Source organism: Sinohyriopsis cumingii, chromosome 9 (assembly GCF_028554795.1).
Source record: "Sinohyriopsis cumingii isolate HCF-2022 chromosome 9, ASM2855479v2, whole genome shotgun sequence".
In the NCBI taxonomy this organism is placed as follows: Eukaryota; Metazoa; Mollusca; class Bivalvia; order Unionida; family Unionidae; genus Sinohyriopsis; species Sinohyriopsis cumingii.
In genome coordinates, this window is record NC_142969.1 from 81,991,986 (window position 1) to 82,136,164 (window position 144,179).

Consider the following 144,179-nt stretch of genomic DNA (forward strand, 5'->3'; position numbering starts at 1 on the left):
TCGTGTCACCAAAAAAGACGACGTGTACGACATCAAAGGCATTGTCAACGCATAAACCGTAAAGTGGGCAAACGACGTGTCAAAGAAGTCAGAGTACGTTGGAAAGAATATCCACCCAGTTTTCATTCATGCGTCGACGCTTCGCACTATAAAAATAAGTGACCATCATGCCCTTTCACACAGATTCAGCTTCTGCGATCACTCCTTCACCCAATTCTTCTCTGCAAGATTTACAAACACAATCCTCGTGGGTGTGGTATGGAAAACGTGTGCCTAAAACGCAAATCGTCTTTTTCTGCCAAACCTTCGGGGTTTATTGTGTCATCGGTGCAGCCATTCCCAATCTGAGTTTGCAACAAGGAGACAAACACTTGTGGACCATTGAATTGAGCAGTTACATCGGTTACCTGCTTCCTAATCCCTCCCTGAAATTCTCCTCGAACGGGAACAACGGGAACCTTGTGTCCAGTGTCAGTGCCAGTCACCACTCCAACAACAACCCCATTTTGGGCGAAGACACTCCTCTAACTTCCAGCATCGCCTCGGAGAGCCACAAAACTCTGGAATTATGAGCAATAACAACCAATTTTACTTAACCTTACCCAGTGACAGTTCCATGGAGGTGTTTCCCAAGAACACGTTGTGCTGTTACACGGTCAAATTATCTCAGACCATCTAGTTAGATCACGAAGTCCATTGGGAAGTGGCTTTAGTGGAAATCATTCACCCAACACAAATCAAAAACATCACCGAAAAGCAAAACACTTTCGAGCTGGAAATCCTGAATGCCCAATTGGAGGAAGAAATCAATAAAATCGGGTTTTTAGGGGACACAAGACCAGCCAGCAATCCAGCCTTCATTATCTACACCTTGAAAATTGCTTCAGGTTATTATTTTAGTGGTGAACATTTGGTGGACACTATTGCGGACAGGTTCAACTTAGCCTTTGGCAAAGCACAGGACAGAGCCAAAATAAGTGTGAAGATTGAGTACCATAAATTGGCTCATCGTCTCGTGATCAAATTTCAAGATACGGACACATTGTCCCTCAGGTTCAATGGTAGTTTGTTTGAAATTTTGGGTGGACATGCAGAAATGGTCGCAAACAATTTGAGCTCCAAGATCAAAAGTAATATGGATTTTTACAGAGCTTTTGGAAACCCGGTAGAACTGAACCAAGGACTTAATTTGATCTTTGTGTATTCCGATGTGGTGGAGTACAACGTGGTGGGACACACCTCTGTTCCGTTACTGCGTGTCATTCCTTTCAAAGTGGATAGTACCACAAACAATGACCAGGAAGGTGCAAACACCTATCACGTACACCGTGAATTTGTACATCCTCACTATTTGCCCGTCAGTAAGTCGTATTAAGACACTGTCAACATTGCTATAAAAGGAGATCTGGGACAAAATATTCCATTCTCCAAAGGGAAAGTTACAGTGAAACTCCATTTTCGAAAACGGTTCTCTAACGAATTGTAAGTCAAGACAGCGAGGAAGGACATTTTCACCCTATAAAATCCGGCCAGATGTGTGTGGAATTTCAGTTTGCAGAAAATCTACGCGCAGATAATACGGTCAACGTCATCCTGTATGCTGAATTGGACAATACGATATAAACCAACAGTTTAAGAGAAGTCATTCTAGACTATTAGAGGTCATGGAAGACTTTTATCAATGTTTGTATGGTAGGGATTCTTTGGACATGGAATGTGAAGATCCTGAGGAAGGAGAATCCCAAGACAAAGACGAAGAAGTCATCATGATGAAATCTAGATGGCCAGAACAAGAATCACATTTAGTTTCCTGTTATGAAATAGTCTTGACGGAAAAAAATTAAGGAATTGATCAAGAAAGATTGCTATGGATGTCATAACGATCATACCAGTCAAATTCAACACGATAAATGCCTAATGCTGAGTCAAGAAGAAAAATTGGACGAGTATCTGGACGAAGCTTGGAGTCTCATCTCGGAAGAAGACGTGTTACAACAGTGGTATAAAGGCTTGCGTGAACATTATTGTCCACCATTAACCACTCAAGAGATCCATCGCATCGAAGCTCTCTTGGATCAGAGTTGGGAGACAAGGCGAAGAAACGGTTACTTGTCAGACATTTTCAAGCAAAACGTCAGGATCGAATTGATCACTTATCATTACCTGTGAAGAAGAAAAATATAAAAAATGGATACCTGAGAACTTTATTACCTTTTGAACCACAGTTCTTACACAGCTTCTTGGAATCCTGTCGTCTGTGCTAAAGATGAACTCCCTCATCGCAAACCTCAAAACCATCAAGCTTATATCATCAACACGGACGACAGTCATCTCCCAGGAACCCACTGGGTAGCCGTTTACTTTCCTCAAGAAGGATGTGTGAAATATTTTGATTGGTATGGATTGCCCCCTTTGGAAGACGATATCATCGACTTTATGAGAAGAAATGCTCAGACCACCCGATTCAATAATGTGAAATTACAAGGCAAAGATTCCTTGGTGTGCGGACAGTACTGTTTCTATTTTCTGCATCATCCCAGCCTGGGCTATTCCTTAGAACATTTAGTAACTCATTTTGATCCTCGTTCATCTTCAAGAAACGATGTGAAAGTAGATCGATGGTTTTGTGACCATTATGCTTATCTTTTGTCTCAAGCTAGGAAACGTAGTGTCCATCAATGGCCTAATGACTTCCAACAGTGGAAATCACAATTTCATTCACAACGTTGTCAGCCCTGTTTAAAGTAGAGTGTGAATTGAAAAAATGTTTGGTATTTGAAAAAAATGTTTGATGTTATATGGTTGGATTATTGTTAAAAAAATGTTAGAGGTGTTGGTTAGTGTTAAGTGATTTTGAATAAAAATTGTTGTGTTTTGAAGAAAAAAATGCCTTTGTGGTTTGTTTGGCTATAGGAATCCTGATTCATGCTCTTTGACTTCTCTCTATCCCTCCCATAACACTGTTTGAACGGTTCGACTCGAAAACCGTGTAGTAATGTTTTCCTTCACGTTCGCGCTTTAACAATAAAAACGGGGCAGTCTCCAGTCTGCCCATCCATTGTTAACTTATCTTCCTACGAAGATGTGCTCAAGATTAGCCAAGTTGAACGAAGCCTATGTGAATTTGCATAGGGTCATGACAAGTCTGATACCGAGACCTGAAGAGATAGACAATATCATAATGTTGAAAGTCACTGAAGACCTGGAAGAAGAGCATTTCAAGGAGGAATTCAAGAAGGAGAAAGAAGAATAGATGGAGAAGTACAGACTTCATAAACAGCAGAGAGAGCAGCAACAGCATCAGCATGAACCTGACAGAGGCTTTGTCAACAGTTGTATCGACACCAAAGAGTTCTTCTTCTCTTTTCCGAAGAAGCAGACCTTATCCTGTGAGAAAGCCTGTCGTCAGAGGAGGTCGTCATCTTATAACCTAAGCGATCGCCATAGCTTCAAGTTCCCAAAAAAAATTTCAGGGCTACCCCATACTCTCGAAAAGAAATAACATTCCATTGCCTATGATATGTTAGTCAGTTAGAAGAAAAAATACAGAAGTGAGTCTATCAGCACATGATTTATTTATCTTGGTTAGAAAGTGTGACTCTAAGTTGTTCGTTTCCGTCGCTTATCAAAATTTTAAAAATAGTAATGTTCTGTAAAAAGTGAGTGAGTGTTTCTTTTAGGTCTGTGTGTTTTTGTTTGTTTTTTGTTCGTGATAATATGGATAATGTAAGTTCGGGTACAACGAAATTTAAACAATTAGGCCCAGAACTCGGTGTGGAGGGAAGAAATATACGCAACAGCAGCGGGAGCAAGAAATGCAGACCTAGACAGTTAGCATTGAGGCATTCTGCGTTTGACAATGCCTTTGATGTCGTACACGTCGTCTTTCTTGGTGACACTACTTGATTTGAAATAAGTACGGGCTAACGTTTTGGTGAGTACTTAACACCCATGGCTGTCTTTTTGAGCACCTTTTAATCCTTTACCACGCTCGGACAGAAAAAATGAGTGTGTGGTGAGACTATTCCCACTCATGTTTAAAGCCTTTCAGTCAGGTTGTTAAGGACTAGTTAGTCCTACACCTGAGTGGCTAAATTTAAAAGTAGTCTGTGAGTACATAAAAGCCTGGGAGATGAGGCTTTCTTTCCTTCCCCAGGAGTAATTAAAAATCACGCGGTGCGTTATTAAACCAGTGATACATGCTCCATTAGAGCGAAAATCACTTTAATTCAAGTAAGCAGGCAAGCAAGTTCGGGTACCGTCTCTAGCACTCTTGATGACGCCAACTGTCTGGGTTATTTTCTTTCTTGCAAGCCCCTATGTTCCACTTCTGTTTGTGATAATAACTTGTGATACTTCACATTTTCTAAAGTGGAAATCTTTACAAGCCGTACAAAATACAAAACTTATATGACTTCGGCTTTTGACACTTGCACAGACTCTTCACTTTATAAGTGTCACGAGAAAATTGTATATCCCATTTTTACCATTTTCAAAAACACGCGCACACTTGCAGCTTGACCAGAAATATGTACATCTTGTATTGTGGATAAGTCACAGACATGTCCAAGCATATATAAGTGGTTATGAACGTTAGGAACATCCCCTCATTTTTTCAGAAATATCAAAGCTTGTATGTGCATTTTCCCTTTTCCACTCTATATTAGTGCTTAGATTTGTTCAAAAAAAAAAAAAAAAGAAAAAGAAACGAAACAATTTTGAAGAAAAAGAAACAACTGAATTTTGAATTCAGGTTTCTCTCTGTTTATAATTTTTTTCAAGTTGATGGTGCATGACAGAGTACATTCGCCTACCTTTCCAAAGTGAGAGGCATTTCTTCACATGTCATTGCTTTTGTTAAATTCGGTTTCATTGGTCAGTTATCGTTAATCGCTAACTTTTTTTCATGGATTTCTTTTTGATAGAAGATTTAAGGCTTTCTATTGTTGTAACGGTATTTATGTTGTTTAGTCTGTTGATGAAATCATCTATAGCAAAGTGCTTAAGATTTTTCAGTTTTTTATTATTTCAAGCCCTACAAAAGGAGACCAAGTTTGTCTTCAAAGACGATTGAAACTCTAAATTACACGGGAGTGAAGGAAAACATCGTTGTGTTTAATCTAATCATGCTTGCCGTATCTCCTTGTGTTTTAGAGGTCATATTTCTTCTTAAGTAAATACACGCATCAATAGACAGACAGATTGGGTCATCATCCTTGAGTTTCACTGTACTTTCGGTTCTTTACTTCACACAAGCCCCAAATTTATTAGTTTCAAAAAAAAAAGATAACATGCCCCTCAATACTGTAACACGTCTGTTCTGACTCTACCGATGTGAGTGTGACTGTTTATGTCGAAATGTTTAAGTGAGATATACAAAAATGGTCAGCTTGAAAACGCGAACCAATACTGTGACACTCAGTATTTTGATGTGGTAAGAGGAAATGGTACAACACACACAAAGAGGGTTTGTAAGTTCACATTTCAGTCTGTCTGCACTGTAATGGTAACAACGCAAGAACATAGGGATTATTATGCCACACAGTCCTAGAACAAAACAATGCATCACCCGTTGTAAGCCATTTCATTGACTATACTTATTTTCTTACCGCGTTCGCTTCGAATTGACATGAGTAGCTATTCAGACAGTGACGAGAATGGCCCTGCTTTACTGGGTCTATCTTTTAGGCGATTTATATAAAAAAATATTTTTAAAAATTAAACTAATGTACGATCAATCGTACCATGGGCGATCCCATGGAAAATGTGTCCGTCTTATTGCAAAATACATCAAGATTTAATTTAACCGTACAGATCGCTAGAACAAACCTCTGATAATATACATTTTGAAAAGTGTTGTGTGACACGGATCGCCATTGTCGCTTGGTGTCTGCTTTCTTGTTCGAAAAGAGATCGTTTCGTCTTGACTATAAAAATTTAATTTGACTAAGTTTTACGCACTACTTGAACTCATACATTTACGTTGTATGTTTAAGCGTCGTTCTCAGTTTTCTGGAAGTTCGTTTTTGCGTTTCTCAGATGTGATACTATTTTTTATGGACCGAACGAATTTTCTTTTGGCGTGAATCAGGACTCGTGGTTTTGTGGCATAATTGGAGAGCATTGATTAAAGCTCAGTTATGTCGTCTTCGAAATCGCTGACACGGATTTCAACTAACACTTCAGGTTTTGTGTGAGGCGATACGGTACATCATTGCTTTTTACTTCCTCAATGAAATCGTTTCATCTTATTGCAAAATTACATTTGACTAGGTTTCATACGCAGCAGGTCCCTGTATATAAGGAGAGTGTCTTAGCGTCAGAGTATTCATTCCGCTCTCAAACGATCAAGATGGAAAAGTCAGCACAGATCGACCTGCTGGTCAAATATTTGCTAAAAGTCATACGAAAGCATAATTCACATGCGAAAGTGGCAACAAAACTTGCTCTTTTGGTCGTTGATTTGATGAGAGTCATACGAATGTGTGTAAGTGCTAATGAAGTTTGCTATATCTGCAAAGGTAAATGGGTATTTGTCTCCAGAATACCTGCTTCGTCTAAGAAAGAGAGACAAAAGTCAAGATACCTAATATCGTTGTCAGGAGAAAGGACACTGGAATTCAGAGTGCCCTACGAGAAAAGAGAAGAAACAAAAACAAGACGAAACAGAGAAGAGGGATTCAGAAGAAGAAGAAATTGAAGATGATGAAGAACTTGTGCCAGTAAAGACATGGAAATGGAAAAATTGACAATGTGAGCCGATGCGTTGGCCCTGATGTGAAATTTCATACTACCTTCTAAAAGAGAATAGACCAGAAAGAAAACGTAAGTGTCTCTTGGTCTTGACATTGTATAATAACGATGACGTGTTTTGTTTTTACTCACACTTATGAAATTGTGCTCTTTCACCTCTCTTTATCCCTCTGGATCATGTTTTAGTTAGAATTGAAATGGAAGGATGTTTTCCTTCACGCACGCTCTTTAGGCATGCAAGTCCGTAAACAATAGTCAGTGTATTCATCCAGCATTTTGTGTCTTGATGTTTCCTAAATCACACACTGATGCCATAAAATAACGGGTTAAATGGGTTTTGTTTGTGTTAGGAGTGGGAGTGGGTGGGATGTAGGTGTTTGGCAGAGTTGGTCATTGCAGGTGAGGGCTTAGGTGCTTTCAAAAAACTTTTTCTTCTTGACTATGTGTTGATGGAATATAATGGGTCATTTTCTTCACTTTCTGTTGATAGTACATATAAAGGGTTATTTCTTCACTCCGTGTGGATAGTGTATAATGGTTTTCTTCTTCCCTCTGTGGTGTGTGTGTGTGTGTGTTCGCGTACGTTGTGTAGATCGTATATTTGGTTGTTATTTCTTCTTCCTTCCGAGTGTGGATAGTATATTTGTGCTTTGTATGCGTTAGCGACCTTGTGTGGATAGTATATTTGTGGTTTGTATGCGTTCGCGTACGTTTGTGTGGATAGTTTATTTGGGTTTTGTATGCGTTCGCGTACGTTTGTATGGATAGTATTTTTGGGGTTTGTATGCGTTCGCGTACGTTTGTATGGATAGTATATTTGGGGCTTGTATGCGTTCGCGTACGTTTGTGTGGATAGTTTATTTGGGTTTTGTATGCGTTCGCGTACGTTTGTATGGATAGTATTTTTGGGGTTTGTATGCGTTCGCGTACGTTTGTATGGATAGTATATTTGGGGTTTGTATGCGATCGCGTACGTTTGTGTGGATAGTTTATTTGGGGTTTGTATGCGTTCGCGTACGTTTGTGTGGATAATTTATTTGGGGTTTGTATTATCTCCCTTCTGTGTTGATAGTATATTTGGGGTTTGTATGCGTTCGCAGACGTTTGTGTGGATAGTTTATTTGGGGTTTGTATTATCTCCCTTCTGTGTTGATAGTATATTTTGGGGTTTCTATGCGTTCGCGTACGTTTTTGTTAATAGTTTATTTGGGATTTGTATTATCTCCCTTCTGTGTTGATAGTATATTTGGGGTTTGTTTTTTCCTCTTCCCTCTGTGCGTGCGTGCGTGTGTGTATGTGTGTGTGTGTTCGTGTACGTTGTGTAGATCGTATATTTGGTTGTTTTTTTCTTCTTCCTCCTGAGTGTGGATAGCATGTTTGGGGTTTGTATGCGTTAGCGACGTTGTGTGAATAGTATATTTGGGGTTTGTATGCGTTCGCGTACGTTTGTGTGGATAGTTTATTTGGGGTTTTATTATCTCCCTTCTGTGTTGATAGTATATTTGGGGTTTGTATGCGTTCGCGTACGTTTGTGTGGACAGTTTATTTGGGGTTTGTGTTATCTCCCTTCTGTGTTGATGGTATATTCGGGGTTTGTTTTTTTCTCTTCCCTCTGTGTGTGCGTGTGTGTGTGTGTGTGCGTGTGTGTGTGTGTGTGTGTGTGTGTGTGTGTGTGTGTGTGTGTGTGTGTGTGTGTGTGTGTGTTCGCGTACGTTGTGCTGATCGTATATTTGGTTGTTTTTTTCTTCTTCCTCCCTAGTGTGGATAGCATATTTGGGGTTTGTATGCGTTAGCGACGCTGTGTGAATAGTATATTTGGGGTTTGTATGCGTTCGCGTACGTTTGTGTGGATAGTTTATTTGGGGTTTGTATTATCTCCCTTCTGTGTTGATAGTATATTTGGGGTTTGTATGCGTTCGCGTACGTTTGTGTGGACAGTTTATTTGGGGTTTGTGTTATCTCCCTTCTGTGTTGATGGTATATTCGGGGTTTGTTTTTTTCTCTTCCCTCTGTGTGTGCGTGTGTGTGTGTGTGTGCGCGTGTGTGTGTGTGTGTGTGTGTGTGTGTGTGTGTGTGTGTGTGTGTGTGTGTGTGTGTGTGTGTTCGCGTACGTTGTGCTGATCGTATATTTGGTTGTTTTTTTCTTCTTCCTCCCTAGTGTGGATAGCATATTTGGGGTTTGTATGCGTTAGCGACGCTGTGTGAATAGTATATTTGGGGTTTGTATGCGTTCGCGTACGTTTGTGTGGATAGTTTATTTGGGGTTTGTATTATCTCCCTTCTGTGTTGATAGTATATTTGGGGTTTGTATGCGTTACCGTACGTTTGTGTGGATAGTTTATTTGGGGTTTGTATTATCTCACTTCGGTGTTGTTAGTATATTTGGGGTTTATTTTTTCCTGTTCCCTCTGTGTGTGCGTGTGTGTGTGTGTGTGTGTGTGTGTGTGTGTGTGTGTGTGTGCGTGTTCGCATACGTTGTGTGGATAGTTTATTTGGGGTTTGTATTATCTCCCTTCTGTGTTGATAGTATATTTAGGGTTTGTATGCGTTCGCGTACGTTTGTGTGGATAGTTTATTTGGGGTTTGTGTTATGTCCCTTCTGTGTTGATAGTACATTTGGGGTTTGTTTTTTCCTCTTCCCTCTGTGTGTGCGTGTGTGTGTGTGTGTGTGTGTGTGTGTGTGTATGTGTTCGCGTACGTTGTGTAGATCGTATATTTGGTTGTTTTTTCTTCTTCCTCCCGAGTGTGGGTAGCATATTTGGGGTTTGTATGCGTTAGCGACGTTGTGTGAATAGTATATTTCGGGTTTGTATGCGTTCGCGTACGTTTGTGTGGATAGTTCATTTGGGGTTTGTAGTATCTCCCTTCTGTGTTGATAGTATATTTGTTGTTTGTATGCGTTCGCGTACGTTTGTGTGGATAGTTTATTTGGGGTTTGTATTATCTGCCTTCTGTGTTGATAGTATATTTGGGGTTTGTTTTTTCCTCTTCCCTCTGTGTGTGTTTGTGTGTGTGTGTGTGTGTTGGTCTCTGTTTGTCCCTATAAAAACTCACTTTATCCCTATCAGATACACTCTACCTACTTACCTGCAGTAGCGTGTATTCAGGTCAGTAACTTGCAACACTGTTGACATTTATCCCCTAGTGTTCAGTACAGTGACGTCACTGACGCTGGAAATTTCGAGACTATAAATATGGACTTGGGGATTTCCATAGGTTGTAGCTATACATGTGTACTAGAGTTCATAAACAGGAACGTCACTCAAGCTGAGGCTATAAAAAGATAGTGGGATTTTCCAAAGGAATAACCCACAAGTTGTAGTATAAATAGATAGTGGGATTTCATAGGAATTTTAGCTGATTATAGCTATAAATAGATACATGGGTGTTTATCCACGATCGTCACACAAGTTGATATTGTAAGTAGTTACTAATTTTATCCATTTTCGTCTAAACCATTGTAACTTAATTTTCGGGGATGTGTTTATTTTCCTTTAAATTTTAGCGTTACTTTTAGTCACATCCATTTTGTCATTGAACATTTCCTTGATTATAGCTATTTATAGCATCATTACAAATATGCAAATTTTTTAACACCCCAGCAAGATTTCAGGTCTTGGTAATGCTTTATATATAAATCTCACGCTTGTACTAGTGTATGTATGTCTCTGTCTCTGTTGTGTTTGACCCTCTACCATCATTGTCCCTAGACAGTCCCACCATGTTCAATTCCCCTTGACGCTATACAGACTCACCATGTTCAATTTCCATATGTTGAATTCCCTTGAGGCTATATCCCCCAGGGGTTTCCGTAATGTTAAATTTCCATTGTTCGAATGCCTTTGTCCCTAGAATGTCCCTAGCATGGATATTTCCTTTCTAAAATGTTAAATTCCCTTGAGACTAAAGTGGCCCAGGGTTTTTTGCCCATGTTAAATTTCCCTTGTCCCTAGAGTGACCCAGGGTGGTTAATGTTAAATTTACATAGTCCCCAGAGTGACCCAAGGGTGTTTTTAATGCTAATTCGCATTGTCCCTATGGTGACCCCATTCACTACTGTCGTGTAAAAGCAGAATCATGTTACATTGGCAATAATTCCGTCTTTATTTGATTGATGGAACTTACGAAAGGGAGAAGTTTAATAAGGGTTACTTTCGGCCCCGAGTCAGATTCCTATGAAACGTACATATGTAGAAATATGTCTCTTTGTTTTGAAATAATGAACAAATGATGTATATATTTAATCATGATTATTTTGTCTAAGAATGATTAACTGTATCAAATTATGTTTTAGGATTGTCAAAGAATAGCAGTAGCTTATCATAAATAAAAAGGAGCGCAAATCTTTAGAGTAGATGGAAGAGCCATATGTTGATACAATATAAAATTAAGAGTCAAAACCTAATGTTCAGAACATCAGAGATCAAAGTAATGTTGTGAGTGTGTCAGCGGGTGATAGCCTACATTAAACTAGATGGTATTACCAATGTTCTTCCTACTATTGATCAATTATCACAACAGTTCGGTACATATGTACAATTGTATGGGAGCTGGGACGCCGCATAATTAGTTTTGGGGTTGGGTGGAGAGAAGAAAAACATGTATTGGTAGGCTAAAATCTGCCAGTATTAGTGTCAGCTTTACTAGAATAGGTTTGTTCAATAACGTCATGTTATGATAATTAACATCGTTGTACAAGTGACATAAACTGTTTTAAGCACATAAAGAGGTACAGGATACATATTTTTTTCTTGTTGGTGTATAGCCCCAGTAAACCAAATATCGATTGCCCAGTGCCATACCAGTAACGAATCACTGCAAACGGCCCATGCTTATCTGGCCTTTGGATACTCTTTTGGTCCAAGTCTTGATAGCGACCATTTAAGTGGTGTATTTTTATCTCCTCTCACGACGAACGGGAAGGAACAAATGATGAATGTATTTTTATGTCTGACACGTATTGTATATTATTGAATCTTTACGTGGTTATGAAAACCGGAATCCGACGTAAATCTGCAAGATCAATAACAATTATATTCTCGCGCATCGATCACCGATCTGTTTTATAGTTGATTAACCTAATTTAAAGTCTTCGCCTGTCTAGATAAATACCTATTTTCTGGCAAGAACATAACAAATTTTATTTGAGCTCATTTATGTTCGTTTCAGCCCTCTGCGGGTCCGGGGTTCTAGAGATGGCCCGATGTGTTCTCACCACGTGTCGTATGAGGCGACTACGTAGAGTCAACCTGTTTGCAGCGGGATGCATCCCGTGTCGGGGGAGGAAGGGATCCTAGCAGATGAGCAGACGTTTTCAGATGCAATTACATCGGTTTGACCTCTACTTCCGTAGGACGTGTGGTCGGGATGGGCCAGATCTCGACAAATCGGCTGTTCACGCCGAGCCCTAGGAAGTCTTGATTTACTCGCTTAGTTTCTTTATCTTTCGTCTTGTATCCCTCTTGATACCACCGTTGTCCTTACAGTCTATCAATTTAGCTTTCCCTTTCCAAACTTTTAAAAGACTTCATAGAAGGCGGTGGCTTAACGGGTCAATCGGGAGGCAATTTTACCGACTGAGAATAACATATCATAACGTATCCCTGGCTCTGTAAACGTGTTCCCTTCCTGGGCTCCATGGTGGGCTGGGAATACAAATCCTGAATTATAAACAAACCAGCATTGATAATTCCACCAAAAATAACAAACGAACGAAAACTGTATTTAAATCGGATGACGAACCATGTAGCGTGAAGTAATTTTCTAAAATCAAAAGATCCTTCAATACTGCTTTCCGCACTCTCTACCTTTGTAACTGAAATGTCAATTACGGGATAGATCGGTACACCATAAAGTATAAAAAAATTGAAATCTGACTGCCTTCTTGTTGAGCGTGAGCGACGAGGACAAACAGAAAATATCCAGAAAATGAAAACTTTCTTCGATATTCCAATAACCTCATTAGCACACACAACACTCAATGCGTTCAAAGGCGTGATTTATTCCATGACTTGGCTGCGGTCAGCGACACAGATATCAACAAAGGGATGAAAAACGATGGTGGCACCGCAGTCCGTAGAACACCTGTTAAACATAACAATAATCTGCAGGACACCTACACCCTCATACTCAACTTTAACAGACCAAGAGTACTCACAGTGGTCAAAGTTGTCTTTTTGCAAATGAAGGTTGGGATATACATACCGACATACCGACATACATACATACATACATACATACATACATACATACATACATACAAACAAACATACGTACACAAATACATATACATCCATCCATCCATCCATCCATCCATCCATCCATCCATACATATATGCATGTATGCATGCATATATACATACATACATGCATACATACATACATACATACATACATACATACATACATACATACATACATACATGCATGCATGAATGCATACATACATACATACATACATACATACATACATACATAATTAGATACGTACATCGGGGCCCCGAGTGGCCGAGTGGTCTAAGGCGCTCTCCGTTACGGATCACTGCCACCTCACTTCTGTCTGCGTGGGTTCGAGTCTAGGATTCGGCCAATGTGGTTATGTGAGAAAGCCTGCCAGTAGCTTCTCGTGGGTCGGTGGTTCTTCCCGGGGTTTTCCCGGGTTCTTCCTCCACGATTAATACTGGCCGCCATGCATAACCTATTGTGTGCTGAAAAATGGCGTTAAACCCCACAACAACAACATACATACATACATGCATGCGTGCGTGCTGCGTAGGTGTGTGCATGAGAGCGTGCGTACCTGCGTGCGTGCATCTTAGCGCACGCGCGTGCATACATACATACATACATACATACATAAATGCATCCATCCATCCATACATACATACATAATTGCAGCAGTCCAGTCTTACTTTTACTTATATATCCAACAAACATTATATAAAGAGTCAACGTGCTAATTTTAATTTAGTTCATTAATATGGATTTGATCTATGTGTGAGATTACTGCAGTATTTCAATTTAATTGATTTATATTTAGAATCAAAATACATACTTATTGAATGTCCCCTATTTGAATGTATCATTTCTAGCACTGTGTATATGTGAGTGTCCCCGTTCTGATGGTAAAGACTATCAATCAGTGTTTCTTGGAAATCAACCACAAATCAATTAAAATGACATGCATATATGGAATGCATATTAAAATAGATCTTTATCGCTCATAATTTGTTAAAATAAAAATGTCCCAGTTTCAAGCTATATATAGATCGGAATTCAATAGTTTTGTTTAATATTAAAGGCAATTATTGGCTTTTACTTTGCTTTGATTGAACTGATAATAACATAGTCTCAATAAAATGTAAAATAATTTCTGGAAAATGTTCCGATGACTTGGATTTTGTTTATGTTTTGAGTACATTTTATTCGATTTTTGCTTTTAAATGGCTTTTCATATGTTGCCTTATTTGTAGATTGTTCTGAAATCCTTTGAGGGCAATGCAGTCCTCTGTGTAATTTGGTACTGATAAACAAAAACTCTTCGCTCGACAAGCATGGCCACTCCGAGATAATACAAACCCCAAATAAACTATCCACACAAACGTACGCGAACGCAGTGGAAAATTGTAGGGTCCACTCTAAAACTAAGGGAAGACGGAGTGAGCTGAAGGAAATAGCTTGTTAACATCTAGTAAATACAATTCAAATTGATCGTCATATATTTCATGGTTTGAGTATGCTCTGAGCAGCGACAGTTATACACGATCTACCATAAAGGTCAGTCATCTTGGCATTTACATTTGAATATAAACGTAACTAATATCGGCATAATTAGTGAGAAGATGGTACATGAAAATTGGTGGTGATGCAGGTTCCAATTTGTTAGAATTCCATGTAATAAAAGCAAATTCAAAAAGTGCTAGAGAGCCCATAATTAATAGAGATTGATTCGGCTCTGATTATATGCCACGTTTCGGTTAAATAGGACAATGAATATACACATTTGTATTATTGGTATATTGTTCTCTTAGTTAGATAAATGCATGGAGTAAGCGAATACCATGGATTTAAAAATAAAGGTATCCGGTAACCGGAGAAAGTAATTCAAAAATAAATATACTTGAATTTTGAAACGTTTATACGTTCAAAAGGATATACGCGAAAGAGAAAAAATATTAACGTCTACGCCGAATTCATTTAAGCACCATTAAATTGTACCATGGGTACTTTCCAACATATCCCATTTCGGAATTAAAACCACCCACCCATATCCCATATTGTTACCATACATATAACTGCATGTGTATTTTAGGACAGATGTATGAACAGTGTGAATGTGCCACAGGACAATCCACCCACTCTACACATTACTGCTGCCATACACTTGTATAGAGGAATATATTTAGACTAAGACCTACCAACTTATTATATAATACTATACCCATACACATGTATAGACCTGAATGCGCTTAAGAGAATGAATGTGATATATGATTATATCATACAAAATTCAACCACTCACTACTCAGGGTTACCACCCACACACCCACACCCACACACACACATATATATATATATATATATATATATATATATATATATATATATATATATATATATATATATATATATATATATATATATATGTTTCAAAGTAGATGGGTAATCTGTTTGAATAAGAGGTTGTTGATAAAATTTATTCTGGGTATTCTACTACGTTAAATTCACGCGCATCATCTTGCATACGTCAGTCAGACATCGTTATTTGAACTTCATATCAATCATGTAAATCACTATTACAGGCTTACCAAACAAGACTCCGATACATAACGAGAAATGTGTTCATAGAACATGAATGATCTGCCTACCTCATATTCGTGCCTCAGATGGTTTAAACACGAAACTGAAGCAAAGTTATCGACTGAAGGACCCACTGGAAAACCTGAATAGGTCAGGTGCACCACCTGTGGTAGCTCAGTAAGCGGAGCTACCAGCTATATTCAAGGTGGTGCACGGTTTGAACCTTCCTCTACAACTTGTGTTGGCAGCAATGACATCGCAGCTAACAGTATATATCGTACGTCCCGAGAGTTTACCTTTCAGCGTCAGTTGATGGGCACTGATCGGTTCGCTATATAATGACGACGACATCATATTTAAGTGCCTTTCACATGAGCACGCGCTGGGCGTCGGCGCGATCTAGATGTGTATCAAACCTCCTCGCCCAAGACTACAAGTCCGACGCCGTATCAGCCAAACTACTGTAGGTTCCCATAACTTTAAGTTGAATAGGAGTCTTCATTTTCTTTATTTTCTAAGGTATATTTATATATAATTTATTTTAATAAGATGTATGCATATTGATGCAGATCATAACACACATAATGCATATCCGTCGGGGTGTGACCATAATGATTTAAATAAGATTGTATTGTGGTTCTAAATTCCAAACAACATCCGTTAGTTTAGCACTGCAGGAAAGTCTAATGATTACTTTTACTTCGTGCAAATAGTGTTCATAAAATAATTTCAGATTTGATAACCTTAATGAAACAGATCTTGAAAAAACTTGTGCTACTCTAGTACAATTGGCATTGATCAATATGAGTACGTGGACATCATATCATGATTAAATGAAACATATCTGCCAGCAGAAGGTAAGTCTTACTCTTCGTAGAATTTGCCATCGCTGTCCGATGAGGAATATGTACGAACATGCACGAGCTCAGGCAATGTGGAAGTTATTCAACTGTAAAATCATTGGTGATTATCATGATTTATATCGGCGCACCGACTTATATTTGTACTCAGACATTTTCCAAAACTTCAGCAGCAATATGAACTTGGTCAAGAGGTCTTTTCATATGATCGGATGCCTCGTTGGATACGCTGTGGACTTCTTCGTTGTTGCATGGTCAATGCATGAGATGCCCGAGATCTTGCAGTAGCATCTTACTAAGAAGGTTTGAATTGATCTTTGTAGATCTTATGTGAGCCTCCATATTTCACAAGCAAACAGAAAGATAGATATGACAATCGAGCGCATCAGCCTTATTTTGCAACCAAAATAAATGTTGGTATTTTTTCACATTGGTCTCTACCTTGTTATTGATGTTGTTCTCTTGGCAATTCAACAAAGGTAGTTCTGGTTTGGAGCCCTCATCTGTGATAATTGATCCTAAGTACTTGAAGCTTGTGATTCTTTCCAGCTTCGGTCCACTGATCTTTATTTCTGCACTGATACCATTAGTGTTGCTTGTCATCAGTTTGTGTTTTCGGCGTTAATCTCAATACCATCTGCTGTGGAAGTTTCGTCGAGGCGCAAAACCAAGTCAAGCAGTTCTTTTTCCTCTCCTGCTACAACATCAATATCATATGTAAAGTTAAGGTTGGTCATTTTTCTTCCTCCGATGCTGACAGTGCCCTTGTGGTCATGCAAGGCATCCGCAAAGACCCTTTCCAGGAAAATGTTTGAAACCAATCTCCTCTGCTGCCACTGATGAGGGCAGCACTGGTGGCTTTGTCATAGAGGCGCTAAACAACCTACGCCAGGACTGAGTTGAGAGTTGCCCATTAGGCCGCATGCAATACCCGATCAAAGGCCTTTTCGAAATCTATAAAGAAGTGGTATCGATTCTGCTGATGCTGAAGGTATTTCTCGCAATGGAGTCTGAGATTGAAGGTTTGTTCTCTGGTGATCCTTCCTGCTCGGAAGCCTGCTTGCCCTACGGCAATAATTTTCTCTGATTGATGCTTTAGTCTACTGAGAATTATCTTCAGCATGACTATGCTAGTGTGACTGATCAGACTGATGGTTATGTAGTTTTGGCGTAGCTGTAGATTTCCGTTCTTGGCGAGCACGATGACCAAGGGTTGAGTCCATGTGGTGGGACATTCTCCTGTCCGCTAAATCTTGTTACAGATTGTTGTTAGGACTGTGACTGTCTCTTCTTATTCTGCTTGATAGAGTTTTTCTGGTATGTTGTCAACGCCGGCTGACTTTCCTTTCTTTAGTGACCTAGCTGCAATGTCTACTTCTTCACGAAGAATGGGATTGCCATCAATTTCTTCTGCCTAAAAGCAATTTAGTACTGCTTCGATCTCCTTGGGTCTTATGATTGAACAATTCGGAGCTGTTTTCTGCCCATCGCTTGAGGATCTCTTGATCTTCTGTGAGGCATGTCCTGATTTGTCTTGGATGGTGGTAGTTATCGTTGTTTTTGGATTGTGAGATCTTTCACCATTTGATATGCCATTTTGCTGTCATTTATACTCAGACTGAATTCGATCGTTTTCTTTCTATCTAGGATTTTTTGTGCCTTTTTCATGCTTTTTCTGGTCATGTATGTTCTGACTCCTTCATCATCTCAATTTCCCTTTTCCAGTTTTCTTCTAGTCTTGCATAGTTGAAGGACATCTGTTGTGACCCACTGTGTCTTTGTTCTAGGATATCTGCCAATGATCTCGCTAACTGTGCTAGTTACAGCTGTGTTGAATGTGGTTGTTAAGGCCTCTAGGTCGGTGTCTTGATTGTCCAGGGTTATCAAAGGTGCAACCTTTTCACCTATCATTGCTTGGAAGGTATCTGCGACTTTTGGATCTTTCAATTGTTCAAGGTCAAATATGATTCTTGGTTGGTTAGATTTTTGGATCATTTTTAGGTGGAGCGAAATGTTGTAATTGATAAATCATGGTCACTTCCAATATCGCTCCAGTAAAACTCCGTTTTCTGGCGATATTCGGTCCTGTGCAGAATCGTTTTTTTTTCTCTCACCAAGATGTAGTAAATTTGGTTGTGATGTTGTATATCTCGAATGTGCCAGGTCCATCTTCTAGATGCTTTGTGAGGGCCGAACGTGTTGGCTAGCACAAGATTGTTGTAGACAGCAGACTCCACGGGCCTGAGCCCTCTTTAATTTGTTTCTGCATTGCATAAGGGTCCACATGTGCTTTGCCAGTTTGTCTGTGAATCAATTCCCACCTTTGCATCTCAGTCTCTTTGTACAATAAAAATGGCCTTCTTGCGTGAGTTGTCAATGACATCTTGAAGTTTTATGTGGCTCCGAAGGCCTGTATAATGGTGATCTTGAAGGAAGTCGCCCTCAGGCGGATGGTAATAACACTGCTTGAGAATGGGAAAACAACCCATAATGCTGTTTACAATGCCCTTGTGGACAAAAACTCCAACGCCATGATTGTGTTTGCCACCTCTTCAGCTGAAGCAGAGCTTGTGCCCGTCATCTGTTTTACAGCGAACGTCGCAGAGACAAATAATGTTCCAGTTGTACCTCTCCAATTCATGTGTAAGTTCTGTCATATATCCCACAGCCCTCAGTGTTCTGATGTTCAATGTACCGATGATGATGCTGTCTCTTCCACGGATCTTCGTAGTGGGGGCACCAGTAGCATACTTGTGACCTCCGTCCTGGTGTGCAACGAGAAGGCGCGGCCATTGTTGACCCGGGTTGCGAACGATACGGAATGGAAGAATTGTTTCTTGTCTTCATGTTGTGTGCCAAGGGCAAAATACAGCCTGGCGGAGTCCATCCCTCTACAGACTGGATAACTACAGTCGAAATCCACTGATATAATGTGTCACGCCCTGGCCATTGACTTCATTGAGGAAGACTTCCGCCAAGTGATGCTGTACTATCATCACTTTATTTTACCCATAGTTGGGAGACTCGTTTTGGCGGGAGCGTCCTATTCCATCCCGTACGGATCCAATCGACCTGTATCATTGCCCAATAGGTACACATATAAAGCGAAAAGGTTGACACCGAAGGATAGATGAAATGTTTGAATCAAGAACATAACATGTCCCTCTAAATCAGGCCACTTCAAGTAAGTCCTTTTGCACCGGTGCAATTGTAGTAACATGCTTAGCCAAGGATGCTGTACGGTAGCCATACAAAGATAACCTAATATGATTATAACACGCACCATTTCGCTCGCCAGGTCGGCATGCTAACTACTGAGTCAAGCATCCATTAGACTCCTCGTACGACGTACCGGAAAGTGCTTGGAGAATGTTGCGCATCATGCGGACAGTGTGTTTTTATTATTTGTCTTTACATTTTTAACATTATGCCGCATATTTGTTTAGATTTTCATCCAGTGCATCATGCGAGGCGTGCAATTGAATGTACACAGAATAGTAAAAGTCCATATCCCCAGCGAACTCCATGCATATCTAGATCTCAAAGCATTACAAATTCACGTAACACTCATTTAATAACATAATATCATGCTGTTTAATACTGAAACAGTATTGAGTATCATAATAATACAACAAAGCACGGTTCAAAATATTACTCAGATTAAAAGGTTCAATAAAGAACATGTAATTCTCAAATTTAGTATAATATACATTGCGCTCTGAATGTACGAATATTTACTTTCACTGCTTATGAATGTTGATATTTTAGTGCTGGCTTTTTATTTTATGTGTTTTTACTGAAGGAATGCCTTTACCTCTAATAACTTCTACTTCGTCGTATTTTCTGCCAAACTTGGAATCACAAATGAACGGACAGAAAGTATATCAAGATTAATGGTCTTGAATATATCAGGAAATCTTTGTCATGTTTCTTGAGTGTTCTGCATACACAGATTTCGTTATGACTAGGCCAATATCACTCTATCTTACACAGCCGAAATAATGTATCCCTGGCATATGAGTTAGATGTTGTTGCCTTCATTTTAGTTGAGAAAAGGCACTTTAATTGAATTATATATTTTGCTTCAATATATGTACCTAACTGCGAAACCTACTCTCCAAATGGTTTTCATACATACATACATACATACATACATACTTCCGTGCGTGCGTGCTTCTAAAATTTAATGTGACATTAAAGAGAACTGACACATTATCTTTTCTACTGATATTTTGAAATAGCTGGCTAAAGACCACCTGCTTCTGAAATATTTTATCTTTAAAACAGGGATACATTATCACTGATTTCTTTCAAAGACTTTTTTATTTCTGGTTACAAATAGCTTGGGATAAATATCAACTAATCGGTGAGTTTGCTGTTAATTGAAGTTTTGATACTGCAGAATTGAGTATAATACAATCATTATTGACATGTAATGTCACGTTAAATGTTTGTGTGTAAAGCCAGTAGTATTATAAACAGATATTAATATTAAATACCTTTGATATTTTGTTATGTCCCACCCAGTCAAATTATCCTGGCACCATGCCAACCAGTCCTTACTCTAACCTCGTAATGATGAGCGCCTGTCGAGGCAGCTGTTAGTTCCATTTTATTATAAGTATTTGATATGATTCGGTCGGCTCCGAGGCGGACGCTCTCACAACAGCCAGCAGAGTGGTCAACATACGCACATACATACATACATGCATGCATACATGCACGAAAGCATACATACATGCATACATACATACATACATACATACATACATAAAATCATACATACATGCTTGCGTGCCTGCGTGCTTCTAAAATTGAATTTAACATTAAGTAGAACTGACACATTGTCATTTCTACCGATATCATGAAATAACTGGCTAAAAACCACCTGCTTGTTAAACATTTTGTCTTTGCAAACGTGATCTTATCGGTGATTTCTTTCAAGGAAGTTATTATTTCTAGTTACAAATAGCTTATGGAAAATGTGATCCAATCGGTACGTTATCACTTAATTTAAGCTTAATACTGCAGAATTTATTTAAATAAAATCGTTTTGGACATATACTATCAATTTAAATATGTGTGTACGAGCAAGGCTATTATATATAGATATTAATAGTAGATGCATTTGGGAAAATCATCTTGTAGGTTCTTATGTATTGATGGAACCATCTGATTAAGAAAGGTGTGTATTAGTGTTCATCTTCTATCGGACAATTAGGAAGTGGAAAACGTCTAAATCCTTGTAGAACTCCATACTACAATATACACTAACAATTTATCGCTAATGAAGTAAGATATTTTGTTGTTATTCTTGCTATCAAACAATTCTTGTAGATCAGTCTTGTTCAGGCTGTGAATAAAGAAAATATCAATCGTATTTTCCACTGGTGTATTCAAACTCTATGCGACTGTCATACCCCTATTTAAAATTCGATACATATTAACCTAAGGTTCAACTACTTAGCTTATTTTCTATTTATTGATCACGCATGCAATACTATATCCTTATCTCTCTAATCTCGTTTTGTTATGAAAAAGAGATAATGCAATGACGAGCTCAATCGTCCATACAATAATGAAACATTCAATGTAACCGATGGCGTGTCTTTTCCACTGAACGATTGAAATAGCAGGCTAAATACCTCCTGCTGGTGAACAAGATTTCTCGTTAAAAGCGTACTGTTATCGGGGATAGCTATCAAATAATTAATGTTTCTAGATTGTCATGTATTTACCTGAAGCAATCAGCGGCGAAGGAGGTATTTCTAAAACAAATTAATTAGTATATTATTTTGAAATAAGTAGCTGTCTGGAGTTTACATGATATACAATCTATGTTGTACAATGTGCAAATGAATAAATGAATATATATTATTAGAAGCAGTTCACTCTCTAGATTGGTAGAACATATCGTGTCACTTTTCAAAGATAACTCCACGTAATGTTTACTTTAATTCTAGCTTAAATTTGATCCCGTTATATAATTCCCTTTTATAACTATTATTGCAAGACATTGCTTACATGTTACAAACAAACCAAACTTAATCGAGCGAAAACCTGCATATCACATAAGGCTATTATGAGAGATATATAATACAGATCACACAGTTGCACCTTCGTGTTTACATTCTTCATTTTAAAATATGCAATATCACAACAAAAATCTAACATTGTCTTAATAATAAAATTTATTTGCAGCAAGGAAATTGCATTATTTGCATTTTATTCAATTTTTAATCTAGCATGTTTTCAGCAAAGTTCCAAAGTATCAAATATGTTATGATAATACATGGTGTAGTTTGTTAACAGGCCTCGTACAGTAGATTTTGCTTATTTTTTAAGAATGTCATTCATTTTATTTTCACATTACCTGAGACTTGCTACAAAATGGCCGACAATTTAAAAGCTCAATGCTGTTCCAAGAGATTCATGCTAAGTGGTAGACATATATACCTACGATATACTTCTTTAAAGATATGTTCGCATTCATATATCATATATTATTGTATCACTTTTTGTTTACGTGGTCGTAGAGAAATATCATGCATGTACTTTGATAATAGATTGTGCTGTATTGAAGCTACTACACTTTGCTTCCTCTATGATGAAGTAACACAATATTTGCGTATCAGCTAAACTACATCTGGCCCAGCAGGACCCCATGCTCCACAGAAACGTATCACATGTTAGTATGTAGCATTGCCTTGCATGAAAAATCAAATTTTTTGCGATTCTTCCAAGAACAATGTATAAAGGATTGATTATGTTGTTTAATTAAAATTGATTACATTTGGAAAAATACAAATATATACAAACCACGAGTGTTACAATACAATATGCAGATGTCATGTGCGTTTAAATCGGACGAATATCCTGTATAAATGACTCAGATTACAAATTGCTAGTAATCTATTTCAAATTACGATATCTTGAAAATGTATTATATTCCTTACATTTACTTATATTTCTTCTTCAACTCAGTTTTACGAATCGCATTATCTCGACCAATGTTGCTTAAATTATACTTTGCTCAAAAACTCTGTAACAAAATATTTTTCCATGTGTTAGAATGCATATTGTGCTGGTTAAGATTGCTAGCGGAAAGAGCCTTTTGACGTTTCCCCAATTTGACTGAAGGGCTGAAATGTATTTGCATACATAATGGCGAAATTTGTATTTAAAATGTGTTATTAAACTGAGTCGTCTAAATTCGCTATATGTGTCATTATTAACGGTTTCAGGCTATGTCTATATCTGTGTCTCTGTCTATTTCTGCCTCAGTATGTATCGGTATGTCTGTCTCTCTCCCTCTTCTACTCTCTATCCAAATATATATAGAGAGAGTGCCGGATAAATGGGATTATGTGTGTGTTTGTTTGTGCACACAATGGTCTGAGATTCTCTCCCTTGCTGGTAATTACCATTTCACGATTGTGGAGTATTGGACTAAGCAAATGTGCGGCATGTGAGAAACTTTGGCATGCAGCTTCCCTTAGGTAGCTGGTTAATACCGGTCTATTCCCCTGTTCTTCTTCTACCAATCATACAGTCCGCCGAGCATAGTATAGTATGCGCTGCGAAAATGCATTATAGACCAAACAACACACACATATATATGAAAGACTTTAATTGCAAGTATAATGCGATATAAAGACAATAACAGCTCATATTTAAGCAACACGAATGCATGGGTATAATATTATCATATTCTGAATCCATTGCAGTATAAAATTACACAGAGGAGAAATGATGCCTTACAAGATGAGGGTCATGTCAACAAACAATTCTTATATATATATATATATATATATATATATATATATATATATATATATATATATATATATATATATATATATATATATATATATATATATATAATTGTATTTGACCCTGTTCATCGCTATTCATTAGTACCTTCTAGTATATAAGAAAATATTTAAAGGCGTTTATTTACACTTATTTCAAGCTCAGAATGGATGCTGCAAAACATTGTCATGTTCATGTTCAATGCAGAATTGTCAATGCCTTAAAATGGTATGTAGCTTATATGTATTCGATTATTTTAAATAGTCTTGGATAAACTGGCGTCAGTTCTTTGAGTCTAGAAAGTGAATAGTTCATTTTATCCATGCTTGAAAGTGAACATATTAAGGCTAAACTACTTTCTTAAAATATAAATAAATAAATAATATTTTGTCGGTAATAGTTATTACAATTACACTACACATTTTATTTTGTAAGAGCATAAAGGATACAAATTAATATTTTATAATGCTATAAGTACCTTCTATTTGCTTTGAATTATGTGCAGACGCAAGTGAAGGATGCCGAGAGCGATATGTCATGGGCATGAATTATTACACCAAAGGTGAATTGTGGTTGCTTCTTGATAAACTGCCAGGAAAGCAATCTAGACATTAAGGTCACTTTGTGAGTATTTGTCATATGTCCCATACCCTATGCACACAATAGAAGCTCTGTGAGGGCACTGCTTCACTCTTGTAAAAGTTCGAAGCACATCGCCTTCATAAGGTCAAGGATCTGGTAAATTTTTATACTACACGTTTTGCATTTAATGCGCATGGATGAACATGATTTATACCAAACAATAAAGGGATAATTGGTTGAAATAAAATTCGTTGATACATATATCGGAAATGTAAACACGTTATTGTACCTCTGCTAGGTACATGTAGTTACTTTCTTTCACAAGGTCGTTAGCAATGTATGCATATATGGGGTTGTTCGATGAAGTAGTTGATTTGCACACCCAGCTTTTATATTGTTATTTATTCCTTATCAACTATTCCAGTAGATTTTCTTTGTGTTTCGTTTGTGTTGCTTAATGTTTTATGTTGTGATATTGGTTTATTCACATAACTATGCATATTATGACAGTGTTTGTGTATAATTTAAATTTACGTCTAATACATGCGAGGCGAAAATATACCTCAAAACGTAACTGTGCTTTCAAGACATTGCTGTCATTTGTTTATGTTTGCATTCCAAATGACAATCACAGCGGCAACTATATAAATATTGTCTTCTTGATTATTTTTTGTATTTATGCTTCATACAGTATGATGCGAAATGTATGTCAAAACTGTGTAATAGATACATACATTTGACTTCCTTTTTCATTCTGGATATCATTAATGTCCACGAAAAAGCTAGTCGCACTGATGTTCCGTATGCATGTACTATTAGTTTTTGCTATATCAACCACTGCATCAGTGCATCGGATATTTTGGCCCAGTCAGTTCGTAACTCAGCTTAATAACTATGACATAATGCAGTTACTTCAAGAATAAAATATACTATGTTCAAAGAAACACGCATAAACATCATCGCCGATTTTATTACAAATCGCATATCACCCTTGGTTACTGTCCCGATGTTTTGAACAATGTTCTAAATTATTTGTTTTGATTCTTTATTTTGAAGCATCTACATCATACTATAGAAACCGGATCACCGTATTTCGTGAATAAATATATAAGAAATGATTACAGAAATGGAAAGCAAAGTACTTATGCAGACGTGACAACTACGGTCCTGTTTGTTGCGATAATCTTTATTTTTCCTTGTGTTAATGATGTTTGAATTATTATAAGGCAGCTGTATGCTCGTACCCAACCGTTCTCCTTATCTTTGAGCGAATGTCACTCAATATATGCTTTAATGCGAAGAGGGTCTGCACCATCATATCTGCATTGGCCTGCAAATTGTTGGTGTAATTGACGATGGGAAATATTCTGTCCCCTGGGAAGCCGTCGAAGTTATGTTGAATTACAAGTCTTGCTGTTTCTATAGACTCGGAATAGTATATGTTTCTCAAGTTCTTCTTCACGTCACCGTCCAGTTCGTCACATTTAGTAAGCAGACAAGCGGTCTTGATATCTGTTGATGAAATTGGAAAGATAATAAGTTCAAAATCGCGTTTTTGCTACGTAAAATATGGATAAGTAATTAGATTAAAAAATGAAATATGATCATAAGTATTATCATTATGGGAGCTTAAGACCAGCGCACCAAACTCAGTTCAAATTTTGAAACCCTTTCTAATTTCCAAATGGCATACCTTTTTGATTTTAGGAATTTCCGTACAAATATATCCGTCGTTAGGGAAATTAGCAAAGCTTCCACGAGGAGAATCAGTAGATCAAAACACTGTTGCAACTTCCGCACCACTGTTAGTATCAATCGTGTGTCTGATGCATATAATATATTATACGTAGATAGTTTTTCATTTTGTAAAGATACATTGTGTGAGATAAATACTCTACTAAGGAATATAATCAGTGATCTCGGCTATGCGGCATATGTTATATTATGCGCGTATTTTATATCTGTGTGTAAAATATGTTATCATTTATAAGGCTATAGTGTATATACTGTATTGAGTCTTCATCTTTGTTTTAGATTAAATCAATCTAACAAGAAAATCACATTCCTGTGCAATTTCGTATCCTTAACATCACAGATAAGATTAAGAAATTATTTTGTCCAAATTAGTCATAGGTAGGTAGGTTGGTATCCGTTAGTCTCGAGAGACGATGCAGCTGTGTCCATGAGAGATGTCCCGGTTGGTGGTTGTGCAGCGTCTGCTGTGGCTAAGTAGTCTAATGCGGGAGTGGCAGTCCCTGCTGCACTTGCTGCATTCAAGGTTGTGTCAGGTGTTGGTTGGAGCTGCTTCTTCTCCCTCTGCGATCGTCTTTCATCAGCTAGCAAGCGTTGCTTGTCCTCTCCGGTTTTCAGACCAGTGATCAGAGCATGTCGCCAGCTTGATCTGTCTAGAGCGAGCTCTTCCCAGGTGTTGACATCAATATCAAGGGCTTTCATGTCATGCTTACAGATATCCTTGAAGCGGAGATGTGTCCGTCCGATCGACCTTTTGCCAGAGGCGAGTTCCGAAAAAGAATGTCTTTGGGGATCCTTCCGTCAATCATCCGACGTACATGGCCCAGCCACCTGATGCGGCGTTGGCGGAGGAGTGTGATCATACTGGGAATCTTGGCACGCTCGAGCACCTCGTTGTTTTTTGCTCGATCGCGATCCCTAGTATGCGTCGGAGGCATCGCATGTGAAAGGCGCTCAGTCTTTTCTCTTGTGAGGCGTGCAGAGTCCAGGTTTCACTGGCGTACAAGAGAATGCTTAGCACGCATGCACGGTACACGGTGATCTTACTGTTCATGGTTAGCATGCTGTTGTTCCACACTCTCTGCGACAACCTGGAGAGAGTTGTTGATGCCTTTCCAATCCGCTTGTTGAGCTCAGCATCGAGCGAGAGGTTGTTGGTGATGGTAGAGCCGAGGTACATGATCTGACTCACCACCTCAAGTTCGTAGTTGTTGATGATGATGCTTGGGGGTCCGTGTCCTGAACAATCACGTTTGTTTTCTTTAGGCTTATGGTTAACCCAAACTCATCACATGCTTTAGCAAACCGGGCCATCAGGCGCTGAATCTCAGCTTCTGTGTGGGTGGCTAGAGCAGCATCGTCTGCGAAGAGCATGTCCCTGATGGTTACTTCACGCACTTTGCTCTTTGCCTTCACGTGCCAGGTTGAACGGTCCGCCGTCTGATTGTGTGTGCAGGTAAATCTCTTCTGTGGACGTCCAAAAGGCGTGCTTGAGCAGGACTGCGAAGAAGATGCCGAAGAGCGTGGGGGCAAGGACAAAGCCCTGTTTAACTCCACTGCAGATGTCAACTTAGTCATACAGATCTGACAAATATGCTAATACGACGTTGTATGACTAATTAAATACGCATTCTGAGTTTCTTTTTAAATTAATTTAGATATGTTTGTCAAACATAGACGACGTAAATGATAAGCAAGACGCATGAAAACTCATTGCATGATTGAGCAAGAAAAATATACGTCGCTTGCGACAAACGAATTAAGCAGTGTACAGTCTTTGAAATACATGACAGCTCCATATGCAATATACATAGGTCAATGCAAAAATACCAACCTATGAACTTATTACACTATCTGACCCTGATAAAGTCAAGCTATGAAAAAAATGTATTGATGGAATACGTCTTTAGGCAAAAAATGTCCCATAATATAACTGCATGCTGAGTGTCAATCAAATCAATACTCAAGATCGTGAAATAAAGATTCCAAGCAGTATGCAAAGGAGCGTCAGGAAGCAGGAGTACATTTACGTCTCAAGATTATTTTAATGGGCCAACTTTGCTGGAGTGCTACCGACATACAAGATTATCGCCATCTTGCACTTACTGTTATTGCTGAAGCATATGTTCTGTGTTGCTCATATGTGTTGGAGATATTAAAATTATCGAACATAAGCCTGATGCACATACAAACCAAACAACTACTGCATAAAACTTGCCTAAAATAATCAAGGAACATTACTCCTGCTGATTATTTCACCATGCTGCTTCGCGCAGGTTCAGAAGACGGAGTTAAAGCATGTGCAGAAACGTTTGGAAAAGTGAATGGACCACTAAAACAATGAGGTCATGAATGAAGACTGTTATGTGATATATTAGTTTCTCATGGGAGGGAATTCACATTTATATTTCCCCATTAACATTGACGTGTAGATCAAAGTATTTTAAAACGCGAGTTTTTATTCCACTTTGGAAATGGATGTTTCTAAAAATTAGCTATCAGCGTTTCATCTCGTGACAGACCAGTACATTGGTAACAGATTTTCTTCATATTGAATTCACTATAAAAGCTTCAGAAAGAGTACTCAGACATTTAAATACCTCAGCCCTGGATTTGCCGATAACGTATTAGCTGAGAACAAAGGACTTAAGCCGACTAGTTGATCTCCACACGAACATGAGCTGCCAGGGACTGAACGACATGGACGGTTCAGGGACACAACATTATTTTTCTTGTCCGCATATATGATTAGGAACGTGTTAGCTTTCCTCTGCCACTCACAGCTGGATCGATTTATAGAGTCTTTTAAAAATAAACAGAACTAGGGCGTTAAGACGAACAGTACATATAACCTATAGTTCCGAACTTACCCTAGAAAATAAAGAAAATCCCCCTTGTGACTCAAATTCTCCGCTAATAAGATGCTCATCTCATCATGCAAGCAGCCGCACAAACATCAACTGTACGGATACATGTCATTCCTACAAAATTGAACAACGCACGTCAGCTTTGACAGCTGTACTTTATTGATTCAATGTATTTTGTTTAAGCTCTAACCTGGACAGAATCGTTAGCAACCTTGCAATAGCAAGCGATGGTCGCTTATTTACCGTAATGATCCGGCACAACCGCAGCAAGGATTGTATCTCTTTTCGATAGCATATACAAATCGAACATGTTTCCTGATATGTATGTTGATTGTACTTATCGCGGCATTACTTTCATCATTGTCAAAATAACCGTTATTTCCACCCACCACGACAACCATACACGCACACGAACACTATCTGGTTCGATTTTAATCGTCGAAAGCCTTTGTGACTCTCATGATCGGTACCAGCGCATATGTATTATTGATTCCAACGAATGTCTTTGATATATTTTGTAACACATCCATGCGCGTGGACATGCCCAATCCCGATTATCACTTTTCATCGCCAAGATGCACTGTTGTCGAGAACTATTATCAAATAAAACTGCTTTCTGACATCGATCAACCTTTGCTATGTATTTCTTTTTGTTTTGTTTATTGTGGTACTTGTGGGTTGATTGCCATGGTAAGTCTTGGAACGAAAAGATCGCGATGCACCTATTGCTATATCATGAATGTTTAGGCCAGAAACTTCTACGAATGGGCGATGACGAAACAAATACCACTAGGCGAGTTGCAATGGATACATTGATTACACCACATGTTCACAACCATATACATGGACCCCATTTCACCAAACAACGTTCAACAAGATTGTATCACGTTTTCAAATACTACATCTTGTCACTAACGAGACTGACTTAAGTTTCACTCTGCAAGTCCAAGGCACGCGTAAATGCATAATTGATTTAGGTAATTTTTGTGGTGAGAGAATGACAGAGTTATTACTAAAGCGTTATTTCAATATATACCGTATAGTGCGCCTGCATCCCAGCATTTGTCGTATTGTGTCCAATTCTCTAAAAACGTCATGTTAAACATATTTATACACGTACTCTGCACAACGGAGAGATTTAGACAGTGATACACGTATGATACATCAAGTCACAGTCGAAACCTTACCATTTTATGTACGGCATTCCAGGATAAAAAATACTAAGCCTACATATAATATTCTGATGTTCGCAAAGAGCTTCTCGAAGATACGGAGAAATACAAACCAGTGGATTAATACTTCTATTTAGTACGGAAAACATTATCTGTGCATGTTGTTCATGTGATAATGTCAACAGTTTAATTTTTTTTAGTAGCTGCTGCTTATAACAAATCGAACATAATGTTAACAAGGCTCTCAAATAAGAGACAAATAAATGATTATTATATGAGATCCTTATATTAACATTCCATCATTGGAAAGGATGTGAACACTTTAAGGTATATTAATCTGGCTCTAAATAGAAAATTGGTATGATTACAAGAATGAGAGCATCGACTTGAGATCGATGATGTAGGAGTAGGGTATGTGGTATATTTGGCGTGTGTATGTATTACTCAGGTTTCTCATTTGTATTTAGTTATTTAGTTATTTAATTCTTTATTTATTTATTTCCTCGGCCTTCTGAACAAAATTAGAAAAAGCCAGGTGTAAACATTTCTTTCTTGATCTCCAGTGTTCTTGCTTATCGTTCTATAAAGGTTTCCGTTCAAGAACTACAAGTATCAAAAGTTCAAACAATGTGTCAAACATAAAATATGGAAATACTCAATGAAAGTCGTGCACTGTTTAAACATTTGAATAAGGCCATTTACATACAAATTGAAATAGGAATATTTTAATGTCCAATTCAAAAATGGTTTAACTAGTACAGAAAAGGAAATAAAATGTTCCTGTATTGATTTGACAATTTAATCATATCACGAATGAATCCACAAATTCTGTCAAAATTTATTGCAATGCACTGAATGGTTATGGCTTATTTTTGCTAAACAATAATATGAGAAAGACAAGCTGACAAAAGTATGTATGGGCTGGACCATTCATTATCGGTTCAGTGATTTAATACGATGCAATTTAACGAGCATATGCATGTAAGTGGGTGTTCAAACAGGAATTAATGATGAGCTTTGTTTCCGTTTAAGTCTTACAATGCAATTAAAATCCAAATGAAACCTTCGTCTTTGCATTGCAGGGAAATCTACAACGTTTGGAACGTAGTAGATGACGGGAATGACAAACTAGCATCGCATTTACCTTCCCATATATAGCTGGATTTGTCGTTGAAAAAGACCAAACATGAGGACCTGTAATTTCGTATTTTCGAACACAATAAATGTCAAAAAATATAAAGAAATGAATAAATAATTATGCTGGTGCATATACATAAAAGCCGTATCCTTCTGCAAGTTACCTTATGTATATTCATTTAGTGGCATCTGTAAAAATATGTGTCTCTCTCCATCTTTGCTTACACACAACCAAAAAACACACACATACACATACACATACACACAAGCATACATACACTGCGACTGACATGCTTAATTAGGCAGACGATGCAGCTATCTGGAGCGCTAAAAAGTAACTGGACTGCGAAATTGAAAGTATTGTAATATATGTCTGTGAAGAATGCATTTATTTATTAAAGGGTCTAATTGCGTGTTTCTATTATTTAAAACGTAAAGGTCTTTAAAGGATCTGGTTCTAAGGCTTTGTTTATAGCAAGGAGAGGAAAGAGGGCAACAGTTACTGTGCCGTGGGTGGCAAGATCATACACCCTCATCTTAATACGATGTTGTAATATTATATTGTATACGCATCGGAAGTTATTAATTAAACTGCTACAGATTATCAGCGAGTGTTCTGTATCAACAACATTGACTTAGGGACCTTTCACGCGTTGATGCACGAACTCATTGAAAACATCGATGATGCATAAGATTAGCTCACTTGTACTGTTGAGGAGAACATATGAGCTTCCCATTTTTCACGAAATCAATCCTGCGATGTAGAGTTTTATAGCATATACGAAGCCAACAGTCAACGTGGTTATCTCTACACCAGCTGAATATCCGCTGTGAAACCTTGACAGTACACGTGTACGTTAGAGATAAACCGAATGGAATGCAACGATAGTCGTAGGTGTACGAGTGATACACGTGCCTGTTTTGAAACACGAAAATCGGTGCATGCATCTTGTTATGGAACTGGTATTGGTGAAGATTTCCAGGGATGGTGTACAAGTACACCAAAATTGCTCGCTATCTGACCCCGTGCACTCCCTGTTTGTTATGCGGAACAATTGTGCTTTCTAGGAGTGCAAGCAGTTTAATCGATTTGAGATGGACTACGGAAATTATTGACTGTGGCACACACAAAGCATATATACATCGATCGACATCAACGATTGGTAGATTGGTAGAGTCATCAATTAAGCCTCTGAAGAAAGAATAACCGTAATGTTATAGTTATAAATGGGAAGCATATTACAATTTCAAACAAAATATTATAAGAGGAAAGCAATAATAGATCAGTGAAACCTATTACACAATTCAAAGATGTATCAGATACATCTTTTGGCATGCAGGAAAATGTGATGGATGATCGGAAAATCGGATGTTTAGGGTGGTATTCATAACTGGTTAGGGATTTTAGCCATCACTAACATGATCAACAGTACAGGATACATCTGCCCCTATGTGTCTCGTGAGGACAAAAATCAGGTACAGGTACACAGTACTAGTAACCCCTCTCCAATACTTCGACAGATATTGGAGCTATGTTGTCCACGCCACTGATTTTTGGTTATAAATTCAAACGAACAGGCATATATTTAGCCCGTTTGAAAATAATCAAATTGTTTGCTTGGTGCGCATCCGATTGGTATGTTTGTCGAGCCTAGAGCTGCCAGCACCGGCGTAAAACCACAAACGCAAGGTTCAATCTTGGCGTCCATCAAAAGCTTTAGAACCTCAAAATTAAAGATACCACTAGCAATGCACCTTGGCATTACGGGAGCATTAATGTTGGCCATTTTGAGCTGTCAATATTGACACTGAAGATACGAGCGCTCATAATTTCGCTGACAAAACATGTTTGTCATTTATGATGTCTGGATGAGCGTTAATGCCGCCCGATCTCCATGAATTCGAAGTGAGGCATAATTAATGATGAGTTGAAATAGGAAGTAAAGCAAGCTTTTCAAGATGGAACTTGGTATATCGGCTGAAAAAGAGGGATGATGATATCTGACCCGTGACTAGTTTCTGAAGTTTCTGTACGGTTAACGGTCATCAGGACCTCTCCGAAGAAGTTCGACTCAACTTCACAGATAATCTAATCGCATATGGTCAAGCATACGCCTGCATGAAAATATTGACATTTATCTGCAGATGTATAAGAACTATTTCACCACGTTGTATATAAGTCTGTATTGTTCATCAGCACACCTGATATTGTTCAAGCAGAATGTCGACAACATGCTATTTTATGCACATGTTAATCTGGTTTTGATAAGTATGCATGTTTTGATGAGCATCTCTCCTCTGTTGTGAGTGCGCACATCTTGCCGGATGACATGCCCTAGTACGTTTCGTAATTCATTAGCAATATTATAAAAAGGGTATCATGAAGGTTGGCTTAAGCAACAGCCAGTTTGCACCAATGAAGGGTGCAAAGAGAAAAGAATGCGGACTTTGCAACTGGAAATGTCAATGTGTGGCTGGCTGGCGAGCGATGGAATATTTCCTTTCCTAGCAGACATTACAGCATTCTTATTGGCTGCTGCTTCTGATCTTGAGACCATGTGAACTGCATCTGATGTTGCTTTGAATTTTTGGACCTAGATATTCTTGCAGACGAATACACAATGAAATAGCCTTTGACTACCAGGGCCGACCCGCAAAATGCCCTCTGGCAACTATCTTCAAGTCACTGGTACGACTCGCAACCGGCCTCATCAAAATGGATATGACAGCATGACCAGGAACACATACGATAACGCCCACATATGTTTTCCATTTTGACTCCTACGCTTGTTGAAGTTGTTGACTATTTAACCTGGAGCCTGTTGATCACGATCATTGTTTTGTTCAACGCAGATGTTACAAAGGCAAATGCCAGGCCAGTATATGGACATCCTCCTGCTCAAGCACAGCATATACTCGCGGGAAGCCGCATACTGAAAATGAGTGTTGATGTTGCGTTTTCTTTAGAACATGCACTTGATAGATTATGAAGTGTATGAAATTACTGTGAACCCGGGCATCAGAGACTTTGATGGTGACTGTAGAAATGATCACACATTACATTGACGTTTATGAGCTACAAGAAAACAATATGTAGAGCCAAAAATTGAAGATTTATTTGGTATATTGATATAAATATTAGCCAGAAAATATTATACCAATGACACCACTGTCCAGGACAGGTTTGATACTTTTAAGGGGCTTAAACACAGGCAACAAGACCAAGTAAAATTCAAACAAGCTTTTATGTTTTCCAAAAGCAAATGTATTTCCCTTAAAATATGAAATATTAAAATCAAAGTGAATGGATTAAAAATAGCACAATCCTAAAACTGTGCTCTCGAATTCTCTATTCCGGAAACTCCAAATTCATTCCGAATGAATGTACTAATAAGTTTAAGTGCTAGCACGAATGAAACATGTTTCTAAATCCATGTTAGTTCACATTAAGTACCACTGAATGTATAATATCACAAAAGTGTTGGTATTATTCAGAAAAATGCACATAATTAAGTGCATGTTCAAATCCTTCATTAATTTCTTATAATCCGATAAGTACTGACTGATTATACTAAAGATTTTCCGACGAACATATTATAAATATATCATTATTTAGTCTCAACGATTCTTACGAAACTGAATATAACTGAAATTATGATGAGGGAGTGATTTAAACTTCATATATAGTCGTCATCTGCGAGTCAGATAAACAAAATTTGAATCACTTAAGATTCTAAGATTTTGTAGACTCTGCTATTTTACAATTTATTTTTTGCAGTCAACAGCCGTGTTTGTTAATTTAACTAATCAGAAAATATGACGCACATGCTATTTCGCATAAGCAAATAGACACCTACTTTCACGTGATGTTGATATGACCTGTGTTTATTTTTTCGTGGCCAACTTTCATGAACTGGTTGTTGACCTGACGTGGACTTATGCAAAAGATTACTCCAGTAATTAACATATCTTTTACTTACCCGCTATCAAGCCAGTGAAGAAAGTATAATATAAATGTACTAATCACATATGACTACAATACAAATTATATTACAGATATATATATGCAGGGCAAACTTCAGAGTGCCTGCAGTCAAATGCATTCACATATCACCAGGTGTACAAGTAGCACTGAAACTATCGGATTAATAGTATATCGGGTTTCCACATCATATCCTTACATATGATAATGAAACAGTTTCCGCTCACACACAATTGGAATAGGCACTTTGTACCTCTTATAATGTATCGCTTCAGCTCAAATACCTCGACTGCTGGTATATGTTCTAGGCATCCATACATGCCAAATTCCGAATGCATTTTAATATCATTACGCACTACAACTGTGGAATTGTCTTTTATACGTTTGCCAAAAGTCCAGAAATCAATTTCATATCATATATGTTCACATCCTTGACACAAACGTGTCTTGTCCATCTCATACAGATGTTTTTTGGACAATATACATTTGGAGAATCTACTGAAGGATATTTATGCGTAGGTCTTTGGGACATATATAAACAAAAAAGATAATGTGGATTGTACTTGTTTGTAAAGACTTATAATACTTAATATGTTCGACCTGTGAGAATGTATTTCATTTCGTACCATACCATACGCTATAAATAACTCCAACACGAGATGAGATGTACAATAAATAGATTGAACATCACTATTAAATGGTAAAACATACATCACAATTTTAAACATTATAAACGATTCATATAAACGGGGCAGCCACCAACTAGTTTGTGCAAAGATGTCTGGATGACCAAATTCGTATGACTTTTAAAGATACCATAATATGGCGCAAACAAACCGACTGGAAATCGGATGGTTGTAGATTAGAGTATCATATATCAAATTACTATAAATGAAGATCTTAAAATGTTCCTTAATGAGTCAAATGATGGTATGAAAAGGATGACTAAAAATCCAGCAGCTAATTATTAATTTGCACCTCCCGACACATTCAGCATTGACAATTTCGCAGATATTTTCTTTCTATGCCTACGAGTGTCATTAACTATACGTTCAGTGCTGAAAATGGACTTTTAGTACGATCTTATTGAAATAGTGATACGAAGCAGGAATTGTAGTTTCCAAACAGGAAGTAGATGATAACGTAGCGTGAGCTTCATACGAGCAGATATTTGGTGCAAAATAGTAAATGTTAGTGTTTCACCACTTATTTTATCTGAACATTTGGGTTACTTTCGCATCATCATATTTCTCAGACAAGATGAACCGCATAATGAACGATAGTCTATTGATGCAATTCAAATGAATAAGTCACTTATTATGATACATTACCTAAAAGAGAATGCGAACATAATACGTGAAACAAAAATGTACTGGAAAACAACAGCTGGGGAGGTCATATGTTTCAAAGGCGGAGCAACAAAATCATAAACAAATTATTACCACTGGCTTAAATGACGGCACAATCACTAATGCCATTTGTGTTGTATGATTTAAAAGCACACAAATATTAGCTTGAATGTTGGTAGAAACAAAATGTCCGTTTCAGCATAACAGTAGAAGACTGCATCAGAAAATTCGAACATATCAAATACTTTGAACTACAGTAGTCAGATATTTAAAAAACAAGGTCATGTAATCAATAAAGGTAAGTACTTTGGTTTTCACTCTAGGCTCTAACTATTTCCAAATACATAAACTTAACGGTTTAAATTATGAGTTTCTTCTCGAGAGATGGTTCTATCTCTGTTTGTCTGTTTGTCATCTGTCTGTCTCTGTCTCTGTCTCTCTGTCTCCGTCTCTCTCTTTATATATATATATATATATATATATATTATATATATATATATATATATATATATATATATATATATATATATATATATATATATATATATATATTAAAATCGCTCCTGCGAATGGAGAGAACACGGTCCAGTCCTTTGCATCTGCAAATTAATTAAATTATATGCATGCTACGCCAATGAACGTTTCGATAAAAAAAATAGTATTACTGGAGTTTAATGAACTCTGTAGATACTTTGGATTTTGGCGTACATCATCTATTCTCTCTCTCTCTTCTGCTCCGGTGGCCTAGTGGTTAGAGCGTCCGCCAAAGACTTATACCAATGGTACTAACAGCTGCCTCGCTTGGCGCTCAGCATTAAGAGGTTAGTGTTGGCCTGGCATCAGGATAATGTGACTTGGTGGAACATCGTGATACGTGCCTGCGGCATAATGCCCCAGTGCTAGACATCACTATAAACTGCCACACTGCATACACCACATTGATATGACTGCAAAATTGTTAAAGCTACGTTAAAAATCCATATCACACACATACTATCTCTCCATCCCTCCCTCCTTCTCGCTCTTTCTCTCCCTCCCTCTCTCTCTCTCTCTCTCTCTCTCTCTCTCTCTCTCTCTCTCTCTCTCTTCCATGCGCAGACACACACACGTTTTATGCTTCATTCTTTATAATTTATATAGCTATCACGACGTCACTCAACTCGTATATCAAATATAGTGCGATAATTACAGTTATGATATCAAACCTGCCGGGGCTTACCGTGAAATCGAGCGAACTGTAGAATAGACTTCAAATTGCTTAACTCAGCCGAATCATCGATTGCTCCGCTTTTCTTATCCACTGACAACCTGACTTTACTAGCAGCAATTACAAAAATGACACAAGCAGCCTTTGGTTGTATTGCTCTCATATTTTTAAGACTTTCCGTTGTGCAATTCTCAACTTTAGTCTGAAAAAGGTAAACCTATTATGTGCTTGTTTGGTTTCATACGTTTCATTATTCTTATTGAACAGTCAAATGCTATATTAATACATGCAATGCACAAAGTATAATGAGAAAACATTGTTTTACGCACAATACAACTCTGAAGTCGTATGGGTTACACTGAAGTAAGTTTATGGTAGATTTATGCAGTCCTTCATTTCACCTGTTCTTGCTACACTATATTGTCATTTACGAAGATACTAAGTTGGTGTCTAAAAATAGATATATCTGTCTCCCAGCTAGTTGTTAATTGAGAAAAGCATCTGATGCAAACACCAAGTTCCGAATCAATAACAAATAATGTCTAATAATATCTTGCAAGAAATATATAACATTTAAGCGGTACAGAAATATGATGTAAGTGGATAAATCAGTTCACCGGTTATGACCTGCCTAATTTCTGGACAACTGATGATTGCTTTGTAATCTTGAACACATTTACTTTATCTTTGTGAATATGACATTTTCAAGTTCTCCTTAACGGTGAGTGAGTAGACCATTTGCTATCAATATTAATGAAATGGCCAAAATAGTGATCAGTTTGAATATGTGCCATTAATCCAAATCGAAATGGAATAAACGAAATATTAGCATAGAACAAAATATGAAATAGAAAGTCCTTCTTTCAATGATATTGTACACGTACAAAAACATCACAATACGAAACAAATATACATATAAAATTATTTCCTCGTTTTGTCGAGGCATTTCAAGCACAGTGCACATAGTTGTTCCAGTGTAATTATATGACTTGTTTTTCATGAGATGAAGTGTGGGTTTCCTAAGTAAATAGCGAATGCAACCATAAATCAAGACGCCCATCGAAAGGTTGTGCATGTATTAGACTTCAAGAAAACGCGTTGACTTAATTTGAAATATGAATTGTTCTGATTTAACATTTCAAAATGAATCCGGACCAGGTATTGTGGCTCTTAGGCAAGATATTTAATTAACGTTCTTCAGTGATGCAAATTTATTTCTTTAATATTGATTAATATGATTGATAAGAACACAGGTTCGACATAATTGCTTTTATATGTAGTTATTTCGTTTATTGCGCCATTGTTGTTTTCAAAACATGATTGTTTGTGTTTAATTATCAACGTAAAACTGGCTTTAACGTGAAGATAATGTTGCACTTCTGCGGTATATCAGCACGTGTTCTCTTCAAAATGATATTGCACTTATATATATATATATATATATATATATATATATATATATATATATATATATATATATATATATATATATATATATATATATATATATATGCGCACAAACAACTAAACTAACCACCTTTATTTCTGCGGAACCTACCTCATCGCCACATCGTAACTTGCCCTCTATAATTGCCTTGATGAAATCAGTTTTCAGATTTCCATGTATATTGGTGAGTCCGGGGGTGTCACATAGTACATAGGCTGTATCAGCTGCGCTACCAAGGTCGCCAATGAGCATCTTATATTCTATGTACTATAAAAAAGAAGTATATAGTAAGTATTTGATATAGTGAATATATATATATATATATATATATATATATATATATATATATATATATATATATATACAAAGGGAGAGAGGCAGAAAGAGATATATACCTGGAGAGACTATGGATCTCTGTATCAATCTACCTCTTTGTCTCTTTCTCTCTCTCTCTGTCTCTCTCTCTCTGTCTCTCTCTCTCTCTCTCTCTCTCTCTCTCTCTCTCTCTCTATATATATATATATATATATATATATATATATATATATATAAGTAATGTAGGAGAGACCGAAATAGAGAATGATAAATAGATGGGTTAAGGCACAGCTGTTGTGGTGGAAGGAAATTATGTATTTGTCTTCGAGAAAACGAAAAAAGGGCAATAGTTACATGTTTCATGATTGACAGTGTTACTGGTGTCGTACGTTTAATGATTAGAATGGTTCAACTATATTATGTTAATGGCGTGTATGGAACGAAACAATGTACATGCTAAAATTTGCAAACCCGATCCATACCTGGCCTGTAACATGAAAACCTCCACCTCCACTACCTCCGACACTCGCAGTGTTAGAGTATTTGCCTTCCAGTGCTGATAAGATGTTATTTATTGTAGAAGATTTCCCGTCCCTTCCACATGCACATATCACAATTCTTTTATTTGTGCCTGCCATATATTTTGCCGACTCGGTCAGGATTTTAGCAATTTCTTGTCGCAAAGTCTGCTTAAAAGAATTGTTTTAAATCAATTATCGCAATTAAAAGGTTGGAACACACCTTCAAATATTTAGTGATTAAAATTTTAGTGCTGGTTTAGTATAACCAGCTTATAATTTCAAGCAACGTTGACATATAAAAGTTATCATTATCGTGAAAACTGAACAAGCATAAACTTGATGGAAAATTAAAACAATATTAATATACAAAGACAGGTATGCCACCAGTACCGCTGCCAAAACAAAAGAAACGAAACCAATTTAAAATATCTCTACTGATGCCGTTGTTACTGATATCGTAAGGACATTACTAATGGCAACACAGATTATCGTACTGTTCCTATAATAGCGATAATGGTGGATATGATAATGCGGTTTGTCATAATCATCACAATTAAAGTACGGCTACAATTACATTCAGGAAACAAATGAAGAAGAAGAACCGAGAAGACAAATAATAACTGGAATGAGAATACATTAACAGAATAACCGACATAACTATGTGGATTAAAATTCTTAAATAGTATTACACGAGTAGCATTTAACATTATTTGCTTAAATATAATGTGCAGAGCACTGGTTAGATCTATTGTTTTAATATGTACCTGTACAAATCAATAAGAAACATATATTTATAAAGCCTAAGGTGTCGGTGATTCCTATATGTAAAGACACATGTATTGCAGGACATTACCTGAGGTTTATATGTCTCAAACGGGCACGGTTGCCAAAGCTGTTTGAAGAAAAGTGAAGAAATCTGTCAAAGGTAAATCCATTTGTTGGGCTAATATGATGGTTTAAATTAATTCTAACACTAGGAGAATACATGCTACATTAAATGTCATTGCAACTGATCGTAAACAATGGAGCAGTTATAAACATCATGTATTCCTCAATTGTATTATTAAACGAGGGTGATGTCCATAGATACACCACTATATGGGTATGATTACATACAGACTAATATATATATATATATATATATATATATATATATATATATATATATATATATATATATATATATATATATATATATATATATATATATATATGTATATATATATATACATATATATATATATATATATATATATATATATATATATATATATATATATATATATATATATATATATATATATATATATATATACATATACATATATTCAGAAATAAAGTGTTCATATCATGTTATCATCTAGTCGTATATGTATATCGTAACATGACATAGATAGGTAATATCAAATTGACTAAACATTACAAGTAATTCTTCATTTACTTGATTTGTGTTATAATGCTAATTCGTTCTGACTGAAGGTGCGAGTCTTCTATACTTAATTTATGCATTATACACTTCCTGTGCAAATGTGTATTATAATATGTTAAAATAAAGAGTCATTTTAATAAAAAACGAGCACAAAATAAATCTTGTAAATATATTGTTGAATGCTCCAACGTATAGATAAAATCAATAGGGTACGTTTATATACTTGCAATGTGTCTACAATTAATTTTCTTTTCTATGATATGCCTAATATCGGTGTTGCATTCATGCAACATCACTCTCCCTTTCATAAGTCTTTCATTCATGTTTTTTTTATTTTTTTTTAATTAAAAGTAGAGAAGTTGTGATTAGTGAATTCAACAATTAGATAAGGAGCGGAACTAAACGCACCACAAAATGTTGCTAAACCAAAATTGAAGAAAACATCTCTACTCGATTGTGAAATAATAATACCTGGTATTTACTTAAATGTTACAAAAATAGCATACTGGATGTTTCACATTATTATTTTGTTCCTGCGTTAGTGTTCTACCAACCACCTACATCACTAACATCAACATACATTTTAACTGATTTAGTGAAATCTGGAACGCTTAATTTATCAAAAGCCTCCAAACGTTTGTCTCACCACTGAAACTTGCTTTGGGGGCTTAAGAAATTTGTTAGTGGTTCATTAATCATGAAACAAAATTAGGGCAAGATCTCCGATAATATCCAGTTATACCCCAAACTATCACCAGTTGCTTCTTACTAGGTGACGTAGTATTGCAGAGGTAATTTTGATCTCAATTTGTATACGTTTATCTTGACCGTGTACAGTATCAAGTACAAACATTATAACACAAGCACAACATAGCTCACTTTCTCCAAATGTACTGCCGAATTTGTAATTACTGAGTCGATCACAGAACTTTCGAATGGTTTCCAAATGAGATATTCTGTTGTCGCTATATATTTTCACAGCATTAATGTAAACATCACAATTTCTGTTCCAGAGTTTGAAATGTTCATACCGAACGTCATCAGCTCACATTCGTAAAGTCCATCTGGACTTAAAATGCCGTAATTTTCTTTCCGTGCGTGAAATTTGCCAAAATCATTTAAAAAAAACATCTTTGCTGTCATGTTTCCTAGATGTTAACCTCTCGAAACATTGGCGGATCGATCTGGTATTTCAGTCGTTTGTGATAGAAGCATCTATTGGATTTCACCCATTCGTATGTAATGCCAACTAACCAGTGGCGTGTAATAGCAGTTCATTGTACATTGGACGAAAATGGTGGTAGCAACCTACTTCAATACGATACTTTGTCATTATGAGTTTATTTTTGTTGTGGTCGCCGCTTGTTTTGATCATGGAGGAAAGGTGTTACAATTCGAACAACTTGATTACGACCTGATGCATCAAATGCAATTTGCTGTTTACCGTCAAGATTTACGAATATTTCTGAATTCCGAAAACTTGTTACAACAAAGTCATTACAATCTGATTTCATGTCATCATTTATATCCTAACTCTATGGGACAGACAATCGTATTCTGCAACGGTTTGAAGATTTGGTTTCAAAACCCCTTCACTTTCAGGATGATAGGATGAAAATGTAAGCTGTTAAATACCATAGTAATGCATGAATTTTTTAGTAATCCAGATATAGATTTGACCCTTGATCGGATAAGATAGATTCATAACAATTATACACAGCCATCCCCCAAAAGCCATGTAGTAACATTACTCTATTTCCAAAGACTGATTTTGTGATCTCCTAAACCTGATACAGTAACAATACTACATTGATATCCCCCAAACCCATGTAGTAACATTACCCTATTTCAAAAGATAGATTTCTGATCTCTGAAACCTGATGTAGTAACAATACTGCATAGCTATCCCACAAACTCATATAGCAACATTACCCTATGTCGAGGTACTTTTTTTGTGATCTACAAAACCTGATGTAGTAACAATACTACATTGTCTACCACCAAACCCATGTACCATTAGTAACATTGCTCTTTTTCAAGGTAAATGGTGATTTTATGATATTCAAAACCTGTTTTAGTTATAATACTACATTTATCCCTAAACCCATGTGGCAGTAATTCACTATGTCAAGACCACAGTGTAAAACTGAATCTGTAATCACCAAAACTTGATGTTGTAACAATACTATAGCTACTACCCGAACACATTTAGTAACATTACCCAATTTATAGGTGGCATTGTAAATTGCTTTTGTGACCACCAACACCTGATTTAGTAACAATACTTAGCTATTCCCCCAAATCCATGTGGTTACATTATGCTCTTTCCAGGTGACAATGGACATATCATTTGCGATCACCAAAATCTGCTTTAGTAACAATACTATACTGATATCTACCAAACACATGTAGTAATATTACTCTGTCTCTAGGTAACAGTGTAAAACTGCTTTTGTGATCACCAAATTCTGATATAGTAACACTACTAAGCTGCTTATTATCAACACATTATTATATTCCCAGGGAACAGTGATACACTCAGTCTATGATCTCCAATTCCTGCTGTAGTAAGAATGCTACACAATAGTAAACACCAAAATCATGTAGTAATATGTCCCTATTTCCATGTGAAAGTGTACCACTCCTTGTGTGACCTCCAAAATCCTGATATAGAAACAACACTACATTGGAAATCACATAACCCATGTGGTAATATTACCCTGTTTCAAAGGTGACAGTGTTTCACTGATTATGTGATATGCAAAATGGATATAGTGATAATACTACATTGTCATAAATCCATGTAGTAGCATGACCCTATGATTTTCCAGGCGAAGTGGAACACTGTGTCTCTCTCAAACATGTTGAATAATGTTGCTGCAAGGATGAAGTTTAATGACATGCATTCATGATTTTTGTTAATATAGTAACATGACGACATTGTTACCCCATAAACCCATCTTGTAGTGATAATTCATGCTGATGGTTTACTACTTTGTTAATATCAAACACTTGCAGTAATAGTACCCTATTACCAACGTAATATTTCAGTGCAAACAGTCTCTTTAGGACAGACTATATAATGCCCTCACCATATTATTGAAACTTCACCTCTAAGATTAGTTAATGACCTTCTCTCTGCTCTGGATAGCGAATGATTGCCGCGAGTCCTCATCCCTTTTGACTTGTCTGCAGCACAATAGACAATGATATATTGCTTCATCATGCCCAGCATGTATTTGGTATTCACAAAACAGCCTTATTATGGCTCCCGTCCTAATTATTGGATAGGACACAAGTTTTGTCCATAAATGAAAAACATTCCAGCCCAGTTGATCTATGGTTTGATATGCCACAAGGCTCTTTTTCTCGGTTGTTTTATTCATTCAATACACTTATCCGCTCTCAAATGTCATGAATCGAATTATGGTGTCGCACCACTTGTAAACTGATGACTGTCAAATATACAAATCTACCTGACCAAGTGAAGTCGAGGCTACTATCAAAAGCATAGAGAGGAGACGTCATAGAATAGGTTTATCCCATGCTTAACGTGCAATGTGCTTTCGATGGGAAAACCCGATATTCATCAAGTGCACAGACGATGTAGGGCTACATTGTCTGTATATAAATGTCTAACCGTAATATGAAATCATTACATTGCGGAACCTCTTGTCAATGAACAATCTACCTAAATACTTGCAAATCTTCAGCTGTAGAGCGGATCAGAGTCGACGGGGTACCAGTTGTAGAGCTGACCATATAAGTTGACCATATCAGCGGTAAAGCTGACCATAACAGCCGTAGAGCTGATTGAACATAGTGTTTGCTGGCTGAGTCGGTGATCGGGCGCTGCTGACTGATTGGTGGGCGCTGATTGCTTGCTTGACCAAGGAATCGAATGGTGGTCGGTGACTACCTGTAATGCCGACTGCTTGATTGACAAGTGGGACTGGTAGCCAACTATTCTTGTCAAAGAGTGTTTTGTGTAACTCATTATATGCAATATTTTAGCCGTGGGCTAATTTTGAGGTTTGTAATACCTACTGTTTTGGATCTGTAAATACATTTTGTATGATATATGTCACATCGTTTCATCATTTTACTATCTGAGTAATAACTATTTGAGTGAATACAATTTACTATATGAGTAAATTACATCATGTTTACTATTTGAGTAAAGCAGATCTTTCTCATCTTCGTGTGAAATTGCTGTGAATCATTCACCTATGTCCTTGTACTGTGTAAGGTCATGTACTTGTATTCACATTTATGTTACATTATTAGATTCGTGCGGCTTGTGTTAATTTATCCAATATTTTGATCTTATACACGCAGATATTAATCATAATTATTTTTTCGTTTGAATCATTCATCAATAAACATCGTATTTGTATCACCATCTAAAGTGTTCTGTTATAAATCCGAAATCCATCTTTGTTTTGATGACATAAAATAAGACATTACAGATATTTGCAGCATCAGTCAGACAAGATGCAAATGTATGTTTTCCATGTGATGATGTTTGAATCAATTTAGTTAATAATTTATCTTAATGTGATAGATTTTCTGTTTTTTTTATAACCTTTCATATAATGTAAATTCCCAAAATGCAATTAAAATCAAACATGTTAACATAAATTAGTGAATTACTTTATTTTAAATGAGGATGAATATTTTATATTAGATTTTCCAAGTCATATTCATTGAGCCTTTTTATACATAAATCTAAACAGCATATTTCATTAGCGATATATCTTATATATGTAACATGTATTGACTATAAGTTGGCTGCAAAGTTTGCTTACAATCAATAATTCCCCTTAGATAAAAATAAATATGCTTTAATGGCATGTTAAATATGAATTTGCTGTATTTAGATAGAAGTAACATAATGATAGGCCAAGGTAGACCCCACACCACTCATTTGTCTTGCAGTAGTCTAAAATAAATAATAGCATATTCTGGGTAAAAAGCTTGAACCATATTCTCCATTTGATCATCATGACTGCCACAAACTTGTAAGTGTGGTCTTTAGAAGCCCAGTCTTGGTAGAATATTCATTGTACATGCAAATTGAAACAATCTTACCACATTTTGTTCACATTGGAAGTATTTAAGGAGAGTTAAGTTGACAAAATATCTTACATATACTATTAATATTGGATATTGGTAGAGAGACTACATGGGCACAAAGTTTTCAGAAATTGTTCTGAAGTAAATTCCTGGGGCATTGGTTGATTAGTGTTAGAAATGTTTAATTTTCCATCAGGTTATCACATAAAGCAGAAACCCATGTTTCCAACTCTTATAATCCCGTTGACTATACGTGCTATGATTCAGTCTCGACGAAAATTATTATCTTAAGAATATTTGTGTATTGACTATAAATGTATAAGTTGTTCATTTGTAAATTTGTATATGACATAATCCACCTATGTGTTACTGACATGTCTTTTAAGGGACCATTGTGCTCTAAAGTGTATGTTTTCTCAGAAGTCACATATTTGATATTATCTGCACAGTTAGTATGCAACTGGTTTTTTCAAATTAGTAGTAGCCAATTAATTTATATGCTCTGTTTCATTGCAGGAAGGAGAGGGATCATGAGTTAGATCTTGTCAAATATTAGAACAAAAAATATTGTCTTTGCATTTTTTCAGAACAAACCACCTTTTCCGTGTGTGATGCAACAGCAGAAAAATGCAAAACAATGACTTCATATACAACAGCAGCAAAATGGAAATAAAACTTGATACAAATGACAAACATATATACATATAGGTAATATCTTACGTATATTTTCAGGACATGTTACAATAGGTACAATTATTATGAAAAAGGTTAACAAAGAGAAAGTGGAAACTGAATAAGGACTTATTTAAAATGTGGGCAACAATATTGTGACTTGTCCCATAAATATCCATTAACATGTGACACAAGTCTCTGCCAAAAGTGAATATTAACCATATGACACAAAGATCTGTGTGATTTACTTTCTTTTGAACAGTTTTGAGTCTTGCTAGATATCACTGATTTGAAACAAATTTACAAACTCTTTTCAAACTTTAATGAAAATTATAAATAAAATCAGGATATTAATCTATATAGGAATATTTTATAGTTTGTCAAGACAGTATTTTGACACTGGCTGTAGTTGGGGGTCCGGAGTGGCCAAGTGGTCTAAAGTGTTTACCGTCACATATCATTGCCATCTCACCTGTCTGCGTCGGTTCGAGGTTCGGGTTCGGCCAGTGCGTGTATGTGAGAAAGTTTGCCAGGAGCGTCTCGTGGGTGGGTGGTTCTTTCTGGAGTTTCCCCGGGTTCGTCCTCCACATGTATAATGGCCGCCCTGTGTGGCCTATCCTCTGCTGAAAAATGGTGTTAAACCCTATAACAGCAAAGACAACAATGTGCTGTAGTTTGCTTCTTTTAAAACATTGAATCTCACAATTGGAACCATTACTGTCAACAACAACATACATTATTCAGTTTAGATTGTCGTACTGCGTGGGCAACTTTCTGTGCATTGGCCATGCAAAGTAGGCGTATCAAGGTCTTGAAGATGATACACTTGATGTACTAATGACGTCTTTTTTGCATCCAGATGTGACTTTTAAAAAAGTCAATAACCAGTCAGATTTAGCATGAGTAAACTGTTCGTACCAACAAAAATTAAATATATCAAGCATGTGACATGTTTAAAAATATTCTCATACAAGCTATTTGTTCTTTCCTATGTAGCAACAATGTACTGATACGATTTTTCATATTTTATTTTTGTGATTACAAAGTCAATGGACAACTTCTATGGACACATGACAAAGGTAATAGGCAGTAAGGAATTGTAGAAGTTTGCATTGTTACATATAGTGATAGTAGATGGTTAAAGAGCTGTTTATAAAATTGTAAATTCAAGTATAGATACATTGCATTCAAATATAATATTACTACAATGAGTTCGATTTACAGTCTTATATACACATCTAGCCTATGAAGCAATCTTGCTGACTTGAGTCTGGAGATCTACATTTTAGCAATATTATTGTGAGCCAGGTAAAGTCTGACAAATCTGTATCTGCTATGTAGTAATATAACAGGATCACAACTAATTCATTTCATCGGCCTTATGAACCCAGGTTATTAAAAACAAATATAGACATGCATACATAGATGTTTGGTACATTCCATTTGAGACAAATACAGGCTACATGAGAATAAGAACTTATTCTCAATTCACCGCTTTTCAAGATAACAAATATCAGATGCACCTCCAAGTCACTAAGCGCGCACACACACAAACACATACATGCACACACACGCAATATATATATATATATATATATATATATATATATATATATATATATATATATATATATATATATATATATATATATATATATATATATATATATATATATATATATATATATATGAAGCTTACAGTCCACCCCCACACACGCACTCTGCACATGGCATGGTATTCTATATATAATTATATAGCAACCAAAGACTTAGAAGTCAGTGGCACATGGAGGTCATACCATAGTATAAGGGCGTCCATATATTCATCAGAAGAATTGAACCAAATGGTCAAAATTGTTTACAGGGTCAGAAGTGGTGATGGGGTCAAATGTGAATGGTAATGGAAACGTTTAAAAGTTTTAGTTGTCGACAACCTAGACATAGACAAACAAACAGTCAATGAAGTACGCAAAACATAGACAAGCACAATGGCAATGACTGCGTAGTATCTATCTTTTCTAGAGATCTGAGTGATCTTTTAAAGGGCCTTTTGGTTTATACTTCTTCCTTATCCTTTCCACCATTTCTTTCACCAATTAATCCATTTTGTCTTCTTGGAGACAGTATGGACTTTAATATCCTCAGTGGGAAATCTAGATGGACCCAATCCAGTCGGTATTGAGGCGATGAGTTTCTTTTAATGCTTCTCTTTTTATTTCACTTCCTCCTTCAAATCTGTCTACTCTGCTTCGTCTGCTATCACTTATTTGACGAATACGTAGAAGTGTGTACAATTGAGCTTCTATTTGTATTCGGAGCTGCCGTAAACCTACCATCAAATTCACTGCTTTATATAACTGTATCAAATTACAGCGCTCTTGAATCCATGTTGTTCACTCGTAGACGACACATGGTACGATGCATTATCATCAAACATCAATTAAAGTCGCGTATGATGGCCATTCAGTATTGTGCGACTATTTAATGCCAGTACAGCAGGCTTCTCAGTTTCTGTACAAGTGGAAAGCAAGGACATTCTGCCACTTGACACTTTAATATATGGACATCATAGTTCTTAATAAATCGTAGGTTGGGGTAAAGGAGGTCACCAACAGACTAGACCATGGCTATGCACAACATCGTTCTTTTGGGATCAATTTATATGTTGAGTGGGAAACGGGATCAAGCACGCAACGATTTACTGTATGTCTCTTGATTGGCATGTATGGACGTAGTAATGGAGTCCAAGAGCGTCAGCGGAAACTTACTGAAACGTCATACATGAATTATCGATCAAATTCTCTATTTTATATATGTATTTATTCAAGGTTATACTGACTCGATGCATGACACGCTTGTTTATATCACGTATGTTCCAAAATGACTTGTCAATCCCATATGCCTTATGGTATCTAAACAAATAATGTCTAGGCCGAGAGTGTGTGTTACATGAACTGTAACAAATCATGAGGAGTTAGTGAACCGCACGCGAATTATAGCGATAGAAAAAGCATATATGCGTTCCATGTGATGGCGGAGGCACATGATGTTCGTTAGATACTTGATGATCCGTTCACGTACATTTCATTGAACAACAGACACATCTTCATGTTGTCGTATATATCTTCAGGAATATGCGCGTAGACTTGTGCGTTTATGACGTACCTATGCAAATTTACGTTGAGGAGTTTTGTCGGTTAACTATATCCTCGCCCTGCACGGCAAGATCCTTAAAGGACGCGTCTAGATCGTCGGCTCCTGGTGAGTCAGCAATGTCCTTCATAGACTCGACTAAAACGCAATTATCTAGTCTCGCGAATTATATCGTAAAGCGACTGATCATCCGAGGATAGCATAAACATACATAATGTATCACAAGCGAACCAGTGCATGATACGATTCAACAACCGAGTCTACCCTAACTTGTACAATCAAATATAAATCACTCACACTGCCTTTGTCGCTTTACGTTCAGGAAATTCTATCACGTTGAGTGGACTGTGTACTCTAATTGCTTTGTCATGGTCCACTGATTGATGATGCTTTCGAGTATAAAAAATGACCAACATGGGTACATATTGAGTGCGATGCCATATATCAGCAAGAACCAAATGTCAAACCACTCCGGTGGTATAGTGATTAGAGCGTCCGCGCCGGATGTGGAAGGTCGCGAGTTTGAACCCCGGCCGCGTCATATCAAATGATTACAAAAAATTGTACTACCAGATCCATCGCTTGGCGCTCAACATTAGGAGGTTAGTGTTAGGCCTGGTCGGTCTGGTGTCAGGATAGTGTGACTGGTACATATCTGCGGGATGATGCCTCCGTGCTATACAACATTATAAAGTGGCAACATGCAGACATCGCAGTGATATGACTGAATTAGTTTTAAAGCTATGTTATAAATACATACAGTTACGTCACTTCTTAAATAAACGTTGGATCTCTCTATGTAGGGGTTACATATGAGCTAGAATCTGAATGAAACACTGATTTTTAGTATGATGATTTCCAATCTATGCTAGGCTGACCCCATCATTGGAGTGTATTCTGGGCTGATCTCGGCTTATCTATGCCACGCTGGTCCCATCATGAAGAACGTAATCTGATTTTTAATTGCATGCAGCCTAGTCACCTCAGCTGACCCCAACTAGGCAATACAATAATATGTCCACATGCATATGCTTATGGTTGTATTTTCCACTTCAGAAAACCAGCGCAAGATTGCTTGCACATGCTTCACACCTGACCTTTATCGTGACTTCTGAATATATTGACAATTTAACTGGAGCATAGTACACACAAAATATAAAACACGTGTTTGCATCATCACTTGAAATTATTTTCCCAGTAATCAAATTAAACATCATTTGCAACATACTTACATTATAAACTGAACAGTGGTTTAAGTCCCATATACATGCCTCGCACTGACCGACCTATCTACATGAATAATATCTATATTCCAATTCTGAATTGAAAAAGCTGATGTTGTAATTGATTTTGTTAATAAAATGTATATTCTCATTATTTGGCCTGAAGTTTAAATCAATTCTTGCTCAAAGTTGGATCGAAGACTAAGTTGTTATTAATTGTCTGTCTTGATTAATCTTATTAATAAAAGTGAACTTCAGCTGGTGATCTGTTGATATCTGTAGCATTGCACAAGCTATACTCTGTACACAATGCATACACTATGTAATGCAATTACTGATTAAAGGTAATGTTCCTTGAAAGCTGAAATGTTTTTAAGTGTCACTGAAAGTTACACTAATGGTTCAGTGTAAATCTAACTTTGTGTGCTCTATGTTATGGTAAGGAATTTTTCAGTGTTGTTTTGCAGCTTGAAAGTTATATATGATATGTGTGAAGTTAAGGCAGCATGAGCTGTTGAATTTGGTATAGATCGAGTTGCAACAACAAAACATATCGTAGGTGCACAACGAAAGTATTGTCGGGGCTATATTGATTGTAACAGTGTATCAGGTGGTGTTATCAAATTAATGTCGATGCAAGTGAATTCACGAACTACATTGTACTACATCAGTACATTTCAGGTTTTGGAGATCGCAAAATCAGCGCCTGGATATAGATTAATGTTACTACATAGTTTTGGGAAATAACAATGGAATATTGCTACTTTAGTCAAATTCCCTTAAAAAGGACATACAAGCAATTCCTGTATTATTATAACAGCAATTGACTGCAAAATGTGTTTGACTATTTGTGGTATCGTCCTTAATATTACTAACGTGTCATGGGTGACTCTGCAACGTAGCTTCGATTACCTATTATGTGATAGATATTACTGACATACATTTTAAATAACTATTTTAGCAGCAGAGAGACTGGGCCCACCAACTTTTTCGTCCAACAGGACCATCTATTGAAAACTCTTCTGATAGAAGGTCTTATTTCGCAAAATAAACCCTTCTAGCCAGAAACTATGATGACTAAATCCTCTTTTCTGGCTAACGGGGTTATTTCGACAGCGATAACTCGCTATAAAAAATAGTTTCTTCGCGGGGTGACGTCGACGGCGACGTTGGTGGCGTAGTCTCTCTGCTGCTAATCATTTTAGGATTTCTGTTGTGAATTAAAAATTTAAGTTAACAATAATGGCCAACATCGGAGAAGCACATTCCGCTAGACTAGCTCGAGAACGACTTGAAGCAATCAAAAAATTTATTCCTGTGCGAGATAGTGTCAGAGAAAAATTACAGCAACGACAGCAAGCACAGGAGGGTTTCGCAACGACCACAGGGGAATTATTTAAACCTATCACTGCAGTCACTGGAAAGGTTTTAACTGTTATCAAAGGACGAACTGAAGAAGAGGCTGCAATTGAGGGTGGAAAACCAGAGCAGGGTTTGCTTCAAGCAATAAAACAACTTAGTGAACAACAAGTAGCAGCCGCAGCTGATCCAGGTGCAGTAGGTCCACTTGTAACTGTCAAGGAAACATTTATTAAAAAATTTACCGAAGATGGTATCGACGAAATAAGAAATATTCCATTGAGTAACGTAGAGGAACTTCGGCAGTTTTCTGTTTGGATCGTCGAAAATTTTCGTCGCAGACATGAATTTCTAAAACCAGAAGCTGCCAAGGGCATGTCTCAAGCTGAGTGGAGTGATTATGTGTATAAAATAAATCGAGATCTCCCCCGAATACCTCCAAATGATGATACCTATAATTTTATAAAAACAGGAATAATTGGGTATAATAAAGAACTGAGAGATCAAGCAAAAAAATAAAGGAAGAAAAAAAAAGTCGCGAAAATGCAAGCGAAGGAAATGAAAAAGAAAGTTACCGCAGAGAGAGAGATCAATCACCGCCACCCGAACCACCTAAACGAAAGGGAAGACCTAAAAAAGAGAAACCAGCGCCGTCTTACTCTGATCTTTCGGAGGGGGATGTTCTTGAAGAATTGGGGATGCTTGAACCTAAAACTGGATCGGGTTTTATTCCCTGCCCTGATAATATCATCAATGATGTATCGCGGTTAGAAGTTCTCATCGGAGGAAAACGTGCCGGAAATAACTCACCAGAAATAATTAATGAAGCGGCTGATATCTGTCAACGACTATTTCAGCGTGGTATCATGGATATCGGCATCTACCGTGAACTTGTTAATGAACTCGCAGATGGTTATTACAGCGACTAGTTAGAGAAAACAACAATTAAATAAAATGATCATACACGATACTCGACCTAGTCCAGTCAGAGTAGTGAATTCACGATTACCGGTCTACAGAGCAACCTACGGAGATGGTCTCGGTGATGTTGTTACGGGTTTGTTTTCAAGGATAGCCCCTAAGGCGTTACCGATTGCGAAACAATTGGCGATGAAAGCGGTTGATGTTGTCAAGGATAAAGCCCTTGGAGCTGTTGGTAATCTTGCCGGAAAGGCATTTACGTCAGTCAAGGGTAGACTGTCACGGTTAGCACGTAGACCTAGCACGGTTAAACCACCACCAGTAAAATTGCCGAGTACTGAACTTATGCCCGCGGATGTTAGTAAAGTAATAAATCAATCCGCAAATCAAAAACTTGCGGCGCTAGTAAACCAAATACCCGAACAAATAAATACGAGCCTGATATCAGGAAGTGGTCTTCGTTTTAGACGACGATAATTTTATATAATGTTCAAACGTGTATCTGATCCAGCGTTCGACATGGATGCACCAACGCTTAAAGATGAATCTGTGCGTGATTATCAGTATTATTCTTATGAAGCAAGATCACCCAATCAGCGGGGACGAATTGAATTACAAGTACATGATACAAGTAGATATTTCTTACCCGCTGAAGCATTCCTTGAAGTCACGGGTGAAGTTGTAACAGATGTTGTCGCTAATACACCATATGGAGCTAATTTCCAGGTTGGTTTTGTTAACAATGGCATTATGGCACTATTCAGAAGTGCTTCATACAACATCGATGGGAAAGAAATTGAAACGATTCAGGATAACGTTGACGTTGCTACAACAATCGTCGGATTAGCACGATACTCAGATGATTACACTAGATCGGCTGGTCCGACTATGATGTTCGCTAAGGATAATACTGATCATCCGAATGGAAGACCTGTTATTAGATATTCAATGTTAGCTGACTCTTTTGCAGCAACTGTCAGTAAATTACCGGATACTCCAGACAAACCAGCAGCTGTCACAGCTGTCTCGGCGCCAAATACCGAGTACAATCTTGGTTTTGCTACACGTAAATCGATGTTATCAGGTAATCGTAGAAAATTTTCATGTGCAATTCCGCTGTCTCACATCTTTTGGATTTTGCAGAGGTGTCAGAAAGGTTATTTTTGGAGCCAAGCATACAGTTGTACTTGTTAGAAAAGGTGACGACAACGACGCTATCTGGCGAGAAGGTGATGATCCTGCTGTTAATCCTGGTAAAGTAATATTATTCAAGCTTGTGTTGTGGATGCCAGTAATGTCCCCATCGTTAGCTGAAGAGCAACGGTTACTCTCTTTCATGGACACAGGTGGTAAATCATTGATATCATGGTTGACAACATCTACAGATTCCATTCAGGGCGCCGGTGCTGGGCAATTCACGTGGCACATAGCATCACAGCAGGGTTTGTCAGCACCACGACATATTTTCGTAGCACTTCAGGCTAACGCAAGAGTAAGTAGTCAAATACATTCGAATATGATATTTGACAAACTTGCTGTCTCTGAAGTTTCGCTGCGAATAAACGGACATCAAGAACCATCCGAGGATATAGTGATAGATTTTGAAAATAATCAAGTTGCACGTGCATATCATCGTCTGATGACATTTATGGGACGTGATCAAAATATTGATACCGGTTTGCAGATATCACAGTTGGATTTCACAACGCTGTATCCGATTTATTACTTTTCGCTGGAACATCTTGATCTAACCAAACAATCGGTCGTTGATATACACTTCAAGGCTAACGTTGGTGAGTTTCCCGCTGCAGTTGCTGGTCCACCTGCAGTTGTTGGTGGTTTTAGAGCGATCGCTGTCATACTCTCCGATAAAGCAATGCTACTTGAAGGTGTTGGTGGACGAATGAGAGTCATCGATGCTCCAGTGGAAAATATGTAACATTGCTAGCAGCAACGTGTAAACAATTAGATCAATCTCGTATTAAATAAAATGTCATATAGTTACGTTAATGTGTCACTGACTCCTGGTCAGGTGAAGAAATTACAATCGAAAAACGCGAGCACATGTGGGACATCAATAACGTTAAAGCACGATCAGCTAGCGGGTGGTCCAAACAAGCTGTCGCTGACTAAAACTCAGCTAAAACATTTCAATAGCGCGAATCAATCAACGACTGGAGTTCGACTTGATCTCTCTCCGGCCGCGGTCAAAGATATGGTTAAAACCGGCGGTATATTTCCTCTTCTCGCCGCGATACCAGCACTGATAGCTGCTGCTGCTCCCGCAGTCGCAAAGGCAGCCGCGTTAGGAGCAGTAGGAACCGCAGCTGGAATGGCACTAAAGAAAGCCACCGGGAAAGGATACAAAAAAGGGATCCGGTCTAAGACTACCGGGAACTCCGGCGTCATGGTACCCAAAAAGGTTTTGAAAACACTTCCAGCATTGAAGCTTCCAGCGAGTAATTTTGATTTACTTAATGCTGCTAAACAATTACGCATAAAATCCTTCAAAGGTGTATTTATGCGAGATGAATTACCAGCAACACCGAATAATCCAGAAACAGGAATTATTAATTTTGACAACAAGGAAGGCCCTGGGACTCATTGGGTTGCTTACGCGATCGATCCGCGTTGAATTATCTATTTCGATTCGTACGGGCTAGCACCGCCAGTTGAATTTTTCAGGTACGTCCAAGGATTTCCAATTCCAGTTTGGCAGTCAACGTTACCAACACAAACACTAACCGATCCTCCGATATGTGGTCAAGAGGTTTTGAATGTTCTCGCCGCGATAACAAAACATCCAGCGATTCCTCCTCATAAAGTCGTGCATGAATACACGTTGAAAAATCATCAATGATTTCCAAATTTAAACAACCCCATAACAGATAATGGTTGATATTTACTGAAGATCAAGCAGAACCAAGGAAGAAAAAAAAGATATCGATTTATCGAAGTATGCGACCAAAGATGAAATTGCTGATCTTTTAAATCTGACCGGGATAGACCCAGATGAGGTTGTTATTTTTCAGGACAGGCACGGCAAACTAAGAACCAGTAACATTAAGTGTAATGACATAATTCGCAGGGTCTTTGGAGCTACCGCGGACAACATTGTTGTATTCACTGACAGCGGCAGAATCAGAGATTCGTCGATATCAATTGCGATGCTGCGAGATGAGCGTGTAGCGAAGACCGGTGATACAATGACAGGTGAACTCAGCATGAACGGCAACAAAATAACCGTTCTAAAAAATCCGGAAGGTCCCGAAGATGCCGCAAACAAACAATACGTAGACACCATTGACAGTAAACTAGCCACGTTGCGGGCAGAGTATGATGTTCACGTGGGCGCGTTTGCAAGATTTCGCAGAAATTATCAAAAAACCGACGAGACCGTGGATAAGTTCTTTGGAGCTCCTTTGGTCGTCGATATGAAGCTTTCTGAAATCAAGACCAACATTGACACGATCAAACAAACACAGCAGGATATCGTATCGGGAATTCCTGAGATCGTTAACAAAACCAGTTTGATTAAAGTCCCCGTTACAGTTACTCCCGGGCATATCACCAACATCGTATTCACGGTATCATCGGGATTCGCAACATGGTCCCGACAAAATAACACTATCAAATACACAGCAACAGCCACTGGCGTGTACAGGTTGTCTGTGTTTTCAGCCGCTAAATTTGAAATCTTCACAACATATCCTTGGAGACATTCCACCGATAAGTATTCCGGGGTTGTAACTATAATACTAAACAGCGGAACCGAAGAAATATTTATACTTGAAGCCGCAGACAAGAAATTAACCGCAACATCCTACTGGTGGTGTTTGGAATTCGTCGCAGAAACGCCTCAGTTGGTTACCGCGTAATTGAATAATGAAATCAGCATCAACGACAACACTAATGACAGAGTCATTAAGCGCTCATCAATACCGGTATGATCAGGTACGCGAATGGCAATCAACGTTGAAAAACACCATTGACAGATGCGCAACAAAAATAAAAAAATACAAACGGCGTGTGACCGCGCTGGACATAACAGTGTATTCGGTATCCGCGGTAGTTGCATCCACGGGTGTGCTATTGTCTGCGCTGACACCAGTAACTGCTGCAATCGCTATCACAATCACAATTTCTGCCTCAACGACGATTGCTGGAGTCGCCAACATCATCGCGAAAAAAATATCTTCGTGCGCGATAACAAAATTACACGAGTATACCCGGGTAGCCAACGCGGCCAACAGCGCCTACTCGAAATTGTCCTCGTTGATATCATCCAGCGTAGACGACAACAACATATCAGATTCCGAATTCACGCTGATGTCCAGCATTTACAACGATTACGAGCGTGCAGCGAATACTGAAACCGCAAACGGTTTTCATTTGAAAACCAACAATAACAATAATGACGGAGATACTTCAGCATCGAGAGCTGCTCGACATAGTCGCGAATACAGCTCCGGTAAAAACATCTGTGATATCAGTGTCCTCGACGCAACCTGAATTCGATATTAATTTTCCAACTGCAATTACAGTAAGTGAAATAGCGCTGGCACAATTACGAGTATATCACAGTTGGCCCAATATCAGGTCGACATCATTTCACGGACAGTTGCCGAATAACTCATTTGTTTTTTCGTATCAGAATAACGCTGATGGAACCCCAGATTGGAACGTCATTGCGTTACCCACTGGGAGTTATCAGATAGAAGAAATCAACAAAGAAATACAGCGTCAAATAAAACGTATCACCGGAAAAGAAGCAAAAATATCAATCACTGCACACGAGCCAACGCTGTCCACGATCATCGAAATCTCAACACCGGGTTACGCCGTTGATATCTATAACAGTTCAATCAGAACAGTATTAGGATGGCCTAAAAATCCACCACCGGTACCACCGATACCACCCCCTGCACCCGAAAAATCCGATTATATCACTGACGCGAAGTCATATCACGGAATTACACCCGGTTATAGGCCGCGTCTGGATGATATAAAAGGTGCAACGGTGGATAGGTGGATCCCGCCTCTTAGTGACGGAGGCGATATTGTGTTGACTTTTACTCGTGCAACATGTTCAACGGGAGTGGGAGGATTAGGATTTCGTGTTTATCTGAGCGAAATTACTGAATTTTTTAAAACTATTAATGTTGAGCACCGCGCGCAACTAGCGCATCTACGGCAACGCTTCCAAGAACATCTTTCTGATGTAACAGGTTCACGTGGAGAAATTATTAAGCAAATCGAAATATTAAATCAGATTGCTGCAGATATGGAATATATTAACCAACGAATGATTCAGGTAGTAACCGACAGTAGCTCCATCATTAAACAACAATTTTTGGATAAGTACTCGCTGACCGAAGCTGAACTGCCGAATTTTAAATTACCAGGATATGGTTCCCCGGTCATCTTGCGAAAATTCGTCACTGATATCGTCGATGAATACTTCGATGACATACTTGCACAACACAAACGAATACTACCAGAACCCGTTATCTTAACACACAATAATTCCACAGCGAGCGATGGCCGGCATATTTCTCCGGGCATCGTAGCAATCACTGATGTCGTCGCGGTCAATCTTGTATGTGATGTCATCGATGGCAGTTACAACATAGACACGACAACATCGAATCAAGCCCAGCAAGGGTTTATACTGTATTCATTTACTCCTAGAGAGCCACCTGGATTTTTGATTGTGCAAGAGCCAATCAATCCGGTATCGTTGCGGTGTCATAACCCTACGCTGACAAGGATAAATTTTAAAGTCACTGACCAGCAACATAGACTGTTGGACCTGCGTGGGGAGACTGTTAGTATTAATCTGCTGGTAAAATCTTAAGATTTTCATCGTGAAACGATTTCCGTCCTAAGGACTTTCATCGTGAAACGATTTCCATCTTAAGACTTTCAATTAATAATATCATATCATAATAATGTCCAAAAAATCTTCGAATTACCAGAAGTATGATGATGACGAGGATGTCTCTGACAGTGATTTTGTTGTCAGTGATGAAGATGAAGATGTCTCTGACAGTGATTTTATTGACAGTGACAACGATGACGATGATAGCACTGTCAGCGACATCATCATCAATGACAGCACTGTCACAATAAATTATATTAAATGAACGCGAATAACATAGCAAATGTATCAACACGTGAAATGTTCCATCGTTGACAAGCGCGCGCTTGAAGAATTCATCAAAAAATATTTACCGGAAATCATTCCCCGGGCGTTGTTAAAATAATCATCGATAAGTACGGCAATGATGACTTTTTACTGACAAATTTTCAGCTGAAGCAACTCCGCGAAAACAATATCACGATGATTACTTGTGATGCAGACCAAATCCTCAATGTTGCTCACTCGTGCATTTCACGGGATCATCTCGATAAGATACTTCAGTGAAAATTCTTTAAAAATATTTTACTTTATATATATTTTTTTACCACTGACCATTTTCCCGATTTCATAACGGTATTTGCTAGTAAAAATCAACGAAATCGTCCATTTCACTGGTTTCATAGGGTATTTGCTAGTAAAAATTAACAAAACAGACCAGCGTCGTGGATTTGATGGGGTATTTGCTAGTAAAAATCAGAGAAATCGTCCAAAGTCACGGATTTGATAGGGGTAATTGCTAGTAAAAACCAGCGAAATTGTCCATTTTCCTCGATTTGATAGGACATTTGCTAGTAAAAATCAGTGACATCAGACAGTTGCAAAAATAATACTATAATAATTATTTTTTAAGCGGGATTTTATTTTTTGTTATAGTATTTTTCTGCAACAGACCAAAGTCACGGATCTGATGGGGTATTTGCTAGTAAAAATTAACAAAACAGACCAAAGTCACGGATTCATAACGGTAATTGCTAGTAAAAACAAGAGAAACAGTCCAAAGTCACAGATTCATAACGGTATTTGCTAGTAAAAATCAAAGAAATTGTCCATTTTCCTCGATTTGATAGAGGTTTTGCTATGAAAACCAACGAAATCGGACAGTTGCATAATTTACACAGTAAAAAAAAAATATTACTTTTTTTTACTTTCGATTTCACTTCTAGGTACCCTATTTCACTTCCTTGATTTTATCAAGGCATCTAACGAAGTCAAGGTGAAGTATTTTTACTTCCCGTTGACTTCGTGAATGACTTCGTGATCCGTGACAAATCTATCATTGCTTTCTAAATTCTCTGGATTTTCAGCAGACATAACAATGCTTTAATTTCCGGACCCGATTGTTAATTATTTTTTTAGTTTCATACTCGGCTGCCAGTGCCAGCCTGATCTTTTCGACTGCAAGAGACAGTGGAACAAATTCATTTATTTGTGTCTCCGCTACGCTGGCCAGCGATTTATACAAATTATTTTGGATCATCTTTATGAATCGATATTGAGCAGGAAGAATATAACGCCCTGCGCGTTTAGCTTCGTATAATGATTCAAAATCTGACAGAATAGTTTCAACATTTAGTAATATATTAAATCCTTGTTTTTTTAATTTTTTAATAGCATCAATCACATTATTGATATTTTCTTGATTCATATTTATATATATTTTTAAATCTTTAAATATTTATAAATATTTAAAGAAATAAAAAAACATCACATCTCCTTTGAGTCTCTAGGGTGTCTTATGACATCCTACCAAACTCGGGGGGGGGGGGGCGGAAACACTACCCCCGATGAGCTCCTAAAGTGCCAAATAACAGTCTAGAAAGCACAGAGGGTGTGTTTGCGAAACGACGAGACATTCCCCATTTGTGAACCTCCTAGCTTACCATTTGATATGCTAGCAAGGCTCATATGGGGATAACACATAACACATAACTTAATTCTAGGGACGGCACAAACATACAGTAGAAGCTATTTACAGCAGCAGTTGTATTTACAGCAGTAGAAGCTATTTACAGCAGTTGTATTTTACAATTGTATATATAACTTATCTTAGGACGGTAAAAACATATAACTTAATTCTAACTTATCCTAAGACGGCACAAACACATAACTTATCCTAGGACGGTACAAACACAATGCGGGGTTATATTCTACATCCAACTAGTTGCACACGTACCCGGAAATCAACCCTGTTTCCGGGTAAAAGGTTACCCCGAAACGGGGCGATAACGGAGTACGTGTGCAACTTCGTTGGGTTTCGAAACCCCAATATAGTATTAGGACGATATTGTATATAAACCGACTGATACTTGAAAGTCCAGAAATAGCTCTGCGTGATTTGTTTAAAACGTATTTTCTTAAATATGATCATGTGGAAACCACAGATGAGCCATAAACCCGAACAAGTGTAATAAAATAGCGATATTGTCTGTGAAAAAAAAGATAAATACAAGTTTACCTGATGAAATCCGGAAGATAAAATCATTCTTGCGCTGTCACCTTGATAGCGTCAAGGGGAAAAACAAGGGGAGTTATTTACTTCCTTGTGCAGAAAATCGTCTGCTCGCACCTGTAAAGTGTTATAGCGCGCTGTTGACAAAGTCACCTTGACAGCGTCAACGGGGAAATAATTGTATCATTGACTTGAAAAATCCTTCGGATTTTTACACAGTCGCTGCAGAGTTATCTACGTAATAAAATATAATCCAACTATCAAACTTACTTGAAAAAGTTGATTTATATATTTTTTCTGCAACACGTTGAACCGAACACGGTTTAATACCAAAATACTTCGCAGCTAAGCTCATTGAGCGAAATATATTTTCTTTATTAGTATTTTTGTTGAGAGATCTGACAGCTCTGGGGATTTTTGCAAATTTGCCAGTGCCACCTCGTGCAGAATTCTCGCTCTGAGTAATGGCTTGCAAATTCTGAAGAGAGTTATTAAGTTTATTATTATCTTTGTGATCAATTACAAGACCTTTTTTGATCTCTCCGCGGAAACACTCGAACACAAACTTGTGATTAAGATAACGTTTTCCGCCAGCAGTAAATCTTAGATAACCAGTATTATTAACAACACCAACTGGTTTTTTCCGCCTACAGTGTCTCACTGTTCCCTCGCGAGATGCTTCATAATTTTTAATGGTTGGATGTGAGACAAATTCTTGGCTCATTTATATAATAATATATTTGTCTAATTTATAATTTGTCTGAAAACCTAGTTATATAATCACTTTCGGATTTTAGCGCGTCTCCGTTATTTTTTTTATTGTAATATCGCTTGAGTTCCCGGTATCGTTTCCCCCAGCACCCCGCACATAATTGTGTTTTACCCCTGACACCAATGCCACATCGCAGGCAACGAATAGGTCCTGTGCTTCCTCGTTTGATGCTCTGTATATGTTCACCGCAGAATTCCTTCCTACAGGGCTTACCACAGACTGTTACAGATCCAACTTTTAACCATCTGCAGTTGTTCATTGTATATATAATATTTTCTTATTTAAATATTTGTCTTAAATATAACAATGGAGGAGTTTTCCAGGTTAACCGCAGTTGGCGCCGGGAGATTCGATCTTGACAGGCTAAACCCGGATCCACGACGACGGCATCTAACTGATCTGTTTAATATTATCAACGAGGGTAAAAAAGAATTCCGCGACGACGGCGCCTCTCATGTATGGTCGACATTTAAAATTATCCGCGACGAGGACATCATCGATGCTACAATGACTGATGCCCGAGCAAAAACAATTATTGATTATATTGATTTTCATCAACGTGAAAAGAAATATTTTTTTTAGAATAAAATGTATTGTCAACATTGAAGACGATACGTGGATTATCCGTGACAAACTCGACCCTGTTCTTGCTAACGGAAAGACCGCTCTGTTAAGCAGCAATTGTAAACCAGGAATGCTGACCGGGATTGATATACCATATTACGCTCGAGCGTATCCTGTAACCGCAGTCATTTATGGAATATATCCTGTAAAAGAACCAAAAATTGATAAACTCGCTCCGATGCGATTTGGAAACGCAAGCGTTTCTACGCTGAATTGTGTAGCCGAGCGAGTAATGGAACATTTTAAAAACACAAAACGAGGAAACGGTTTAACCGACCTGCGACGTAAAAAAATAACATCATGGGGTGAATCGGTTAAGAATACCGGGGCAACAATAAATGATGTTGCTGCGCTATCAAGTAAATTAAAATACTCAATAACAGTAAAAACACTAACCGGGGAAATATACAGTTCGAAGCATTATAAAAAGTCAGGAACACCGATTGAAATTATTGATCATAATTCGCACGCGTGGACTGATGCGGTTACAATATTTCCACGAGACCGTGTTGTCAAGTTTTATCGTGGAAACATATACGAGGTTATTTACGCGCTGAGTAAAACCGACCCTGTGTCGGTGTGGTTGTTTAGGAGCTCTGAAGATGGCGACTATGATCAATTTGTGAGACCCAACGGAGAATTATACAGAACAGAATCGTTGCACCAACAAATGAAAAAACTCGCAAAAAGTATATGAGAAATGCCAGCGATGAGCAGTTATTGGTTAATTGTTTTACAGTTCCAAGTGTTGCCGCTCACGCCGCCAGAGAAAGAAATTCGTGGAGACCAACCCGAAGTCAGTTTCTTTCGGATATACAGTTAAGTTGTGTCGAGTATGATCATGGCGGGTTGTGGAATACCCGATATGACTATCGGGATATGATTTCCGTGGATATGATTGCCTGCTACCCAGGAAGCTTTCTCGGGAACGGCGAGTGCCGCGAATACTTTGCGCGGTTTGGACACCCCACGAACTCGATGACACGAGTCGCCGCAAACGGCAGTTTACCCGACGCTGACCTGACAGGATTTGCTCGTGTGACTTCGTTTGAATTTGCTGCGGGACTTCATCCGTGCTGTTATGTTTGGTTTGGCAGACACTTCGTCGAAAAGCGCTGGGTACCAATAGTGTTATTGCGATACATGCTTGACAGCGGCATACTGGTATCGTTGACTATCAGCGAGGCAATCATATGTTATCGACCGCAGACATCAGTTTGGTTACCAACACCAGAACGTGTAACTCTCGATGAAGTTATCGGCGAGTATGCACGAGAGTGTCCAAATACCCCAATGGATGTCATTGTCAGTGAGGCTCCTAAAATTCTCAACATCAAACTCAAAAACAGTGAAATCACAGCGAAAGATCTTGGACGAAGAATAATCGGTAAATTTACTCAGGGTGCAGCATTTGATCATAAAATGCATCACTCGCGGTTGATTATCGATGAAGCTGAATTGGATTTTATAATCGCCGACGCGGTTGCCAGAGACATATTTTGTAACAGGGAGGATGTGTTCTTGTCCGACGGGAAAAAGTTGGGCACAATTGTAAGTTATATCGACGGAGAATCGCCTCAATACACACATTTGAGATCTTCAATGCTGGCTTATGTTTCTATAAATTTGTTATCGATGGTAAATCGATTTCCTGACACCGCAGTCAGAGTTGTCACGGATTCATTTTACATCGACAAGAAATATTCAGAATCTCTGACCGATATAATGAAATTCTGCGGCGGAGATGAATGGGGTTCGTGGAGAATAAAAGCCGAGATGTTGCACGAGTATTGTGAAACCGCTGATGTTGCAAGAGAGGATGATTATCATAAATCAACAATGCCAGAAATATCTTCCGCACCGTCTGTGGATGATCCAATCACCAGACATAAAACTGTTTATTTGAACGGGCCGGGCGGGTCTGGTAAAACAACTCGAGCGATTGAATTATTTCGAAATTCAGATATGATTGTGCTAACACCTACACACAGACTTGCCAGGGAGATGAAACAACGAGGAGTCAATTCTTGTACTTATCACAGCTTTTTCAAATACAGCGGCGGTACGTGGACGCCAGATCGAATGGGCACAAAATATATCAATGATATAATAATTTGGGATGAGATATGTACGGTGCCGCTGGAAACGTTATAAACATTTCTTGATTGGCTGTTAACGAAAAATACTGCAGTCGTTATGTGCGGCGATCACGGTCAACCACCTCCGTTTGTCGGCGCATCTCCGCATGATTGGCTGAGGAATTTTGTTGATTATCACGAAGAAGTGTCTGATGATTACCGAGCACTTGATGCAACGCTGAAAGAATTTAAAACACTAATCAGGCTACAACCGAATAAAATTCAATGTGAAATCATGCGCGAGATGATTTCTGAAACTTCGATGAGCGACTTTTTACGCGTGTGGAAACCAAACGATTTGATAGTGGCGAGTAGAAAGATAGTCAGAGACACATTTCAACAACAGCTATTTCAGTTACAAAAAAAAAAAGTTTCCAATGCTGCCAACGCCGTTATGTTATAGACCAACTGATACACGGTTACAAAATATAGATGTTGATATTCCAGGAAAGACAGAGAAACAGAATTTAGTATTGAATGATATTGTGTTAGTTGACATCGATGCTGTCGAGGATGCACTAGCGATGAATAAATCCCCGCGGACACTAGGATACGCAATGACCATTCATTGTTCTCAAGGACTAACTATTTCAGATACAACTGTCTGGATCATTGATGATCGAATCGAATGGTCCAACTTAGTCTACTTGGCGGTGTCCAGAGTCAGAAGAATATCTCAACTGCGAAGAATTGTCTTGGAAAATCCTTCGGATTTTAAATCAAACGCTGATAAAAACAATGAAAACAACAGCATCACCGATGGTGATGTAATAAGAAAAAAACTCGCCGGTTACAAACAGAGTGACAAAAAAAATAATCGCGATTTTGATCTTGATGTTGACTTCGTTGTTGCGCTGAAACAACAGCAGAATAATCACTCTGCGAGCTGTAATTGTATAATGCTATGGCAGTATTCGAATAAAAATTCAAGACAATTTACCGTAGATAGAAAAGATAACAGTCGCGGTCATACACGTGATAATGTCATGTTGACCTGTCTTGAGTGTAATCGACGGCGGGGCGCCAGCGCTAGTTAAGTCACTTCAGTGATTTTGGCGGCAATTGTGTGTCCTCGGGAATTACCTGAAGTTGCTCACGGGTGAATCCGCGTTGAGGAGCAGTTGAATCCAACCTGTAGATTGCTGGTCTGCCAGTGGATCTTGTCACGGTGGATATCTTATGTGTGGTAACACTCCAGATGGGATCAGTCGCTCTTCGTTTACCACCTTCAAGTTCACCTGGTTCATATAAATATCTTACAGTAACATTACCCAGTATTTGCTGTTTTTCTTTCTTTCGTTGTAGTGGTATATTTGTTTGAAAAACACCTTGTGTTTTTGTGATCGCGATGGAAGGTTTCATGTTGGTGGTTCGGGTAATTTCATTATTTAGCGCAGCTATCACGCTTGGTAATCTTGCAACCCATTCGCGCGATCTCGTATCCTGAATGAATTCCTTCGCGTATTGATATCCAAATAACCGCTCAGCAAGTGTTCTATTGAATCGCTCAAAAATTGCCTCATCACGGTGAATTTCAGTGTGTCCTCGTCGTATGGTGACGTTATGTTGTTTCATCAACGATGATACCGCACCTTGAAATTCTTTGCCAGGATCAACTTATAATAAATTTGGCCATCGCAGAGGTCCTCGCCGATAAATTCTTTCAAACGCAGAAGCAACCTCAGATGCTGTTTTAGTTGTTAACGGTTCCGCATCTTTGTATCTACTGGCAACATCAACTATGGTTAACGCGTACTTGTATGTGCGTCTTCGGATAGTATCATGTGGCAGAAATAATATATCAGCTTGATGAACCTCATTTGGTACACTAACATCAAAATGCGCGAAGTGAATTTGTTTAGGGCGCGGTAGATAAATTTGCCATATTGCCTGTCGGGATAACCAATTTTTGGCAACCGCGCGTGTTACTGATGCCGCGCTGGCAAGTTTATCAATTGCCGCGTTACCTCTCCAGTATCCGCTTGGGGAATAATAAATCGACTCCATTATATACCAGTACCTAACGCTAATTTACCCTTCATTGCAGTTTTTATCAACCAGGATGCTAACCTTTCTTTGAAAGATTTATCAGGGATGGCACTTAACGCATGAATTAATTTCACGTCCGCGAGATGGCGCTGCTGCAAATCCTTGCTTCGGTAAGCTACATCATGAGCATGGCACGCTGCATCGATAGCGTTTATCGGATACTCACCTGGTTTGGGTTGATCCTGAGCATCAAGTCTGATATCAAGTCGGGTTCCTGGACCACAGTAATTATGTCCTGGAAGATGTTTTTCTCCTGGATATTTAGCCCACGGAGCTCCTGGCAGCGCTGTTAACTTGGCTGCGATATCACCTCCGCTTTTTTTTTAATAAATCTAAATTTTTTTGTGCCACATCGTTCACACTTACCCGTGAGCGCTTGTCGATTATTTTTTGTTGTAATTGTTGTTGTATCCGTAGTTGGGGTACGTGCTCGGCATTTCACACAATATAAATCCATATTATTTTATGATATATCTAATGGAAATCACTGACTTTTCCGCGACAAAGCGACGAGAGCCAATCAAGCATAACTCAGTGCTACCAAATTCTGTTCGAATGATTATCTTAGGCCCATCTGGGTCGGGTAAAACACAGCTGTTGTTGAATTTGATAATGAAGTGGATGAAGTGGGATCAATTATATTTGATTGCCCCGTCTGTGGACGATCAGCGATGTTATCAAGTGCTAAAAGATTTTAACGAGAGTGCAAAAACAATCAGTGAGACCGACGAAAACGTAGTTGAATTCATAACTGACATAAATGATGCACTCGGCATTGATGACATCGAGGGATCAATTAATAATCTAGTAGTGTACGATGATGTCATGCTGGATAATCAAACAAACCCTGCGAGAATATTTTCCCGTGGGCGTCATAAAAACACTGATGTCATTTATGTGACTCAACGGTATACACAAATTTCAAAAGTGATCAGAGATAATTGTAACGTTCTTGCAGTGTTTAACGGAGTTGACACACACACGCTGAGAAATATTCATCAGACTTGGTGCAGTGGTGACATGGACATCAATAAATTCAGAAATTTCTTTAGTCATGCTCAACGAAAACCACACGGGTTTGTGACAATAAATTTACATGATCCTCGGACACGATACCGAGTTGGGTTCGATACATTTTTTAACTAAAAATCCTAAAATGATTAGCAGCAGAGAGACTACGCCACCAACGTCGCCGTCGACGTCACCCCGCGAAGAAACTATTTTTTATAGCGAGTTATCGCTGTCGAAATAACCCCGTTAGCCAGAAAAGAGGATTTAGTCATCATAGTTTCTGGCTAGAAGGGTTTATTTTGCGAAAAAAGACCTTCTATCAGAAGAGTTTTCGATAGGTGGTCCTGTTGGACGAAAAAGTTGGTGGGCCCAGTCTCTCTGCTGCTATTTTTATTGGAACATTGGTTCATTCAAACTCGCACGATATTTACCGCTGTTGGAATTTGAAGTTCCAGTTAAATCGCCGGTGAAAATATTATACTTATTCATTGTAATCTGTAAGCATGTATCGAACTTCATTGCACATGTGGTCAGCAGTACACTGAGTCCAATGAATATTTCCAAGACCATGCGTATAAATGGCACGAAATATGACCAGCATGTTACAGTTATCAAGGATTATTTTAGGCACATATGTGTGTCATTGAATCAAATAGATTACATCGGTGTTTTTGTGACAACTCAAAATCGCCCGTATTTTGACTATGGAGTTGCACCACGATTTAAGTTGTTAAATGTAAATGAACGTCACTAGTGGATGACAACTGTTGCTTTATTCGACCTTACCAGTAGACACTAGTTTGGATGGACCTTTACGTTGTCATCTTGTTGTTGACTTGCTGTATGTTCTTGAGTGTTTACCAACCTTGCAAGCACTTAATCATTTCATATTACGGTACGGATAATATTATGGAAATATACAAATTAGAATGTGTGCGCATTACTTAACCCGACTACACATTGCTGATGTTTAGTCCAGCCGATTTGCCACCAAGGCCGATTTGTTTGAGTTAAGCAAGCGGCTTGTCGTTAGCATGGACATAAGTGACCTTTTAATTGTTCAGTATCAAATTAGTAAATTATACTCATCTACTTATGATATTGAATATATTAATGCTAAAGGGAAAAGCGCTGCTGCATGGAATTTGGCTGAGCTTTTTCAAAACGGCTGAATCAGACACTTGAGTGTGTCGGTTGCGTTTATGAAACGTTATGTTGATACCACCGACATTGAGATAAAACAATACGTGGTTGAACAAATTGATAACGTTCCCGCACCACCATGCGTAGTAACTTCATGGAGTAAAAATATGGGAATATTAATCAAAGAAGGAAAGGAAACTGCTAACGGCATAACCTTATAAAATGACCGACTTATTTTAGATCCTCACGAATAAAGTGATTTAATACTCCCAAATATTATATCTACACGTAAGCGTGTCAGAATCATACTCAAAACCTAAGATACAGGTATGCTGGGTACAATGAAACTGTTGAAAAACGGTATCAACTACTTTTTAGTAATTATTCACATATACAATATCTAAATTTTTTGTCACTGGAGATGATGTTCAGTTCGAAGCACTCAACGTTGATACTGACGTATGTTCATCCGTCTTTGATGTTTGTGTTTTAATATATTGTATCAGCTGTCAGCGGTTGCTAACACTGATAATAAGTTCGATCAACTTAAATATTCGCTTCAAAGTTTTGTTACCAAACCCTCGTATAAACCGTCATGTAACTTTGTTAATGGTTAATTGGAAATTGGTCCTTGGAATCACCCTGATGTACCAATACAAACTCGACGTTTAACATGGAATCATAGAACGTGCAAAAACATATGCAAAAACACTCAGTTATTGTTTCCGTAACGAACAAGTTGTATTCGCTACTGTGAGCATCCCTGTTACATTCACAATCGAATACTTTTGACCAACATTGACTCAGCTGAGAAAAGCTAGATCCCGACTGTTATTTAACAAGAATGCACTTGTGAGGGTAATATGTATTGGGAAAAGACGAGTGTTATATGCCAAAGCAAAGGCGAATCGGCGAGTTTCTAAGCAAGCAAGTGATGTTCACCGCTACGATTAAATTCATGACCATGAGAAAGAATGCACAATCACCAGAGATTTATGCATTTTGGGCACACATTTTTTATAAGTGGGTAGTAATTTTACCCGTATGAAATGGTTATTGGCTAGAAGAGCGTGTATGTTCTGAGACTGGGCGTGATGTGTCCGGGCAAGTAACGTCTGTTGTGTTATCCTACAAAAGCGATCGTATTATTAATATAAGAATTATCGTGAACCCACAATGTTACTGGCGTAAAAATAATTTTGAAGCAGAGAGATAGCTTTGATATTAAATAATCATGAGAACCAAGTTGTTAGTGAGATACAAACCACCGTGCTTGGTCTTACATGATATGAGCGGTGGTGGTGTTGTTGGAGTAAAAATTACATTTAGCATATTCTATGACAATTTACATTGAAAGAGTTATATAGCAAATGTTGCCAAATTAGTGGTTCAGATAGCGAACACAATCAGTGGTGAGATTGCCTGGTTTCAATACTGTACATTTAAGACTCAGTAAATAAATGATAAAAAGAAAGGTACGGAATAAAACGCATACAATAATAGAGATCAGCATCAAAGACAAAAGCAGGTTAATTCATCCATTGCGTAACTAACATGTAACTTGCTAGAGCTCCACCAATCATATGCAAAATGATAAAAACTTGTTTGCTATTTTGCATTTTAGTGAATCATTCTCCCTCAAATATGATCTTAATTAATTTGGTCATGGTATATAGCATTGGCTGAAGCTATTATTTTAATACTAATGTTGTCACAATTGGTATTATTCTGCATTTATTGTCATTATTTTAGACTTTCACAGCTTAGTTGTTTTCTTTTGGTGTAGACAATATGTGTATTTCCTCCCTTAGATTGTTTACTATTGTCACATTAGCACTTTGAGTAATGTATGTTTGTAAAAACTAGAAACTCACAACGGTTTTATAATAGGATAGCCCAGTATAATGCATATTTTAAGCGTCAAGGATCTGACTTTTGAATGTTAAACAGCCGGCTGAAATCGTACTGTGATCATGGAATATAAAATAATCAATGTTATAGTTGTTCTATTCATTTATAAAGTACACGTCATTTACGGAATTTGGTTCATATGCATTATTCATCATAATTCCATCCTACTTTCTATCAGGTGATATCATTGCATCACATAATATTGTTATTCAGCAACAAATCAGCGTGATAGACACTTATCGGAACAGATGGAGTAGTTCGCCAAACACAAATAGTAATGTTTTATATATATTTAAGCTATAACCAAAAATACATATACTTGTTCCATTAATATAAATCCACTAAATAGAAGAAGAAATAGCCAAATGTATTGCAAATTATATTAAATGATGATAATTCTGTGTTATTATGATTCGCACTAAATATATATTACATGATCATGGTATTGAACAATCAATGAACGTTATTCGAATCTCAAAGTATATTTGAAATGCATATATATATATATAATAGGAGGAAAGAAATAATGAGGTAGAGGTTGACGATCTCAAATATAGAGGCCGTGTTAGAATTATTATGTTATTTTCAAGAATAATATTAGAATAGAGAGAGAGGCAGAGAGAATGAGAGAGATATAAGAGTTTAATTGGAGTAAGCTGTACATTATAATATGTTTCCATGAACTGTGTGATTATTGATACCATGCACTGGAGTACTGTATGTTTATTTAACTCGTGCGCTTATATTTTGAAGAATATATTTTATTCAATGCATGAATATAAGACAAAATGTTATATTAGTTTTATATTTTTTGTTTTTAAGAATATTCATTCTTGGACCAATGTTTTCGATATGTTATACTACAGAGTACAAGGGAGTAATGCGGGGTTATTGTGAAATACGAGTGGGAGAAGAACTTGTTTTCTGACGTCAGTCCGATGAAATATAATTAATATTCCAGACTTATTTAAAGAATGTATACGTGTGTCTGACATTAAGGAATCAACAATTGTAACTCCTCAAATTATAGTTACGACATCATTAAATTCAGCTTTCATCACGGGTGACAGAACTTGTTCAGCAATATATCGAAAAATAGGCCATTTCGTGGCCTCACGGTTTTCTTCCATAATGGTAGCAAGGGTGTAATATCGTATCGACAAATTGCTGAGGTTAAGCGCTGGCGTAAAGGAACATATGCTGTTAGAGCACTACATCTAGGCCTATTAGAGCAGTAAGCTGTGGATATACTGTATGTGGACATATCCGAATAGACTATGCGCGCATAGTGCAAACCACTGACGTTTTGGTACATGCTGGCATAGAATGTTGTATTTGCCTTCAAGGACACATTTTTCTAATCCTGACAACTATATTCCCTGACACAGATTGGTATGTGTAGGTGTAGATATTTCTAAAGGGAATAAATTACATATATATGCAAATATAATTCTGATTTGATATTGGCCTGCTAATTAATATTGCTTGTTGGGAAGAACAAATTGTTTCATCATGTTCATAACAATTTGATTGTTTGATGACGAGTTTATACAATTGCCTTTCGGATGGATTTCATGTTGTCGATATGATTAATGTATTAAATCTGACAAGCTAATCATTGAGAAGTATGTTCTACTTACTGGAGATGACGGAGTTTGTCCCATTGCGCTTAGCTTCACTCGGAACTACAAAACAGAAAGTGCATACTTTTAATATCAGTAATCGTGGTATGCCTGAAAGAAATGTCAGAGAACATGATTGCTTCAAGATAAAACGCAAAATGTTATCTAATAAATATCATATATGGAATAAATTTAAGCAACAATTTCGTTGTAGATTAAAACCAAAGTAAAATTAGAATGTCGAGGTATGAGTGATACATTGAATAAACTTCAATGCAATATATATGCCTGATTCGCAAGGAAGACATTAGGACATAAACAAATATCAATATGAATTTGCTTGAACATATATAGACATGTACTGTATGCCATCTAACATCCATTTATATTATTACACAAATAACACAAACAGAACAAAACCACTAAAAAAAATCCATTAACTGGACCTTCTCAATTTAAACTGACATAGTCCAGCGTGAACACTTTCATGAGGATTATGTAATTGCTATTCAGCTATATATGTACTGTTTATATATTTAAAATTATTGTGTTAAGCATAGCAGTATGCAGCTCGAAATGGACTGTATTATATGTCTAGGAATACCAGCGAAGAATAGTATAGTTTCAATTCCTAAGAATAATATATACAGTAAAAATTCCATGACTTGGAAATTAATCATTTGAATAGTTGGTCTCACTCGTAGGAAATTTGTTAACTATTCAAACACATACTTTGACTTGCAACATTTTCAGCTTTTTCGAGATTTTTGTTTATAGAAGCGCATTTTTTTTGCGGAAAATGAATATGGTGAAATCTAGTTTATCTATGAAAATGTGATACTTAGAGAGATCTAAATTTACAAACAGGATATAAAAGTGCATATTGTCAACCTGGCAAAGTCTTAGGAAAAATGTTCAACGTCCTACATACGATACTTTCTTAACTAAGATTGTATGAGTAAATGTTATTCTGTACAAATCAATTTCCCTCAAAACTAAACTATGATTGAGGTCAGATTATACAGTGGCTAGGAAAAATACCCACCTTTGTTATAACAGTCTTGTCGCACTCATCATCCTTTGTCGCCCGCACCGGCATGCAGTTTGATTTATTTGCTTCTTATGAATATGCATAAACAGGATGAGCCAATCATTGCGTGGGCGATTAGATGTACACACCTATTTTGACAGACGCTACATATCTATATATAAGCTCGTCATAGCGCATGGGCTAGTATTGTCAATGTGAACGAAGTTATATGAGAAGCAAGGACATATACATTTCTTTGCCTGATTAACTGCCTTGCCTTACGCGAAATTGAGAAAGGGTGAGTACTTAATGGACGTAGTTACATGTGTAATATTTTTTTTTTGTGCAATATTAAAACTTGATTTAAAGAAATGATTTGGTCAGATCTTAAAATGTAATCTTTGAAAATATATACCCTCCTGTACATGTAATCATTATAAATTATGTTTTCGTGTTTCAGAACGTTCAATTGTACCAGAGTAGACATCTGAGTGACTAAACGCACAGACCAAATAGTATGGAAGGGTAATACTACCTAATCGGGGATGTACTTACATGCTCCAACAGGTTTTAATGCAATATATGTCAGTCGAAATTTGTAACACGTGTTATAATTCTAACATTTACATATATTCAACGCCTAGTAATATTCTTGAAAGATCATAATTAAATATTCAATCATATTCTCTAAATATGTCAAAACAGTTGACAAGACTCTGTACTGGAAACCATAATCCGGTGATAAACAAATATGCAAAACATAAAAGCATTATATAATTGCCTTCTATAGAGTACGATTATGATTTGCTGATATTAGGCTTTGATCAGGAGATTCGTATGCATATGAGACGCATGACTTCAGTCATCTTTCTGACAAGCAGACCGGCACGTTCCAAAAGTACAGTTGCAGGCATGTCATTAGATCAAGATCGGGCAACCAGTGTGAATCAGACCTTGATTTTTTAAGCATATCTTTCCCTCAAAGCTGACCATGCACCCACATGAAACAATGCATTTGAGTATCCCTGGCAAACCTATGAGAACAATCTGAATCAATAAAGGACAAGTCGCAAAATGAAATGTATTTATTTAGATGTAAACGTCACATGAAAACTACTAAAAAATGAAATTAGATTAAACGATGATCCATATAAAGGTATCTGTATTTATAATCATTTTTCAGATAGGTATGCCAACAATGTTAGAGTAATATGTGATCATGCTAATATTCATCACAAGCAAACGGATCCTTGACTTGCCTTACAAAATAAGTGCATGGAACTGTTATTGCAAACATGTAAAATTCCTGCATGAGTTATATGAAACTTGAGCATTTATCCTAGCAGAGTTTGCATTGAGGACTTATAAATCTATTTTAAAACTTCTATGATATGCAACACCTGTGCAGTTCAATTCACTGTATCAGTGGCGTTTATATAGTGTTAAAAGCTTGAGATCAAGTTTGCTTAGTGTATCGTATATCTTGTTGTAGTGACACATTTTGGACAAACCTAATTTTAATGTTGTCAGACCTATGACAAACGTTGCTCATCTCACGCAAACGGAGGAGTCTGCTTCACATTATATTGTCGAAAATATTACACAATTATGCAATTTTAAAAACAGGATATTTCCGTACATGAGGACCGAAAAAAATGCTTTATAAATATGTTCAGGCATAAGAATGACGACAATGCTAATGTCCTTTATCTAAGCATGACACAAGTTAGTAAAAAGAATATTAATGTATTTGTTAGAGCAATAATCATATGTCCATCAAGAAAATTACAAACAGTATAAACTAACTGATAGTTTTCGTTGTATGCAACACATCAATACATACATAAAGTATACATGTTGAGAGGATAAATAAATTAAGAAGGACGCTTCTGTTTTCTTAATAAGAGATATTCAAATTATATGTCATTTAATTATCTTACAAAACTGAACAATACATTTAATAATTTATATTTAGAAATAGTGGGTATCCTTCTGAATTAAACCTTAATTTCATATTCAGGAACTTATCGATATATAAATATATACTAAATTTCATTTCCATTACAGTGTTAGAAGACTTCTAATATATATAAATTTAGATACGTTTCAGATGCAAGTATAGACTCGGGAACCTAGGATGTGGCAGAAGTTAAAAATGGTTCATGATAAAATGATGTATGTATGTATGTATGTATAATGTATGTATGTTTGTATATCTGTCTGTGCATGTATGTATGTATGTATTCAGCCGGGGCTCTCCGCTACGTATAACTGATATCTCACCACTGTCTGCGTGCGATCGAGTCTCAGTTTCGGCCAGTAGCTTCTCGAGTGTCGCTGATTATTTCCGATGATTTCCCGGGTTCTTTCTCCACCATTAATACTGGCCGCCATGTATAACCTATAGTGTGCTGCAAAAATTGCCTTAAACCCGACAACACCAACAACAACAATGTATGCAGTCATTTAACAGGCTACTTGTCTTTTCACCACGGTCTGCATCCTAAAATATATGAAACTAGATATATATATATATATATATATATATATATATATATATATATATATATATATATATATATATATATATATATATATATATACATACATAGATTCGTTCCAGTTTCATATATTCTACGAGTATAACGCCATGTTTGCAGGACACAATAGGCTATACATGGCGGACATTATTAATGGTGGAGGAAGAACCTGGGAAATCATCGGAAATAACCACAGACAGAGGTGAGATATGAGTGATCCGTAGCGGAGAGCGGTTTAGACAACTCGGCCCATCGGGGCCGCAGCTGAATACATGCATGCAACATACATACATACATACATACATACATACATACATACATGCATATATACATACATACATGCATACTGTATATATTGTCGTAAAGTGTATCCATTTTCCTTTCAGGAATACACATACAGACTCTCATATTAGAGGTAATCTTGTAAATATGTGATGTTAAATATGGGTTCAGAAATATTCCAGACTGTTAAATAGTCAACGACTGTGCAAGTCAAATTAAGTAATTGATAAAGTAAACTCTTTAAATGATCTTGATATGCCAACGTAGATGGTTTGCGATCATGTTTTTTTGCATATGTACATGCTTGTGTTCAAATCGTGTTCACACCATGCATTAAAATAATACATGGAAACTAGCCTAGACCTTTTGATTAACGTTCGTATCATTGTGCATCAGACTATTATAAGTGGAGAGTAAAGTCAGCATGATAAAGGTCTTGAACAAGATGCTTTATTGCGAAGAAGAAAATACAAAGGAGAGATATCACGTTTTAAAAATCTTTTTACTCATGACCGTTGTCAGGTAAACAATTTATTGCAAAAATCGAGTATAAATCATTAAAGGTCAGCTTATGTGATCTTCCTTAACATTTGTTTTTAAATGTGTATATGTATATGTCTGTGTTCAAAACTGATATTACAAAACGAATCATTGCTGTCCGGAGCCAAATCATTGTACGTGTCGTGTCGTATATACTTTAAGGATTTGCAAAGGTTGAATTGTTACTAGTCACACTTTTATTGGCATAGGATGTTATGAAAAATATTTGCTTGGGTCTGTAACAATATGTGTAGTCCTCGCATACTTATACCATCACGTACACCCCACTTACACATTGTTTTGTGTATGTTGTCCTATAGCGGTGAGTATCGGGCAATATGGTCATGTCCTGGTCACTGATTATGTGTGCTGATGCCATTGGCCACGTTCCTCATTTGCTCGTGTGTTAGTGCTATATTGTTGTTTTAAAGTTCAGTTAGAATATATACATATGATATTTATATCTAATACGAAAATGTTAGTGAAATACTTTAACCGGAAAATAAATTTAAATGCGTTTCTATATAATAGTATATTTCAAAATAAAAGGAACGAAGTGAAGCTAAGAAAAAATAGATTAAACGAGAATAGGAGGGTAAGTATTGTTTGCATACATATGTTCATGATATCATATTGTAAATATTATAATTTCTACAACAAGAATGTGAGATTATACTTGTGCCAGCATATACGTAATATGCTAATCAATATTTATAAATTATTTTGCAGATTTGAATCCTAATTCATACCAAATGTATTTCAACATAATGCTTATATAATATATTAAATTTATGCTAACAGAAAAAAAATATTTCCAAAACAACCACATTGCATATCCAGTAGCCATCATTATCAATTCATTCACAAATATAATGGGTGTTTTTTGTGTTTTTTTCTAAAACCATATTTTACAATGCTCTGTTTTCCCATCCGTTGGAACCATAATTGCTTTCTTTAAAGATGTTTAGTTGTGACTTTTTGAATGATATAGTTATCGCGAGATATTTTTAAAAAAGTTTAATTCAAAAATATTAATATCCATTTTCGCGAAAATAAAAAACTATTCCTAATTAAAAGAAATTATCAATTTTTCATACCGTATCAAACATTTACATTTCGAATAATGTTATTGTATGTGAAGCAAACGTCTTTAGCGTTTAATTGATCTCTCTGTAAAATAGCTTGCGCGCTCGTTGACATCCCACTCATATTCTAGCTATTAAATCTTAGGTTTGAATCTCTCTTATGAGAACTCAGTGTCTTACCGACTTTCATATGTAGTGTGTTCGTAATTGTACTGCTTGTTTTAAATGTTTTGCAATATAAACGTACGCAATAATTAGCATGTACATATACCACACTAATTAGTTTGTACATACCGTATTCTTCTGCTATGAGCTACTGCTCATTTATTATTTTCTTAGCGGGGTGGTGGCGTATGTGATGTTATTTTTCATCTGATATGTTTTATTTTGATTGTATTTACTGTTATATATTGTATGTATAATGGTGCTATATTTTAGCTGAATCAGGGAAAACATTTGTTCTAGCTACTAGCAGACAGAAATCTTGAAAAAAGTGCTACCTCAAAATAATCAATTATTGTTCCTTCATATACGTGCGCTATAATGTCTTACATACCTAGGTACTTAACAAATACCGCGATACAAGAGTGGTCGTGCTTCTGAGCTCTAGTTTTTAATTTCACAACTGGTTTTTAAATATCGCTTCGTGCTCATTTGAATGCTAATTGTAATGCATACTTTTCATAACATGTTAACTTTCCATGTCCTCTATTGCAGCTAATATTAATGATCGGTTCCCATAACCGCGGTAGTGTCCATCAACGCTAAGTTTTCACGAACCCTACAGTGCCTTTATCCCTGACGTCCATGTATATATATATATATATATATATATATATATATATATATATATATATATATATATATATATATATATATATATATATCCACCACGCTGCCATTTGTAATGTTAAATTATAGTAACTCCCACTACACTATTGACGCAGCATCGAAATATTACATTTTCCTTAACTGGCTAACTATAGATTTTGTCTAATTGTTAGCTTTCTACACAAGCGAAGATTCATCGTGTGATGGAGTTGTACAAGATATATTAGCATTCCTGGAATGTTCTCATGTACCTCCGCTGGTAGACCAAGCAAAGCAAAATCCTGATGTAATTCTCTTACTTCAGAGGGAGCATGGTCGAGCACGTGATGATATTTCTGCCGTTCGTACAAATACAAAATATGACAACTACAAAGGTAAGACCTTCCTCATAAAGTCTATTCCTTTTAGTCTGCGGAAAATGTTAGGAAAAGTATATGCTTATATATCGCGGTAAGCCTTTTCACTGTAACTAATTATAGCGTTGGTCGCCGTAATTTCATAAACTTTCTCGATCCTTCTCTCGATTCAGATGTATTTGATCAGTTTGTGTGTTAAATTTACTTATTCGTTTACTTAATGGCACATTTTCCAATATTTGTTTTTATGTTGTTTTTATTTTGTTTCTTAAGTAATTCACCCATTAACGTATTCAATTATTTTTTATAACTCTTGATTGATGAAGACATTCATTTTTATATTTATTCAAGTAGGAATATATGTATATTGTTAATAAATATAGCACCATGTATGGCTCTTGGTTTCAAACGTTATTAGATTTACCCCATATTGTAAGAAGCTTTAATACTAATTTTCTCTTGCAAAATTTGAAAGTAATAAAAACACTCCAGCTTATAATGACCTTAAATACATTGTATCAACAAATGAGAGCAGGAAAACAATACAGCTAAAATATAATTGTGTTTAATTCACCCCGAAAAAGATTTAATCATCAAGGTAAATATGCAGATACTTTAATAGATGAATAACTCGAAAGAAAGTGTAGTTTATTTCCATGTAGAGTATTCCCTGCAGGAAAGAGCATACCATTTTAGGTCATGTAAATGTAATTGAAATTATTCAATAATCACAATTACACATTTTAAGACACGATTAATAAATTATATAATCAGAACCAAAATAAAGGTGCATCTGAAAAGTATGAATTAAATAAAACCGAAATTATAGCAACAACTTCAAAAGAAAAAATGTACAATGGGCAAACTTGCTTGAACATTTAACCGAGTTAGAAAATAGTTGCAAGCAAATAGAAGTAACACACAGGTTATAGAAAATGTGTATTTAGGAGAAATATTACTATTATCACTAGTATCAGTATTAAATAATACAGACTGTTCTAAAGTAGCTAGAAATCTGCAGTTGCATTGCATGGTATTATTGACATTAAAGTATGTTTGCAATTTAAAAAAATTATTCCGCTGAGATATGGTTATCCTGTCTGCCTAATTATTCCAACTATGCATTTCATGTTTGTAAAATTGATATCCTAGAATATAAATATGATAGCGATAATAATAAAATGAAATAAGGTAGTTTTTAAATAGGTTCTGTTTTTATTAATGAAAATGTAATTAATTATTGATTCTTTCATTATCGCCATACTTGTTACAGCTTTATATTTGTTGTGGGTTCGTGGTCACTGTTTTTAGAGCTGATGGCTTGCCCGAGAATCGTAGAGCATTTTTAGCTTAGCTTCCGCTCTATAAATTTTATTTAAACTTTGTAATTTCTCTTAGCGTTGATATTGTTAGCATTACTCTTCAGTCGAATATATGTATAGATTGATTAACAACGTTATATGCTGCAAATTTTCACTAAAATAGTCGAAGGGAAATTGGCATCGCCACTAGTTGAAATCCATTTCACCAGATACACCAAAGATAAATTTGATATCATAATTGTATGATGGAAAATATAGAGTAAGCGGAAGAACTCAAAAAATAATATAAAACTAATAGCCATGCGCGAATACCAAAAATACACAAAATGTCAACCGTGTGATCAAAGTCACAAATGGGTGAAGACTTTTTCCTTGGGAAATGAAATTAGGCCAATGATACTTTTACCATATAAAGAAGCACAGAATCAAAACTGCTGAATAGACAATGATTTCTTTTTAAACGTTTGATGATGATTTGCCTATTTCTTCAAAAACAGTTATACAGGACTTGTAAAAACTGTATAAGGCGAGTGTTCTAGCCTTTATACAAATAACTGCTGGACGGTCGCTAACATCTATGTTTCTAAAAAGCTGAGAGTATTCATCATACTCTGATACGAGAACGTTTTGAAGTAGTGACGTGTTCTATACAATGCTAAGATAAAAACTAGAAATGCTAATTATAAATAAATCAAAACGCAATAGTCTTACATTGAATAAGTCTGCATGTAAGCAAATTAATACATTTATATCTAATAAAGAGAGAACCTACATAGCTTTCTATCAGAAACAGACGTGTTATATATTGTTAGTAAGTTTAATTTGCATACCAGATATTTCTTACTCAGTTTCATGGACTTATCAAACCATTACTGTGTTGTTATTTGCCATGATTTCAATTCCCACTACATCTGTAAACCAGAAACTTCAATTTGTTGAGCACAGTAAACGGTGGATTAGGTACATGCTCTATGTATGATAAAATTGTGCTTTAGTAACTTTTAATTATACGGATCGATCAACAGTTTTCTTTATTTTATAATTCTTAATGCGATTTCTTCAAATTCAGTGTGAGAAAGAATGAAACATCCTCATGCGCTTACTATATAACATTTGGAACTTCTGTGATGTTAGATTTAGGAAATGTATATACCCATTCACTTCTTATACATCCATTTTCTATTTTTTTCTTAGCATTCTTCATCTTGCATCTCGCAATTAAGGTAAAAATATCTTCGAATGTACCACTAAATCATATTTAGGTAATCAGTGGGGACATGGCATCATGTTTCTCTCGTGACACTTATGATGTTGTCCGAAATAATAGGGAGTTCCTTCGGACATGCATGATTATCGATAATCTAAATTAGTTGACAAGCAAGATTTGTTTGCAGAATTTGTTACCGCAATAAAAGTGGATATATATATATATATATATATATATATATATATATATATATATATATATATATATATATATATACAAATAGATATATATATTATTTTGATTAATCATCAATCATTCCTTCAGTTATCGTAGTTGCGTAAGGCGGTCATGTTTAGATACCACTTGCATCTTATATATCAGGGGTGAAAAACCCGTTGCCCGCGGGCCAAATCTGGCCCTATAACGCGTTCTGTCCACCTCTCAGGGCAAATTTAAACCACACAGAAATCTGGCCCGTGTACAGTAATTATATTAAAGAAATTAGTGTTTGCGGCCCTTGCGTGATCTTAGAAAATGCAATCTGGCACTTAGTCGACAAAGGTTGTCCACTCTTATTATATATCTACAGGTGAACCAGAATCACAGCTCTTCCAGCGAGAATTGTGAGAATGTTTACCATTACATTTTCAAGATTCTTGCTTTTTATGGTGTATGTCCTGTTTCTTTCTCCACCAAGAATACTTCCCAACATGTTAAGCCTGTCATGTGCTGACACTTAGCCTTAAACCCCAGTGTATACCACTTATCTGAGACCCACAACATAATATGATGAAATAAAGGCTTTGAATTGATTTACATTCATTACATCTTTGTGTCAAGCCATAAAGTATATATAACATGCAAGTGATATGTAAACGTGACCGCCTTTGACCAATCGGCGATATTCAATGTCAGATTTATTTGAATGGGGATGTTCTAGATAAAAAATATCAAAATACTATTATAGAGCAAAGTTACAGTGCAGCGATGTAAATATCAAAATACTATTATAGAGCAAAGTTACAGTGCAGCGATGTACTGGAATCAATCCAACTTTATATATATATATATATATATATATATATATATATATATAATTCCAGGGCAAATCACCATTCTTTCCTTGGTAACAATAGACGCAACTGATCACGGCGACAAATACTGTTCTGAATGCCAGTTTTCGGACGGAAACATCACGCATCTTGAAATTCATCTAAGAGCTAATGAATATATTCATGGCTGCAACGGGAACATAGCGTGTAGGGCATTTGTCCACGTATGTGTTGAGTGTCTCTTAGTAGAGTATTATCAACGTATACATTCATTTAATAATACGTTCTTGTCTTGATAGAAACAGCAAGGCCTTTATAAGTTTACAGTGTAAAATGCATTTAGACCTTATGCATATAAACGACATTAATGCTTGCTTGAATGATTGGTTTTCTTATTAATACGATTAAGGACAATTGTGAAAGATAAAGGGGAGTGAACAACTTTAAATTATTTGGACAGAAGACCAATTGCCATATCAATGGTTGCTAACTCAAAACATATATCGTCATACTTTTGTAATATATATGTGTTGTGATCTGTGTAAAAAGAATGCACGTGTGTTAAATCATGCTTTCAGAAAAATACCTAAAAAATGGATTACGTAGATTGTAATTAATGGTCTTGAAACAATATGCTAAGCTACGATGTGACACAAATACAAGATAAATGTTTGATCAAATAGATCATCAAGACTGTTTATTAAATAATGTGTTAATCAAATTGCAACACTGAAATAGGAACAACGCGTTTTAATATTATATTATCCAGACCATATAAGTCATTTATATATGACAATCATAAGAACAAAAATTAAACATGGCACGTTAGCGATATATATTAATATTTATACCTTCCACAAAAAAGGATCACACATATTAATGTTGATTAACTTTTATGCAAACATGCAGTCACTATTGGGTCTGTTAACAACGAAGGATGGAAGATCAGCTCCGGTAAGTAACATTTTGTAATTTCCAGACGTGATTTATTTATATCCTCCTACGACTCCATCTAAAACTTTGTTGTCAACAGTGATAGTTTTTGTGCAGAAGCGTTCATGCTAAATATATATATATATATATATATATATATATATATATATATATATATATATATATATATATATATATATATATATATATATATATATATATATATATATATATATGGGTAGAGACACATACAGACAGTCAGACAGACGGAGAGAGACATACAGAGAGAGAGTTATATATATATATATATATATATATATATATATAGAAACAGAGAGATATAAAGAAAAAGAGAGAGAGAAAGAGAGAGATTGATAGAGCTATCGATCGATAGAACATCATATGGATAAAGATGATGCATCTGCATTAAAACGATTATGAAAAGGGCTTTTCTAAATTCGAGTCAAACAATGTATAAAAGCAAACATTGTTGTTCTAAACAGGCATGAATTTTAACTTTTAAATATGTGCTGACTCATATTTATCAACTCAAAGTGTACCAGCAAGCCTTTTTTGGAGATCTCGTGCTTGGAAGACATCATTTGTGAGACGGCAAATAGTGAGCATATCATCACAAAAATTATTTTGCTAATAACTAATGCCACAGAATTTGTCCGATCTGTATATTTTTTGAATTAGTAGGAACACCAGCATTTAGTTGAAATTAGCTTCTTCTGCTTATCGATAATATTACCAATAGTACATTTGTTTTTATCACAAACCGTTTCCCAAAACATATATAATATGTTCCCATCTACGCAATAATGTTTGAACAAATGGTGTTCAGGTCAGACCATTATATTACTTGTTTTGTTCCCGAACTTTATCTAAATAATTTTAAAATTATACGAGTCAGTGATAGTGTATGTCATAAGCAGGGGACACAAATACAGTGGCCATTGTATTATTCAAATTGGGCAGGGAATATTGTAACTATATTGATTGGTGATATATATGTGTATATTGATAAACATTTCAATACATAATTTCTCTCTTTCTTTAAGGACAAGGAGGATACATCATTGTATAACAGACTACAGAATTTCATCCAAATCTTATATCACCACTGTATCTGCAGCGGCTAGAATGTATCTTAGTTGGATTAATTTTTATATGTTCTTTGTATCAGTAGTTGTGCTGATACTATTTTTCGCGAAGCCTATCAAATATTGAACACAGTGTCAATAACGTCAATGATTTCAAGTAAAAGCAATGAAAATTGAAATGTTCATAAACCAACATTATGCCAAACAATTGACAATTCCTGTATTCATCCCTGTATTATACATTTCTAGTTCTCAAGTTAATATATAGTCTTATTTAATGTCCACGGCGCTTTAATTATTCTCCGTGCAAGTGGTCAAATTCACACGCATGCTTGCTATGTTGTGACACATTAATTAGAGATGTGCTAAATGATTATGCTATACACAAAACAGTCGTTATTTATGTGGTAAAAGCTCATATCAATGTTGTCGCTTTTTTCCTGAAAATGACCACTTCAAACAAGTGTGGTATATGATATCGTTATGTATAGGTATGTTTTGCAGCCAATGTTTTGGTTTTTCTTCTTGTAGATTTCAACAACAATAGTAAATGTCAATGTACAATGACACGTTTATCTATTATGCACAACAAAATTCCGCTGAAAAACTAAATAAGTATTATACTATATGGACACATTTCTTATAAGAATGTATTTGTTCATGTTCTTTGTAGAATAAGGTCGGCAACAAAAAAAAAAAAAAAACGTTTTTGCGAAATTCCCTTTTCGCGCTTCATCATCATTTGCTGACGTTGCAACTGTCTTCTTTATCATCTTCAATTTAACACATTGCATTAGTACGTATTTTCTTCTCTTATCGTATCGACAGTGTGGGGGACTTTAACCGCAATCGATATTGCTAGACTGTAAAGTGATACTATTAAAAAGATGTTCTCGTTCTAATATACATTTGTATAAATTTGATATCAAACAAACACTTGCTGAGAGGGAAAACAAATTCCTAGCGAAAACAGAATAAAAAGTGTCGCCACGCTTTGATTTACCTATGAAAGAAACATTGTCTTTACTTGTAATCATAAGTGGAATGTGACGAAGGAATTAGTTATTATCTCAACTTTCGCTGCTTAGATAAAAAGCCTACATTAAAACTGCTATGTGGAAAACTCTGAAATTACCTGTTAACTGTTCAATAATTGTTACTGAACATGTTAAAATTGCATTCTATGGTGTTCTTCAGAGACAAACAGCGAATGCTACCTTTCGCTCATAAATACTTTGAAGAAACAAAATAATGGTGGCTTCCTGCTTAATAGTATGTTCCAGCAGACTCCTTAAATAATATAAATATGTATAGTGTTTATTTTCGTCACTTTCCACATATATGCAAATATATAGTATGCATCGTAGTCGTATCATACTGAAACTTCACTAGGTTAAATTCGGTGCATCACCGATTTATAACAACGATCTAATTATGGTGCAAGTATCTAAATGATTATGAAATGTGAGAAATCCGTATTTAGCACTTTATAACATATATTTACATGGCATGCAATTGAGTCAAATAAACAAAGAGTGCCAATTAATTTCTACGACATGAAGGCAATCCAACACAATATACATTCTAATAAATTACTTATTAAGAAGCTATTTTCCTGAAACAAATCTTAAAACGGTAACATGTTTTGAAGATCTGAAACAAACCTGCTTAGCAACGATGTACATTTCAGGAAAACCTCTAACAGGCTCATCTATATTTCAGATATGTATCAGCTGATGCAATAAAACGTGTCCAAATCTGATGTTATAACACTTTAAATATGATTTGCATATCTTTATATTTGCTATGAACATGTGCGTATGCTGGTCAAGTTCACGTCGATGCATACGGAACGGGTGCAATATAAAAACGCATTTATTGTTTGCTACGCAAGGGCATTCTGACTAGCCTATAGACAATTTTGATTTTCTCAACATTAATTAGTTGCACTCTATATTTTCAAGCGATTTAATACGTCGAACATAATCAAGAACTAGATTTAATATTAAGAATTTGTTTCTATTTAACAATATGCAGGGTAAATGAACACACAAGCGCAAAACAGTCCCAGAATTATAATTCCTAGTCATGCATTTCTAGTTCACTCAATTTAATTTGGGCGTTTTGTCATGGTTCTAAGATGATTGAAGAGACTATTAAACATGGCATATACGAGCGATCCAAATACTGAATTGAATACTTTGTTTATCTTTTAAGGCAATAGCATTTCAAGACAGAAACAAATCATAATAGTAAACACAAAAACATAAACATAATGGTTGATCATATGTAACTTTTCGCAGTGTACTGACACATTTCTGATTCGCACTGTTGACACTTTGAAGAAGTAAAGATACAATGATCATTACGCAGTTTTAATTTTCTATTCAACAGAGAACACATCCTATCCTGAAATATCTGCTGATGCTATTGAAATATCTGCTGATTATATTGGTCTTGCCTTTCCTCGTTCCGATTTCATTTATTGTCTCCATTGTCTTCTCAATAAAAAAAATCAGAGAGCGCATCATTAGTAAGGTAATATATTATACTAATTAGCATGTCATGAACCTAAAATTTCTTCAGTGGTATTTTCTACACGATTTTCAACCAAAGATTAAATATTTAAAAATGGGATGCTGAATACCGGCATCTTCTTTAAATATGATGTACTTAAATTGTTCAAATACCGAATTCAAGATCATGTATTTTCAGACTCATTAAAGTGATTATAGAACTAAAACTGTTTGGTAAACAGCATTTTACGTTACTTTCTATATGCATACGTCCATCCATCCATCCATCCATCCATCCATCTATCCATCTATCCATACATACATACATACATACATGCATATACATACATACATGCCCTTGAAACGATGAGCTGCATGCCGAGAAGGAAACATATTTAAAATATTCTTTGAAACCTGAAGCTATTTATGTTAATGCAATGTTAGATATCCTATATACCTGGTATGCATTCAAAAAGTATCCAAATTTACAACATGTCGTACAATTATTTCTTCGAGGAATGGATACATATTAACTTGAAAAGGATGGCTCGTCCCACCGCTTATGGTGCAATGGTGGAAAAATCTTCAGTGATGAATGAACATGCAAAGTGCCATCGAGACATAAATGAAGGTGTACACTGGAGCGTACACAATAACTCAGAGAAAACGTTTTAAGCCTGGTGTTGTATTACTTAGCATTATATATGTAAATATTAAATGCATTGACCACATAAGACATTGAACATTTAAAAATGAGCTGTTGGATGTTGAGAGTTTCCTTCAATTGTTCAAAACACCACAATTCAATAGCATGGTGATCATGGAAATATCTTTCTACATCCATCCATCTATCCTTCAATCAATCCATCCATCCATCCATCCATCCATCCATACATACATATACATACATACATGCATGCATGCATACATACACACACACATATACATTCGTACATACATGCACACATACATACATACATACATACATACATACATACATACATACATACATACATACATACATACATACATACATACATACATACATACAAACATACATACATACATACATACATGCATACATACATACATACATACATACATACATACAATAATTAGTGCAATTTTATATTTTTGTCTCATTTGACAGCAAAATGAACAGTATTGAATGCGTTTTATTGGGTACCCTTAGTATAATGAAAACTAAATGTTTCATAGATACATAACGATACACATAGAACACATATTTTAAGTTGGCACCTTTTCAAAGCATACAGGATTTTGTTTATATTTCGTTGGAGGAGAACATTCCACCACATAATGAATGCTGTTGCTGTTTGGTCTTGAACTGGAAGAAATGTGTTCTACTGGCACTGATCTTGCCGTTCCTTATTGCCGTCTCCATTGCTGGTTCCATTGGCTGTTCTATTGGAGTCCCCATTAGTGTATGCACAGAATGCCTCTTATGCAAGGTAAGCTACACTAATATAGAGTTCAAAAGTCAATTCTTTAACCAGAACTCGTGTGCCATGTTCCTATAGGTAATACTTAAAGTGATGCAAATGAAATCTTTAATTAGGAAAACAGCAACAAAACTGTACAAAATATACATGTACGTTGACCTTCTAATATGTCCAACGCTCACACAACTAATGCTCAATATTATTTCTTACATAGGAAGTATAATATCATTGTTCATTTTGTATATCTAATCGACAAACATATATATATATATATATATATATATATATATATATATATATATATATATATATATATATATATATATATCCAGAGCGTCCGCCTCGGATGCGGGAGGTCGTGGGTTCGATCCCCGACCGAGTCATACCAAAGACTTACAAAAATGGTACTAACAGCTGCCTCGCTTGGCGCTCAGCATTAAGAGGTTAGTGTTAGGACTGGTCGGCCCGTTGTCAGGATAATGTGACTGGGTGGGACATCATGCTTTATGTCTGCGGCATGATGCCCCAGTGCTAATCACTATAAACTGCCACATTGCAGACGTCGTAGCGATATGACTGAAAAATTGTTAAAGCTACGTTAAAAATCAAAATCACACATCACATCACATATATATTCATATGTAAACCTTTACAAGTAAACGTGTTACCACTTGTTAAATTCATATTATGTGTACAGCACGGAAAGCGTTGAATTCCAACATCATCACATGAATACATTTGATATATATTCTTGCACAGAAAGTAGATGATACTGTTCGTGCGGGAATAACTATATTGGCAGTGTTTCCCTAATGATGAAGTTCACTGAAGGTCCTACATCCATTACATGGTCGTAATTCTTGCAAGGATAATGCAAACATCTAGATTTGTAAAAGCTGTGGTTGATAACAAGAAGCCAAAATCACCAGCTACGCTAGAACAATCAACCGAAAACAATTTTTTTTGCCATGCAACCATTCTCTTGAACATGTTTCTAAAACATATTTCATGGTCAAGTGAATGGCAGGTGATACAGTTAAGAACCAGATCATGCTTGCTGGAGAGGACTTCGGAGCACATAACTTTTCGCACAAAACTCTATGTAAGTGCAAGTGATTAAATTCTATGTCTCCCACCTGCGTCAAAAGAGATGGAACTAAAAATGAAAACAAAACATTACAAAAATTACAGTTTCAGTGCAGGTTCCAGTAATAAATATTCCATGACCTTACTAATCATAGTTGATTGAGTGTTGTCCGTTTCAGGAAATAAAGTGCACACAGTTTCTAAAGGCTTTCTAGGTACTGGCTAAGGTAGGGTATTTTACTATTCGTCACTGCAATCTTTAGGATTATAATTACAAATACTATTTTAGCCAACAGTAGAATTATTTCCTCACTGTGTTTCTCGTATGGCTGTTGTTGTGAATGAGTCAGATATATCTGAAGAAGAAATATTCTTTGTTTATTGTTGCTGTCTCTGTTCTGTTCTTTAATAAGAAAATACATCTGCAATCAATGGATATAGCATTTACATTTGTAATACAATGTTTTATAAGCCTTTATTACTGCTAAATATATTTAGCTGCACTAATGTAAAAGTCATGGTATTAAAATAAAGTTTCATAACAATATTTTTACTTTTCCTTTTGGCAGCCAGTGAAACTACAAGCGATCATGGAAATAATTCTGCAACGGACAAACAGCTTTTGGGCATGCTTATGCTGCACAGACTAAAAATTCCAGCTCGCAGAGGAGAATACAAGGGATATAAGCGCCTAAAACAAAGTGTATAAATGTACATGCCAAATATATGTACTAACATGACTGAATTCAACGTACTTAGTTTAAATAAATGGGTGACGTGCATTGTGCGAGTTATATTCTCTATATGTTATAAACGATATCCATAAAACGAGAATATTTTTTTCTTCTAGAGAACTGAGTTAATACATGTGAGCATTCATCTGTGCATCTTGCTTAGAAGACCTATTTATAAACCAAGTATAACTGTATATTAGTTCAAATTAGTTCAAATTGAATTAGGCCAAATAGTTATTATATGAATACAACTAATCCGATGCATATTATGATGAAGTTGACACAATATAACAAATTTCAGGTGACAATGACAAACAAGAGATGAACACTAAAAGGAATAATAGTATGCATTGAGTTCGATTGAATGAACATATCATTAAGGACTATTTAAATCGGGTCTATCAGGCAAATATGAATACATACTATACTTCATTCATATGCCTATGCAAATCCTAAAATTGAAATGGTAATATTTTATATGAAGCATAAGATTGACTCTAGACTATGCAGTTCAACAAGAACATGGGTGTGAGAAAAATGAAATACTTAGTTTAATAGTCATGTTTGTGTATTGCTCGATAACAAATAAATTTAAGCAGTTTGACTGTTCTATTTTTCCAAGAGTGTCATTTATGCAGCAATATTACACCCATAATTAGATAATTTGTTTACGATATGTCGGATAGCGGAATGGTCAAGACGATTGAAAACGGATTATGAATATTTTAGTACTTTCGCTAGATGAATGTGTGCTATTTTTTATACTACGGTCTACCAAACATCTTAAGATAATATGTGAACTGGTTAGGCAGCAATGGAAACAGCATTTCTTTCATATGGGTTAACTGTCTTCTCTGTTGCCCTTTAAGATGCAAATAATGAAAATAGCCAGTATATATTTTCTTTTCGGAACAAATATTACATAAGCGCAGGATATTTGAAACATTAAGTAAAGCATATCATTGGGATATAAATAAAAAACAGGCTGACACATGCGCCTCATTAGATGTACGGTAACTGATTTTTAAATAATAGCTACCGTATTATCACAATAATTGAATGATCAATACGTGCCCATCTTGAAAATCTTATTGATGTGTTATTACTATAGTACCATATACATATCGTTGCCATAATATGGTCCCAGCAATCGATTTGGCATATGTCTGTGTACGAAACGGCAAACAAATCTCCGCATGTCTTTTAGAAAGACACAACTGTTCAGAAATTACCCTTTGGTCGTCACATAGGCAATATTTAGGCGACCAAGGTCGCTTAAAAGGTGTATTTGGTGTCGCCCAAACGTAAACAAATAATTTATACTGTAGCTATGAAAATAAAGTGTAATGGTACCTACATATTTATGAATGATTCAGTAATAAGGTTATAATTTATCGTAATGATAGTTTATCTAAAATGATTCGTAGATGTTAGCACTTTAAATTTGTTATACCTGTTTACGGTGAAACATTCCGGAGACATCATGGATACAACATGCATCTTAGTTGATAGCGTCTATATTTATATTTCTAAAGTAGATTTTAAAATATGTTTCTCATTGTCGTTATTAGGTATATAACCGTTATCTTAATATCAAATATCAAAACCCAACAAATTAGCTACATATTTCACTTAGTTCTAGGTTTAATCCCCGATGTTATATATTTTAACGTGATATGCATGCTTCTATATAATCAGGCTCCGGGCAAGCGTCTAGATATTGTTCAAAATAATCGCGTATCTGCAATTACATTTTAATAAAATATAATTAGGATATATGTAATGGGTGGGTTTGCAAAAGTAACAATGTTTTATCAGTGTAGGAGGAACATTCCTAAGTATGGACGAAGCTGGTTGATACTGCATTGTAACTGAGTATGTGAATGCATTTTTGTGCTGGAAGATTCCGTATATAACTCCGGTTGCAAACTAGGATAAAATTACATACAATGACTTACATCATTTTGCTATAGAATCCATAATGCAGATTAAAGATTGGTTGTTTGATTTAATGTACATGCAACTTAGGTGATGTAGGTACTGCAAAATGCTACACCACTATAGATATTTGGGTGGGTCTCGTATTGCTGTTTAAAGCAATTTACCTATCTGTAGTATAGGTTTCATATAAAATACCACAGGACCACACCTCCTAAAAATAAAATATAGGTCATGATCCACACAGTCTATTTTTATCCCATTTTAAACTTTTTAAACCAACAAAAATATACATCATTTTGTGTCAACATGGATCGTTTGAAAGCTTTGTTTGTGCGGGTTAGATGCTAGATTTTTACCGATAAGGGGATTAAGATGTCTAATGATATTAAGATTAGATATTGTATTTTTAACCTGTCCATCACTGATCACACCTTTAATCCATTGCTTTAATCTTTCAGCTGGTTTTAACACTTGCATTCTTTGTCGTAAACAAATACCGTTGACAATAAAACATTACTAGCATAAATATGGAAGAAGTACCAAGTTTGCTGTATGTGACCTTTATTTTGTGAAATATTTGAAATCTAAACCATGTTTTTATTGAACAAACATGACATTTCATAAGTAAATGCAATATTGATATATCAGATTTCTTATTTTTTTCCTTAACCCGTCTCATAATAAGTAATTATATTTACGACGGATTGAACGTTAATAACATCCTATGTGAGAGGGGATTATATCATATATTTCATTTTTCTATGGGAAATTTGTCCCGATAGGATTTTGTCCTACATCCAAATAATATACTGGATAATATGTATAGTGTGTATGTAAATTATAAGTAAAGAATAAAGTGTCTGTGGTGCCAGAAATGACAACGTTTCTCACATGTCAGAAAAATGTCAGTATAAATTTTAGTTGAACGTAGTAGGACATTTGTGCACTTAATCTAGTTTCCTCAGTGTAAGATGTACACGCAGACATCTATTCGAACCTGGCCGAATCATACCAATGACCTATATAAATGGTTCTAGCAGCATTATGATGCTGGTTTTAGTACTGGTCTTCCAGGTATCAAGGTAATGTGACCAGGTGATACACGATGGTACATGTCTGCGGCATGATGCCTCCACTTCTAGACGCCATAAGAAAATTACGCAAAGCAGACGTTGTAGCGATATGGTTAAAATTATTGAGGCTATATTAAAATTCTTAACCACACGCATGTCCTGATTGTATCAAATTGTGACAAAAGGAAGCGGGAAAGCTTGAAAGTTAGATTCACATACACTGCCGTTGGTTGAAATCTGAAGGTAACTTAAAGAAATCACAAGCCCTGACTTACATTTCCACGTATCCATAGTTCTTAAAACTATTACAGCGATGAAACTGTTGTACTTACAATATGAAATTAAATTTTAAAAAATTATATAAAATTGACTTGTTTTTATTTCTCATCTCATCTCATAATAGTTCAAGCAAATGAATGTTTTTCTCCAGAGTTCAGCTGTCGTCCATTGGAGGCTGGCAACGAATTATCACTACTTCCTAGTTAGCAAAACTGCTAACGGTCGATCTATAGGATAACTTCTGTAGTCACCTTCATATATATATATATATATATATATATATATATATATATATATATATATATATATATATATATATATATATATATATATATATATATATATATAATATATATATATATATATATATATATATATATATATATATATATATATATATATATATATATATATATATATATATGCCATAATCCGACCTTTGGTAGACATACGAGCATCCTTTATATCTAGTGTCGCCCAAAAGTCAGACAAGATTTTCTACTGTTTCTGTACTGGTCACTTATATATATATATATATATATATATATATATATATATATATATATATATATATATATATATATATATATATATATATATATATCTATATATATATATATATATATATATATATATGAGATAGTACTAAGGTTAAAACATATTTTTTAAGTCAACGTTTTTTAAAAGGATACTTAGATGTTTAAATTGTAATTTTTTTATATATATTTCGGCGACATCATGCATATCACGTATATCTTTGCTGGAAGCGTGCATGTTTATATCACTAAAATAGATATTAAGTTTATTTTTGATCATCATCGTTTTACATATCGCACCGTTAGCATATACAATAAAATGCCACAGCCCCACATATTAGCTAAACATTTTGCCCACTTCCAGGTTTAACTTCGAATTGATACCTTCGAGCGTAATGCACATGCTTATATGTTGGTCTAGTCAGCTTCCAGAAACGCCGTCTCTACATTTTCAAAAATAATCGTGGGTTTGCAGTTGCCTTAGATAAAGTGCATTGTAATTACTGCAAATGTAATGCAGGGATTTGTAAACGTAACAGGATTCTAGCAGTGTATTCAGTAGGAAGAATATTCCAAATTATGGAAGAGGTTGTTTGATCATGCAGTTTGACTTAATGTAACCGTTACTTGTTTATTCCGTCAATAACTCCTGTTCCAAACTGTCCCAAAATACCCCGCAGTGACTTGCATCATTCTTAGGTATAGTGCATACTGTAGGTTAAATATTGGCTTTTGATTTAATCTACATGCAATTTAGGTGCTGGAGATACTACACAATGTCACACCATTATCGGGGTGGGGTGTGTCTCGTATCGTTGCTTAGGGTACCTATAAATGACCGACTATTTTGAGTTTCGTCTTTTTCCCGTCAGGACAGGCACAACGATTATCCATAAAGAATATCGGGTACAGATAAAATACCCCCAGGATAACACCGACCTCACATCTCTTAAAAATTAATAAAAAGACGAAACATAAATCCCTCCCGCAGTACATGTGTATCCCCTTTTAAACTTTTTTTAAAAAGCAATATATATATATATATATATATATATATATATATATATATATATATATATATATATATATATATATGTATGTATGTATATATATATATACATCTTTTTGTGTCGCCATGGACCATTGAATTCTGAAGCTTAGTGTGGGCCTCCCTTGAGTAGATAAATTAAATGATTTGTGCCTATTAGATGTTAGATCATAACTGTAATAAATAAGGAGATTAAGATGCCTAATGATATAGGACTTATTACATGCAATTTATTTTTCACCTTACTTGTATAAGCATCATTACACACACTTTTAATTCATTGCATTAAGTCTTTCAGCTGTTCTTTAACACTTGCATTTTTAGAATATACCATAGCCATTGCAAATTGAGCATTCCTAGCATAGACATAGACTAAGAATTGAGTGTACTGTATTTGACTATTATTTTGTGAATTACATAAATTCTGAGCCATAATAGTTTTGTATTATCATGAAATAACTTAACTAAATTAAATATTAATAGTTCTGATTTCTTTTTTCCACCTATCCCATTTTAAAATTGGCTAATATACTTCTGACGGTTTAAAAAGTTAAAACTTGTTGCGGCAGATGGAATTATGTCGTATCCTTCATTTCTTTGTGTGAATTTTATCCTACACCCAATATCATATGGGTTATTAAATATAATGTGTCGGTATATCGTAAGCAACGAATATGTGTATATGATGCCAGGAATGATAAGGTTTCTTCACATGTCAGAAAAATGGCAGCATAATTTTAGTTGTAAGTACTGTAGTGGGAATTTTTCACACTTAATCCCAATAATACAATGTAAGGTGTTCACCCTGATATTGATGTTGTATGGGTCTTTCTTTCAAAATGAACAATGTTGAGTAGCATGTTCCCTGATTGATAGATACTGAAATATCATGTCCCCTCAAATTAACAAGATATTTTCCCCACTTCTAGGTTTAACCTCCGACGTGATACCTTTGAACGTGATGCACATGCTTATATATTGGCCTAATCTGCTTCCGGAAAAGCCGTCTCAATATTTTCAAAAATGATCGCGGGGTTGCAATTGCTGTACACAAAGGACATTGTAATTATTGCCAATTTAATGCAGGGATTTGTAGACGCAACTTGGATCTATCAGGGTAGCCAGTCGGAAGAATATTCCAAAGTATGGAAGAGATTGTTTGATGATGCAGTTTGACTTAATGCGACTGTTGCTTATTTATTCTGTCAATAACAAAAATACAGTCGTATCCACCTGAGATACCCATTGCACAACTAAACTTGCATAACAGTAGGCATTTCAGTTTTAAATGCAAAATTGATGATATCACATATGAAGGATGTCCGTGAGGAATTACACGTACCTGAAGTTAAAATTTGAATTTTTCATATATAAAAATGCCCACTATGTGCACATACTGACTGGCCCCCACCTTTTTCTATGTTGTTTACTTGCATATCTTTGGTCTTTTAACCTTTGATTATTAATGTTTTTAATTGAACTTTTACTTTACAAAATAATGATTGCATTAGTTATAAAAATGTTGAACCACTATTTGAGTTCGTTACATGAAAGATGGTACGGATTGGCTGTTAAATATTTGTGATCGTCTTTGAAGTACAGCAAGGAACCAGCCAGTAGAGGGGGGAGGATGCTTTCAATAGGATATTTTGCTTTTTTAACTCAAGATAAATTTGTTTTTAAAATAATTAAATTTGTTTTTAAACTAATAGATACATGTATTATGTTTTTTTCTTTCTGTAGCTCTGCTGGTCATATACCAGAAGTGATTTTGGATGCTCGGTTCACTGTCTTCAGTAGTCTATTGCTTGTGTGTGTTAATGCAAGTTTGTTGCTGCTGCTTCTCCTAAGCTACTTATATGATTGACCTGAAACTTTACAATCACATTCATCCCAGGGTCTAACACATGGTGCTGCTCTGACATCCAATATGGCGACCACAGTGTCCTTCTTAAACGTATTGTTATCACTATTCCTAAATGGATGGTCGTATCACCATTCTATTTTCAGTTGACATTTAGCTGGTCCCTAATGAAAATTGTACCACCAGTATCGCTGCCACTGACCATCTTGAAATTATTGTTACTGTTACTTCTCCCTGAATGAATGGTCATATCAACATTTGGTTATCACTAAAAGAATTATGCTGCTGGCAATTTGGTTCTTGATACAATGGTGCCAGTCAGACTTCTGGAATGGCCCAAACTATAGCCATTATAGAAATATTGTTATTGCTACTTATTTTGATCGTATGTCCATATCAACATGGGGTTTTCACAAAGAGACTTTGTATAATGCCTATTTGTAAAATGGTGCTGATCTGATATCCAATATGGCCACTACATTAGACATCTGGAAAGTCTTGTCATTGTTACTTTTGAATGGATGGTCATATGATCATGGAGCTTTAACAGGAAACATCTTGGGCTTAAATTACAGTGGTACTGATAATAAGTTCAGTATGGCCACTACAGTGGCCATTTTAAAAATATTGTTATTGTTATTGGTAATCATTCATTATGGATGGTTGTGTCAACATGGGGTGGTGTACATTCTAACTATATTAACACAGACCTGCGCTTCCAAATGTTAATGGTCCTACAAATGATTATTTCTTGAAGGTGTTGACTCAATTAAAATAGTATTTCTTGACATAAGTAGTTGAGAACCAGTATGTGATATTCATCAACTGCTTAAAAATTTCAAACAACATACAGCCATCTCTGTTAGCAACATTCTTAAACAAGACACCATTGTTATGTATATATATATATATATATATATATATATATATATATATAGAGAGAGAGAGAGAGAGAGAGAGAGAGAGAGACATGGCGCATCTACCTTTATATATATATATATATATATATATATATATATATATATATATATCTATTAGGTGGCATTTAAAGAGAGTTCTAAATCTTTTTAAGATTTATAAATCTAATTGATCTGATGTAGAAGCCTACTCATTCACATTCAATTCAAAATTGTCATAACAGGGTTGTAATCTAAAAAGCAGTATTAACGTGCTAGCTAGCATGTTACCCATTATACGTAAGTCAAGAATATACATGCAGAAGATGCTAAACAGTATCGAATAACCAGATCCATGATTGTAAAATGTCCTTTACATGACCTTGAACAATCACGTCATCGCTTGGACTAAAATGACTACAATATGAAACAAACATTATCATAATATCTTCTAAAACATGTAGATTTCAAGTTCGAACAAATGTATATAAGGGATGGGATGGGAGCCGTTTGAGAACTAATAGCATGGCGATTGCGGCGCAGGATTATCTATCTTTAAGACAGTCTTAAATATAAATAAATGCCGATTTTTTCTGGTACAAAACACATTAATACGCGGAGAAGTGTTCTATAACAATATATGAATTAAAGATATGTGACCCATATACCAGACAACGTAGTCTATCAGGTTTAGCAATGTGGAACAGATGAGTGGAAAAATCACGTTATAATTTGTCATTGACACATTCAAGGTTACATGATTGTTTTTAATGTCAGTTTTGCGAGGCAGATCAGCCAATTTGCCATCTTATTTCACGTGTTTAGGCTCTAATAAACAGTAACACAATAATGAATGAAAGCAACAAGCTTTAAAAAATACAATAATTTATTTCCCTGGAACAAATTCTGTAAAAATGAAAAATAATATTAACTTACCGTTTTAAGAATCAAATCCAAAAAAGATCCAAGAATAATCCAAGAATAAAATTTTAGTAGTTCTAATAACAAAATGTTATATTGATTTCAAGTTCGAATCCCGAAGAAGAATCCGAGATGGAAGACGATGACGTATGCTGCAATATGTAGTGTTGAAGTCTACAGTTCCTTGTAGGAACAAGAATTATCACTCCGGTTTTGGAAATCAAATTAAATTTCTTATAAAAACTGTCTTTGATTATGAATCTCACATAAACACATGTGTTTTCCAGACAAAAACAGGCTTAATTCTTTTGGATCCATGTAATTTGAAATAACTCCAAACAGAACAACATACAACTTACTAGTTTAACAGCCCAGCTTTCACTGAGAACATTTATACAAAATAGAGGCTATGGTCCTCATAAATGCAAAGAAGGGGTCACATGATCATGCTCTGGAAGCTAATAGAAGCTAAGTACTTGTTAAAGGTCACGTACACCCAGTGTGACGCTGACGAAAACCAATCATTTTACTCTAAGAAATAAAAAAAATAATTGTTTACATAATAAACAGGAAGTCCCATCATGATCTCGACAACAACCACTCATTTTAAAATAAATATAGAACTTGTTTACTAACTGCTAAAATTTTTGAAACATGGTCTGGTTTTAGATCAGCACCTGGTGTTTAAAAACTAAGTCAACGTCAAACTATTTTCTGAAAAGGTATCATCTCTAGTGAATAAATTTTATATTAAAATATCATGTAATGAAAAAGACAAAACTGACAATCAATTAAATTGAAATAAATGTATATTAAATCATATATAATTAAATCAAATATACATAAAACTTCCTCCCATAAAGAAAAATAAAAGATTTATATATAAAGCTTTCATTTAACCACAGACTAATTATACATGACGTTAAAAAGTACTCGTATGAATTACACACAGTGTACATGAAATAATCCATTGTTATACACGGGACAGTGCGTCAGCTATTAAATGATCTATTCCCTTGATGTGCCTGATGTCAAGATTATATTCCTGTAATAACAAACTCTATCTTAGTAGTCTTTGAATTTTTTGTTTCATCTTGCCGATGAAAGTAAGTGGGTTGTGGTCACTAAATATAATAATCGAAGAAGGAGCTGAACTTAAGTAAACTTCAAAATGTTCTGATGCCAATATCAAAGCCAAACATTCCTTCTCGATTGTTGAATAATGTATTCGGTGCTTATTTAATTTCTTAGGAAAATTGCACGCTGGATGATCAAACCCAGGTTCATCTCCTTGAACAAAAACTACTCAAACCCCAACATCATTTGCATTAACAGACAGTTTAAATGTTTGGCAGAAATTTTGAGCTGTAAGAACTAGCACGACAGAACTCTTAGATAAATTAATTGTTAACCTTGCATCTGTGAGTCTGTCAAAGAATTTCCAAACTGTTGCTAAATGTTCTTTCCATGTGTCGTTGTAGATGATAACATCATTGATGTAAGCATCACATTGTCTAGACCACAGGTAATCATATTCATGAGACTTTGAAATGTACTTGTCGACCCTTTCATCCTACACGGCATTGCTTTATATTGGTAAAGTCCATCTGGAGTCACGATTGCAGAAATTTCCGTTGCTCTTTCCGTTAGTGGAATTTGCCAAAATCCTTTCAGGAGGTCACATTTGGTGACATACTTGGCACTCCCGATCTTATCAACACAGGCATTGATTCTTGATAATGGGAATAAACCTGTCTTTGCCACACTAATCATCTTCCTGTAATCAGTACACATACGGAAAGTTTTATCTGGTTTTGGGACAAGTATGCACTTTTACTGGGCTCTATAAAATCATTCTCCAGCAAGTATTGAATTTCTTTTTTCAAGTATTCCTGTTTGAGAGGATTCATCCTGTATGGGTGTTGTTTGAGAAGTTTGGAATTTACGATTTCAACGTCAAGGAAACTTTTGCTTGTCCTTGTTTGAACATCTGGAAGTAAGTGATCATATTCTAAAAATAACTGTTTAAGTTCATTTATTTCTTGCTCTTGCAAATGTGAACGTTTCTGGTCCAGATCTTTCATAATTTCTTAATTCCGAAGACTTGTCACTTCAATATAAGTAGAGTCTGATGAAATTCCTTCACTTTAATCTTCACTGTGTGGGACATGTACAATTAAATTAATTGCATGTTTAACCTGGCTATCTCGTTCAATATACTCTTTTAGCATGTTTATGTGACAGAGTTGTTATTGTTTACAACTCCCATGAGTATTTATTCTGTAATTTAAATCATTGATTTTCCTGTCAACTGTGTAAGGTCCATAATACTTGGCCTGAAGTCCTTTCCTTCGAGATTGTATCATATCATGACTTCATTTTGGATTGAATAGAGTGCAGATTTGCTCTTGCGAGCTCACAAGCCTTTGATAACTTGTATTTAAAATTAGAAAAATAATCAAGAAGATTAATTTCAGAATCCTCACTAGAAAGAAATTTCTCTTTCAATAACGTCAATGGTTCACGCACAGTGTGTCCAAAAACCAGTTCAAAGGGACTTAAGCGTAAGAATGAATCTTTAACTAATTCCCTAAAAGCAAACAGTAGTAAATGAATGCCTTTATCCCAATCTTTACCCGTATAAAAACAATATGATCGAATCATATTTTTCAGAGTCTGATGGAATCGTTCTAATGTCCCTTGGCTCTCAGAGTGATAGGCAGAACATTAGAATTGTTGAATGCCTAATTTATACATAACTTGCTGGAAACTTCCAGACATGAAATTTGAGCCTTGACAGACTGTATGGAATTGTAGAGCCAAATGGAGTAAAATTACTTTATCAATGCTTTTACTATTGTTTTGGATTTGATATTCCTTAAGGGAATTGCCTCTGGAAAACGTTTTGAATAGGTTGTAGATGAGCCTTGGGAATTTTCTGATTTTTGTTTTCCTACCATTTGACAGGTATGACAATATCTATAGTATTCACTAACATCTCTTTTGATTTTTGAACAATAGAAGTGAGTTAAGGTCTTGTGATAAGTTGTATTGATCCCTAAATAACCAGCTAATGGAGTGTTTTTCGTGGGCCAGACTAAGCTTTTCCTGCCTGTAAGGTTTCGGAACTAAACTTTCATAGTTCACTATCCATTCGTCATCAGCAGGTACCTCGGAGGTCTCCATTTTCACATAAGAATTCCATTTTTAATGAAATAACAGACAGGAACAGCAGTAGCTTCTGATTCATTCATAGCCTTCTGAATTACACAGGAGATCTCAGGATCTTTACCTGTTCAACGACACGTGATTGTCGTGTATCACCTTGATTAGAATAAAGAGAATGATTCGTTAAAATAGGATCACTGTGATCAATATCTTCTGATTTATCCAAACAAGTAGTGAAAGTGACCTCATCAAAAGCCTGACCAATACATTAGTCAGCTAAAAGACTTCTTTCCTTATGAACATCATTCGCATGAACTTATAGCTCTGTTAACGGCACAAGCTGGACATACATCAGGGATTTCTCTTTCAACTAGATCTACTTTCCGCTTCAAGCAAGGCTTCTCAGTTACAAGTGGATTAACCACAATCTTGTCTCTAGCTAGGTCGTTGAATAGCAATACATGAATGCCCTGAATGGGTAAAACAGAGACTGTTCCGACTGTCACGGGTCCTGGGACTAAGCCTGATGACAAATTTACACAATGGAAAGGAACATTAACAAAGCCGCACTCTTCTCCCTGAATAAAAACACTCACATTATAAGACGACTTCTCAGAAAAAGGCAAAGTACCTGACAATAAAAGACTCTGAGAAGCTCCTGTGTCCCTTACAATTTTAATAGGGATATGATTCGCCGAATCACCCAAGAGTGATATAGAACCCTTCGATATGAATGTTTCATAATTCTCCATAATCAAGTCAGACTGGGGTTTATTAGACAAAACAAATGTATTGCTTTCAATATATGAACGTTACCTTGACCTTTTAGAAATAAGAGCATTTGGAATAGGTCTGTCTTAGTTCTGATGCCTTTTTTAATTTGTAGCAAACATAAATAACGTGTCCTTTTTTCTTGCAATATGTACACGTAGGAAGAGACAAGAATCTTGAATCAAGCTTCTCCCAACTTTGATTTTTAGAAGTTGTGCCAGTTTGAGTTTTAGAAGGGCTTGCATTAGGCTGAAATACTTTTCTACCAATAGACTGTTGAGTAGAAGTCGTATTTACAAATAATTTATTTACAAAAGAACTTTATTAGTTAAAGAATACTCATCATCAGCATAAGCAGCATTTTCCAAGGTTTCAATCTGATGCTCGTCAAGATAATACTTAATGTCAATATGTACACAGTGTTTGAACTCTTCAGGTAATATAAATTGTTTAAGACTTTCATAATCTTGTACAACCTTCTTGGCTAAGCACAATCTATCAAATAACTGCTCTTTTCCTCTAGCAGATTCGACTTGAGTATCATTTAAAAGAAAGATTTTAAAACAGGCTTGCGGATTTCACTAAGATTTCAAAAACGAGAGAATTTAAATTTAAAAAAAAACAAATAGTTTTTGAAATATTCTATCCAAAATTCAAAATTATTCCGGACGAGCCCCCGATTTATTATATCACGTGTTTAGGCTCGATTAAACGGTAACACAAGAAAGACTGAAAACAATAAGCTTTGAAAAATACAATACACATATTTCCCTGGAAAAATTCTGTAAAAATGAAAAAAATTATGAACTTATGGTTTTAAGACTAAAATGCATAAATAATCCAAGAATAATCCAAGAATACGATTTTACTAGTCCTAATAACAAAATAATCTAATGACTTCAAGTTCGAATCCCGACGAAGAATTCAAGATGGAAGACGATTACGTATGCTGCAATATGTAGTGTTGAAGTCTACAGTTCCTTGTAGAAACAAGAATTGTCAATCAGGTTTTGTAAATCAAAATAAATTTCTTATAAGAACTGTCTTTGATTAAGAATCTCACATAAACACATATATTTCCAGAAATAAATAACAGACTTAATCTTTTTGAATCCATGTAATTTAAAATTACTTCAAACAGCACATCATATAACTTACAGTTTAGAAGCGCAGCTTTTACTGAGAATATTTCTCCAAAACCGAGGTTATATGGTCTTCAAAACGTAAATATTGGGTCACGCGATCATGCTCTGGAAGCCTATAGAAGCTAAGTACTTGTTAAAGGTCACGTACACCCAGTGTGACCCTAGCGAAAACCAATCATTTTATTCTAGGAAATAAAATAAAAATTGTTTATATCTTATACAGAAAGTCCAGTCATGACCTCGACAACAACCAATGATTTTAAAATAAAGATAGAACTCGTTACTAGCTTCTACAAATTTTGAAACGAGGTAAGGATTTAGATCAACACCTGTTGTTCATAAACTAACAGTCAAGGTCAAACTATTTTCAGAAAAAAAGTATCATCTCTAGTGAATACATTTACATTACAATATTGTGTAATCAAAAACAAAAAATTAAAACTGACAACCAATTAAATTGAAATAAATATATATTAAATGTGATATTATTAAATCATATATGCATAAATGCCAAATGAATTATTAAAGTATATTTGAAGAAAAATCATGTTTATTTATACCTTTGTGATCATGCTGTTGAGAAGACATTCAACATCATTATTTACGGAGGCTAATTTCTGTATTACTATTATTATTGTGCAATATAAGTTATTTTGACGATTTCAAGCAAAACAGCAGTCTTGTTTTTATGCATCCTGCGCGCCATATGTGATCTGAGGATATATCTTCCTCAGTTTTTGATACAAACCATGTTGGTGATTTATTAAATAGTATGTCATATACTAAATGTAGACTGGAATATGCATATCCTCTGTGAAAATCTTTACAAACGTTTACCTCGTCAATAACAACAATTGTTGGACATACGTTTTATAATCTTTGCTCGTCTATATTTAGCGTTGAAACATATTTGCTCTATTCTTCAACATATTACTTGCTGTCGTAGAAATCGTATCCGCAGTGTAATGTTTGATGGACAGTGATAACATATATTGACGTAATGAGGAATATAAATAAGATTCCTTATTTCATGACTAATTTATCGGTCGATCAAACACATATGTCAAGCACGATAAATGGAATAAGGACGAAAAAACTGCTGATATTCTCTGCTTCTAAAAAAAGTACCAACACAAATATCACTACTAATATTTTGATACGTATAATTGTGCTAATCCTATTACTACCATTAATAATATCATTACAAACACAATAATAATAATAATAGTAATAATAATAATGACAATAATAATAATAATATTAATAATAATAATGATAACAATAATACTATTGCAGAAGCACCCTTTCTAAATACCATATAATTATTGACAAGAACATTTTATATATAAGAACATTAGTATATCATACTTGATGGGAACGTCCACTACAGTTTTTGTTCTTCATGGTACACGAATGTAAATCTTTTCTCCTTAGTAGATTGCTTACATTTCAGCCAAATCTAGCAAAGATGTATATTTCATTGAGACCAATACGCAATATAAAGGGTGATAATTGTGAAGTAAAAGCATTACAGCTACGAGCAGCGGAAATCTCTAGAAAATTAACTAATTCCGTTGCAGTTGTTTATTTATTATTTCAGTACATTTGGATATTTGTTCTTGGAATTTTGAATAATATTTGTATTTTTCTATTTGGAACCAAACGCGATGCCTGTAAATAATGTTACATATTTACACTGAGCCAAGAGCAGCTCTTAAGTTCACCTAGCTTTCTTGCCCCTTCCTAATCAACCTGTGCATAATTTTTATTTACCTATCACGTGATGATGTTTTCATCTTAAAATTTAGACAATGATCTCAGGAAAACCATTGACGTTTAAAAAAAGAATTGAGAAAGAGATAAAGTTTATGCACTGCTGGATCGATACAGACAATGAACCACAACGAGAGGATCAAATGTAAGCACTGCGCATTGACAAGTAAGCACGTATGTCTACTTGTTGTTGTAGTAACGTAACACAAGGACTATATTGATATATGGCTACTTTATGAGCATGATGTGGGCATCGTTTTGGTAAAAGTGCATGAGATGTCTTACATATGTTATAAGGAGAAGGAATTTAATAGGAAGTTCCATCTACTTAAGTTACACAAATTAAAAACAAATTTTTGCAAAAAATATACAAATTACTAGGATAATGTACCATCTCCATGTATATCTATCGTTTTATACATCTGCCTACCTATCCAATTATCTATCTGTCTATTTATGTATGTATGTATGTATCTATTTATGTATGTATGTATGTATGTATGTATGTATGTATGTATGTATGTATCTATTTATCTATCTATCTATCTATCTATCTATCTATATATCCATCTATCTATCTATCTATTTATCTATCTATCTATCTATCTATATATCTATCTACCTATCTATCTTTCTGTCTGTCTGTCTGTATGTCTGTCTGTATATATGTCTGTATATATGTCTGTCTGTCTGTATGTCTGTCTGTATGTGTGTATGTATGTATGTATGTATGTATGTATGTATGTATGTATGTATGTACGTATTTATGTATGTTTGTATGTATGCATATATGTTTGTATGTACGTACGAATGTATGTTTGTGTGTATATATGTGTGTATGCATGTATGTGTGTGTATGTGTTCATGTACTTACATATATAAATATATGATAGATATATAGATAGATAGATACAAAGAGTTGCATATATGAATATATATATATATATATATATATATATATATATATATATATATATATATATATATATATATATATATATATATATATATATATATAGATAGATAGATAGATAGATAGATAGATAGATAGATATACATATACATATAGTGGATAGAGCGTCCGCCTGTGAAGCAGAAGGTCGTGGGTTCGATCCCCGGCCGAGTCATAACAAATGCTTACAAAAATGGTACTAACAGCTGCCTCGCTTGGCGTTTAACATTAAGAAGTTAGTGTTAGGACTGGACGGCCTGGTTTCAGGATAACGTGACTGGGTGGGACATCATGCTATACGTCTGCGGCATGATGACCCAGTGCTGGACATCACTATAAATTATCACACTTCATACCTCGTAGCAATATGACTGAAACATTGTTAAAACTACCTTAAATATCAAAATCACACATACACTTTTCCCCAGCATAGCGCCTGTATTTCACACCGTGTAAATACACAACTCAGTCACCAGGTATAGGGAACTGCTTTTACTACTCTACTTTTTTGTCATTCAAGTCATGATTTTAAGCCTAATTTCGCCTGTAACTCTAACCATATTTACCACCATAGCAACAATAAAACGTGCCCCCAGAACATGAAGTAGTCACTTATCAATGTTATTAGTCCCTGTCAGAAGTAGTTCACATAGAGACAAATAATCAATCCACATAATTATATTTTAATAGGGACTTCTTGTTTCCGTGGACACGTATGAGGCTCTGACCAGAACTCACTTCAAAACTATATCAAGCCATACTCAAACCTCATCAACACTGTACTCTGTCACGTACGTTCCTTGCAAGAGGCTATTTATTCGGTTGAGGACTATTTTCCCAACACCGACTTCCCATAATCGAACACGTAATCACGAAAATTTAATGCATCTTTACAAGAGAGAGGGATGTGTTAATCACGCATCCCTCAAATATTGTATAATAATAATAATGATAATAATAATAATACCAATAATAATAATAATAATACTAATACTATTACTAATAATAATAATAATAATGTACCAATTATACAACATTCCTTTATGTGTCAAATTTATTAGGATTCAACAATATTTTTTCAACCCTTGTTTAATGGTCTCACACCTTGACCTAGAAAAAGATCTTGAGGAGGAGAAACATAAGACAATTGTTTCTTTCTTGATTGTGTGGTAAATGTTAATGCAACTTATGTATTAGTCATTCTTGTAGCTATTGTTGTTGTTGCAACGATTACGTTCTTCTTTTTGAATATTTTTGCGGGACATCTTCACCCAATGGCAACATTATATCGTTATTTGCTTTATTAGTTATAAAACTAATCTAAAAACATGGCGCGTTTAAATGTATATCTTTTACTGCCCATGCATTGTCAATATCCTCTATCTCTTTTGTCATTTTTTTACCTGCTTTGTTAGGTTGGGTCTTTTATAGACATGTCTGTAAGAGCAACTTTTAATTGCCACTTCTTTTGCTCATTAAAGCATACCTAATTGCGCTAATTGGCTTGTGGAAATATATTTTCTCAGAAACGTTGAGTACAATGGAACAAAAAGAAATTGTAGAATATATGTATTGTTTTTTTTTGTATAATCTTGATCATTTGGTATATACAACTCCCTGTCGGATATTAACATAAAAGTTGTTCAGTCAGGGATACTTAAGAATGAACCATATCTATTTTGCAGGATACCTCTCAACTACATGGGGGTCGAATAAGAGATGCTGGGATGGAATGAGTGATGTTGGACTCATGATTGGTAGAAATAAAATAATGCCTAAATGTCAAAATGTTTGTCTGATACGTCCATAATAATGGCGAAGAATGCAAGTATCTGGGCAAATGCTCATAATGTATCATTCATAAACGTGTACTAGCTGCTAAGCCATCCGTGCAGTTGGTATGATTATAAAAGTAGCTTTTCTAAAGGCTTGAGACGCAAATCATTTTACTGTGTTATTAAATTCTAAAACAAATTTTACATCATTGAGTCTAAGGTGGTAAAAATCCAGAATAGAAAATAGTTGAGATAATAAAGTTGGATGATTGAAAACCTTACTTATTTTAATTTCTTTCTAGATGACATCTTGTCTCTCTTAAACATGTTTTCACATCATCTCATGTGTTCTATGTTTGTCCAGTAACAATATCACATTTGATTAGAGCAATCAAATGAGGTACAATATATACAATGATAAACATCTACTTGATTTATGCTTCTACACCACCTGGCATTGACAGATCAACCGTCTTCCAATGCGCCATCTAATTTCAAATTATTTTGTATTGAATGTTATCATTTAGTGATATCTTATGTAATTTGTTCCAAATCAGTATATTTTTCCTCAATATGGTTTCTTTGTATATGATATTGATTTTCTAGTTATGACATGTTTACAGTATTTACTATTATAGAGTTTGTAATATATCAGGTTTCTGCTGATGTTTGCCAACTAATCTATTTAATTTTATTTAATTTTATTTAATTCTGGTTATATATATATATATATATATATATATATATATATATATATATATATATATATATATATATATATATATATATATATATATACACATGTGTGTGTATGTGTGTGCATTGATGCTACCTGTACTTGTAACACTTTTCTTGTATCTGACATTTGAAACAAACAAACAAACAATGAGTCAGACGACAATCGCTTCAAAGAAAGCCAAAACGGTAGGATTACGATAGATGAAATTAATTCAGATAGTTCTAACAACTCGAATAGTTAAAGAAATAACAACTTAATAATTGTTGGGAAAATGTCGGTTCTGTATATATTAGGATGATATATTTGTACACTTGAAAAAAAATACGTTCAAATCAAATGACTTGAATGGAAACATCCTTTTCCATTTGCAGTAAGACTATCAGACTTTCAAATATATTTCAGATAATAGTTACTGTTAATTTCACATTTGACGTGGACAATAATAGCCACTCTGCCAAAGGAAGCAACTATGATGATTTAGAATTAGTACCGTCTTAATGCAGGTGATGGTTTTAAAAGCTCTCGTTGTGACACATTGTAGGAAGTATTTATGTGTTCCTAAAACTGCCAATAACTCGATTGTGTTAGAGGAGTGAGACATATACACCTATATACCTCGTACATGAATATTGTATGAATGCTTTCGAACCACTTTATACACCAAAATGTTTAATGTTGAATATATTACCTGAAGACAGCCGCGTTAAATAAGCTGCCAAAGTTAAGTTCGTCTTAGTATATAGAGCTATCGTAGATGCGAAAATGTAGATTTGCAAATATATTTGCAAAGAATTCAGGATTCGGCTTTCCCAGCTGGCAAGGCAATATTAGTAATTTACATATATATGTGTTTCTGAATATGTTTACAGCTGAATAATATATATACATACATACATATACATATATATTTACACACACACACACACACACACACACACACACATATATATATATATATATATATATATATATATATATATATATATATATATATATATATATATATATATATATATATATATATATATATATATATATATATATAAAGTGGATTATTATAAGAATGGGGGTGTTCAGCTCAGATGCTAAAAGCATAGACAGATATGCATAGTACGATTGAGAGAAATTACAGGTACTGATACTTATTCCGGAAGTATAAAGTTTAATTGGTAGAAAATGAATTCCATCTCGATTATGTTTGTTAAGCTTACGACAATTTCTTTGGATGAAATGTATTATCCTTATGCATTAGTATGTACATTTTATCCTTTGAAAGTCATAAATTATATACATTACAATAATTCCTTTTAACTATATCATCTAGCCTTTCGTCTTTGAAAATATTCTGTACCTCACATGAATGGGTGAATGATACACTTTATAATATCATATATAAGCTCGATAGAAGAAACTATGTATGTATACGTGTTTTGAACACCATATTTAATTTCTGTACACTATGGCGCACGCTGGAGTTCAATTGTGTATCGTGTTGGTTGCTAGTTTAATAGAAGGAAAAAAAAAACATTTTTATTCTTATTCTCCACTGTGCCATTTTTTGTTATGTTACATGTACATTTGGAACTAATCTTTGGATTTGATCTCTGGAGTAAACATTATCTTGACTGACTCGTTATTGTCTTCTAATATCCTTACGTTTATAAAGAAAGTATTGCGCTGTCAAGTTCTTGATCATGCTATTGTGGGGCATGATTTCATGTTCCTCAGTCTAATAATGTTAATGTCAGATTTCAACTTAATATCATCTATTTTGTCATGTTTCTGAATCCATTTTTTACAACTTCACTTCCTCTACTTGCACGCTCTACTAACCATTAAACAGCACAGAACATTGTTCCATATTCCAAAACTCAGAACGAAATTTCAAAGCTCCTGCATAGCGAAACCTTAGACCAACAAGCTGGAAACAAGAAACAGCCGCCTGTCTTCCCGCATTTTTCCTCCCTTTCCACGGACAGACTCCAATTATCAGCGCGCGATGCACGCATAAATATTTCATACTAGTCATATGAGTGAATGAGCACAATTCCCACTCATCCCATCAAGTGAAACTGATTTTTATTTTTAACTCATGAGAGTGTGTTGGGTCCATTCCCACTCATGTCAGCCCTCCATTCAGGCCGTTACGGACCTATATGGACCCACGACCTGCGGCTAAATTAAAAGTGCCCCTTGGGGACATAAATGAGTGGTAGATCAGGCATTTATTTCTTCCCCCAGGACCGATCCGGTGGCCTAGTGGTTAGAGCGTCCGCCTAGGATGCGGGAGGTCGTGGGTTCGATCCCCGACCGAGTGATACCAAAGACTTACAAAAATGGTACTAACAGCTGCCTCGCTTGGCGCACAGCATTAAGAGGTTAGTGTTAGGACTGGTCGGCCTGGTGTCAGGATGATGTGACTGGGTGGGACATCATGCTACATGTCTGCGGCATGATGCCCCAGTGCTAGACATCACTATAAACTGCCACATTACAGGCCGCAGTGCTGTCATAAATCTGACGTACATGCACTTAAGGTGTGCACACCGCGTTAATACAATAAATGATGGATTAGCTTCGACCTTTTATCCATTTAGTACAACATTACAACGGTGGATTTTTCATCACGTATAGCTAACTTTGAAATGTTACATTTTACATGTACAGGTGCTCGGTTTACATTGTGAAGCAGAACGTTTAGTACAAAACTACCCTTACCAGCCTGGATTAAAATTTAAGAGGTGTTTTGTTTATAATATTGCCCTCAGACTTAAACACACAGCGAAGTAATAACCAAATCATGATCGAAACAAGTACAAGATGATACCAGCTAAAGAGACGCGTTAAGACATAATTCAAATGTTGCTGATTTGCACGCATAGTCAAAGCCGATAGGCTTGAGTTAGCAGCGACGGTCGACCTTCATACCGTACAAAACGTTTAAGAAAGTAGAAAATGTGAATATGCTGTTTTATGTGAGCCTGTAAACACGTTTGCCCAATACTTTATGCAACCTCTGATAAAACCTAGTTGGCAGCTGAAAGAAATCGACAACAATTACCATTCATCTCAATTAAGGACTCGATATCTTGCTGCATAATTGAACGCTGCATCACCGAGACCTTGGGCAGAAGGGCAGAATGATACATCTTTGCCTTAGCAGGTCGCGCGAAAACTAAACGACAGTAGGATTCAGGCATGAATGAACACGTGACTGTTGCGCCTCTGCTACTTGCTGCATCGGCAAAGACAAATTAGATCGATTTCAATTGGCGATTTAACCAACTGGCCGAAATTAATAGGGATAATTTATTAAGCTTGATTAGGACTAATCTACCCACGATGTACGTGGATCTGTTAATATAATTCGCTACCAAGATTGAAGCCACCGAGGAACAAATGCCTTAAATAACTTTGTTATCTTTATTAGGTGTTCAAAATTATTCCCCTGCCCATAATAACCTCATGTACCAATACATCCGATTTCATTGTTGACGTTCACTAAAAATGTGATTCGGATAATGGACAAGATCAACAGCATGCTGGCAATAGCCTGAGACATCTTATATAGGCCATTACCAGCAACGACTACTCGATTAAGCAGCCTAGCAACATGAATGCGCACCGTAAAAGTCAATCGCCGCTTGGTGTAAATGCAGAATAAAGATGTTTCCATAGTTGCGTAGAAATCATTCTCATTTTGCCGGCATCACACAAAGATGTAAATGGCGAAGTTATTTCCAGCAAATGGCCAAATACAGGTCACGGATGTCATCAATAAGGCTTATGGGGAGGTTTTAATAATAGTTAACATGAAGGAGTCGACGTTGTAAAGTTTCGTCGGTTAGGAGAAAATGATCAAAATATCGAAGAAATGGAAGACTCTTTACGCAGTCGAAAGCCCATATGACTGGCATCTGATAAGCTAATCAAACAATGTTTCATATACGTACCGTTAAGTACGTTTAACCACATATGTTACATTCTAAATGTGAAAGGATATTGATCACTCAAACTCCTCAAAAAACGTTTAATAAACAGCAATACCTAAACAATCGTAAAGAAAATAATGTTAATACGCAATATCATCTTTCTATCTTTCACGTGTCACTTGCATTATATGCATTGTATACAAAATCAATAGCTCCACATGGCAATACTCCCTTTAAGAGTAAGAAACCTAGAATTATACTCTTAAAAGGACTTGAAAATTATACACTGAACATGGTCCGTAAGAATGTTCATATGAAGAATGTTTAATTTCATAGTTCACTGTTTTGGCCCAGCTTGGAGAAGAACTTGGACCCTCGAAATTTATTGATGGTATCTTCAAACCGAGGAAGCATATAGGCGTCCTTCCAGGCTTTTGCATTGAGGGTCCTGTAGTCAATGCATAAACATAGGCTGTTGTCTAGTTTCAAGACCAACACATTAGAGGAGTAAAGACTATTAGATTCCCTGACTGCACCGTCATCATGTTTTCCTTAGTATGTTGCGCAACTCCTCATACATCTCAGGGGTATTCATCTATATGTTTGTTTGAAAGGTTTATCATAGCTGAATGCTATATTATGCATAAAAAGGTCAGTCTTTCCCATATCCGTGGGCCCCTTCGAAAATACGCAGTCACATTTGCCCGATACTTGTCTGAGTCTATCTAGTATCTTTGGGGTCAGATTTTCAATGTCGATCTTAACAATCAGATCTTTCGGAGTAGAATGTAAACTGTTATGTGACCTGCTCGGGGTAAAATCGGAAGCTAAGTAGTCAACCACTTTAACTTCACTTATAGGACATATATCCGACTTGGGTCTTATTGTCATACATTTCGCAGACATATTGCAAAGTTTGACCTAAACTATGGCATGAGAATCCTGTTTATTCACTCTTGGACACAACTTTAAAATGTTATGTGTTTCCTACGTTCTCTGTAATTAAGTCTGTTATATGAGCATCACAATTGCGCAATGTCGTTGATAGTAATAGTTTCATGCGGCGCAATGCTGACAGTACGCGCAATGTTATATCTGACTAAACGAATTAACCTCAATGCTATCCAAAGCAATCTTCCATGTATCTCTAATTCTGTCAATAGGAGGATTATCAGGAATGTAATCCCTAAATAAACGAATAGCTATTACTCCTATAACTACGGGACAGGTACGCTTGGACACTTTACCCGGTACCACTAAAATAAGTGCAGTAAATTCCTCCTCCTCATATACTCCTCCTCATATACTAGCCACCATGTATAGTCTAGCATGTGCTGAAAATTGCAACAACATACATGTACATACAAAATAATATATGATATATAACATTATGAAAACAATAAAAGAAAGTCATTATCTCATTTTGTATATTCTTCCATTTAATATCTCAATTTAATACTCATTTCCAATTTAAAAATGACGGGATGAAAGGTTTAATTGCCAATCACATGTTTGCATGTATTCTTCTTAATTTCTATTTGAATGACTAATCATATTTCCAAGATAGAGACTGGAGCTATCCAGTGTGTTTTTTGTTTATCTTAATATATGGGTTATTGGAAATAATGTGTGTAAAATAATGATATGTATAATACACTAAGTACATGCATGAAACAAAGTAATCGCCCATCAGAATACTCTAATTATCATTGCTTTCAAATCGTAGATGTTTGTAAATTGAAGAGCATCATATCAGAATTGACTAACAACAAATACATTGACAAACATTTTCTTTAATATTGTATGTGTTAGCCAGTGCATAACATATTTAATTGTTAAAATTCGGCCTTCATATCACACCACAATTATGTTCACATCTAGTCTTATTCAACGAAGTAACATAATATATTATGCAATGAAACTGTACGCATAAAACTTAGTTTAAACAATTCAACATTTATTTCATAGCAGAGGTAATTGGAGTAAAACTATATATTTGGCTTACAAAGACAGCTGAAAGACCTTAAAACTGCTTTATGGTTGCATTACTTTGAAGGAACTAGAACCTTGTTTGAATGCAAACAAATCTAAGGTGAATATTGTTACTCCAATGTGTGTTACAGTGCAAGCTGGACACACTGAGATGGTTGGAGTTATCCATCTTGAAGGGATCATGCTATTTATTTCAGGTACATCAACCTTAACTGCATTAACTTGATCAAACGTAGCAACTATGTTTGAATGTCTCTACAGATAGACAACAATCAAACAAGGTTTTGCTTTTTTACAAAAGATCTAAAATTCAACGCTTTGAGCACAATGCACAAAACATAATCGAATTAACATGAGGAGTGTTAATAATGACTAATATTACGCGATCTATTTTGAGCTTCATACAGCGATTGCAATATTTAATTCCGAAAATATTGAACAACCGTGTGTTACACGTGTATTTTCAAAGAAGACAGTGTTCATTTAATTTACACACTTGTAACATTATATATAAAACAATGTATTGTGTTGGTATAGGTTTGTTGCAATCCACTATGAATGTTTTTGTTCTTCTGATCATCAGTATAATTTTCATACTATGTTGTATTTTTGATTTTCCGGTAATTTTGACGAAGACACTAAATCAGTGATATCTATATCGAACGCTATGACACATCACAATTAAATAATGTGATAAGGTTGTCGAGTTGAAATGATAATATTACAATTCGGAGATTTGAAAAAGACAGCAAATTCCATCGTTTCCATTTTTTTCAAAGTACTAAATAGTTTACGATTATTATTTGCATGATTATGGAGAGACATTACCTATTAAAGTGTTGCTACTGTCATTCGCCGGTGAAACGTGGATACGAGACTTAGTTCATTATATGATTCTCATTTTAGTCCTGGAAGAAAAGAATAAAGCTAAAATAAACAGTTGGATTGTATCTTGTTTACGAATAGGGTGGTGGAAGTTGTTTGCATGATTTTCACAATATTGACAAAGAAGCACATATCCATTAACAGTGTACCATCAGGAAAGAAAAAAAACCACATTGATTATAACATTTTCATTTATTGAATACAAATACTCTCTGTATAATTCGTCATTTTCAATATGTTACCGAGGTTTTAGTTTAAATGTATAGATTGAAAAGAAATATCAAACTAGTTGAGATGAACTTGTGTGAAAATAGGTAAGGCAAACTAGGCATTTAAAGTTGTCTTAACACAAACCATCACTGATGGGTAAATATGGACCTAATGAAGTACATCTAAGTTCGTAAATATAATGCGCCTGATTTGCTTGATCAATAGACTATGCTATTATATATGCAATGTTACTTGCACGTTCGCTGTTGGCGGGACCCTTGATATGATCTGTATCATATAGTGTACATCTTCCATAGCTAGCTTAACACTGTATTAAAATAGTTAAACCGGGAAAATTGCAAAACAGCTAATGTGCGACAGTCCATTTAGCTGTGTGAAATAATACGATTTCATGGTCTTGGCTTACAGGCTTGCGATCACCACTTTCATTAATTTATTTGTTTGAAAGTTTCATTTGGGACTCAGTAAACTTGTTCACATCATTAACTTTATCATCTCTACTTTCAAAACGACGAAACTGCTTCTTTAGTTCATCCGCAAGGAAATATAATCAAATGAAACACAAGGCATCTATTTCATGTGTACATGGTATACCATGCACACGCTGGTGTGTGCACAGTAGATTTGTGTTAGTAAATCGCTAACACCGGTACTGATCAGAGATGTTTAGTACAGCTGTATTTCCTTAAAAGACCATATTAATATAGAAAACACCACACACACACAAAGACACACACACACACACGAAATGGTCAGTCCCAAATGTGATTTATATTTATTTTCTGTAAAGTCAAGCATAGCATATCTCATGATTCGACTGCATCAGATACAATTTTGCCTATGCTAACGTTATAGTCAACAACTTGATTCGGATCTGATTCACCATGAAATACAGCAGCGAATTTTGAACACCATTACCATCCAGTCTCTAGTGAAAAGTTTGAATACCAGTACAGTCCAGTCTCTAGTGAGATCTACAGTGAACACTAATTACACTCGCAATATCCTCAAACTCTCTACTAAATTATTAAAGTTTCAAATACTGCATCTAATTAAGGCTATGTATTTTCGTCTAATAGACTTTCAGACATAAACATTGTGTATGTTTTTATTTAATGTCAGTGTAGTTGTGATTATATGTCTGCACACGTGTATGAGTATTGTCATGATATCTGACAGTACTAAGTCTAGCAACTACTTTTGTTTTGTGGAGGTGGCAGTGTATTAAATGATGTAAACATAATTGACAAGTTATTTTCTTTTATTCCGATTTGAATTGCCAATCTTTTTAGAAAGGCTTATATGAAAACTTAGCCTATTCTCAACTGGAAAGCATCGCCTGTTTCAGGAGCACCACCCCAACACTGTCTGGGAATATGGCAAGTATGGAGAGTGCAAAATCGGAGTCCTGTCAGCCGTGCCAAATTTTTTCCAGGGAAACATACATACGGGGTCTGATCCCGGAACCTCCTATACTCTAGCCGGTTTTCCAACCCTTTAGTCAACCAGAGTTGACATGCCCAGTCTTTCCCGTTACTTATCATATGGCGCGAGAGGTGGCTTGTGGATGTGATATGGAATAAGCTCGCAAGCTACATTATAGTTTATTACTGATTTATTCAGGTGTTGCATAAACGTTAACAATTTCTACACGATGCATTACATATACATTTGTCATGGCTACCTTCAACATTTTTTATCATATTAAACAAATTATACTCCATATCAATTCGCCATGGCTACCTTCTACATCTTCTACAATAATAAAACCCCTTCATATCCACTTTATACAAACAAATACTTCATTCATGATCATCGCTTAATTAATTAAAGTGAACATTTGAAACCATAGTCCATACTAACCTCACTCACTACTGACAATATACAGAGTTAACTAGCCATTAGACTAACATTCACTATAACTGAACTCACTAAGTGCTTAACTGATTAACAGTTCCAATTTCACATGGATCAAACTTTCTATTCATTGTTATATTGTGACATACGCTGTTTAACAGATTACACTTCTGGCTATAATTAAACATATTTTACCTGTCACCTCAACACAGGGAAGAGTTGCAATGCTTCCTGATTATGAGCGTCACGTGTTCTCTACGATTTATATACCGTTCAGGCAGCTTGAGCAATTATGGCTTCGTGATAACATGATTGGCCAAATTGCTTCTCCATTTAACGTGATCAACTTCCAGCTAGTTCACGTCTATACTATGACAAATGGCAGATGATCTGGTATATATCTTACACCTTGTCATATGTGTGTCTATGTATGTGTGTTTGTGATTTGAATATTTTAATGTAGCTTTAACAATTGTTCAGTCATATCGCTGCGATGTCCGCAGTGTGACAGTTTAACGTGATGTCTAGCACTGAGGCATCATAACGCAGACATGTAGCATGATGCTCCACCCAGTCACATTATCCTGATGCCAGGCCGACCAGTCCTAACAAGTCTGGGCACCAAGCGGAGCAGCGGTTACTACCATTTTTTAAGAAGTATTTGGTATGACCTTGTCATCTAACAGTTTGAGCAGGTGCATGTGTTGTTGTAAACATCCGAAATATATGGACTTTCTTTCAATCACTATGCATTTAATATATTAGTAAATTAATGTGTCTGACTTATCATCCCCACAGGGCCATACTATCACTATAATTTCCGTATAACTTGTGTATATCAGTTTGGTCTTGATTACCAAACTTAAATGACCGAAGAAGCAAAATTCTAAGTATTAACTGAACCTCTGTTGATTACGTGTTTATTTCACTTTTTTTCTTCTTCTCTTTTTCGTTTACTTTGGATTGATTTGTTCGCTGTCCTCTGAACATGTTCATTACAATTACCATTATATGCTCAATATATATCAGTCCAAAGTACTCCTTGAGGAGCTTCTATACATCGATCGATGAAGAACGATGATGTCCTTGTAATAACGGTCAATAAAAGAGAGGACTACTAATTTCAGCAAGATATATTTCTTAAGAATGAAATCTATTTGTTACAAAAAAGTAAAGAAATACACATGCAAGGGGTGAGATAGTGAGAGTTATATAGAGAACAAAATAGAAAAACTTATAGTTTACATATATAACACGTGTTGATCACTTTAAATCCACCTGAACACGTTTTACATTGTCTTGTGCTAAGAAGTATATTATTCAAAAGTTTGAAATTCTAAAGAACACGCCTTACTCTTAATTGTAAATCACAGGAATTGAAACAGATCCTTTAGGAATACATATTAATTAAAGGTTAACAATAAATATGTTTCTCATTCAGATAGATTAGTTAATATTGTACTGTTGTACTGACCAATATGCATACTATTTTAAATATTAAACTAGATATCTGTATTGACTTTTAACCATCACTCCATATATATATATATATATATATATATATATATATATATATATATATATATATATATATATATATATATATATAGATATATATATAGATATATATATATAGATATATATATATAGATATATATATATATATATATATATATATATATATATATATATATATATATATATATATGTATGTATATATATATATATATATATATATATATATATATATATATATATATATATATATATATATATATATATATATATAGATAGATAGATAGATAGATAGATAGATAGATAGATATGCGCATATCTCTTCTCAACGAATAGGAAATATGTCTTTATGAGCTCTACATACAGTATTAAACTATGAGAGAGTGAAGGGAGTATAGTGAAGTTGCTTCCATTTACAACACACGCCTAGCTGCATAATGGAGAGAAAGCCACCATACCTCTACACCAGTTTCATACACGGTGGATGGAATGTCCAGCTGACTGTATTTTCATATACAGTACTTCAATATTTTTTTTTTGCGGGGGGGAACAGATTTTTTATGTAATATCGAGGCAAGTTTTATAGTAATTTTACATTTTGGTCCCTGAATTTGATTTCCCAAGCCAGAATGTGGATTCTTGATTAATGGACCAAATATTAATGTTTCGAATTCCATTCCAGTTGAAATATGTCTGGAAGGCAAGGTTTCTGGATTATCGGAGTCTGTATTAATGACACTGCACTGTAGTTTCAAATCATGCATATTAAAGTGTACTCTGAGTAGTATCCATTTTTTTCAGCTGTTCACCTTTAAGTGCTTGTAACAACATAAGTCAGGCCAGTATAAATATTGTAGCATTGATTGCAGGGTGTATTTTTTGTCACTGTTTACAGAATTGTTTGGCTTGACATGAATAGTCATTAATCTGAATCTGATAGACACACTGGGTCCTGTAACAAACATTCTGTCATAATTTAAACCTTGCATCATTATAGGAACATTGGGTCCTATAACAAGCATTCATTCTGTCATAATTTGAACTTGCATCATGATAGGCACATTTTGTACCAGAACAAGCATTCTGTCATAATTTGAACCTTGCATCATGATAGGCACATTGGGCCCCATAACAAGCATTATGTCATATTATGAACCATGCATGAAGGAAGTTTTGCAAATACGTGTATTTGTATGTTGTATAATTAAATATGTGCCTGACATGTACACTGTATCATGATATAACACTCGTTGTATGATTTGTTCATGTAAACGAAACTCGGCAATCCTTACTTTCTTTTAACGAAAAATGTATACATCACGTATCATATTACTGATACAAAACACACACACACACACACATGAGCACGTAACCAGCATTAGGGCGACATATGTCACAGAGCAGCATTAGGGTGACAGGATGACATCATGTTGTGTTATGAAACAGTAACACATATTTGTATATGAATTCATTAAAATAAATTATAATTTCTATTATCAAGCTTCAATAATCATGTTTAAAACAACAAAATTTATTTTTAAATATAAACACATATTTGTCGCCTTAATACTGCGTCGCTGTAATGCCTACACACAACTGTGATAGTCAAAACATCCTTATGGCGACAAACGTTTCACACACGTATTATGTCTAGTTCAGCATTAAGGCGACAGCGTTTCTAATGTCCTTATTGCCATACCAAACACAACAGAAAACTAAAATTATATTTTAAGATCATCAGAATCTTAAATATATGCATTTTAAAACTGTATTACGTATGTGTATCCACATCCTTGTGCCGAGATAATTTTCACATACATATTTTGTCTAACTCAGCATTAAGGCGACAGTGTTTCTAAGGGCCCTATTGCCATGCCAAACAAAACAAAGAAATAAACTTATATTTTTAAGGTGATCAAAATCATAAATATATGCCCTTTAAAACTGTATTACAACGTCTGCTTATCCATTTGCAAACGTTATTATGTTTAACTTTTTTTAAAAATTCCCCCCCCCCTTGCCGAAATATAAGAAAAAGCTTGTATGTGTGAGTTACCCAGGCTGGTTCCTCTAGCTAATGGGGATGTTCATCCGACCAAAGACCATTGCCTATGGCGGATCCCCTTCCTCCTGTTGTTTATGTGATTGCCTATGCCCTATGTATGCTATATGTATATTTGCTATAGTGTTTGTATGCTATAGATGTTACTGTAAGGACGGCATTATGTGATATCATTCCCCTGGTTTTATACTTGTTTTTTTTTTCTACAATAGGACCATTTTCATTTCTGGAGTTCTTTTTGGTTCTTTATTGCTTTTAAATGACTTTAAGAATGAGAGACGTTTATGTATTCTATCAAAAGGTACAAAATACAAAGAACACCTTAAACTGTATTTTTCTGTTTGCATGTTAAGTTTCTCTCTCATTCTTTTAATATTATTCGAGGGCAATTTGCCTAGCCTGATATAAGGGGTTACACTAACTTTATTTGATAATTGTGCTGCTCCTTATTTTAGGACATGGTCTTGTGGTGCCTCTAGTTTTCATAAAGCTGAAAAAGAAGTCTATAGAAAAAAGGCCGAAAATCAAAATTAAAATAAAAAATAAAAGGGGAGAAATTTCTCCCTTTGCGTCTGTATGTTTATTTGTGTATGTGTTTGTTATTTGTTAGTGTTGTGTTCGTGTATCCCTTATGTTTTTATGTGTTTGTCCATGTGCTGCGTCCGAGGTTTTCATGAACTACTACAAAGCCCTGTTCATTTCGTGCTAAGTAAGCTCATTACTTCCTCCGGTACGCAGGTTCCATGTTCCCCGTCTGAAAGGCCTGGTGAACCTCTCTAAAGAGATTGTTAATGTTGTGTTAGATTGATGGGTTTCCCTTTTTTTTTTTTGTAATCTGCGTTTCGAGGTTAGATTACGCTAATGAGTCAAAATAAAAAGAAGAATTTAGGGAGATACCGTTAAAAAGAAAAATAAAATCAAAGATTTAAAAATTCCATTCTCGCATCCCTGTGTACTTGTGAAATGTGAGAGAGGAGCCTCAGCCGGCGCACGGGCTGGAACCACCCCCTAAGCGGGGCGATGAACTGAGGCCATTCCCCCACAGTGGTCTTCCACAAGGGTGCAGGAAAAATGTTATTTTAGTCAAGCACTTATTTGTTTAATCCTAACTACATGACCATACTTCAACATTGTTTTAACAATATACTCATTTATATTTTGTATACTTTATCAGAAATTTTGTCTAGATATAATAAATTATTTCTTCGGTATCTCCCTTGTTTGCATATCTGCATTATGAAGTTAATTCGTTCTACTTTATTATTCGCACATTGAGATATTGAACGGTATTTTGTTGGGCATTTGGGTATTTCTTTACTATGTGGCGTTTGAAAGTCATTTCGCCCGTAAGCCATACATCCTGTACAAATTTAAATATCATACTTTGAACTTGTAAGGACTTTAATTCCCGCCCATGACTTCCACACATTTTCCCAGTTAATCCTCTAGTGTTTTGTTATACTACATATCTTCAGTTTTCAGTGTTTTCACCCGATCCATTCGAATGTTTCTCTCTGTCTCTGTCTGTCTGCCTGTCTGTCTCTCTGTGTTCCTCATAGTTCCTTTTTATCTATATATTTTAAAACTATTTCAAGTATTTTAGTTAAAAGGTTGTTTCTATATATATATATATATATATAATATATATATATATATATATATCATGGCGGTTTTTTAAGATAAAACCCAGCCAGTATGTATACAAAGCTTCCAATGCTAATGCCGGATTTTTTAATTCTTTTTTTACAAATCTATTTAAAATATTGGCTAATTAACTATAATTGAATTGGGAAGACTTAATCACCCCCTAGTATTCGTCCTATCTAACATTTCCGTGGGTAGATTTTGCGTTTTGCTGTTCAATATATAATTTTCCAATTTTTTTGTCTAATTCATTCAGTTTTTTATTTCCAGGTCAACGGATTTTATGATATAATTCGTATTACTATAGACCTATATGTATGTCTTGGCCGCATTATACATAGTGGCGTAAGCATCCATATATCTATATTATCTTTTATCTTTGATACTATATATTTGTAGTTGTCTATTTTTTGCTTAATGGCCAAGGGTCACTCCTAAAGCCTTGACTTTATCTTTTATTAGGTGAGGTGCTAGTCCCGGGTGATTCCCATCCAGTTTCCTATCTTTACAATTTCTGTTTGTCGTGGTTGATCTTGTGGTCTGAATATTTTCCGAAAGTTTCAAATTCGTTTTGCAGGTGCTTAAAGATTTTGCATCCTTGATAAAGTTCGTGAAATCATCTGCGTATTGGAGCATCTTATACTCATGTTTCAAATTTGGAATGTATATACCTTCTATTTTCGAGTTTTTTCTTATTTTGTGACCCCAGATCTCAATTGCTATTACGTATAATAGTATGGACAGTGGGTATCCCTGCCTCACTGACCTTTGAATTTCAAATTCTTCCGTGATTGCTGTTTATCTGTACTGTCGCTTTTATTCCAGTGTACAAGGTTTCGGCCCATTCCTGATTTTCTTTTCCGAAGCCATAGTTTGTAGTACCTGCTGTATGTTGTTGTGTTCTAATCTGTCGAAAGCTTTTTCTTGTTCAAAGAGTATCATGGCACCCTTTTGACCAGATTAAGGTCTTCCCTATCTCCCTTCCCCTTGTATAATATCGTGATCATTCCCTCCCTCATGGAGTTAGAAAATTTTCCCTTTCCTAAAAATATGTTATTATATAGTGATTCTAAAATCGGCGTTATTTCTTTTTGGAATATCTGTTAGAATTCTGCGGCGAGCCCATACATTCATGGCGATTTTCCTTTCGCCAGGGATGAAATTGATTTCTTTATTTTCTCATTTGAGATGAAATCATCATACATGTCTTTGTGTTCTGATGACATTACCTCATGTACATATTAATAGCATTTGTATACACTTCAATATATCATCTTTTGGTGAATAAATATTATTTAAATCCCTTATACTTTCCAGATCCTACTCTCCCCCTCCCTTTCTCAATTCTTCCCTCTTATATAACCCCTTTGCCTTTTTGTAAAGTATTGCAAAATTTCCCCCCTCTTATTATCCTCCATCATTTTGCTACATCTAAAATCTCATTTAGAAGTTTCTGTGCTATTTGTTCTTCCTGATCTATCTCTGTCAAGTCTTTAAAATATTTAAGTTCTTGTTGCTCATTTATTTATTTTCTCTCTCCTGTTTTACAATAATTTAGAGTTTTCTTTTTAATTTTCCATTTTTAGATATCCCATTCATTTTCAATATCTTGGTTGCCTTTATAAAACCCCTCAATCCTTCTGTTATAATGTATTCATATTCCTTTTCCCCTAATATTTTCTTATTTAATTTCCATTGCCTCGCCTCTCCCCACGTTTTCCTTTTCTCTATTATTATTTCTTTATTAATCATTTTATGGTCTTATATTTTACATTCAGTTACTCTAAACTCTTTTATGTATCCCAAGCCTACTATCTTGGTATACACCATATTCATACGTAAATTCTTTCTTTAAAATGTTTAATCTTCTATATGCATCAAATAGTTTGTGGGTTTGTTTTAATCTTTCATATCCTCCCTAAGTAATTTATCGTTTGGTGCCAAATATGTTTTCCTATCTACATCGTCTTCCACCCAGTTAAAATTCCCTCACATTATAACATTCACCATTGTAATGTCCTGTAAATATGTGACGAGGTTTTCCAAAATAAATATATTTTCTTAATTCTTTGTGCGGGAAAGTAAACGTCGACAAAATGCTAGTCTTTAATTTTTATACGGATTAAACGTTCTTAAAAAACCCTACATGTAGTTGCTGTCATGATACACCTTTATTGTTTCGAATTAGTGTTGCTACCCCACCCCTAGTATCGTCTTGATTATCACTAGTGATTAAAATTGCATCCATTTGTTACTCAAATTTCGCTTTTATTTCCTTTGTTATATTATTTTGCGTTTCTTGTATCATTATTATTTCATAGTCCTTAGTTTCCTCTAATAATTTCCCTAATTTTTCTTCGTTAACCCCATTTATATTAATGGTCACAATCCGGAAGTTTGTTCTTCCTTTCTTCTCCCAGTTTAGTTTGTCTGCCGGTTATAACTTGCTTACTTTTTAAAATGTATTTCTTATTTTATTAATTCAAATGACAGCTGTTAACATCTTGTTGAGATGTTTAATTTGATTTGTCGGTCTCCATGTTTGTTTTCTCCGTTGTATCCGTCACCAAGATATACTGTAATTTTAGTAATAGCTGTTATTTTGATGGTCAGTGGCGCAGGCACTCGTCTATATTGATGTCATAACAACTATTTTGAGGACCAGTGGCTATGAGTTTTCAATAAAAATTTTGAGGATAATAAAGGGATTGATCATCGGAAACTGTCTAGAGTAGATGAGAATATATTGCCTGATTTGAACTGAATAAGACAGATGAAATGGCCCAGGGCCCAGGTCTTTTATATTACGTAGGTTTGCAATGTCCATACAGACTTTATTAGGTATCGGGAAGCAGCAATGATTGATATTTCCATACAGGCTGCATTAGGTTGCACGTGAGGGCATTGTTTCACATGTCAATCAAGCTGCATTAAGTGTCGCGTAGCAGCAAGTTTTGGCTTGTCAAACAACAGTTCAGAGATAGAGGTTCGGAAAAATATGAGAATATATACCTGTGAAGCTATTTATGTAAAGAAAATTCGTGGCGCTTTTTCGTGAAACTTTGTTGTTAAGATTTGTGTCATGATTAGTTGTAATAATAATGATAATATTAATACCGGATATATATATATATATATATATATATATATATATATATATATATATATATATATATATATATATATATATTTCTAATGCAATGGCTTCAAGAAAGTTTTTCAAATCCTACAGTAATTATTAAATGAGTAAAGAGAAAGGTAAAACAAAAACAAAACAAAACCATATGTTGATCAAATCGACAGAGATTTAGCAGGCAAGTAGATGCGTATAAACTTTCAATGCAAAATAGTTTTATTGTGGGAAAAAATTAACATTTATTTTTTTGTTCAAATATCCGATTGACATTTTAGTATCAAATGCTGAGCTTTTTCTTCGTTCAATAGGAACCGCTTTTTGAGAAGTTATACAACTACTACAAAAATGAATTATACATTTCCTTTTTCTTCATATAAGAGTACTTTCAACTTAATCTTGTATAGAGTAATAAATCACTTAAAACGTGGTTGTTATAGGACGAGTAAACATTACAAGTACGCAGCATCGTTTTGAAAAATGACCGTCTTTACTTGAATCGCAAAGTGTCGATGATTTGTAGACGTCTGTCAGCTATAAATAGCAATGTAAAATGTATAGTATGCTCTTACTTTAAGATTTATGTGTGCTGAGTCGGCATGAAGTATTAATTTACTGCTATACAACTGGGTCGTGTTCAAATAATTTGGACCTCTAACAGAGTAGGATATTGCCTGCAACTTTATTTAATGTGTATTTTAGTATAATGGTCCATGTAATTTATTTGCATATAAAACTCTTTACATTAGTTTAATCTCATACGACGGAATGCAAATATCGGACAAAGTTTGCACAGACTTGAGAGACCGTAAATTGTTCAGCTCAAATATGTCGCCGGAGAATCATGAATATAAAATTCCAGTTATAAATACGCCAAAGTCCTTATCCTTCCTTTTTGATAATGTTATATATTGATATATATATATATATATATATATATATATATATATATATATATATATATATATATATATATATATATATATATTCAACTTTACAAAGTAACATGACAGTGCATCCTTTTCATACAAATCAAGTAAATAATATTGATAACCGGTCCTTTCGTCCTCCACTGTACACCTTTAGTAGGTACATTTTGCACACAACACACACACACACACACACACACAGAGATTTAGTAGGTACATTTTACAAGGTGATCTAGATCTAATTGAAAACTACCATATTTCTGTTAAATCTTATACATGGCTACACTCACAAAATAAAACATAACACAATTTTCGTAAATATTTTTAGTGTTTCTCATTGTTCACTGATCAAGCATGTCACATTATTTGTAATGTAAAGTAAAAAGTTTATTACTCTTGCTAAGTTAAATTCTCGAATATTTCTCTTTCTTTCTTTTATTTTTCTTTCTATCTTTTCATTTCTCTTTCGTCGTAATTGAGTTTAGCCGGTAAGTATTACTTTCTGTACATTTTCATTCATTCTCTCTTGTTTCTTTCTAGCTTACTTATATTCTTTACAAGCAATGCAGATAACAATAGTACACCTCTTTGAACGATTTGATCACAACTTAGATATTTGTTCTTCAAACTTTTAATCCCTTTTGCTCTGTTAATAATTTATCATACACTCTTAATACATCAAATTTAATTCTACCACTGGAAACTTTATAAATGTATTCTTTCTCTTATTATTTAATGTCTGAAAAATTTTAACATGCATAGGCTTTCTATCCTCAGATGTGTTGGTCTCTAATTACCATACTGATGGAGACTCATGTTTATATTAGCATCCGTGTATAATCCATTGACATAGCAATAATTACAGACTATTACATAGGACTAGACAAGTATGGTCTTCGTCAATCACTTTTGTCATCCAATGTTTGAGGGGGATCGACAGGTTTGTGGGTGCGCAGGTAGTTTAAGAGGTCGATGTGCGCCCTGAATGTTCTGTGGCAGTGTGGACAAAAGATGGCAGCAATGCAGATCGTGCGGTCGTTGGTTAGGGCTTGCCTAGTCTGCCTCCGTTGTTCTGCTGCGGTGTTATGTTCACCTCGCAAGCTGCAGAGAGCCTTTTCCTATGAAGGAGCGCCACAAGCCCTTGTCCTGAGCAGTCGGCTCCCATGTGTCATTGCTTATGCCAAAATCCTTTAATGATTTATTCAAGGTGTCCTTGTAGCGTTTCCTCTGGCCTCTTTTGGAGTGTTTTCCTTGTTCTAGCTCGCCATACAAAATATCTTCTCGGAAGCTGGCGGTCTGACAGGTGGGCTACGTGGTCTGCTCATCGCATATGTGACTCCATGCTACTACTACAATAAATGTCTGTGGTAGAAATGACCAGTTTTCCTCCTTGCATCAAGTAAATAAATATGAGTCAGCTGATGAGAATGACGCTCTACTGTTAAAGAATAAAAGCATTATATATATATATATATATATATATATATATATATATATATATATATATATATATATATATATATATATATATAGATAGATAGATAGATAGATAGAGAGAGAGAGAGAGAGAGAGAGAGAGAGGAGGGGCAGGAGGGAGAAAGAGGTAGAGATATTGACAGAGTGAAAATTAAATTGTCCTTTTTATGTTTTATCTGTTTGACTGCTCTGGTGGCCTAGTAATTAGAGCGTCCGCCTCGGATGTGGGAGGTCGTGGGTTCGATCCTCGGCCGAGTCATACCAAAGACTTACAAAAATGATACTTACAGCTACCTCGCTTGGCGCTCAGCATTAAGAGGTTAGTGTTAGGACTGGTCGGACTGGTGTCAGGATAATGTGTCTGCGTGGGACATCATGCTACATGTCTGTGGCATGATACCCCAGTGCTAGACATCAGTATAAACTGTCCCACTGCAGACATCGTAGCGATATAACTGATTTCTTTTTAAAGCTACGGTAAAAATCCAAATCACACACACACTGTTTACACAGATATCTTGCTTTCTGTATACATACATAAACTGAACTGACTGGCATCCTACTGGCGCAAACAATTTCCAGATAATACCATTTCTTTTAACTCTTGAATATCTCAACTTAGCCACTCCAGCAACAATACCAGGCATAAAATTGGCACCATTTTCATTCAGGAGAAAACAGCCACCATTAGAATTTTTTGTAGGAGCTGCAGCGAGAAGAAGAAATCAAGATGGCAGTTACAGGGGCTCGTATCGTTGCTTACAATTTACCTGTCATACATGCACTATACAATAACTACACAGTGTATGTATGACAGGTAGATTGTAAGCAACGATACGAACCCCTGTCTTGGCAGTACAGTGGTCAGAGAAATATGAAAGTGAGCTTATATAGTAAAGTTATGCCACAATCGTCTAATTTAAGCTGTCTTCCCCCCCCCCATTTGCCTCCCCCCCCCCGGCGGCAAACTGAAGGTTTCGTATACGCGTGATTCCATGGAGAAAACTCGTGGCCTATAAAAACACGCGAACGTAATTAAGTCCTAAAATTTTCGTATACGCGCGATTTTCACTCCTTCAATTTGCTTGTTCCGGTCAGCCTGGTGTTTCGGTCAGACTGAATCTACCCGATTATTTGTCCCTGTATGAAATAAACCAGGATAAAAAACGACCCTCAATAAAACTGAAATTTATTTGTTTATTTTTCAAAACTGTCGTTGATTTGGAGAAATGCGCCTCCTGAAATCAGCGCCCTAGGCGGCTGCCTAGTTTGCCTATATGGTAGCGCCGGCCCTGGGTGTGGGGTGTCCTGATTCCTCCCCCCACCTGCTAAAAAAGCGTACATACACATACAGTCACTTGACACTTTAAATTTGATCATCGTTTTCTTCTTGCGCACATTTATTGGGTATTATGCACACTTTCAGCAAACAGACTTTTGCTATGGTGCCCTTTCGAGGAATGTCAAAGCCCTTTTGAAATTTTGGAAACCCTCCTCCCCCAAACACTTGACCTGATCTGGCCCTGAAATGTATGTTAATATAGAGCAAAGAACACCAAACAGACATATAATATCTTGAAGGTCGATGTCTTTATTTACGTATTCACCAATCGCTAAATTTAAGATCTGTGATACCGTAGCACTCTGGTAGAATTATTATGAACTTTTATGATCAACTTCCAGTTTCAAACCTTGCCTTTGATTACTTAAGTTAGCGACTCTTTTCAATAATTTAGGCATATTTTTTTTACGTTAAAAGTTTCAACGAGCTATTTATTATAAGTCTTCATCTCATGAGTAAAACAAAGTTATTTATTACACAAATAATATATAACAATACTAACCAGCGTTCTCTACATGTATGTCCTTCGTACTTTCTAGGTCCTAGTGGTCAACGGATTTACATTTTACGGAAAGAGAAACATTGGTTGTTATATAAATTAAGAACAAAATAAAATATTTGAATGTGTAAAACATTGATAAATATTTTATAAATCTATTGATCTATAATACTTTTTTATATTATTTTTACGATTTATTTAAGTTTGTTCCGTTTATGCATTCTTTACCAAACACAAATTTAAGATAACGCTATTTTTAACTACAGCTCGATTTTGTTTCGAACCCGTTTCGAAAAGTTGAGTGTGTTATGTCTTAACAAGGAATTTGATTCGAGATAAAAGAAATGAAAAGAATATATTTTTATCTTAAATCAATTCAATATATCTGCTCAAAATTTTTCATTAACTTTGAAAAAATAGGAAGCAATTTTAGAAATGTCGCCTTAATAGTTATTCACTGACGGTGGGAGAAAACACAACCTTAACACACGGTTAAATTTTTGCATAACAATATTTAATAAAATCGTGTATATCTTGCATCAAAATTTCTAAATACTAGTTACCGATGATATTGTGATACATGTATACAATTCTGTAAGTGAATCAGTCAGCAAGCTAAGCTACATAAGAATAGCACACATTAGGGTGACACCGATTTTGTCACTCTAATGCTACTGTCGCCACAATGACCATCCAGTGACAATGAACTGTCGCCGTAATGACGGTTTCGCTGTAACACACATACACACACACACACACACACACACACACACACATATATATATATATATATATATATATATATATATATATATATATATATATATATATATATATATATATATATATATATATATATATATATATATATATATATATGTATGTATATATATATATATATATATATATATATATATATATATATATATATATATATATATATGTATATATATATATATATATAAAGAGAGAGATAGTTATTGACGATTAATTTATATGGCAGACTACAGGACGTATGAAAATAAAATATAGCCGGTTCATAAAAATGTCATTGAAATGCGTCTGAGTAGTTGTTTTATTTTAACTTGATTTGTTTCACTGTTTATACATAATTGCATCGTTAGAAAATATATGATATAGCATTGTGGATAACTTCAGTGTCTAATTTAGTATATTCTGAGAAATGCATATCGCTTTATCCTTATTTCATGAGTAGTTGTTTAATGACTTGTAAAATGTCGACGCCACCCCAAGATGCATATATTAAGTATCTACCTCCGCTAAACAGATTTATACAGATTAAATCAATTTTTAATACTTCATATGTGTACCTAATACAAATTTAAACTTGTTATGCGTTGACCCAAACCAGAAATAAATCGCTTTGACCTATGGAATTGGTAATCTTAGATCTTCAAGCAAATTAATGTTCAAGTGCCTACTTAATCTATTTTCTTCAGGTACGTATCGCACATTCTGTTAACACACATCCCCCGTCCCATAAGCTGACTGATCTCACTTATAAGTACACAGACAGTAATTAACAACCGGTTAAAAGTCACTCTGATGGAAGATATATTTGCCAATTTGAAACAATATAAAAATGAGTGCATTTTGTTTTGTTATGCTTTCATATCAGTGTGAAAATGGTACATAAACATGTATGTCATGCATGAACAGACTAGTGATGCTTGTTTTACTATTGCCTGCACAATGTCTCTTGGGGCAGTACTGTGTGTAATGACCCTAATTGTGGCAAAATTAGAAATCTTTGAATAAAGGAGTGAAGTCAGCTTAAATTTAAACAGGCTGCATTAATTGAGAGAAAAATATATTGTGAAAAAGTTTTGTTTCATTTAGTTGCAACTTATTCCATATTAAATAATAAGCATTTATTATACAGATTCACCTTCGACCCATGAACCTCATCTGCTCCATCCCTTTTCAAAATGTTTAACTTATCGATGAAATTTCAGAAATAATTATAGTATGTTTCATGTTTCTCCCTTTCAGCATGTCGTACATATTGTGAATACCCCTGCTAATTAATTGGACATTTAGGTATAACAAATCGTATCACCCACATCAGCATATGTATGTTACCAATGTATTCCATCTGTACACTTTCAATTTTAAAGGTATCACAGTGTTTTATGCCTGGCTAAAATGTTATATTTACGTTTTAAATTTTACAAAAACAACGGATGCAATAGTTGAGGGGAAAATACTCACTTGATGGGAGAAAAAATAATACGATTATTTCGCAAGCAGGGTTAGTGATTTAGATATTTTGTTTATTTTTTGCGTCTTTAATCGAAGAATCGCACATTATTTACATATGTATCACATATTTTTTACATTTTCAATAAAACCAACTAACGTGACAATATATTCTAAAAGGGATAAGTTTGGTTTCAATCCTATTCAGTAATAGTTAGAGTCTTTGACAAAAATGAATTAAATAGACCTGCAGGACGTTATTCTATGTTGGCAATACAAGTAGCATTAGTAACAGAAGAAATACATGACATGTTCGTCCAGTATTTGATGGAAAATATTTTTGTTTGATCAAAATGTTTTATGTTTGAATAGTAAGCCACTATCGCATTATAAACGAAAAATTAGAAACCATGGAACTAAAGAAAAGAATTCGTTTTAAAGAAATCAAGTCTAAACTCATAAAGAGAAAAAGGAATAATAGAATCGAAAAAGAACCAAATGCATGTGCAAACTCAAAAAGATAAAAAAGAAATAGGTGAATAATAGAGGAAAATATATCTGCAAATCGAAGATAACAGGAAGGGAGGGAACTACAGATGCAAAGAGACAATCGAAAAAGCAGTTTTTATGAAAATAATTAGTGACAAAGAGAAAGCAGAACACCCGTTAATAAACAAGTTTAGGGTTCTGATGTTTTTAAATGCATAAGGATAGTAGCCCCATCAAAAGAAAAGAAAGTAGATGATTATCTTCCTCGTTTCCAGAACATTGCAGAAATTGTACAATATCCGGGCGATGCGTGAAAGAAATTTGATGTAAGATGTATCAGTTAGCAACGCGCTTGATAACTTCATTTCACTGTCGGTACAACAAAGTGATCTAATTATGATGTATTTAAGGCTTCTGTCTTGCATGATTATGCGCTGGTACATCAGGCATGTAGACAAAGGCTTAGGAACTTGATAAACGAAACTGCACAGTTTCATGTTGACTTCGCAGTGGCGAATAGACCAAGTATATGACAGGAGGTGCCCGGTCAAGAAGTTTCATAAATATTAAGACAGCTTAAGACATATCATATTAGTTAATGGTTTCCGGATTTGCTTCCATTGTGACGACTAGACCTCTCTGGATTAGCAGAACTTCGATACTTTTGGAAATGTTGCTTTTATGGCCGTTGATTGGAATTCCCACTATAGTTTCTACAAATATAACTTTAAAAAGCAAACATTAGTTAATAATGCTCCTACAAAAGGTTATATGCATTTGTTTCAAAGCATACTTTGCATTTACTTGCTACCAGTTTTAACATCTTCTTTAATATGTTGTCGTAATGTTAATTATTTTACTTTGAAAATACTGATATAATCGATGCCGTAGTAACAAAACTAGTCAGCGACTTCCTTGGTGTATATTCTCAAGTAATTTAACTACTTTTGTATGCATCGAGATGTAACTGGAAAAAGAACTCAGATGACAAGGAAACGAATATAGCCTTATGGAAAGTTAATATTTCGTTCTTTAAAAGCTCGATTCTTCCACAGGTCATGAACAAATTTATTGTTAACATATCACTCCCTTTCAGCATGCTTTTAATGCTATATCATCCTATGTACGTCGATTCTTAGTTTCTGATAAATATTCCAGACTTTGTGCTTCATAGCAATGAATTTAGGAAAAAGACGTGGAAACTAACAAAAGAAAAATTGTGTTCAGTATTATAAAAGTTTCGTGTGTGGACGCCTTATTCAAATGTAAGCAATATAGCTATATTTAGCTCATTCGATGTTTACGAATGTGCATCATCAAAACGCGAGGACACCAAATGATCCTATATTTTGCTCAGGTTGTATCACTGACATTAATACATGTGGAGTAATGTTTAGGGTGCAATTCTGCAAGAATATCTAGCCATCTAGAACAATATACATTACTATATTGATGTCATAAAACTAATAGAAATATACTTACTCATGCAGGCAGCAAAACAAGATGATTGGAATATTATGATATAAGTTTCCACGCACCTTCATATCTACGTATTAGTCATTGTTTCCAAATACTTTACCAATGCGAACGTAATATCAGACAACTAAGTTTATTCTAGATACTTTATCAATACGGTGAATATGTTCTAAGGGTATATCATAATAATCAAGGTCCTCCTTTCATGTTCTTTATTTACTAACTAAATTTGCTTGATGTCAAGGTGGAGAGATTAAACTGCTTGCATATAAAAGAGCATGTTTTTCAAACTAATTAAAAACTTTGATAAGACTGACTCTCGTGTTACATAATCGCATTCAAATCCAGGTTTATACAGTAGAAACTTTACACAAAATCTTTTGCTTGTATAGCAAGCATGATTAAGACAGCTGGCGTTAATGCTGTCTAGTTGTAAACAGGGTTTGTTGTCCACATTTATGTGTGTACTATCCCTAAACTACATATTGCTTGGGACAATACAGGTGGTAGGTGTGTAGATTATGACGACCCATCTAAATAATGATGATGCCATTGGGGAATGGTACTCATTTAAATGTACGTGGATATCAAATAACCGTTAATTGTATGTCTTGCATGTCAGATAAATTTGCCAAAGGACAACATATTACACACGGATCCTTACTTGACGACATAACGTCTTTTAATACCACATGTAACTTAAACCCTGGATAATAACAACCTTTATTTGGAAACCCATCCTATAGATACAAATATATTGCAGCGATTTCGTCCTAGTCATAAGCTAGAAGTGATTCTGTAATGGCCCATTTTTCTCATCCATCCGTCCGTTAGCACAAGTGGTCTAATTTTACTACTCCACATTTGGCTCATAGTCTGGATGAAAATTACAAATTTAGGCAAATGCAAATTTTGATATAAAGAGATCAAATGCAGGTCGCTCATACATATGTATATTAAAATATGGTTTAAGTTTAACTAGGTAGACTTAAAGAACAGTGCGATAGATACAATTCACAAAGAAATACTCCTGTTCATATGAGGTAATTAACATTACCTCCGCAGCGAATACTCATACAATCATAATGAATTGATGACTAAATATCACACATATTAGACATTATAAATTAGAAAATATTTTAAATAGGATTAATGCAAATGGATACAAGGTAGTCTGTGCGGAAAAATATATATTTTATGATCAAATGTATCAGAAATATAATTCTCAAATTAGAGAGATCACGAAAATATGGACTGAGGACAAATATTTCAATATATATAAACTTTTATCCAAGATTTTAGCATGAAAACAAATAATAAAGTGGAATTTACAAATATACCTGCATGATGTTTGGCTAACTGAAGACGTATCGTTTAGAAGATATTTAGAAATATTACCCGTATGCCACATTATGAAACACCAAGTTTATACGCAGATTAATCCTTTAAATATTGAACTGCAAAATAAGGAGGAGAGAAAGAAATTAACTGCAAAACATTACATCTCAAGAGTTATACAAATAAATAATAACTTGCATTATATATATATATATATATATATATATATATATATATATATATATATATATATATATATATATATATCATGATCAGATGTTGTAGAGCATTTTATCCCACTTGAAAGAAAGATATGAAAAAGCCACGGCATGGTAGAAACTCTGGTAAATCGTATACACGGACAACCATATTTGTCTTTCTATATGTTCCGTCTGGCTGCTGAACAAGAGGTCAAGAGTTTGAAACTTGTGGCGGCATTATAAATTTTTAATTTTTAAATAATTTTTCTATATTTATATTTAAACTACTTTCATACTGTCTCACCCAGTTTATTTATTTATTTATTTTACGTCTTTATTCCCGTCCGAGACGGATAATTAACATAGTCATATATAATCTCCCACATTTGTTTTTTATGTGAGTCCAGGCTGCCAAACAAGAGGTTGCGAGTTTAAAACTTGCGGATCAATAACAATTCTTTTTAAACTTTATTTTGTATGTGTATGTTCAAACATTCATTTAAAGTCGCTGATTCTACTTGTTTTACATGTTGTACATTTTTTCACGCTTTTGGAGGGGCAATTGACCTAGTAAATAAATACCGAGTGGTCCTGTTAGCCTGAAAAAGAAGGGCGGAATGATGGCTGGGAGTCGGGGCATTCACGGGAATCAGTGAGTCATACCGCTTCCAATAGGTAAGGGGGGTCTAAGATATGGGCTGTACGACTTCCACGCGTGGAAGGAGACGAAAGAAACACAATTCAACATATAGAAAAGGAAAATCAAGGGCTTAGGTTCCCAAATGGTTAAAGATGTTCACCTTTAAATATCTGAATATACTCACCTCTCTCACTTCGAGTGACTCAAATCTTGCTCTCGGAGAAAGTATGTGCAAGTATTTGAGAAAGGTTGCCAGCAATTTCCAGTTGTTTGGTGGATCTTCAGATGGGTTTCCTGGGTCCTTCCGTCATCATATATACTAGCCACCATGTTTAGCCTATCATGTGCTGAAAATGGCGGTATGCCCACAACAACCACAACACCAACAACAACAGTACTAGGAAAATTGGAGATACAAACATTGATCAACACGAACACTACATACAGGAAACAAAGGAAAAACAGAAATGCCCCTTTCAGGAAGAAATGACGAAGATGTTATGCCAATAATACTGGCTAACGCACTGTAGCACGGGTCAAACCTTTAATTATAAGAGCGGCATACCAATACACGGGCATGATCAGGTCAATTGTGTTGAGGGTGGGGCAACATTTTGAAAGGGCACCATAACAAAATTATATGTGTATATTTACTTGGTGTGTATAATATCCAATACACGTGCGCAAAAATCTTAAATACCGTTGGTAAAATTTCAGGTGCCATGTGAGTGTACATTTATGTTTACGTTTTCTTTTTGTAGCGGAAAGGGGAATATCTGGATTCTCCCGACCTTGCAATGTCAAGCACTGCAAAACTAAAAACATTAATGGGAACACAAACACAAAACTAACACCTGCAAGTTATCAACATTAATACGATTAAGCCGCAAACTTTCATTATACAAATACTTTTTCCCACATCAAAAGTGAGGGGTGGAATAGGGTAGGGAGCCTGTTGGGGGTCCAGCCAACGAGATGCTTGATGTCGCATATTCCTGCCCTTCTACAATCCCACATGCCCAAAATATCCTACCCTCCACTTTCTGCAGCTTTTCGTTTTCCGGCTATGTGACGTATTTATTTCACGCAGAACAAAGATAAGAAAAATAAGACGACTGAAAAAGGTAATCTATGAAAGTCAATCCCAACAAACAATTATCCATAAATAGCATTCAATACGCACAAATAAATGGGCAAACACATGATCCCAGGCAAGGATCACTGACTTTATCAGGGAAACGAATGCACCCAGGAATATATTGCCTGAGGAAACCAGAAAACAGTAATCCAGCTAGTTACGGGCCCTTAACAGGAGAAGGTGAACCTGAGTTCAAAATATACCAATATTCAACAACAGATAATGGGGGAATATAAATGTAAAATAACTTTACAACTTTCAGGCAAAGGCGGTGGACACCTCAAGGACCTATCAGTTTACATAATTAGGGGTACAACGGGTGTACACTAGTAAAAAGTAAGACGTACAGATACAAATGAAAATTTTCCAGAGAATGCCGTTTAATTAACTTGAGTAGAATACGTTCAGCTGATACCCTGACTATGATACAGAAGCTATACTGAGAATTATAGTCATACTATGTATATTCGTTCTATCTGTTTTTACGGCCGTGTTCTGTACACAATTTGAGATTACTGTTCTTCTTACCCAGAACCCAGTGAAGAATCCGATTTCTAGAGACTAAGTGTCCAAATGATAATTGGCAAACCTTTACAAGTTAAATAGTCGTAAATTTGATTACAATATTGTAAATGCTGTACCATTTGCATGATTATTTTGAAGGAGCGAATTACGAAAACCTTGCCTTCGATTAATAAAACATTTATAGTAGATTTGTATTAAAGAGTCAGGCTGCCAAAATCGTAGTTCTAACACAGCAACAATTTCCAAATTTACCTGAGATATTTTACCTGAAATTCCAAAAGCTGCTTGTAATTGCTATGGTTATGATAAACTGCATGCGATAAATCTAATCTCAATGTTTCGGGTAATTTCATATTCTAAGACCTGAAAGCATTATGAATTCTGGGCCAAAACAACATGGCAATTCATTTTTTCCTTGTAAAAATTAAAGTCAACTGCTTCGCTGAAAGTGTAAAGATCGTATACAGAACTTTAAATACATATTGTGAGGTGTGTCTAACATTTACTCTCTTTATAAAGTGAAAGTGTGTCAATCCTGCATAGATGATGTATATCATTTGTATACGAACATAAACATAAATCAAATGTATAAGCATTATCGCTTTTCAGTAATAGTGTCCTTGATCCCTAGAGCACGATTCCAATATCATTACATTTGATTTCTAGTAAATAACTCAAGTTGTAGCGAATATATTTCAATGCAACTTGACGCACATCTTTACCTGAGCCTACGAGAATCCCTACCATTGTCACTATAAGTAGGTACGAGGCAAGAAGGCTGTTCTTAAAATTTAGTTTGCCTCTAAGAAAAATTGGGAGTAATAACTTCACTTCCTTTACATGGAATGATTATGAAAGTTGAAACATAACATTTCACAATAGAAACTAACACTTGCTCCAAGATTTGTGGAATTGTTAATTTCAGCAACGTTTAGGATATAATAAGAGATAGACAGAGAGAGGGGGGGGGGGGATATAGAGGGAGAGAGGAGAGTCATGGTCATACATTCCAACGGTCAACATTCATATGAATTTCTTTAATATGTAAAGAAAAAGTTAATTTTGTTTAACAAACCATTTTATAACCTGTTTCAAACAACATATTCTAGAAAAAGAACGCCATTTTCTTCCATTGACATTATCGCTTAAATGCGCAATATACATAGTTTTGTGTATTTTTTTATTTTAGAACTACACTGAATGTCTTACAATGTGTTACTCGTGGGAATCTATAGTTATAATGATTTATATTCCATTTGTGCCGAGTCGACCTTTCCATCAGAATGAGTGAAGTATGAAAGGATTACAAAGCTGACAGGAAAAATCAGATCTTACAATTTCAGTGGCTGTATTTTTTGAAAACTGTATTATATTATATATATTAGCCAAAATGCGACCTTTGGTCGACACACGAGCAACCTCAATAAATTAAAAGACTGATTAGTTTTGACATGTCAAAGCGGCTGATAAAAAAAGATTGTTGCCAGCTGAAATGTTGTATTCAAGAAGCAAATAATGCAACAATTCAATTTGTATCAATCTGGCTGGTATGAAGAAAAAAAATGAATTATTTTTTTATATATAAAAATCAACGTCAAATATGAAATTAATGGATGGAATAACGTGGATCTGAACATATATTTAAGAGAACAACACACGCCATGCATATAAAATAAAACAATTAAATTATCAATTAACAAAATTGAAATTAAACATTATATTTGAATTATACACTTTCGCTTAGAATAGAATTTCAGAGTTCATAATAATTGCAGTTATTCATTATGTTATACCAATAAAACAAGTTTCGTCACACCAACTCGTCCTTCCACATCCAGTATTTGTGAGAGGACAGCGTCGCTGTGTTCCTTTTCCTCTTTTCACTCTCTCCAGTCTCTTTTGAGTCTTCAGCAATAACATGTTTGTCCGTTCTCTTTCCCGAATGTGTGGTTTACATATACAGCTCTTTTGCCCTTATGCTTTCCAAGACATGCTCTCTTTTATATGACTTAATGGTTTCGTGTACCTCACTTCTAGACACCCATCGCTTGGACAATGTTTTATTGAGAAAAGATACTTACTGTTTCTCTTGTAGTCGGGCTTCCCCATCCTCAAAAAATCTTGGACTGCCAAAACGTTTGAAGAATACTCCTTAAAACAATGAATTTTGTCATGGACAAAGATTATCAAAAACAGTTTCAACAAAATATTTTCATGTTCTGTTTCTAATTTGACTAGGGTGACTCACATTGTAGACAAGGACAAAATCTATTCATTTTTTGGCTTTAGAGTTCAAAGCCCAAGGTAACATTGACTTAATGAATATATGTTACCAGTCTAGTCACATCTGAACTTAAAATCTGCATCCTATACGGTTGGTTCGCATTTTATGCAATAAACAAAAAACTGTTTTGATACTGGAGTCAAATGGGCACATTTACTCCATGAAAAAATATTTGGTCGACTGTGTAAAAAAAATTAACTTATTTACCTGAAAAAAATTGTCAGTTGGTTGCATTTGATTTGAAAGAGAGGAGGTATTTAATAATAGAGCAGGTAAAGACTTTTAGGGTACCACTCACCATGACGCAAGGTACGAAGGCTGCCACTGATTCTTGGTGAATGCACTGAATCATGATCATAGTTGTGGGAATGAGTGTTTGGTGTACCAGTTATGGAACTCATATGGCTGATAACTAAACGAAAATTAGACCATGTATCAAATAACAAGTGAATTATTCAAACACAGCTTGCTTTATTATTTGTCAAAAGCATGATATTGTTTTTTTAAGGAATTAATAATGGTTTTGCATTTATAATGAGAAAAAAGTGTCCTATAATGTATCCATATTCAGAGATGTTTCCATGAAAAGTTTTGCAAGATATAGCATTGAACATCTTTCGCGTCGCATTGCCATATGAAACATACTTTTCATTAAGTCAGGATCATAAAGGATTTAAACCAAGGCATGCAAAATATCATGCCAACTCAATATGTTGGAATAAATGCCTAGCGTGATGTTTGGTGCAGGAAAATGAGGCTTCTTGGTGCAAATAAAATGGCAAAGTAGACACTGGGTTGATCAGTAACTACTGACAGTTATTTTGTCTTGGCTTTGCTATATATATATATATATATATATATATATATATATATATATATATATAGTTTACCTCAGAATGATTCAACCAATATCTTAACGTCAGTCTAGTAAAGTAGGTTGTATTCAATTATATTTATGTGAAGATTTAAGTTATTTATTTCAATTATTGATTGTAATTATAAAGTGTGCTTTGACTTTAGAACTAAATTTCTATAATGAAATTATCGGGAATTTATTTAAGGACATTTTGGATTATATTTTTGTGTTACATGAAGACTGTCAGCACATCCACACTATTCCGGACTTCTGGCATATCAAGGCATTCAATATCTTATTTATTTGGATATAATACTGGAATTCATTTTGAATACTTGATACTCTGTGTATTTAAGTTATACCTTTTTGGGACTATTTGGGATTGAATTTATGGTAGTGTACGTTCCTATTAAACTTTCACTGTGTTGTATGGAAATATATTATTAGTTGAATTTTATGAAAACGTGTTGGTTTTCGCTATTTGCTGATACTCAGTTCAAGACCAAAGAGTCGTAACACCAG

At 35.4% G+C, this 144,179-nt stretch overlaps 2 protein-coding genes across 7 annotated transcripts; one reads left to right on the forward strand and one right to left on the reverse strand.

Annotated features, from left to right (window-relative positions):
- Positions 1 to 24,025: 24,025 nt before the first annotated feature.
- Positions 24,026 to 75,138, reverse strand: LOC149792128 (interferon-induced protein 44-like). 3 transcript variants are annotated; one of them, XR_016423485.1, is made up of 8 exons: positions 75,076 to 75,138; positions 74,049 to 74,093; positions 41,409 to 41,447; positions 40,517 to 40,723; positions 39,831 to 39,986; positions 38,285 to 38,474; positions 29,429 to 29,539; positions 26,181 to 26,318 (listed from the first exon to the last, which is right to left on the reverse strand). XR_016423485.1 is itself a non-coding variant. In XM_089970651.1 (7 exons), the coding sequence occupies exons 1-7, from the start codon at positions 75,127 to 75,129 to the stop codon at positions 26,026 to 26,028; spliced, it is 981 nt and encodes a 326-aa protein (XP_089826777.1). In that variant the 5' UTR covers positions 75,130 to 75,138; the 3' UTR covers positions 24,026 to 26,025. The 3 variants fall into 3 exon arrangements, 2 of the variants coding, with proteins under 2 accessions (XP_089826777.1, XP_089826776.1); XM_089970651.1 differs by lacking the exon at positions 29,429 to 29,539 and having other exon boundaries at positions 24,026 to 26,318; positions 40,517 to 40,720; XM_089970650.1 differs by lacking the exon at positions 29,429 to 29,539 and having other exon boundaries at positions 24,026 to 26,318.
- Positions 75,139 to 75,255: 117 nt separating this feature from the next.
- LOC149792129 (uncharacterized) lies at positions 75,256 to 94,696 on the forward strand. Of its 4 annotated transcripts, none has more exons than XM_089970652.1 (9): positions 75,266 to 75,358; positions 75,521 to 75,585; positions 77,987 to 78,015; positions 80,512 to 80,712; positions 84,327 to 84,499; positions 85,185 to 85,229; positions 88,709 to 88,852; positions 90,108 to 90,302; positions 91,949 to 94,696. In XM_089970652.1, the coding sequence occupies exons 2-9, from the start codon at positions 75,578 to 75,580 to the stop codon at positions 92,027 to 92,029; spliced, it is 876 nt and encodes a 291-aa protein (XP_089826778.1). In that variant the 5' UTR covers positions 75,266 to 75,358; positions 75,521 to 75,577; the 3' UTR covers positions 92,030 to 94,696. The 4 variants fall into 4 exon arrangements, with proteins under 4 accessions (XP_089826779.1, XP_089826778.1, XP_089826780.1 ...); XM_089970654.1 differs by having other exon boundaries at positions 90,132 to 90,302; XM_089970655.1 differs by having other exon boundaries at positions 90,135 to 90,302.
- The last annotated feature ends 49,483 nt before the right edge of the window (positions 94,697 to 144,179 follow it).

Bases quoted from the DNA above. Each gene is read 5' to 3' on its own strand.
- LOC149792129 (XM_089970652.1), top strand. The intron at 78,016-80,511 runs GTAATCTTGTAA...TCTAATTGTTAG, and splicing joins TACAGACTCTCATATTAGAG to CTTTCTACACAAGCGAAGAT. The intron at 85,230-88,708 runs GTAAGTAACATT...TCTATTCAACAG, and splicing joins AGGATGGAAGATCAGCTCCG to AGAACACATCCTATCCTGAA.
- LOC149792128 (XM_089970650.1), bottom strand. From the start codon at position 75,129: ATGCCGGTGCGGGCGACAAAGGATGATGAGTGCGACAAGACTGTTATA. The intron at 74,094-75,075 runs GTGGGTATTTTT...TCTGTTTTGTAG, and splicing joins ACAAGACTGTTATAACAAAG to TTCCGAGTGAAGCTAAGCGC. The intron at 41,448-74,048 runs GTAAGTAGAACA...TTCTTCAAACAG, and splicing joins GACAAACTCCGTCATCTCCA to CTTTGGCAACCGTGCCCGTT.